At 43.0% G+C, this 120,055-nt stretch overlaps 13 protein-coding genes across 19 annotated transcripts; 7 read left to right on the top strand and 6 right to left on the bottom strand.

The window, feature by feature from the left end:
• The first annotated feature begins 2,746 nt into the window (after nucleotides 1–2,746).
• LOC127772266 (probable LRR receptor-like serine/threonine-protein kinase At1g56140) lies at nucleotides 2,747–10,688 on the top strand. The gene is made up of 24 exons (XM_052298284.1): nucleotides 2,747–2,969; nucleotides 3,589–3,784; nucleotides 3,913–3,984; nucleotides 4,407–4,478; nucleotides 4,563–4,634; nucleotides 5,009–5,080; nucleotides 5,191–5,262; nucleotides 5,348–5,416; nucleotides 5,982–6,053; nucleotides 6,143–6,217; nucleotides 6,334–6,408; nucleotides 6,524–6,595; nucleotides 6,687–6,752; nucleotides 6,845–6,910; nucleotides 7,297–7,341; nucleotides 7,443–7,507; nucleotides 7,622–8,001; nucleotides 8,086–8,287; nucleotides 8,405–8,569; nucleotides 8,654–8,772; nucleotides 9,012–9,222; nucleotides 9,313–9,544; nucleotides 9,625–9,775; nucleotides 10,025–10,688. The coding sequence occupies exons 1-24, from the start codon at nucleotides 2,861–2,863 to the stop codon at nucleotides 10,370–10,372; spliced, it is 3,078 nt and encodes a 1,025-aa protein (XP_052154244.1). The 5' UTR covers nucleotides 2,747–2,860; the 3' UTR covers nucleotides 10,373–10,688.
• A 41,918-nt stretch (nucleotides 10,689–52,606) lies between these two features.
• On the top strand, nucleotides 52,607–60,955 carry LOC127769840 (probable LRR receptor-like serine/threonine-protein kinase At1g56140). 2 transcript variants are annotated; one of them, XM_052295498.1, is made up of 24 exons: nucleotides 52,607–52,759; nucleotides 52,884–53,070; nucleotides 53,325–53,396; nucleotides 54,860–54,931; nucleotides 55,036–55,107; nucleotides 55,399–55,470; nucleotides 55,588–55,659; nucleotides 55,749–55,820; nucleotides 56,015–56,086; nucleotides 56,182–56,253; nucleotides 56,327–56,401; nucleotides 56,478–56,549; nucleotides 56,656–56,721; nucleotides 56,815–56,880; nucleotides 56,988–57,032; nucleotides 57,160–57,224; nucleotides 57,335–57,714; nucleotides 57,810–58,008; nucleotides 58,495–58,656; nucleotides 58,742–58,860; nucleotides 59,087–59,297; nucleotides 59,377–59,608; nucleotides 59,697–59,847; nucleotides 59,977–60,955. In XM_052295498.1, the coding sequence occupies exons 1-24, from the start codon at nucleotides 52,633–52,635 to the stop codon at nucleotides 60,367–60,369; spliced, it is 3,126 nt and encodes a 1,041-aa protein (XP_052151458.1). In that variant the 5' UTR covers nucleotides 52,607–52,632; the 3' UTR covers nucleotides 60,370–60,955. The 2 variants fall into 2 exon arrangements, with proteins under 2 accessions (XP_052151458.1, XP_052151459.1); XM_052295499.1 differs by having other exon boundaries at nucleotides 52,730–53,070.
• Nucleotides 60,956–61,532: 577 nt separating this feature from the next.
• On the top strand, nucleotides 61,533–65,297 carry LOC127769773 (uncharacterized). Its single transcript, XM_052295400.1, has 4 exons — nucleotides 61,533–61,834; nucleotides 62,708–62,896; nucleotides 63,163–63,840; nucleotides 63,925–65,297. Exons 1-3 carry the CDS (start codon nucleotides 61,664–61,666, stop codon nucleotides 63,616–63,618), a joined length of 816 nt encoding a protein of 271 aa, XP_052151360.1. The 5' UTR covers nucleotides 61,533–61,663; the 3' UTR covers nucleotides 63,619–63,840; nucleotides 63,925–65,297.
• An 808-nt stretch (nucleotides 65,298–66,105) lies between these two features.
• On the top strand, nucleotides 66,106–69,412 carry LOC127769758 (uncharacterized protein At4g15545-like). Its single transcript, XM_052295388.1, has 10 exons — nucleotides 66,106–66,538; nucleotides 66,633–66,701; nucleotides 67,491–67,544; nucleotides 67,649–67,724; nucleotides 67,828–67,896; nucleotides 67,989–68,180; nucleotides 68,268–68,310; nucleotides 68,389–68,467; nucleotides 68,569–68,707; nucleotides 68,800–69,412. Exons 1-9 carry the CDS (start codon nucleotides 66,275–66,277, stop codon nucleotides 68,659–68,661), a joined length of 939 nt encoding a protein of 312 aa, XP_052151348.1. The 5' UTR covers nucleotides 66,106–66,274; the 3' UTR covers nucleotides 68,662–68,707; nucleotides 68,800–69,412.
• Nucleotides 69,413–70,040: 628 nt separating this feature from the next.
• LOC127771161 (protein FAR1-RELATED SEQUENCE 5-like) lies at nucleotides 70,041–74,374 on the top strand. 2 transcript variants are annotated; one of them, XR_008017104.1, is made up of 7 exons: nucleotides 70,041–70,502; nucleotides 70,626–70,703; nucleotides 71,106–73,128; nucleotides 73,214–73,338; nucleotides 73,411–73,508; nucleotides 73,592–73,651; nucleotides 73,822–73,910. XR_008017104.1 is itself a non-coding variant. In XM_052296998.1 (7 exons), exons 1-7 carry the CDS (start codon nucleotides 70,092–70,094, stop codon nucleotides 73,930–73,932), a joined length of 2,886 nt encoding a protein of 961 aa, XP_052152958.1. In that variant the 5' UTR covers nucleotides 70,041–70,091; the 3' UTR covers nucleotides 73,933–74,374. The 2 variants fall into 2 exon arrangements, 1 of the variants encoding a protein (XP_052152958.1); XM_052296998.1 differs by having other exon boundaries at nucleotides 73,431–73,508; nucleotides 73,822–74,374.
• Nucleotides 74,375–74,447: 73 nt separating this feature from the next.
• On the bottom strand, nucleotides 74,448–79,776 carry LOC127771160 (protein argonaute 3). Its single transcript, XM_052296997.1, has 3 exons — nucleotides 79,141–79,776; nucleotides 76,748–77,963; nucleotides 74,448–76,267 (listed from the first exon to the last, which is right to left on the bottom strand). Exons 1-3 carry the CDS (start codon nucleotides 79,691–79,693, stop codon nucleotides 74,671–74,673), a joined length of 3,366 nt encoding a protein of 1,121 aa, XP_052152957.1. The 5' UTR covers nucleotides 79,694–79,776; the 3' UTR covers nucleotides 74,448–74,670.
• A 966-nt stretch (nucleotides 79,777–80,742) lies between these two features.
• LOC127771285 (protein argonaute 2) lies at nucleotides 80,743–85,159 on the bottom strand. The gene is made up of 3 exons (XM_052297163.1): nucleotides 84,594–85,159; nucleotides 82,892–84,041; nucleotides 80,743–82,441 (listed from the first exon to the last, which is right to left on the bottom strand). Exons 1-3 carry the CDS (start codon nucleotides 85,081–85,083, stop codon nucleotides 80,980–80,982), a joined length of 3,102 nt encoding a protein of 1,033 aa, XP_052153123.1. The 5' UTR covers nucleotides 85,084–85,159; the 3' UTR covers nucleotides 80,743–80,979.
• Nucleotides 85,160–92,119: 6,960 nt separating this feature from the next.
• LOC127771780 (uncharacterized) lies at nucleotides 92,120–93,524 on the bottom strand. Its single transcript, XM_052297712.1, has 3 exons — nucleotides 93,420–93,524; nucleotides 93,228–93,303; nucleotides 92,120–93,064 (listed from the first exon to the last, which is right to left on the bottom strand). Exons 1-3 carry the CDS (start codon nucleotides 93,441–93,443, stop codon nucleotides 92,403–92,405), a joined length of 762 nt encoding a protein of 253 aa, XP_052153672.1. The 5' UTR covers nucleotides 93,444–93,524; the 3' UTR covers nucleotides 92,120–92,402.
• Nucleotides 93,525–94,267: 743 nt separating this feature from the next.
• On the bottom strand, nucleotides 94,268–98,301 carry LOC127772148 (APO protein 1, chloroplastic). Of its 3 annotated transcripts, none has more exons than XM_052298135.1 (6): nucleotides 98,086–98,301; nucleotides 97,713–97,821; nucleotides 97,564–97,619; nucleotides 96,470–96,831; nucleotides 95,339–96,318; nucleotides 94,268–95,246 (listed from the first exon to the last, which is right to left on the bottom strand). In XM_052298135.1, exons 2-5 carry the CDS (start codon nucleotides 97,732–97,734, stop codon nucleotides 95,484–95,486), a joined length of 1,275 nt encoding a protein of 424 aa, XP_052154095.1. In that variant the 5' UTR covers nucleotides 97,735–97,821; nucleotides 98,086–98,301; the 3' UTR covers nucleotides 94,268–95,246; nucleotides 95,339–95,483. The 3 variants fall into 3 exon arrangements, with proteins under 3 accessions (XP_052154095.1, XP_052154096.1, XP_052154097.1); XM_052298136.1 differs by having other exon boundaries at nucleotides 98,143–98,301; XM_052298137.1 differs by having other exon boundaries at nucleotides 98,147–98,301.
• A 1,455-nt stretch (nucleotides 98,302–99,756) lies between these two features.
• LOC127771978 (abscisate beta-glucosyltransferase-like) lies at nucleotides 99,757–100,995 on the top strand. Its single transcript, XM_052297940.1, has 2 exons — nucleotides 99,757–100,164; nucleotides 100,287–100,995. Exon 2 carries the CDS (start codon nucleotides 100,316–100,318, stop codon nucleotides 100,856–100,858), a length of 543 nt encoding a protein of 180 aa, XP_052153900.1. The 5' UTR covers nucleotides 99,757–100,164; nucleotides 100,287–100,315; the 3' UTR covers nucleotides 100,859–100,995.
• Nucleotides 100,996–103,296: 2,301 nt separating this feature from the next.
• Nucleotides 103,297–104,330, top strand: LOC127771515 (cysteine-rich and transmembrane domain-containing protein WIH2-like). Its single transcript, XM_052297435.1, has 3 exons — nucleotides 103,297–103,480; nucleotides 103,724–103,871; nucleotides 103,999–104,330. Exons 1-3 carry the CDS (start codon nucleotides 103,447–103,449, stop codon nucleotides 104,042–104,044), a joined length of 228 nt encoding a protein of 75 aa, XP_052153395.1. The 5' UTR covers nucleotides 103,297–103,446; the 3' UTR covers nucleotides 104,045–104,330.
• Nucleotides 104,331–104,711: 381 nt separating this feature from the next.
• Nucleotides 104,712–109,063, bottom strand: LOC127771812 (lecithin-cholesterol acyltransferase-like 4). The gene is made up of 11 exons (XM_052297752.1): nucleotides 108,387–109,063; nucleotides 107,873–107,964; nucleotides 107,371–107,489; nucleotides 107,056–107,191; nucleotides 106,900–106,951; nucleotides 106,632–106,732; nucleotides 106,340–106,522; nucleotides 106,089–106,246; nucleotides 105,604–105,658; nucleotides 105,444–105,497; nucleotides 104,712–105,336 (listed from the first exon to the last, which is right to left on the bottom strand). Exons 1-11 carry the CDS (start codon nucleotides 108,619–108,621, stop codon nucleotides 104,920–104,922), a joined length of 1,602 nt encoding a protein of 533 aa, XP_052153712.1. The 5' UTR covers nucleotides 108,622–109,063; the 3' UTR covers nucleotides 104,712–104,919.
• Nucleotides 109,064–109,483: 420 nt separating this feature from the next.
• On the bottom strand, nucleotides 109,484–114,787 carry LOC127770504 (protein NARROW LEAF 1). 3 transcript variants are annotated; one of them, XM_052296242.1, is made up of 6 exons: nucleotides 114,278–114,787; nucleotides 112,434–112,955; nucleotides 112,197–112,340; nucleotides 111,234–111,474; nucleotides 110,396–110,896; nucleotides 109,484–110,240 (listed from the first exon to the last, which is right to left on the bottom strand). In XM_052296242.1, the coding sequence occupies exons 2-6, from the start codon at nucleotides 112,899–112,901 to the stop codon at nucleotides 109,846–109,848; spliced, it is 1,749 nt and encodes a 582-aa protein (XP_052152202.1). In that variant the 5' UTR covers nucleotides 112,902–112,955; nucleotides 114,278–114,787; the 3' UTR covers nucleotides 109,484–109,845. The 3 variants fall into 3 exon arrangements, with proteins under 3 accessions (XP_052152202.1, XP_052152201.1, XP_052152203.1); XM_052296241.1 differs by having other exon boundaries at nucleotides 112,434–112,922; XM_052296243.1 differs by having other exon boundaries at nucleotides 112,434–112,922; nucleotides 114,334–114,787.
• Nucleotides 114,788–120,055: the final 5,268 nt, after the last annotated feature.

The raw sequence follows: 120,055 nt of genomic DNA, 5'->3' as shown, positions 1-120,055 counted from the left end.
GAAAATGGGGGAAAAGATGTAGTTCAAGAAGGCAATTCAAACTCAAGTTCAACATGAGGGACCTAAACTGAACTTATTCCTTCCGACGTCTTCATCATCCCAAAAATCTAGGCCTAATAATGACTAGGCTTCACTTAGCTAGAATTTATGGAAAAGGTTCATTTTTTCCTCCCTCGGCTAAAGCCCTAGCGTGAATTACATCCATTAATCGCAAAATAGATGGTGTAAATGGTAGCTTTGGGCGTTTCCTTTTTACTAAGGGCCTGTTCATTTTGTTGCCAAAAAAAACCTTACTAAATTTTAGCATAGTTATCAAAATTTTGGCAACTTGCCAAAATTTTGACAAGATTTCTTATATAGTTATCAAAATTTGGTAGCAAACTAAATGTAGCCACTTTTTAGCAATATTACTAAAATTTGGTAAGGTTAAAAATAGCATCAAAGTAAACAGACTCTAAGTTTCACTTTGAACTACTCCTAACTCAAAGTTTTCACATAAAACTAGGTATGTTTACCTCTTTTGTACTTTGTACCACCCTCTCTATCTCTTTCTTTTCCACCTCCGGCTCCCGCCGCCGCCACCCCCATTTTTACCACTACCTGAAGCTTGATCGATAAGGCACCGCTGAGTTCCTTTTCTCCCACACTGGTGAGCTTCTCCCAGTCCGGTTTCTCTCTCGTGTCCACGTGCCTTAGCCACATATGCCGCTGGACCAGAATGAAGCAGGGGCAACAAGGCAGCGAACAATTTCACCATCGGGTCAGAATTTAATGAAGCAGGGGCACTCCAGCGATTCTGATGACAACTGAAGGTGGAGATGGTGGTGGGAGCTAGAGATGGATAAGACAAAGATACTCCCTTCGTACTCTAATATAATAGATTTTGATTAAATATATCTTAGTACAATTACTCTTTTTAACAGAACCGCTATAGGATACGGGGTTAAATAAAAATGACCATATACGGTCTTTGATATGCACATGCTCTACCCTTAGAGAGCCAAAACTCCCTAAGCATATTAGCATCCTGACCTTTAGTTCTTATTGAGCTGTAGAAAATTATTTTGAGGTGTAGATGTCACATATGAGAGTGACACGTACTATATAGCCGTACCAAAATAATCATCTGATACCGCGGAATTTAACAGCACCTTATCCCTAACGAGTTATGCTGTAAGCCTGTAATCAACGGAGTTATCAAAATCAATATTCTTTCGTCCTAAAATATACTCCCTCCATCTACTTTTGATAGTTATATTTCATCTTAGCACACACACCAAGGATAACTAATTCTACTTATCATCCATTTAAACAAGTGATTCATTACTCCCTCCATTCCAAATTGATCTACATATTTCATAGGTACACCAAGACCAAGAAAAGCTAATAACTCTCTCATACTATATTTACTCTAGCAACAAACTCGATGCATGCACCATCCCCAACATTTCCTAGCCAATAGCAAATCAAGGTATTACATATGTGCTATAAATACTTGTGTGCATGGATACATACATCAATGTCCATTTACTCCAATGCACAAATAACGAATAGACTTAATAAATAAACACAAATATGTAGATCATTTAGGAATAACCCCAGAAAAACTATATGTAGATCAATTTGGAATGGAGGGAGTACTATTTATATTTCTTGATGCTCATGGAGCCAATCTTGTGTGAAAGAATGAAGAGTCACGCATTAAATTCGATAAAATCATTAAGATGATATGTTGTTGGATTGAAATATGCCTATCAAAGATAGATTTTTCAGATTTGGAAATACGACTATCAAAAATAGATGAAGAGAGTAAGATCTATTCCATCATAGGGGAGTAAATTTCGAGATTAATTCATAATACTTCCTCCATTTCATATTATAAGACTAGACATAGATCCATTAACATCTATATAAATATTGACAATGCTAAAATATGAAAGTAGGATTTTTCTCTCTGCAGAACCTGTCCACCACAACTCCACAAGTTACAAGCTACTACACAAGACCATTTCCCATTCAGCAATCAAGTGTCAAAAGCTACTTACCCCCATCCATGACCATGAACACGCATGCGCCCGCGCACGAGCTTATCTTTTGCCAACGCTTGACTCTTTCCCCAGTTTCCCCTCCTCTTCAACAGCCGCAACCCGCATCCTCATGTGGACAGAGAGACCCCTGACCCATCATCCCCGTTCCAAACAAAACCCAAAATACGGATTAATCATTAGTTTAATACTGCAACAACCGCGCACATGTTTAGTTTAGCCACTTCTCGTTGGCCGTGCGTTGCATCTGGGACAAGTTGGGGCTTCTTGCTTCTTGCTCGCTCGCTGCTGTTTCTTACCCCCTCCCTCTCAAAATAAAAATAAGTATAGTTTTACACTATTTACGTTCAACATTTGATCGTTTATTTTATTTAAAATTTTTTTATGATTAGTATTTTTATTGCTATTAGATGATAAAATATGAATAGTACTTAATGTTTGACTAAATATTTTTAATTTTTTTACAAATTTTTTAAATAAGACGGATGGTCAAACGTTAGACACGGATATCCACGGCTGCACTTAATTTGAGAGGGAGGGAGGCAGTAGAATCTCTCTTTTTTTTATACAGTTGACAGCAGCGTCGCCGTTTGATGAGCAGTACAACAATTTTGGTCAATTCAGAATAGCTGACTGTGTATTGTGTGCTGCGTGCGTATATATTGTCTCCAGTATTCGTCGCAGCGCGCGTCCCTTTCTACGCCCGACGATATCATCCATCTCACCCGTCGTCACCGCCTCGGCTCACAGCTTCTCTTCTCCCAGAAACGGAGAAGAGGGGGAGGAGGCGAGCAGAAGGCTCAAGGAGGGAGACGATGAGGGTGATGAGCCATCTCCTCCTCCATGGCGGTGTGCTCCTGCTGCTTCTTGCAGCGGCGGCTGTTCAGGCTCAGCGGGTAGCAACCAAGACTGATCCGACTGAAGGTGAGCACGCGTGCCCGCCTGCTTCGATTCTGATTTCTGAATGAAACGAGAGTTCTTTTTTTTGGGTTTGTTTGAGAAGCGGTTCGTCCTGATGGAGCTAGTTATGAGAATCTGTGACTGTAAGGATTCCGCCTTCAAATTCGACTGGAAAAATCCGCCTTTTCGGGAGTTCTTGCCTTGAGATTCTTGTTTTTTTTTGGGATAATCACTTGATGATAATCCATCTCTGCTTTGCTACGTTTTGGCTTGTGCTGAAGATTTTCCGTTGTTGAGCTTGGATTGAAGCTTGCCATGAGAACACCTGCATCCTAATTTTGAAGCCTGCAACTCTGCAAGCATGATGATCCTGTTCTTGAGTTGTCCTTCCAAAAAATTTCAGTTCACGACGCCGTCGTCACTCGTCACCCACCGATCGACATGAACTTTTTTTAATTATTGGCCGTTGACCTTCGTTTTTTAAGTCTGAAACCATGGCATGTTTGTTCAAGCTCGAGCCATTTCGGCGTCTTGACCGATTCCTGGCCGTCCGATCGTCGCGACCCAGGCCATCGGACGGTGGAGAAGTTCCAAGGATATGCTCATAGTTATAGCGTGGTTGGTTGGTGTTTTGCATTTGCAGCGGCGGCGCTGAACGCGGTGTTCGCGAAGCTCGGGCAGCAGGCGTCGTTGTCGACGGCGACATGGAACATCAGCGGCGACCCCTGCACCGGCGCCGCCACGGACGGCACCCCCATCGACGACAACCCCAACTTCAACCCGGCCATCAAGTGCGACTGCACCTTCCAGAACAACACCGTCTGCCGGATCACCAAGCTGTAGGTGTCGCCGTCCCTCTCTTGGCGCGCGCGCGCCAGGTGTTCGACGAATTGCCTGCCTGAGCTCCGAGGCGCCCGATGCGCTAAATGGGATTTTTTTTTTTTTTTTTTTTTTTGCTGTGATGCAGGAAAATATATGCCTTAGATGTGCCTGGCACGATACCACAAGAGCTGCGGAACCTCACGCGCTTGACCCATCTGTACGAATGAACTCTCTCTCTCAACTTCCTTATGTCGGATTGTCTATGGTCCAGAAACTATTGCATTTGAAGCACACCATACGGCTGATTGATAGATGCAATGGCAAAGTTTTCCATTTGCCGTCCCGCAATGCCATCCACCTTCCAGTATTTCTGTTGTCATCACAGTACCTCTTTTGCATTCCTATAGAATTTGGTCGGTCACTTATCATTATCTAACATAGTGGCTACTATTTCTTATAAGCTGCATTGTAGTAGTAAGTTAAAACTTAAAAGGGTACTTCTATTATTTACTTTTCTGAAAGAAAAAAAGGCTACCTTCTCTTATTTCAGCTATGAAATGATGAATATAACTGGAAATAAATCTATTTTAGTATTTCACAATATTAATGTTGCTGATATCTGGTGTGGTCTTATTTCAGGAATTTAGGGCAAAATACATTAACAGGGCCTTTGCCATCATTCATTGGGGAGTTGACTAATATGCAGAACATGTGAGATTTAGAACTCACAAACATCATTTTAGTAAATGTTTTGCTTTGCATTGAATCTCACCTTTTCTCTCTTGAACACACAAGGACATTTCGCATCAATTCATTATCTGGACCTATTCCAAAGGAGCTCGGTAACCTTACGAATCTTGTATCACTGTAAGAACTATATTCCATGATTTCGTGACCCTTATTCTTCATACAACTCTACCATACTTATGACCGTGAGAAATAATAGATATATTTATGCTTTGAACTCGCACCTTGAATTGATCATCTGCATAAAAATCATGAGATGAAGCACACTTTAAATTGAGAACATATGGCAACATCCTCAGAATTGCACTATTCAATGATGAAGGACTCCAAATTGTGATGAATGCACAAATAGCATCTTCATTTGTTGTGGTATTCTTGTGTACTACTAAGACTTGGATTTAAACTCAATTGAAGGCAAACTTTTCCGTTGATAGTGTTCGTTGCAATTGACAATTTTTATGTGACTAAAATCATCTTTTGGGTTGAATTTTCAGGGGTTTAGGCTCAAACAGGTTTAATGGCTCCCTTCCTTCAGAACTGGGGAACCTGGACAAGCTTCAGGAATTGTACGTTTCTAGTTGGGACTTCGTTTTTCTTTTTTTTGGTCTACCTAACCATTCTGATTCTTGGACTACTCAGCTCAATGTTTGCTGCTACTCTTATCTCTCAATTGCAGGTACATTGACAGTGCTGGCTTAAGTGGTCCACTACCATCATCATTTTCCAAGCTTACAAGAATGCAAACATTGTAGGATTACAAAAGGATGTGTTTCTTGTTGACATTAATTCTTCCGTGCCATTAAACATTGTTTCTTATCCTCCTATTTCTTCAGGTGGGCATCAGATAATGATTTTACTGGACAAATACCAGATTATATCGGGAACTGGAATTTGACAGACCTGTAAGAATCCTATATCCTCCGTTCATTAAGCCATAATAATTTTTGTAACAGATAATTATTTAGACAATAGGAATGTTGTGTTTTCATATTGTTTTAAATAATATGGTCATATGGGTACAATTTTCAATAACTTTATTCAAGTCAGGCTTTAAATCGAGGAAAATTGTAGGTGTGAACATGAGATGCATTCTAAAGCTACTTGGCTCATGTGATTTGTGAAAGATAGTTTGTTTTTCTCGTTTCTAGAGTATCTTTTTACTTGACTGTGCTGAATCACCCTATAGGGGTCTCTTTATTTAAGTTTGGATGATTGTTGAGCGTTGGTAAATGATGCATCTTTCTTCTGTCACTATTCATGATGAGATGGCTTCCAATCTTGAAAAGCATTATTCAGCTTTGAATATATTTTACAATATTTATGTATTCACCGTGAAAGAATCTGTACTTTAGCTTCATTAGTTTAGTTTCCTTTTTTTAATCAAAGAGTTCTTCCTGCTATCATTTCTAGTTTGATGTTTCAGTAAAAAAGATGATTTGAATGACTAGTTACAGCTATGATCTGTAGGCGGTTTCAAGGCAATTCTTTTCAAGGTCCAATTCCTTCTGCTCTTTCTAATCTTGTCCAACTATCAAGCTTGTAAGTGCCTAACACTACCAATAAATATGGTATTCTTAATATAAAGAATGTAGAAGGGAAAAGTCGAATAATTGTTTTATATGGTGCAGACGAATCGGTGATATTGAAAACGGAAGCTCTTCTTCGCTGGCATTCATCGGTAACATGACATCGTTGAGCATCCTGTATGCATAACTTTTAATCCACTTAATTACTCATACGGCCGTACTACTGCTCAGAATATTAATGCAATTCAAACCAAGTTGATTGATCTTATAATGCATAACATATTTCTTTGCAGGATTTTGAGGAACTGTAAGATATCTGATAATCTTGCATCAATAGACTTTTCGAAGTTTGCAAGTTTAAACTTACTGTAAGGATTTTATTTCTACAATAAATTGTAATCAGGCGCCTTTTGTGAAATATATTTCTATGAACCGTACAATGTCTGATGACCTCTTTTCCACCCTTTTTTTTTACTTTTACAGGGATTTGAGTTTTAACAATATCACTGGTCAAGTACCAACAGCCCTGTTGGGTCTGAATTTGCTGAACTCCTTGTATGGATTATCTTGACTTCAAAAGCCTATTTCTTGGAGCCAAAGACCCATTTATGTGTCTTACTAATGTTTGCAAGTTTTGCCTGACCAGATTTCTTGGGAATAATAGTCTTTCAGGAAGCCTTCCAAGCTCAAAAGGACCTTCACTTTCAACTTTGTATGTTCATATGATCCAAGTTTGTTTGAATAACATGATGAATATTTGTTTAATTTATTTCTAACAATGATCTGGCATCTCCCTGATCTCAGAGATTTTTCTTACAACCAGCTCTCAGGAAATTTTCCTCCATGGGCTGGTGGGAAAAATTTACAATTGTAAGTACCAACTTCTGAAATATCTATCCATTAGCTCCAATGAAAGGGCACGTTTCATTCCCTGAAATATAAGGGCATGTCTGACCTATGTTAGGCCAGCATTTATGCGTGTAGCATACACATGTGACGAGCTAGCACATTTGGTAAATATGAAAGCTGTATTTGATGCATCTAGTTTATATGTCTTAACAAATTTTTGGATCTATCATCTATAGGGCACTTATAATTAAGATTTTTTGTGGAAATGAGACTTACCTTACAACTTAGCTCAAAATTGAATATTTTTATAGCTTTTTTTTCAAGCTAGACCAAACAAGCTCTAAATATGCTATGGAAATATGAAGTGTGGAAAGCCTTTTAATTTTAGTTCTGCTAATTCTACTTAGGAATTTGGTGGCAAACAATTTCGTGATTGATAGCTCCAATAACAGGTGCGTCCACATTTGTAATTTCTCATCAAGTACTCAAGCATAATTTTTAGGTTCTCCAAGCTTCTAATTGGATGCAAAATGTTGGTGTTTTGCATCTGCAGTATCTTACCTTCAGGGCTTGCATGCCTTCAAAGAAATACGCCATGTTTTCTTGGTTCTCCACAGTGTGAGTCTTTCACCCTTTGCAATACCATGAATGTGCTTAGTTGATAAACACCAAATCTGCAACCGCAGATTTACTTAGTCAATACTAATACTAATTGATCTAATTTGTTTGCAGCTTCCTCCTTTGCTGTGGACTGTGGTAGCAATAGACTCATATCAGCCTCAGATAATTTGAGGTATCAAACTGATGATGCCAGCCTTGGACCTGCATCATATTCTGTCACAGGAGCACTAACCTGGGGTGTTAGCAACGTTGGAAAGTTCGTGGGTGCACCAAATGGAAGTTACATAATCTACAGCTCGCGCCAGTTTCAGAACACCCTAGATTCAGAACTGTTCCAGACTTCAAGGATGTCACCATCATCTTTAAGATACTATGGTATTGGACTTGAGAATGGAAACTATACAGTCACTCTTCAATTTGCTGAGTTTGGGATCGAAGACACGCAGACTTGGAAGAGCCTAGGGAGAAGGGTTTTTGATATATATCTCCAGGTTGGTTCTTGTCTAGCTTATAAACTTTTTTTTTTGTTTAGCTTACAATCAATTCAAGATTTTCTTGTCATGTTTTTTCTGCAGGGTGAACGTCAGGAGAAGAACTTTGACATCAGGAAGGCAGCAGGCGATAAATCTTACACTGTTGTTAAGAAGTCATATAAAGTTCCTGTGACCAAAAACTTCCTTGAGATTCATCTCTTCTGGGCTGGCAAGGGCACTTGCTGCATTCCTGGTCAAGGCTACTATGGGCCCACTATCTCGGCTTTGAGTGTAACCCCTGCAGGTACTCACCTTAACTATAGATAATGGTTCCAATATGAAAATGATGTATTTTCTAGGGTCAGTTGTACCATTCTGCCGTAAGATCACATTTTTTTCTAACAAGTGAACTTCTTGTCAGATTTCACCCCCACGGTGGGTATCGTGGCAGAACAAAACAAGAGTACTAGTAAAACAGGTGTTATTGTTGGCGTTGTGGTTGGTGTGGCAGTTTTAGGTTTGGTAGCACTTGTTGGAATTTTTATGTGGAGACAGAAAAGGAGAAAACTGACACTGGAGCAACAAGGTACATGGCACACTATGCTCACATTGTATCCTTGACCAGGCAAACAAGAAGTTAATAAATTGATGTTCCTTTTTATGTTCGCAGAGCTATACAGTATTGTTGGAAGACCTAATGTATTCAGTTATAGTGAACTAAGGTCTGCAACTGAAAATTTTAGTTCCAGCAACCGTCTTGGTGAAGGAGGATATGGGGCAGTTTATAAGGTTAGTCATCTGTAACCTTTTCCTGTGAATTAACTTGTTAAAATCTAGATAAGTAGTGATTATATAATTTGTTGTTCGTTATGGATAATTAATTGGCTACACTCTTTGTGCTTTCTAGCTTTTGTACAAATGATGCATATGAATAAACCAGAAAAAAATATATGCCAATGTATCCATTACAGAAGATGTCCGGCATTGCAATACTTGAATCTTGCATTTTGGTGAATTCCACTTTGCAGGGTAAGTTAAATGATGGAAGGGTAGTGGCAGTGAAGCAGCTATCTCAAACATCTCATCAAGGAAAAAAGCAATTTGCAACGGAAATAGAAACTATATCCCGAGTGCAACACCGTAATCTTGTGAAGTTATATGGTTGCTGCCTTGAAGGCAATAATCCACTGCTGGTTTATGAGTACATGGAAAATGGAAGCCTTGATAAAGCACTCTTTGGTACAAGCTATTTCAGTTTGATGCAATTGGGATTTTATAATTTAGGTTTATCATAGTCTGTAACCTAAAATCTAAACCCTCCATTTGCAGGAATTGAGAAATTGAACATAGATTGGCCAGCACGTTTTGACATATGCTTAGGCATTGCAAGAGGTCTGGCTTATCTTCATGAAGAGTCCAGCATCCGTGTCGTGCACAGGGACATCAAGGCCAGCAATGTCTTACTTGACGCCAATCTCAATCCTAAGATCTCAGATTTTGGGCTAGCCAAACTTTATGATGACAAGAAGACGCATGTCAGCACGAAAGTTGCTGGTACATTGTAAGTACATTCCATCTGTTCCACCTTTATGTTTACAATCATATTTATGTTAATGGTATTTTTGGGTATCCTTTGTCCAGCGGTTATCTTGCACCTGAGTACGCCATGAGAGGTCATATGACTGAGAAAGTTGATGTCTTTGCATTTGGCGTGGTCTTATTGGAGACTTTAGCTGGACGGCCGAACTACGATGATACACTTGAAGAAGATAAGATTTACATTTTCGAATGGGTAAGCTCAGTAGCTCAGTGATGAACTCTTAACCCAAGGAAATTCAAATTATAATTTAGTCGTGTTATTGGCAGAATATACCCGAAAGTTCTACTTTAACATTGATAACATTAACACACATGCCATCATATGATTTACAGTTAGACCCTCTAATTTACCCCTTTTAAATCAAAATCAAAACAAGCATAATTTATCTGATTTTGCCCCTATGGTCTGAATGCTTCCATATCAAATTCTCAATACCTTCAGGCCTGGGAGCTGTACGAGAACAACAACCCTCTGGGCATTGTAGACCCAAATCTCAGAGAATTCAACAGGGCGGAGGTGCTCCGGGCCATCCACGTCGCCCTCCTCTGCACCCAGGGCTCACCTCACCAGCGGCCGCCCATGTCGAGGGTCGTGTCAATGCTCACCGGCGACACCGAGGTCACCGATGTGTTGATGAAGCCGAGCTACATCACCGAGTGGCAGATCAAGGGCGGCAACACCAGCTTCGCCAACAGCGCCGTCCGCGGGCAGTCGAGCTCGGCACCAGGATCGACGTCGCAGAAAGCCTCGTCGGTGTTCTTGAACTCCATCATCCAGGAAGGCCGGTGATTTTCACGCCGGTGCTTGATCGGATCAACTTTTCCTCAAGTGGCAGATGATAATCTCGTCTTGTGGAGCTGTGATTGTGAATACACGTTGCGAAGGGCAAATGGTGTCAAGACTGTCAGTTTTGCAGTGCAGGTCGTCGTCTCGTTTTTCTTTTTTTTTTTCTTTACAGTTTGCCGGTTGCGTTTTTAAAAATTATGTTCAGTTTGTTTCATACCTGTACAGTGTAAGTTTGAGTATATATATTTTTGATCGAATAGCTTATGTGCTTTGCCCTATTTGAATGTGAATAAGATTTTGGGCCTTTTACTGTGGTTCATTTAGTTTGGTCCTGAAATCATGCCGAAAGAGTCCGTCCTCTCGCATCCCTCCAATTCATTTTTTAAATTTTGAAATCATTCACACTAAATTTATATGAAGGATGCTTCCAAAGGTATATACAGTGGATAGATATGAAATCATCCCTCCAATTCCTGGATGCTGTTTTATACCTACCTACCTTAAGCCCCTCGACTTTGTGCACGGTTCGTGAGTCAAAACGCATGTGGTTCAGACGTGTTGCTCAATTGACTCTTAACTCATTGGTCAGAGCTAAATCTCAACACGTAAGCACAGTGATTCAAAGCTGCTGACGTCTGTCATTGAAATTATTCCTCTGTTCCCCCCCCTCTTCCATATATACAAGTCGTCCATGGAAAAAAAATATTACTGCTCCTAAAGAAAAGGATATTTCACCATAGAGTCATGACTAAATCTTGGAAAGATTTGATCAAGACATTGATATACATTGTGAAGTACTTAGGAGGAGGCTGTTTAGATTGTAGCCAAAATAAGCCTTACCAAATGTTGACAATGCCAAAATTTTGATAAGTTGGTAATATTATCAAGTTTTGTAGGATTCCTTATATATTTATCAAAGTTTGGTTAAAAAAAAACTAAATGTATGCACATTTTTAGCAAATTTACCAAAAAAATGACTGGTTTGAAACATCAATCTAAACAACCCCTTAATTATTCTATCCATCCCTAAGGAATGTCTTATTAGCTTCAAGATTTATCATATAAAAACGATTTTTTAGAGTGGAGTCCATTAAATCTGTTAATACTAATTTATCATTTTCTTCAATTTTAAAATAGTACCCCTCCTTATTTACTCTCTACATTAATGAAGGACATATTAGTCTTTTAATCTTTTACTTAATTTGTCTTTGACTAGGCAGAACAATTGCTTTTTAAGGAACAGAGGAAGTAGCTAGTAATTCATTTTCTGTTTTATGTATAGTTCAATTCTCGCAAAAAAAAAACACGATAAGCAAACCACTTTCACAACTTTGGCTGCACATTCTGAAGAAAAAAAAAGTCTGAGGCTGTTAGTTATGTGTAGTGACGTTTAATTATTTTTTTAGGCTACACGACCTTATACTTGAACAAGCATCTTGGCATATGTGAAATGTGCTGAAAATGCAACTGCCAGGGACGATTTTTCATTTCGTTCATGGCATTTGGGCAAGATGTTGGGACAGATGTCTGCATCGGCTTAATAAAACTAACTTTGTTTATTTTCTTTTCCAACTCCCACTAATGCGTGGAGAATTAGTTATTCCCTTGTCCTAATTAATAATTGGACAAGTTGAGGGCAGCGCCAGCATCTACCTGTGCTAGCTATTTTGCAGCTAGGATATCTTTTTTGAATAAAAAATAATATCAAAAACAAAGTGTAATACTATGCATATAATCTCATTGACGTGTCAAGATTTTAACTTTGATATTTATGTGGCTAATGACGTTTGCTTTCTCTATCTCTGTCTTGATTCTTGGAGGTAAATGTCCGTCGCAAAAACAAATTAAACAAACAAAACAACCATATGACGACGTTGAAGTCCTAGTTGGCACACTCCAACAGTACAACCAAGAGGGGACAACGTCATCAAACCATACATCATGTAGTACTATCAGTTAAGAGACCTTAATAAATATCTAATCCAAGACACTACTAAGTACAAATTGTTGACGAAAAAATCGAACACACTGAGATCTGCTTAACTCTTGTGCAGGTCCAAAGATTGATGAGATGCGGGCATGCCAGTCAGTTTGATCCTACAACTGACAAGATATGCAAATAGCAGATCAAAACAGCCGATCGGCTGACAAGCCGATGGAGTAGTTCCAGCTGATAGCCGATAATAGCCGATGCCTATACCAGTCGATAGCGATAGGGTTTAAGCAATCGGCTATACGTCCAATGTAGATTCTAACACTTTAGTAAATAATGATATGTAGTCAATCGGCTACTGATAATAAAATATAACAATAATATAGTCCAGTATAAACCAATCGGCTAGCATTGATATGATAGAATAAGCACTGATCTGAAGGTTAGAGCATACATCGGCTAGAGGTCCGATGTCATGAAATCCACAAGATTAGATTAAACAGTGAAGCCTTTGTTGTCATCGGCTAAATCCAACTTATATGTATATGCAATCCTTACGAGCCGATGCAACGTCCAGATAACTCACCGGCTGAAACCCCGACGAAACCCTTATTGGCAATCAAGAAGCAGGCTAGAGATTATGGTTCTAAGCACGACTTAATAGATCAAACTTAACTGATGCAGCACTAAGTATGAAAAGAAACATAATATTTAGACAATCAAGCCGTTGACTGAGTTTTCAGGGTGGTAGATGTCTAAGCTAATATAATCTAGCAACATGATTTAGCCGATACCGGTAGAAACCCTAAAACGAGAAGCAGCCGATAGAGCTAAATTGATATGCTAAGACTAGATTAACAGAGATATATAATAAATAGGTAGGCAAATATATCATCCAAACCAGAGTAATCCAAGAGGTCGAATGTACTGATGCAGCCTTGAACGACGCCGACGTAGACGATACAATTGCCTGGGCCGGCGGAACATTGGACTTACCCCTTAGCCGGAGATCGAACACTGATGCAGCCCCGCGTCAGGTGCCAAGTCCCGCCGAACGATAAAATAAAGTAGAAAAGGTAAAAGGTGGCGATGCGCCGAATTGTATTGATCGTGAGGATAGATTACATAGACCATGGGTGTACATATTTATACCCATAGGTTGATACAAGTCCTTGTCGGACAAGAAAGAAACTAACCTAAAGATAAAAGGAAAACATAAAGTCCTTATCGGACACTAAACACACTTTCCTAAAGATAAAAGGAAACTAACAAACTATTCCTAATTAATAGATAAACTGCCATGCCGCATCCTCTTTAAACTCGGTCACTTAGGGATAAGCTTCCTTTAGTAGATTGATTTCCTTAACCGAATATAGCAGGAATTCGACTACTAGCGACTTGATAACTCCCATCAGCTGATTCCGAGATGCTGCAGCCGATAATGATTCTAAGCCAATGACGTCTTTGCCGATTACCAAATTTCACTATTAACACATGAAAGCTTGTTGACAGAAAACACGTGGCCTGGGAGATCTGCTTAACTCCAGTGCAGGTCCAAGGCTCGCCTTCAGATGTATTAGCGTGCCAGTTGATTTGATCCTGTAATCAACAAGAAATAGAAGCAAAGAAACCGTAGTTAAATCTATAAATGATAGTCGATCGGCTAGATGCCGATGACATATCATTTATCTTTGGGCCAATGTCATCCGTGTATTGATCGGCGGTCATGAATAAGTAAAGAAGAACTAAATCTACTCGATCGACTGTAGATATTAACGATATATACTCCTTATATCGATATATACTTAAATCAAGTGATTGGGATAGATCGGCCATCATGCCGAGACAGTATAAATCACTTAGATCGAAATATATGTCAATAACAAGATTATATATGTTTATAGTGTAGCCGATCAAATAGATCTAGCGTGTATCGGCCAATACTCCGATACTACTTTGTATCAGGATATTAAAGCAGGTACAATTTATCAAACAAAAGCCTAACACATTTAGATACAGCAATATCTTGATATAAAGGGCAGATTTAGCATATCAATGAGACATATAGAATAAATATGGCTAAATCAGATACGATCGGCTGAAACTCCGATGCTATTCTAATCGGCAACTAGAAGGCAGGCTAGAGATCAATACTCTAAGCACGACTTAATAGATCAAACTCAACTGATGCAGCATTAAGTATGAAAAGAAGAATGATATCTAGACAATCAAGCCGCTAGAAGTTTCATAGAATGGTAAATATCTTATATAATCTATATCAATATCAAGATCTAACTTAATCGGCTGCCTTCTGCATACAGATATTGGCCGATAGTGGATTAGATGGCGATATTGCTAGAGATTATGTAAGATATATGATAACTCGACGAATTAAACAAACAAGATTAGAGTGTCATAAAGATGGAAGCACTAATCCTAAGAACGCAATCCGTCATGACGAATTTTACCTCTTGTTGAAGATCGAAATCGATGCAGCTCAACCCGAAAGCAAGAACTCGTCGAAACAAAACTAAAGAAAAAAGGGTGGCGATGTGTCACACCCTAAAAATCCTAAATATATAAATTGTTGTTTAATTGGAATTATTAGAAATGATTTTAAAAGCCTAGAAAAGAAGATCTAATTTTTAAATAATAAATTCCAATATAAAATGGGGCCAGATAAAATTTCATTAAATACTTTGCTTGATTCTATAATTCCTAGATTTTTCTGGGATTTATTTGAGCCAAGGAAGTATTTTTAATAAATGGAATTGCATTTCATGAATAATTTAAATGGAAAAAGGCTTTTAAAAAGTCTCTTTTGGCTTTGGGCCGAAAGTCGGCCCAAATCTCCCTCTCTCTCTCTCCCCGGCCCAGTCAGCCCGCAGCCGAGCCGCCGCTCGTGCGCGCGCTCTCGCTCGCTGACAGGTGGGGCCCACCTGTCGGATCCGTCGTCTTCGTCGTGCCGTCGCCCGGCCGAAACCCTAGCGCCGCGCCGCCGTCTCCTTCCAAATTCGCTCGCGCCTTTCCTTCTCCGGTGAAATCAATTGAGGGGAAAGGATCTTTGGGATCTCCTCTACCTTTTTCCTTTTGGAATCGATCGCCAATTCGGTTTGGAAATCCGTGGATTCGAGTTCGATTTGGATCGATCTCTCTCCTCCGAACCCTAAACCTTCCATCACATCGCTGGTTGCCGTGGGCCTTCGCCGCCGCCTCCTTGCCCCTTTAAAAGGACCCCGAGGTCCTCTGCTACTCGCCGCCACCCTCGCCTTCGTCTCTCGTCGCTGGTAGAGCCCTATCACCGCGTAGCCTCTCGCCGCCGTCGTCGCCGCCGCTCCAGCCGTGCGTCGCCGTCGCTCCAGTCGTCGTCGCTGCTCGGGGAGGTCACCGTCGTGGTCGCCGTCTCGTCGCCGTCCTCGTCCGCCCCTCCATCGTCGCCGAAGACCGTCGGAACACCGTCGCCGTCGTCAAGCTGAAGGTCGCCGCCGCTTCTTCCTCGTCGTCGACGTCGTCCGGTCATCGTCCGCCGTCGTTTTGGTCACCGGTGAGTTCGCCGCGATGCCCGCAACCCGTAGGTGCCATCCGTTTGCGCTGCCGCGCAGTCGTTCGCTGGCGAGCACGCGAGGCCGAGCCGCCGCCGGTGGTGACGTCACCGCTGACGTCATCGTCGTCGTTTCCCGTGAGCCGCGGTAGACCCGATCGATCTCGGCCGTTCGTTTTGGATGGATGGATCTCGGCCGCCCAATCTCGTGAACCGTCGCCGTGCGCCCGGTCCACCGCGAACCCTAGCCGCTGACGCAATAATTCCCTTTTCCTTTTCAAAAATAATTCATTATTGCGTCATAATTCAATTAAAATATAAATAAATGATTTAATCCGATTTAATCTTTGAAAATTCATAACTAATTCATCTTAGCTCGGATTTAGTTGGTTCAAGTCTCTAAATTTTTCTAAAATTGAGATCTACATGTTAAAAATATCCACATGTACTGTTCATGCTTGTTTATGTGCTGTTTTGGTGATTTTGTTCTTTTCTGTTTAGATTCCGACGTTTCCAGAGAGTTCGTTTTCGCAGGAGAAGAATTTGAAGAGTTCCAAGGCAAGCAAGGCAAGTCACACAGATCCCAAACAACCCTTTGAGCATGTTGATCCCGTCTAAAGCTATTATTTCTATTCAACTATTGCATTTATTTTTGAATGTCATTGGGTGGAATTAACCTATTGTTTGTTATAGCCCTTTTGTTCTTGATTACTTTATTCCTTGATACCTTGGGTTATTATAACCAGACTAGTTGGGCTTTATATATTGGTTCAGCTAGATATTAGACATGATTGCTTAGCCATGCTTAGAAACATTAGCACACTATTGGGATAACTTATGACTCACTATTATTTAATGATGGCTTAATGATAACTCATGATGGTTAATCATGATCGGTTAATTAATTAATTTGCCAACTAAAACCTGATAATGGTGGGTTGTGAGCACATGGTTTTGATGGTCGTGCTCATGACAATTAAGGACCGGTTCACGAGTTTCGGTTGTGATAAATGTCTTAACTCCCTCCTTTCACTTGTCTTTAGATGCCGCGCTACAAGCCTGAGTACTTGTTTGGTGTTGAGGGATTTGTCCAGGAGTTGTGTACGATGTCCTTTGCCATAGGATTTGGGACTGCCCCTTTGTATGCCCAGATTCCTCATGATCGTGATGAAGAGAAGTGCCGAGTCAAAGTCACCTTGAACAGTAATAGTGAAGATATCCCATCAGTGATGTTCGAAGCTGGAGGAGGAAACTACATTCATGCATGTCAGGAGGTGGCAAGGATCGCCATAGGAGAGCTCCGCGATCGCTACAGTGATCAGTTGGCCGACAATGAGTATCGCTACCATCCTCGACAACCACAGGGAAGTGACCGTGGCAGCTACCTTGAGACTGAGGGGATTGAGAATGATGCTACCACAAGGCATTTGGTTGAGATGCTGTGGGCTATGGATGAGACCCGCGCGGAGGTTGTGCTAGCAGCTCAAGATCGTGAAGACCGGAATCGTGGAAAGATTTGTAAGCTAGAAGACAAGGTGGATCGTTTGGAGAAGGAACTAGCCGCATTGAAGGGAGAAGCACCGCCGCAGAAGGCCAGGGTTCGTCTTACCGCAAGGAAGAGAGCTCTATTCGTCCCTCGCTACCAATTGGTGCTAAAGGTTCGTGTGGTGGAAAAAGAAGTTACCCCAGCCCTAGCGCATCCTCCGATCGTCAACGTAAGTGATGATGAAGGAGAAGAATCGAAGCGCACCCACTCAAAGGTCGAATGGGGAGCTACTCAAGATGATGGAGACGAGCCGAACGAGCCTTCAATCAACTCCGATGCCCGGAAGACCTAGAATGCCTTGTCAAGCCGTTGTCCTAGATTGTTGTGTTAGTTTGCTTGTTTTAAGCTTGGTTGTGTGTGGGTCTTGCATGTGGTTTACATCAGTGATGGGATGTAAGTGCATGCGTTTGTTTGCTTTCGAGTGTTAGGTAGTTGGTGAGTTTAGTGGGGTGAGAGTCTTCAGTTTTTTAATAATGAAACTCAGTTAAGATCAATAAAAGTTAAGTTAGTAGAAAAAAATTAATTCTCTGTCCTAAGTAGTTTTCCCCGGTTTCTCTTCTTGTGCTCTTGCCCATGCCAGATGGTGCTCACTCGCAGCAACAGGAATGGCCCCAACATCAACAACAACAACAATGGAGAGAATCCCACGCTTGCCTAAGTCTTGGCTCAATAGGCACAGCTTATGAACATGATGATGCAGCAACTCCAGAACCAGCAGAACCAGGGAAATAACCATGCACCTCCCCAGAACAAGTTAGCGGAATTTCTTCGTGTGAGGCCGCCCACTTTCTCTAGCACTACTAATCCTGTTGAAGCTGGTGATTGGCTGCACGCCATAGAGAAGAAGTTGGATTTGCTTCAGTGCACTGATCAGGAGAAGGTCTCATTTGCATCACACCAACTCCATGGCCCTGCCTCTGAGTGGTGGGATCACTTCCACCTTAACAGGACTACTGCTGAACCTATCACTTGGCTTGAATTCACCGCTGCTTTCCGGAAGACGCATATACCATCGGGAGTGGTGTCTCTCAAGAAGAAGGAATTCAGGTCGCTCACCTAGGGATCTCGCACGGTCACCGAGTATCTGCACGAGTTCAATCGTCTGGCTCGTTATGCTCCGGAAGATGTGCGCACTGATGAAGAGCGCCAGGAGAGGTTCTTGGAAGGACTTAATGATGAGCTTTCTTACCCACTCATGACTGGGGATTATCATGATTTCTAGAAGTTAGTGGATAAGGCTATTCGTCAGGAGGACAAGTATAACCGCATGGAGCAGAAGAAACGCCGGATTGCTCACTTCAAGGCACAACAGGGGAATAGTCAGAGGCCGCGTCTTACTTTAGGACCCCAGTCCATGCCACAGGGAGGTTCTTCGTCTGTTGTTCGTCCGCAGTGTCAGTTCTTCAACAACAATGCTGGCAACAACATCCGCAATCAGGCTCCATGCCCTGTTGCAGCTTCGACACAGCAACCGCCTGCCAAGAAGGAGCAAGGCAGCAAGCCCGGAGTATGCTTCAACTGTGGTGAACCAGGCCATTACTCTGACAAGTGTCCGAAGCCCCGACGCGTGAAGGTTGTCCCTGCCCAGAGCAACTCTACCGCACCAGCGCCAAAGGCTGGTGTCAATCATGTTGCTGCTGCAGAAGCTCAAGGTGCTCCATATGTGATTTTGGATACGTTCCTTGTTAACTCAATTCCTGCAACAGTGCTTTTCGATTCTGGCGCTACACATTCATTTTTATCTATGAGTTTTGCGGGAAATCATAGGATGGAAGTAGAAGATTTTAGACGTCCTTTGATGGTTAGTACCCCGAGTAATCAAGCACTCTCTTCGCAACGTAGCCCCTCTGTCAGAATAGAAATTCAAGAAGTACCATTTCTGGCCAATCTTATCCTGTTAGAATCCAAAGACCTTGATGTCATCCTAGGGATGGACTGGTTAGCCAGATATAAAGGTGTGATAGACTGTGCCAACAGAAAAGTAACTCTCACCAGCAATGATGGTCGAGTTGTAACTGTTCATGCATTGTCTTCTGAGTCTTTAAGGTCAAGTCTGAACCAAATGACTTTGGAAGAGATTCCCATAGTACAGGAATACCCCGATGTGTTCCCAGACGATTTACCTGGTATGCCGCCTAAGAGAGATATTGAATTCAGAATAGATCTGATACCCGGAACAACTCCGATCCATAAGAGACCCTATAGAATGGCAGCCAATGAATTAGCAGAAGTCAAGAGGCAAGTAGATGATTTGCTTCAAAAGGGATACATCAGACCGAGTTCATCTCCATGGGGAGCTCCAGTTATTTTTGTGGAAAAGAAAGACCATACCCAGAGGATGTGTGTGGACTATCGTGCACTAAATGATGTGACTATCAAGAATAAGTACCCGCTGCCCAGAATTGATGATTTGTTTGATCAGCTTAAAGGTGCCACCGTTTTCTCCAAGATAGATCTTCGATCAGGGTATCACCAGTTCAGGATTAAAGAAGAAGATATACCTAAGATGGCTTTTACCACTAGGTATGGATTGTTCGAATGTACTGTTATGTCTTTTGGACTAACCAATGCCCCCGCTTTCTTCATGAACTTAATGAATAAGGTGTTTATGGAGTACCTAGACAAGTTCGTGGTGGTCTTTATTGATGACATTCTCATATATTCCCGAACAAAAGAAGAGCATGAAGAACATCTTCGCCTTGCATTAGAGAAGCTACGAGAACATCAACTATATGCCAAGTTTAGCAAATGTGAATTTTGGTTGTCTGAAGTGAAGTTCCTTGGTCACGTCATCTCAGCTGGAGGAGTTGCCGTTGATCCTAGTAATGTGGAATCCGTAACCAACTGGAAACAACCGAAGACAGTTTCAGAGATTCGCAGTTTCCTAGGCCTCGCAGGATGTTATCGGAGGTTTATAGAGAATTTTTCCAAGATTGCTAAGCCCATGACACGACTGCTTCAAAAGGATGTAAAGTACAAGTGGTCAAAAGAATGTGAGCAGAGTTTTCAAGAGTTGAAGAATCGCTTAATATCAGCTCCTATTTTGATTTTACCTGATCCAAAGAAGGGTTTCCAAGTGTATTGCGATGCATCCAAACTTGGGTTAGGTTGTGTTCTGATGCAAGATGGGAAGGTGGTTGCCTATGCATCTCGTCAGTTACGCCCGCATGAGAAGAACTACCCTACTCATGATCTTGAGTTAGCTGCAGTGGTTCATGCGTTGAAAATTTGGCGCCATTATCTTTTCGGTACTCGTACAGAGGTGTACACCGATCACAAGAGTTTAAAGTATATCTTTACTCAGCCAGATCTGAACATGAGACAACAGAGATGGTTGGAATTAATTAAGGATTATGACATGGGAATTCATTATCACCCGGGAAAGGCTAATGTTGTAGCAGACGCTCTTAGCAGGAAAGGCTATTGCAATGCTACGGAAGGACGACAGTTGCCATTGGAGTTATGCAAGGAATTTGAAAGATTAAATTTGGGAATTGTCAGTAGAGGTTTCGTTGCAGCCTTAGAAGCAAAGCCCACGCTAATCGATCAGGTTAGAGAAGCCCAAATTAATGACCCTGATATCTAAGAAATCAAGAAGAATACGAGAAGAGGAAAAGCTATCGGTTTCTTGGAAGATGAGCAAGGAACTGTATGGTTGGGCGAGAGAATCTGTGTCCCCGACAACAAAGATTTAAAAGAAGCAATTCTGAAAGAAGCTCATGATACTTTATACTCCATTCACCCTGGTAGTACCAAGATGTACCAAGATCTCAAGGAAAGATTTTGGTGGGCAAGTATGAAGCGTGAGATAGCAGAATATGTAGCTGTGTGTGATGTTTGTCAGCGGGTCAAGGCAGAACATCAGAAACCCGCCGGTTTGTTGCAGCCTTTGAAGATACAGAATGGAAGTGGGAGGAAATCGGTATGGATTTCATCACTGGTCTACCCAGAACGTCATCAGGACACGACTCTATTTGGGTGATAGTCGACAGACTTACCAAAGTGGCTCATTTCATCCCAGTGAAGACAACATATTCCGGAAGTCGGTTGGCGGAATTGTATATGGCAAGGATTGTGTGTTTGCATGGCGTCCCTAAGAAAATAGTGTCTGATCGAGGTAGTCAGTTTACTTCACAGTTTTGGAAGAAGCTTCAAGAAGAGATGGGTTCTAAGCTGAACTTTAGTACTGCTTATCATCCGCAGACAGACGGACAAACCGAAAGGGTAAATCAGATTTTGGAAGACATGTTAAGAGCTTGTGCTTTAGACTTCGGTGGAAGTTGGGATAAGAATCTTACTTATGCGGAATTCTCGTACAGCAACAGTTATCAAGCTAGTCTCCAAATGGCTCCTTACGAAGCACTGTATGGTCGGAAGTGCCGCACTCCGCTTTTGTGGGATCAAACGGGAGAACGTCAGGTTTTTGGGACTGATATCCTGAGGGAAGCAGAAGAAAAGGTGAAAATCATTCCAGAAAGATTGCGTGTGGCCCAGTCTCGTCATAAGAGTTATGCCGACAATCGTCGTAGAGATCTAAGTTTTGACGAAGGAGATTATGTGTACCTTCGTGTCACGCCTCTTCGAGGGGTTCATCGCTTCCACACTAAAGGAAAATTGGCACCGCGTTTCGTGGGACCTTACAAAATTGTCAGTAGAAGAGGAGAGGTCGCTTATCAGTTGGAGTTACCTCAATCTTTAGCAAGAGTCCATAATGTGTTCCATGTGTTGCAATTGAAAAAGTGTTTAAGGGTACCTACCGAAGAAGCTAATCTTGAACAGATAGAAGTCCAAGAGGATCTGACCTATGTTGAGAAACCAATCCGTATCTTGGAAACAGATGAGAGGAGAACCAGAAATCGAGTTATCCATTTTTGTAAAGTTCAATGGAGTAATCACTCGGAAGAAGAATCAACTTGAGAACGAGAAGATGAATTGAAGTCAGCTCATCCACATCTGTTCACCAGTTCTTCCGAATCTCGAAGATGAGATTCTGTTTAAGGGGGGTAGGTTTGTCAAACCCTAAAAATCCTAAATATATAAATTGTTGTTTAATTGGAATTATTAGAAATGATTTTAAAAGCCTAGAAAAGAAGATCTAATTTTTAAATAATAAATTCCAATATAAAATGGGGCCAGATAAAATTTCATTAAATACTTTGCTTGATTCTATAATTCCTAGATTTTTCTGGGATTTATTTGAGCCAAGGAAGTATTTTTTAATAAATGGAATTGCATTTCTCGCGCGCTCTCGCTCGCTGGCAGGTAGGGCCCACCTGTCGGATCCGTCGTCTTCGTCGCGCCGTCGCCCGGCCGAAACCCTAGCGCCGCGCCGCCGTCTCCTTCCAAATTCGCTCGCGCCTTTCCTTCTTCGGTGAAATCAATTGAGGGGAAAGGATCTCCGGGATCTCCTCTACCTTTTTCCTTTTGGAATCGATCGCCAATTCGGTTTGGAAATCCGTGGATTCGAGTTCGATTCGGATCGATCTCTCTCCTCCGAACCCTAAACCTTCCATCACATCGCTGGTCGCCGTGGGCCTTCGCCACCGCCTCCTTGCCCCTTTAAAAGGATCCCCAGGTCCTCTGCTACCTGTCGCCACCCTCGCCTTCGTCTCTCGTCGCTGGAAGAGCCCTATCACCGTGTAGCCTCGCGCCGCCGTCGTCGCCGCCGCTCCAGCCGTGCGTCGCCCTCGCTCCAGTCGTCGTCGCTGCTCGGGGAGGTCACCGTCGTGGTTGCCGTCTCGTCGCCGTCCTCGTCCACCCCTCCGTCGTCGCCGAAGACCGTCGGAACAACGTCGCCGTCGTCAAGCCGAAGGTCGCCGCCGCTTCTTCCTCGTCGTCGACGTCGTCCGGTCATCGTCCGCCGTCGTTTTGGTCACCGGTGAGTTCGCCGCGATGCCCGCAACCCGTAGGTGCCATCCGTTTGCGCTGCCGCGCAGTCGTTCGCCGGCGAGCACGCGAGGCCGAGCCGCCGCCGGTGGTGACGTCACCGCTGACGTCATCGTCGTCGTTTCCCGTGAGCCGCGGTAGACCCGAATGATCTCGGCCGTTCGTTTTGGATGGATGGATCTCGGCCGCCCAATCTCGTGAACCGCCGCCGTGTGCCCGGTCCACCGCGAACCCTAGCCGCTGACGCAATAATTCCCTTTTTCTTTTCAAAAATAATTCATTATTGCGTCATAATTCAATTAAAATATAAATAAATGATTTAATCCGATTTAATCTTTGAAAATTCATAACTAATTCATCTTAGCTCGGATTTAGTTGGTTCAAGTCTCTAAATTTTTCTAAAATTGAGATCTACATGTTAAAAATATCCACATGTACTGTTCATGCTTGTTTATGTGCTGTTTTGGTGATTTTGTTCTTTTCTGTTTAGATTCCGACGTTTTCGGAGAGTTCGTTTTTGCAGGAGAAGAATTTGAAGAGTTCCAAGGCCAGCAAGGCAAGTCACACAGATCCCAAACAACCCTTTGAGCATGTTGATCCCGTTTAAAGCTATTATTTCTATTCAACTATTGCATTTATTTTCGAATGTCATTGGGTGAAATTAACCTATTGTTTGTTATAGCCCTTTTGTTCTTGATTACTTTATTCCTTGATACCTTGGGTTATTATAACCAGACTAGTTGGGCTTTATATATTGGTTCAGCTAGATATTAGACATGATTGCTTAGCCATGCTTAGAAACATTAGCACACTATTGGGATAACTTATGACTCACTATTATTTAATGATGGCTTAATGATAACTCATCATGGTTAATCATGATTGGTTAATTAATTAATTTGCCAACTAAAACCTGATAATGGTGGGTTGTGAGCACATGGTTTTGATGGTCGTGCTCATGACAATTAAGGACCGGTTCACGAGTTTCGGTTGTGAAACATTAATCGTGCCAACCACAAGCCAGCGTGGGCAACGGCTTTACCTTTTGTATAGCATGGTTCATTGCGGGGCACCAGACTGAGAAGTGGCGGAGATAAGCCCACGGGGGTCGCTGGGGTATCCATGCCTTGTTTATAAGGGGGTGATTATGATCCAGGAACGGTGCGCTGTGGTGGATTGTGTTGTGCGAGGGGTACTGTCACAGCTCCTTTCCGAGGTACCGTGGTGGTATCGAGGCGCATGGTGACATGTCGTGGGGCTGTGTCTTGTGGGTACAGTGGTACACCTCTGGCCAGAGTAAAACTATTCGAATAGCCGTGCCCGCAGTTATGGGCGGGTCTAACAATGTCTTTCGTGATTAGTCTCACACCTCTCATCATAATAAAAGATGCTATAACTGGTAATAATTTTGATTAGCTCCTGGTTTGGAATGGTATATTCCTGGTTTGGAGATAGAGCTGTGCAGCCGGGTTTGGTTGTTCAGAATGGTTGGGCCTATGCAACAGGGTATGTTTCATAGCGTTGGATTAATATTGTTTAATTATTACTTAACTGTTTTATTAAATTCTGAAATGTTTATTAAATGTTGTTTATGCAAATGAAACCCTACTATGCCATCCTTCGTTATCCTGTGCACTTGCATATTTGCTGCGTGGCTTGCTGAGTATGTCATATACTCACCTTGCAATCATTCATCAGAGGAGGAGTTCTACAGTGATGTTGATGGTGTGGAGGATTAGGTGTAGCCCTGGTCAAGCTGCTTGTGGAGTGGAGTCGTCTGCGCCGTTTATCTTATTTTTCGCTGCTTAGATCTTTATTGATTGAGAGGAACTATCTACCTCTGTAATGATATTTTATTCGCTTATTAATTAGAGTAATAATTGTACTCTATTATCAATTTGTTATTGTGTGCCTCGGCTGATTCCTGGACGAGGGTTCACACACATGTAAGCGTTTGGAATTTTGGATAGAAATTCCGGGCGTGACACGATGCGCCGAAATTGTATTGAATGTGTGTGTTACTTTTTTACATAGGGCTCGGGGTCTATTTATACCCGAGAATTACAAGATATGCCCATACCGGACATGACCATTATCTCTAACAAACTCTAAGATACTATAAGTCTTTGCGGCAGACTTTTGCCCACATTTATCTATAAGGAATTTACATAAAATATCCTAATTAATAGATACAATTGCCTCCCTAGGACTCTATCCATGCGTGGCAATCATCTTGAAGTACATTAACGTGAACCCGATGTCGCGTACAAGTCGTATTGTCGGAATCGGCTGTATCAGCTTATTTAGCTTGACTCAGATCCAGCCGATCCTAACCGTAGCCGATCTGAACTCCAGCTAATTCCTGCTCTGTTTCCGAACTCGATCTCCGCCTCCGACTCCGCTTCAATCAAATCCTCTTTCCTGACACAGATGCTACCAAATTTGGTTGTTAACACATGCCCCCCAAGTCCGGGATATTCGATAATGTTCCGGACTTGCCGTATGCCGACTCCGAGCGAGTCTCGCACTCCGCTGCTTTTGATCGTTATTCCAGCGCTTTAAATACTAACCATTACCCCCGAGAAATCTCACGCCGTGACTTTTGTTTTCACCGCTCAAGCGGAACCTTTTCTCTCTCTTCTCCGGCGATTTCTCCGGCGCAAAGGCGATTCCTAGGCGACTTCCTTCCCGATGAGATCTCCGCCCGCACCAATGTCATCTTCCGCCAGCCCACCTGGTGCACCATCGGCCGAATACGCTGAGGTAAGTTCTCATCGGCTAAATCCCTTTCTTTAGCAGCAAATCGATCTTCTCCAATCTGATATCACTCTCTCCCTCTGAATTGCTTTGGATTTATAGCACCTTTCCAACCTAGTTGCAATTCCCAGCCTGCCGCATGAAAATCACTACTTTCTCGGCCCAGTCGGCAATCCAGACCCCACCGAGTTCATTATTGGCGAAACCAATAGGGTCCCCTTCAGATTGACCAACCCAGATTTAGGTCACTGGAAGAATACCTTCAAATCCTGGCCATCTCTAGAGAAAGTTCCACCAGAAAAGAGCTAGACCACATGGTTCAAACGTGTATCAGCCAGCAAGAGGGTTCACTGGGATGAAATTGGAATCGGCCAAGCACTCGACCTTACTATAGCGAACTCAGCCAAGGATGAACCCCTAATGGCAGCTGCTTCTTACTTTTGGTCAAACACTACCAATGCATTTCTGTTCAATCAAGGGCCGATGACTCCAACCCTCATAGATATCAGTATGATCACAGGTCTGGATGTCACCTCATCGGCCAACCCTATGAGTTTGAACACAAAGAACGAATATGACTTCAAAACCAAAAGCATAGGGGGTTGGTCAGGCTATGTGGCAGCATACATGGGCCAGGGCTCGGTCACCCCTCGAGAACATGTGGCCTTTCTATTAATGTGGCTAGAAAAATTTCTTTTCTGTGGATCAAGTTGCGGTCCCACAACCAACTAGCAATTTCTGGCTGAAGCTCTAGAAACAAAGAGACAATTCCCCTTAGGCAAAATTCTCCTCGGCTATCTATACCAGATGTTGAGCAATGCATCGGCTAAGATAGCAGTCGGCTCAGTAGTTGGAGCAGGTGGACCATGGTGGCTGCTACAAACCTGGTTAAACCTGATAGTCATGAAGGTTGTCAATCGGCCATCCGTATCAGAAGTTGAGTTCCCAAGACTAGAGCTGATTGTAGATGATGATGGAGAAGAGCGTACTCATCGGAGATGCACATCATACGGAGAATACGCTTCTACACCAACTGATGCCAGAGAAAAACTATCGGCTGAACTGCTCAAGGATTGGTTTTGTAGCATCTATGAAGGCTTTCAAAAAGATGCTAGAATCTGGTTCCTTTATGAAGACTCTGCACAACTTGAGCACCCAGTGGACTTCAGATTCGAAGATATCAACCATGAAGTATACCAATCATCCAGGGAAATCTTCTCAGCTGCAATCAGCCCATGTATCCTTCCTGTTGGCATTCATCAAGGAAGAAACATCCAAGCTTCTTATGAATTCTATCATCCAATGAGCTCAGCTAGACAACTCGGAATGGGCCAACTCCCAATCGGCTTATTCTTTGCTGACAAGACCCAATGCCGAGGAGGGATTTCATCAACCCTGATGATGGATCGGCTGCTTAGCCTTCAAGGACCCCCTCTAGGCAGTATTGACAACATAAAGCTGGCAACATTCAGAAGCAAAAGCTTTGACAGGTGGTGGGGTGAATGGAAACTGCATTTATTCCACCAACCAGCTTCAATGTATATGACAGACCTCTTTCCAGATGTTGTTCCTCAAGTAAGTCTTCAACTTTGCTCAATTTTATTTAAATAACTGTTTGGCCGATTAATCCCAACCAATCGTCCTTTTGATTTGCAGACAACAGAATCTTCCCCTCCTCATCAAAGCAACAGTGGCAAAGACATCCAATATGCCCCAGGTTTAATTCCTAACGGAGGTGGGCTATCTCCTCCAGTTATAGGCTATGATGCCCCCAAGACCTCAGCTCTTCTTCAAGGGCTCGTCAGAGAACCAGCCAATGCCGGCAAAAAGAGGAAAACCAGATCGTCGGCTGTAAGCATCGTAGCCCCAATTAAGAAGAAGAAGACAAAGAAAACCAAGCCAACTAATGATCTGCCTACCCTAGATCCATCCATCGAGCAAGCTCTGGATGAAGAGGTAATTGAAGATGAGGTTGATCAGGCCGCAGCCGAGGTAAGTGATACTGAAAGAACACCATCGGCTTCACCTAAGCAAACTTTTCCAACTCCTTCTGCTCCGGTTCACTTCTCAAGGGTAAGTGTTTCTCATTAATCCCTTTCGTGATTATTTTGTCTTATAGCCGATCACTCCCAAGTATTATAATTGTAGAAAAAGAAGACTGCAGTGAAGAAGAAATCAGCTGCAACAATATCTAAACCAGCTCCACTAGTAAGATATTTTTATCTTTCCTTAGTTAGTCTTTTAGCCGATTCTATCTGACACTCGTTTTCTTTCATCCTTCACCTCCTCCTTCTCCTTCTGTTCAACAATCATCAAGTGATCAGACCCCTTCAGCTGCGGGAAGTCATCACGTCGAGGAAGAAGAATAACCAGCTGCTCTTGCTATCTCAGTAAGTTTCTTTTATCATAACAAGCATTCAAATCGGCTATAATCGTTTAACCTCTAATCTGCTTCTAAATTTTCACTGCAGGTATTAGCCGATCTTTTCTCTTTTGACATCAGAGACTACCTTGATGAAGGAGAAGAAGATACCACAAGCAAAGCCTTGGCTCCTTTATCTGATGATGTGAAGAAAACTCTAGGAAGCATTTTAGATCGGCTAGAGGTATCATCGCTAGACAGCTTGGTGGTTGACTATGGCTCAATCAGGGCTCGGCTACATGAGATTCAAACTTTAATCCCAGATGAGCTAGCCGATATCCTTACTCCAGCCGTTTACCTTGAGCAACACCAATTCAAACTGGAGAAAGCCAAGTTAAGACTAGCCGAACGGCGAGAACGTAAGGATATTGAGGCCACTATCCAAGCCAACCGACAACTTGTGCATGAAGAGAAATCCAAGCTTGATCAATTATCTGAAGGCCCAATCTAGTCTAACATTGATCGGCTTGAAGCTCGCAAGATTGACCTCTTAGCACAACTTGAAGAATGTAACGCTGAGCTGGATATGGAACACAAGAAACTAGCCGATCTCCCCAAGTCTATTGAAAAACAGAAAGCAAGACTCAAATCGGCTATTAAGCATGTTGCTGAACTGACCAAGTCCCTAAAAGTTATCCCTGGAACTGATGCTCAAGATGCCCAAGCTATAGAGGAAGTAGAACAGATTAGGCAGAAGGCTATATCAGCTATCCAGCGATACTTATCACAGTAATCTTTGTGTAATAGGGCTTAGAATATGACGTGCCGATCGCAATTTTAAACTGCATTTTGATATATATATATATATATATATATATATATATATATATATATATATATATATATATATATATATATATATATATATATATATATATATATATATATATATATATATATGCCCCCCTAGTTTTACAATGTTAAGAGCATTGATAAAATTATAAAACAACTAAGGGCGATATAACAATATCGGCCATCTCAAGGCGATGTAAACACATCAGCTGTCATGCATCGGCAATAGTAACCGATCATGCGTTAACCCACACACTTGGGTAATATTTCTTCAAGTACTTGCCATTGAGCGCTCGCCCATAAACTTCACCGTCAAGCCCTTGCAACATATATGCCCCCTTAGACACAACCTTATGAATTTGGAACGGTCCTTCCCAATTCGGCGACCACTTGCCGAATTTACTATCACGAGTACCAATCGGCAAAATCAGCTTCCATACAAGTTCTCCCTCCGAAAAATCTTTAGGTATAACTTTCTTATTATAATACCGAGCAACACGTTCCTTATCCTTAGTAACCTTTGCAAGAGCTCGCAATCGTGACTGAACCAAATCCTCCCTCTCATCAGCCATAAGATTGTAATACTCATCGGCTGTTAAATCGTTTTGCAGCTCCGTTCGTCAAGAGCCGATTCTAACCTCCCATGGCAAAACAGCCTCCATAAACAAGTTTGTAAGGGGGAACTTGAATCGATCCATGACAAGCCATCCTATAAGACCGTAATGCTTCGGCCAATCGAATATGCCATTGCCGAGGGTAATCAGAAATCTTCCGTTTGATCAACTTAATCAAACTCTTATTAGACGCCTCGGCTTGCCCATTAGCTTATGCATAATAAGGTGAAGAATTCAACAACTTGATACCCATGCTATCGGCAAACTGAACAAACTCATCGGACACGAAGATTGAACCTTGATCCGTAGTAATAGTTTGAGGGAGACCAAATCGGTAGATTATATGTTCCTGAACAAATTGAATAGCATCCCCAGAATCAACTTTCTTCAAAGGAATTGCCTCTACCCACTTGGTGAAATAATCAGTTGCCACCAATACAAATTTATGCCCTTTACTCGATGGTGGGTTTATTATACCAATCATATCAATCCCCCAACCTCTAAACGACCATGGTTTAATTATAGGATTCATAGCCGATGCCGGTGCTCGTTGAATTGCTCCAAACTTCTGACAATCCTGACACCCCTTATAATATCTGAAACAATCTTCCAGCATTGTCGGCCAAAAGTACCCTGCACGCCGAAGCAACCACTTCATCTTGTGAGCCGATTGATGAGTACCACAGATCCCTTCGTGAACTTCGCCGATTGCAACCTTAGCCTGATCAGCACTCAAGCACTTAAGTAATACCCCATCAATCGTCCGATAATAAAGCTTATCATCCAACAGTGTATACTTTAATGCCTTATATCTTAATTTCCTATAAGCCGATTGAGATGGATTACTCAAATACTGATGCACATCATACCTCCAATCATCGGCTGACATTGCTGCAATCTCAACTTTAACATCTTTGATCATCAGCTTATACACCGATGCCCCTTGGGCCAAATCATTAGCTTCAAGATTTTTTTCTCGAGATACATGCTTCAAAGTAACCAGCCGATAAATATAACCTAAACGGTATTCCCTTCTGTGGTGGAATCAAAACAGGAGGAGAGCTGAGATACTCCTTAATACTATCAAAAGCCTTTTGCTACTCCACCCCCCAAGTAAATTGCTGATCGGCTCTCAATCTCAATAAGGGTGTAAAAGGTTCTAACCTTCCACACAAATTCGAAACGAACCTTCTAACAAAATTTATCTTGCCAATCATCTCTTGTAGCTCCGTCTTATTTTCTGGGGGCTAAATTTTCTTGATTGCATTAACGCTCCTTTGGATCACCTCAATCCCCCTTTCATGAACAAGAAATCCCAAAAACTGGCCAGCTGACACACCAAAAGCACATTTTGTCGGATTCATCTTCAAGCCATATTTTCTAGTTCTCTCAAAAACTTTCCTTAAATTGGCTATGTGGTCCTCCACTTCTTTAGATTTAACAACCACGTCGTCAATATAGACTTCAACCAACCAACCGATTAAATCATGATATATATAATTCATGGCCCTTTGATATGTTGCTCCAGCACTCTTCAAGCCGAAAGTCATGACGACCCACTCAAATAAGCCGATTGTGCCAGGACATCTAAAAGCTGTCTTATGGATATCTTCTTTAGCCATAAAGATCTGATTATATCCTGCGTTCCCATCCATAAAACTCAAAATTTTGTTCCCTGACGCGACATCAACCAGCTGATCGGCTACTGGCATTGGATATTCGTCCTTTGGTGTAGCTTTATTCAGATCTCGAAAATCAATGCACACCCTGACCTTGCCATTCTTTTTAACAACTGGAACTATGCTAGAGACCCATTCAACATATCGGCAGGGACGAATGAAACCAGCATCGTACAATCGTTTGAACTCAGCTTTAACCGGCTCGAGCATATCGGCTTTACATCTCCTCGGAGGTTGCTGACGTGGTCTAACCCCTGGTTTGATAGGTAGCCGATGTTCAATGATCGATCGGCTTAGTCCGGGCATCTCAAAATACTCCCAAGCGAAGCAATCTCTAAACTCTTTTAAGAGCTCTATCAGCTTGGTTCTAAACTCTAGAGACAAATTCTTGCTAATAAATGTCGGCCTTGGCCGATCGCCTGGACCTATGTCTATTTCCTCCAACTCGTCGGCCGACATGAAACCTTGACCTTGCTTGTCATCGAGATCATCTACTGTATCCTTGGCGTAGACATTTGAACCCTCCACGACGCCCTCAAAGTAATAGCTTGGGTTCTCCATCTTCGATTGGCTGTATATCAGAATCGGACACTTTTAGAAAATCTCCATCCCAGACTTTTCTAGATAAACAATCAAGGCCATCCATCTCCCAAAGGGCTAAATCGGCACTGGCAACATTAACTGACATGTCGGCTGGCACGATCTCTATCTTGTCGCCTTGCCATTGAATCAAGCACTGATGCATAGTTGAAGGGATACAACAATTGGCGTGAATCCAATCCCTTCCAAGCAACAAGCTGTATGAACCCTTCCCATCGATGACAAAAAACGTGGTAGGAATAGTCTTGCTGCCGACTGTCAGCTCCACATTTAGAACACCCTTGGTCTCCGATGGATTACCACCAAAGTCTTTGAGCACCATATTTGTCTTGATGAGATCCTTGGCGTTCCTACCCAGCTTCCTGAACGTAGCATAAGGCATCAAATTCACCGCGGCCCCACCATCGACCATCATCTTAGACATCGGCTTCCCATTGACGTAACCGTTTATATACAATGGTTTAAGATGCCGATTCTCTGTCCCCTCGAGTTTCTCGAATACTGCCTGTTCTGGTGACAGGACCAACTTAGCCGATTCCTCTTCCACTTCATCGACATCGGCCTGATCGATCCCGAATTCAGCTGGCAATGTAAAGACCATGTTAATTGGTGCCGCTATACCACTCTTTCCTTTTGCCAACCTTTTCACCTCATCGGCTGCAGCATCATCGGCTACGGGAACCTGATTCTTGACACGCCACTCCTGTCTTGGTTTTGGTTTCCTCAGCCGATGGTTGATTTCCTCTTCAACCTCGTTAAAATGCTCCCTTGCCTATTGACAGAAAACACGAGGCCTGGGAGATCTACTTAACTCCAGTGCAGGTCCAAAACTCGCCTTCGGATGTATGAGCGTGCCAGTTGATTTGATCCTGCAATCAACAAGAAACAAAGACAAAGAAACCGTGATTAAATCCATAAATGATAGCCGATCGGCTAAATGCCGATGACATATCATTTATGTTTGAGCCGATGTCATATGTAAATCGATCGTAATTGTTAAGGAAACAAATCAGAACTAAATCTACTCGATCGGCTGTAGATATCAATGATATATAATCCTTATATCGATATATACTTGAATCAAGTGATTAGGATAGATCGGTCACTGCCGAGACAGTATAAATCACTTAGATCGAAATATATATTAATAATGAGATTATATACATATTCATAGCATAACCGATCAAATAGATTTAGCATGTATCGGCTAATACTCCGATACTACTATATATTAAGATATTAAAGCAAATAGAATATACTAAACGGAAATCTAATATACTTAAATGCAACAAGATCTTAACATGAAGGGCAGATCTAACATGTTAATTGAGCATGTAGAACAAAAGCAATTGGATCAGATAAGATCGGCTGAAACTTCGATACTACCCTAATCGGCAACCAGTAGGCAGGCTAGAGATTGAAATTCTAAGCACGACTTAATAGATCAAACTCAACTGACACAGCATTAAGTATGAAAAGAAGAACAATATCTAGACAATCAAGCTGCTGGATGTTTCATAGAGTGGTGGATATCTCATATAATCTAAGCCAACGTCGTTATTTAACCTAACCCGCTGCCTTCTGGTAGCAGATGTTAGCCTATTGTAGGTTAAATGACGATATTGTCAAGGATTATGCAAGATATATGATAACTTGACGGATTACATAAACAAGATTAGAGTATCATAAAGATGGAAGCATTAATCTCGAGAGCACAAGCCGTCACAACAAGTTTTACCTCTTGTTGAAGATCGAAACCGATGCAGCTCAACCCGAAAGCAATAACTCGTCGAAATAAAACGAAAGCAAAAAGGGTGGTGATGCGCCGAAACTGTGTTGAACGTGTGTGTGTTAATCATTGCATAGGGCTCGGGGTCTATTTATACCCGAGAAATACAAGATATGTCCATATTGGACACGACTCTTATCTCTAACAAACTCTAAGATACTATAAGTCTTTGCGGCAGACTTTTGCCCAAACATATCTCTAAGGAAATTACATAAAATATCCTAATTAATAGATACAATTGCCTTCTCAGGACTCTATCCATGCGTGGCAATCATCTTGAAGCACATCAACTTGAACCCAATGTCGCACACGGGTCGTATTGCTGGAATCGGCTGTATCACTTAACCAGTCCAACTCAGATTAGCCGATCCCAGCCATAGCCGATCCGGACTCCAGCCGATTCTTACTCTGTTTCCGGAAAAAACCCTTATCTTCGATTCCGCTTCGATTTCATCTTCATCTCTGATGCTGATATTACCAAATTTGGTCGTTAACACATGCCCCCCAAGTCCGGGATATTTGGTAATGTTCCGGATTTGCCGTGTATCGACTCCGAACAAGTTTCGCACTCTGCCGTTTTCCCGATTGTTACTCTAATGCTTCAAATACTAACCGTTATCCCCGAGATCTCACACCGTGACTTCCGTTTTCCCTGCTTAAGCAAAACTTTACCCTCTCTCGCTCCGGCGATTCCTCCGACGCGCAAGGCGATCCCCAGGCGACTTCATCTCCGGCCAGATCTCCGCCTACGACGATGTCGATCTCCGCCACTCCATCTGCCGCACCATCAGCCGAATACGCTGAGGTAAGTTACCATCGGCTAGATTCCCTTTTTCATCATTGGATTGGTTTTCTCTCGCCTCTTACTGCTTTCTTTTCTCGGTTACTTTGAACTTGTAGCATCTCTCCAATTTGGTCGCAATTCCCAGCTTGTCGCATGAAACAACTACTTTCTCGGCCCAGTCGGCAACCCCGACCCCACTGAGTTCATCATCGGTGAGACCAATAGGATTCCTTTCAGACTGTCCAATCCAGATCTAGGTCATTGGAAGAACACCTTTAAATCTTGGCCGTCTCTAGAAAAAACTTCACCCGAGAAAAGGTTGATTACATGGTTCAAACGCATGTCAGCTAGCAAAAGAGTTCACTGGGACGAAATCGGAATCGGCCAAGCACTTGACCTAACCATAGCAAACTCAGCCAAGGATGAACCTCTAATGGCAGCTGCCTCTTATTTCTGGTCCAACACCATCAACGCCTTCTTATTCAACCAAGGGCCGATGACCCCAACTCTCATAGACATCATTATGATCACGGGTCTGGATGTCACCTCAACGGCTAACCCCATGAATCTGAATATGAAGAACCAATACGACTTCAAAACCAAGAGCATAGGAGGTTGGTCAGGCTATGTAGCAGCATACATGGGCCAGGGTTCTGTCACCCCTCGAGAACATGTGGCCTTTTTGCTAATGTGGCTAGAAAAATTCCTCTTTTGTGGATCAAGCTGTGGCCCTACAACCAACTGGCAGTTCGTAGCCAAAGCCTTGAAAGCAAAGAAACAATTTCCTTTAGGCAAAATCCTCCTCGGCTACTTGTACCAAATGCTGAATAATGCTTCGGCTAAGTTAGCTGTCGGCTCAGTAGTCGGAGCAGGTGGACCAAGGTGGCTACTGCAGACTTGGTTGAATCTAATAGTCATGAAAGTCGTTAATCGGCCATTCGTCACAGAAGCTGAATTTCCAAGATTAGAGCCGATTATAGAAGATGACGAAGAACGCACTCATCGCCGATGTATGTTATATGGAGAATACGCATCCACACCAGCCGATGCTGGAGCAAAGTTATCAGCCGAACTGCTTAAAGATTGGTTTTGCAGTTTCTATGAAGGCTTTCAAAAAGATGCTCGAGTCTGGTTTCCCTATGAAGATTCAGCAGACCTCGAGCTCCCATCAGATTTCAGATTCGAAGACATTAATCATGAAAGATTCCAAACATCCAGAGAAGTCTTCACAGCTGCAATCAGTCCATGCATTCTTCCAGTCGGCGTCCATCAAGGAAGAAACATCCAAGCCTCTTACGAATTCTATCACCCAATGAGTTCAGCTAGGCAACTTGGAATGGGCCAACTCCCAACCGGCTTATTCTTTGCTGACAAGATCCAATGCCGAGGAGAAATTTCATCAACCTTGATGATGGATCGGCTGCTCAGCCTTCCAGGACCCCCTCTGGGCAGCATTGACAACATAGAGCTAGCAATGTTCAGGAGCAAAAACTTTGATAGATGGTGGGGTGAATGGAAGTTGCATCTATTCCACCAACCAGCTTCAATGTACATGACAGACCTCTTTCCAGATGTTGTCCCTCAAGTAAGTCTTTGACTTTACTTGATTTCATTTGAATAACTGCTTAGCCGATTTATCTTAACTAATCTTTTCTTTGATTTGTAGACAACATAATCCTCTCCTCCTCGTCAAAGCAACAGTGGCAGGGATATCACCTACGCCCTAGGCTTAATTCCTAATGGAGGTAGGCCATCTCCTCCTGTCATCGGCTATGATGCCCCCAAGACTTCAGCTCTTCAAGGGCTTATCAGAGAACCAGCCGATGCCGGTAAGAAAAGGAAGACTAGATCATCAGCTGTAGATACTTTAGCCCCGGCTCCAAAGAAGAAGATCAAAAAGAGAGCTAAACCAGCTGATGATCTGCCTGCCCTAGATCCATCCATTGAACAAGCTCTGGATGAAGAAGAAATCGGAGAAGATATTGATCAAGCCGCAGCCGAAGTAAGCAATACTGAAAGAACACCATCGGCTTCACCTAAGCAGACCCCTCCAACTCCTTCTGCTCCAACTCCTTTTACAAGAGTAAGCAATCTTCTCTAACCACTTTTGTAATCATCTCACATTAGGGCCGATTGCTCACATACTTGGTAATTGCAGAAAAGGAAGGCTGCTGTGAAGAAGAAATCGGCTCCAATGACATCTAAACCAGCCCCACCGGTACAATAATCTTACTTCTTTCATTAGTTAATCTCAGCCGATTTTACATAACACTTGTCTATTTTCTACCTCCTTCCCCTCCTATTCAACAAGCATCAAGCGATCGGACCCCATCAGCTGTAGGGAGTCACCACATAGAAGAAGAAGTTCAACCAACTGCTCCGGCTATCCCAGTAAATTTCTTATAACCAACATATTCAAATCGGCTATGCCTATTTGATCTCTAACTCTCTTTTAATCATTACTGCAGGTCTTAGCCGATCTTTTCTCTTTTGATATCAGAGATTATCTTGATGACGAGACAGAGGTTGACACTACTAGCAAGGCTCTAGCTCCTTTGTCTGATGATGTGAAGAAAACTCTTGAAGATATCTCTCATCGGCTAGAGACATAATCACTAGACAGCCTAGTAGTCGACTGTGGATCAATTAGGACTCGGCTTCATGAGGTCCAGGCTCAAATCCCCGATGAGTTAGCCGATATCCTTACTCCAGCTGTTTATCTTGAGCAACATCAATTTAAGCTGGAAAAGGCCAAGCTGAGATTAGTCGAATGTCAAGAGCGCAAAGACATCGAAGCAACAATCCAGGCCAATCGGCAACTTGTTCATGAAGAAAAAGCCAAGCTCGATCAACTATCTGAAGGCCCGATCAAATCCAATATTGACCGGCTTGAAGCTCGCAAGATCGAACTCCTAGCACAACTTCAAGAATGCAATGCTGAACTGGATCTAGAGAACAAGAGGTTAGCCGATCTCCCACGGTCTATCGAAGAACAAAAAGTAAGGTTAAAATCAGCTATCAACAATGTTGCTGATATGACCAAATCTTTGAAGGTCATTCCTGGAACCGACGCTCAAGATGCCCAAGCCATAGAGGAAGTAGAACAGATTAGGCAAAGAGCTATATCGGCTATCCAGCGATACTTATCTCAATAATCTTTGTGTAATATGACTTGGAACTTTGTAATCGGCTAAAACATTCCGATTAATATGACGTATAAGCTTTGCTCGAAAAAATTACTTGGAATTTTAATTTTTTTATAATTTTTTATTTATATAATTTATATATATATATATGCCCCCCTAGTTTTACAATGTCGAGAGCATTGATAAAAATATGAAACCACTAAGGGCGATATAACAATATCGGCCATTGTACATCGGCAAACTGCAACCAATTACATTAAAACAACTAAGGGCGATATTGCAATATCGGCCATTGTACATCGGCAAACTGCAGCCGATTACATTAAAACAACTAAGGGCGATATTGCAATATCGGCCATTGTACATCGGCAAATTGCAGCCGATTATATTAAAACAACTAACGGCGATATTGCAATATCGGCCATTGTACATCGGCAAACTGAAGCCGATTACATTAAAACAACTAAGGGTGATATATGCAATATCGGCCACCTCAAGGCGATGCAAATGCACCGGCTATCATGTATCAGCAACACTAGCCGATCATGCGTTAACCCAAACACTTGGGTAATATTTCTTCAAATACTTGCCATTAAGCGCTCGCCCAAAAACTTCTCCATCGAGTCCTTGCAACATGTATGCTCCTTTAGACACAACCTTGTGGACTTGAAACGGCCCTTCCCAATTTGGTGACCACTTGCCGAATTTGCTATCTCGGGTTCCAATCGGCAAAATCAATTTCCACACAAGCTCACCTTCCGAAAAAGTCTTAGGCACCACTTTTTTATTATAATGCCGAGCAACACGTTCCTTATCCCTAGTAACTTTTGCTAGTGCTCGTAATCGCGACTGAACCAAGTCCTCCCGTTCATCGGCCATAAGATTATAGTACTCTTCGGCCGTCAAATCATTTTGCAACTCTGTTCTTCTGGAGCTGATTCGAACTTCCCATGGTAAAACAGCTTCATGTCCATAAACAAGCTTATAAGGAGTAACTTGGATTGATCCATGACAAGCCATCCGATAAGACCACAACGCTTCGGCTAAACGAGTATGCCACTGCCGAGGATAATCAGAAATTTTCCTTTTAATCAACTTGATCAAACTTTTGTTAGATGCCTCGGCTTGCCCATTAGCTTGTGCATAATACGGTGAAGAATTCAACAACTTTATACCCATACTATCGGCAAACTGAACAAACTTATCAGACACAAAGATGGAGCCTTGATCAGTCGTAATAGTTTGAGGAATACCAAATCGGTAGATTATATGTTCTTGGACAAACTGTATTGCATCCCCGGAATCAGCCTTCTTCAAAGGGATCGCCTCTACCTATTTGGTGAAATAATCGGTTGCCACTAATATAAACTTATGTCCTTTACTCGATGGTGGATTAATCATACCGATCATATCAATTCCCCATCCTCTGAACAGCCATGGTTTAATGATAGGATTCATAGCCGACGCTGGCGCTCTCTGAATTGCACCAAATCTCTGACAATCTTGACAACCTTTATAATATCTGAAACAATCTTCTAACATCGTCGGCCAAAAATACCCCGCACGCCGAAGTAACCACTTCATCTTATGAGCCGATTGATGAGTACCACAAATTCCTTCATGAACTTCGCCGATTGCAACTTTAGCCTGATCAGCACTCAAACACTTAAGCAATACTCCATTAATCGTTCGATAATAAAGCTCATCATCCAATAAAGCATATTTCAACGCCTTATATCTTAACTTCCTAGAAGCCGATTGAGATGGATTTTGTAAATATTGATGCACATCATATCTCCAATCATCAACCGTCATGGCAGCAACTTCAATCTGAACATCCTTGATCATCGGCTTATATCCCAATGCCCCTTGAGCTAAATCATTGGCCTCAATATTTTGCTCTCGAGATACATGCTTCAAAGTCACTAGCCGAAACTTCTTCATCAGTTCTTGGCACTTCTCATTATAAACCATCAACGTATCATTCTTGCACTCATATTCTCCTGCCAACTGACTGATCACTAACAAAGAATCCCCCATGATTTCAATAGCATCGGCTTCAACCTCCTTGAGCAATTGCAACCCTTTAAGAACTGCCTCATACTCAGCTTGATTATTCGTCGCATAAGGTTTAATAGTATAAGCAAACTCAAAGCATGCCCCCCGAGGCGAAATTATAACCAAGCCGATACCACAACCATGAGTACAAACTGATCCATCAAAAAATAAAGTCCACGGCACAATCTCAACCGAGCCGATTGAATCATCACGATAATCAACTATGAAATCGGCTATAGCTTGCCCCTTGATTGCCTTCGGCGATTCATACCGAAGATCAAATTCAGTTAAGGAAAATATCCATTTTCCAACCCTTCCTTTCAAAATTGGAGCCGACAACATGTATTTAGCAACATCGGCCTTACATATGACAATGCATTCATTGGACAACAGATAATGCCTTAACCTTGTGCATGAAAAATATAGGCACAAACATAACTTTTCCACAGAAGAATATCTAGTCTCTGCATCCAAGAGCCTACGACTTAAATAAAACACAACTCTTTCTTTTCCTTCAAGCTCTTGAATCAAAACCGAGCCGATTGACTTTTCACCGGCCGATAAATATAACCGAAAAGGTACCCCTTTCTGTGGAGAAATTAAAACTGGAGGAGAACTCAAATATTCTTTAATATTATCCAAAGCTTTTTGCTGCTCTGCCCCCCAAGTAAACTGCTGATCGGACTTTAATCGCAATAATGGTGTAAAAGGCTCTAACCTTCCAGACAAATTAGAAATAAACCTTCTAACAAAATTAATCTTGCCGATCATCTCTTGCAATTCTGTTTTATTCCCTAGAGGCTTAATCTTCTTGATCGCACTGATACTTCTTTGGGTAATCTCAATCCCCCTCTCATGAACAAGAAATCCCAAGAACTGACCAGCCGACACATCAAAAAGCACATTTTGTCGGATTCATCTTCAAGCCATATTTCCTGGTTCTCTCAAAAACCTTCCTCAAATCGGCTATGTGGTCTTCTATCTCTTTAGACTTGACAACCACATCATCAATGTAGACTTCAACCAACCAGCCGATTAAATCATGGTATATATAATTCATAGCTCTTTGATACGTTGCCCCAGAACTTTTCAAGCCGAAAGTCATTACAACCCACTCAAACAATCCGATTGCACCGGGACACCTAAAAGCTGTCTTATGAACGTCTTCTTCAGCCATAAAAATTTGATTGTATCCAGCATTTTCATCCATAAAACTCAAAATCTTATGCCCTGACACAGCATCAACCAGTTGATCGGCCACTGGCATTGGATATTCGTCCTTTGGGGTAGTTTTATTCAAATCTCTAAAATCAATGCATACCCTAACCTTGCTGTTTTTCTTGATAACAGGAACTATACTAGAAATCCACTCAGCATATCGGCAAGGACGAATAAAACCAGCATCATATAAGCGTTGAATCTTAGCTTTAACAGGTTCAAGCATATCGGCTTTGCATCTTCTCGGCGGTTGCTGATGTGGTCTAACCCCGGGTTTGATAGGTAGCCGATGCTCAACAATCGATCGGCTGAGTCCTGGCATTTCATAATATTCCCAAGCAAAGCAATCTCTAAATTCTTTTAAGAGCTCTATCAACTTGGTTCTGAATTCTGCACATAAATTTTTACTAATAAATGTCGGTCTTGGCCGATCGCCTGGACCTACATCAATTTCCTCCAGATCATCGGCCGACATAAAACCTTGACCTTGTTTGTCATCGAGATCATCTACTGTATCCTTGGTGTAGACGTTTGAACCCTCCACGACGCCCTCAAAATAATAGCTTGGGTTCTCCATCTTCAACTGGCTGTATATCAGAATCGGATACTTTTAAAAAATCTCCATCCCAAACTTTTCCAGATAAACAATCAAGTCCATCCATCTCCCAAAGAGCTAAATCGGCACTAACAACATTGACTGACCTGTCGGCCGGCACGATCTCTACCTTGTCGCCTTGCCATTGAATCAAGCATTGGTGCATGGTTGAAGGAATACAACAATTAGCATGAATCCAATCCCTTCCAAGCAACAAGCTATAAGAACCCTTCCCATCGATGACAAAGAATGTTGTAGGGATTGTTTTACTGCCGACTGTTAGCTCCACGTTCAAAACCCCTTTGGTTTCTGATGGATTGCCTCCAAAGTCTTTAAGCACCATGTTCGTCTTGATGAGGTCTTCAGCGTTCCTACCCAATTTCCTGAATGTAGCATAAGGCATCAAGTTTACTGCAGCCCCACCATCGACCATCATCTTAGACATCAGCTTCCCATTGACATAACCGTTTATATACAATGGTTTAAGATGCCGATTCTCTGTCCTCTCAGGCTTCTCGAACATTGCTCGCTCCGGTGACAGAACCAAGTTAGCCGATTCCTCTGCTACCTCATCTACATCGGCTTGATCAATCCCGAATTCGGCTAGCAATGTAAAGACCATGTTAATTGGTGCTGTTACAACACTCTTCCCTTTTGCCAACCTTTTTGCCTCTTCGGCTGCAACATCATCGGCTACAAGAACCTGATTCTTAACACGCCATTTCTGTCTTGGCTTTGCTTTCTTTAGCCGATGATTAATTTCTTGTTCAACCTCTTGAAGGCACTCCCTGTTCCTCAATCTTTGAACCCTTCTCATTTGATTCTTTGTGAAAATACCAGAAGGACACCATTGATTTGTCCTGACTACGTTATCCTCCTGACCACGACCTTGATTCACTGGGCCCAATCTTTGATGAACAGACACTCTTTCCTACCTCAGCCGATTACTCCTATGATATGACTGGCTTGGGCTCTCAATGATATCACTGCACCCAGGGCAGTTTTCGATGGACGGTAACCTCATTCCTTCATTCCAGCAAAATCTAAAGAACTCACAACCCCAATGAGGATCAAAACCATCATCGTGTTCTTCATAATGCTTCTCCTGCTGCTTATCATACTTCCTTTGATACTTGTTGATTATCTTAGCCGAATTCATTTGAAAACCCTTTGTACGGACCCTATCAGCTGATTGGCCAGCTGTATGTACCATATTAACAGGAAAAGGATTACCATCGACCTTCATTGGTTTCTTCGAATCATCAAACTTGATTTTTCCTCCCTCAATAGCCGTTTGGATTTGCTGCCTGAAGACCTTGCAGTCATTAGTCGTATGAGACCCAGAATTATGCCACTTACAGTACCTCTTCTTACCCAACTCTTCAGCCGATGGAATTGTATGCCCGGCAGGGAGTTGAATCTGTTTTTCCCGAAGTAGCAAATCAAATATCTTATCTGCCTTGGTTATATCAAAGTCATATCTTTCCTCTTTTCCTGAGCTCTTCACCCATTGGCATGGTATAACCTTTTTGCTACTGACCCACTCGGCTGCAGTTATTTCGGAATCATCATCATCATCATCATCCGACCCATACATATAAGAATAGACATGATTAATCTTCCTAGAGTTCTTCTTAGCATCCGCGAACCTTTGTTCATGCAAAGCTACCTTCTGTGTAAGATGCGACAAGCTTTCGAAATCTTCAGATGAGAATTTTTCACTGATCGGAGCAATCATCCCTTGAAACGTCAAATCGGCTAGCTGGGCATCAGTCAAACTCAAGCTGTAACATTTATTCCTCATTTCCCTGAACCTTTGAATATACTCATGTACCGGCTCATCGTGCTTTTGCTTGATTGACGTGAGATCAGACAGCTTCATCTCGTGAACCCCACTATAGAAATAACTATGAAACTGCTTCTCTAAATTGGCCCAACTGTTAATCGACCCATGTGGCAGAGAAGAAAACCAAGTAAAAACCGACCCAGCTAATGACAACCGGAATACACCCTCAAAGCATCTACAGCCGATGCCTCACCACATTGAGCTAAAAATCGGCTAATGTGCTCATAAGTGGATGTAGTGTCTTGTCCTGAAAACTTTGAGAAATCTGGTACTTTGAACCGATTAGGTAAAGGAACTCTCTCAAACCATTCAGGATAAGGTTGTCGGTATAAATTTTCAGTCTCTTTTGGTTTAAGCCCAAATTGCTCCCTCGTTACATCAGCTATCACATCAGCCCATGGTCGCTGCTGAGGTGTTCCTTGAGGTTGTTGTGGTGTGGGCTCAAACTAGTTGTAAAACTGAGGTTGAACCGATCCTGCCTGTTGGTACTGAACTTGTGGTGATGGAAGCTGATATTGATAACTCAAATTGCCCCCCTGGTAATTGTGAAGGTTCGGCCGAATACCGCGCGCCAAATGCTCAGGAATAACTTGAGGCACCACCGAACCATCCGGTTGCACATGATGAACCAAGTGTTCCGGGACCACCTGATTTGCAGTATACTGCACAGGCTGACCACCAGGCATTGTAAACCCAGCCGATGCGTTCATTGAAGCTTGCTGCTAAATCGGCTGAACGACCTGCTGTCTCAACGGTGTCTGCTGAATCGGCTGTAAAGCCGGTTGCCTTGGTGGCGTCTGCTGAACTGGTTGCACGGCCTGCTGAATTGGGGATGCTTGTTGAATAGGCTGCACAACCTGTTGCCTGGACGGTGTTTGTTGAATCGGCTGCTGCTGAGCCGAATTAATAGCATTCTGAGGAGGTATAAACATAGATGCAACCTGGTCTTGTGTCAACTGAGTCACATTCGGTCCAGGATGTTGTGATTGCTCTCTTAGTAACAATTGAGGATTGATTAATTGACCCGAGGCCGACGACGGCGCTGCAGGTGCCGGAACCGATGCTGGTACCGTCGGCTGAGCTGATGATGCAACAGGAGGAGCTCCCTGAGTAAGTGGATGAACATCGGTAATCAGAGTCCGATAATTTGGAAAAGTACCCCCTTGCAGATATACTGGGCCTGCAGCCTGATGTTCAGCTATCGAACCATCGGCTACCGACTTCATCATATTTGACAAGGTATTGGTTAATACTCCAGATTGATTGATCGAAGCATTATACACGGCATAGTCAACCCGATTTTGAAAGTTATTGAAAAAATCTTGGAATACATTGTCATTCTGATTAAGATTTCCCCCTTGCGGTCCCTGAGTGCTGTCACCTTGAGCTCCGTGGACTCCGTCACCTTGCACTCCGTGGACCCCTTCAGGGTCGTCGCCTTGATTTCCTGGAGAGCCATCAGTAGCACCTTTGTTACTCGGCTGGGCTGATCTGTCTGGAACTTGTTTCTTTTCTCCCTCTTTAGAAGAACCGATCCCAAAATCCTCAGGAACCACCTTCACCTTGTACTTCTGAACAAATGTGCCCTTGCGAGTTTGCACGAATGAACTTAAAAATTGATCTCATGCTTGCTGCATCATTGCATTGAAGTCTTTCTTCTGTTCAGGAGTGAACTTCTCTGGATCGATGGGTACAACGTTTCCTTCATGGACGTCAGTCAGACCGAATTTCTGGGTCTTTTCCTTACCACTACCCGGGCTGGCCGACGACGGAGACAGTGGTGGTTTCTCAGCCATGAAGGAAGCTGCTCTTCTGACTTCTAACTAGTCCCACCAGGCGTGCCAAAAACGTGTTGACAGAAAACACGAGGCCTGGGAGATCTGCTTAACTCCAGTGCAGGTCCAAAACTCGCCTTCGGATGTATGAGCGTGCCAGTTGATTTGATCCTGCAATCAACAAGAAACAAAGACAAAGAAACCGTGATTAAATCCATAAATGATAGCCGATTGGCTAAATGCCGATGACATATCATTTATCTTTGAGCCGATGTCATATGTAAATCGATCGGTAATTGTTAAGGAAACAAATCAGAACTAAATCTACTCGATCGGCTGTAGATATCAATGATATATAATCCTTATATCGATATATACTTGAATCAAGTGATTAGGATAGATCGGTCACTGCCGAGACAGTATAAATCACTTAGATCGAAATATATATTAATAATGAGATTATATACATATTCATAGCATAACCGATCAAATAGATTTAGCATGTATCGGCTAATACTCCGATACTACTATATATTAAGATATTAAAGCAAATAGAATATACTAAACGGAAATCTAATATACTTAAATGCAACAAGATCTTAACATGAAGGGTAGATCTAACATGTTAATTGAGCATGTAGAACAAAAGCAATTGGATCAGATAAGATCGGCTGAAACTTCGATACTACCCTAATCGGCAACCAGTAGGCAGGCTAGAGATTGAAATTCTAAGCACGACTTAATAGATCAAACTCAACTGATACAGCATTAAGTATGAAAAGAAGAACAATATCTAGACAATCAAGCTGCTGGATGTTTCATAGAGTGGTGGATATCTCATATAATCTAAGCCAACGTCGTTATTTAACCTAACCCGCTGCCTTCTGGTAGCAGATGTTAGCCTATTGTAGGTTAAATGACGATATTGTCAAGGATTATGCAAGATATATGATAACTTGACGGATTACATAAACAAGATTAGAGTATCATAAAGATGGAAGCATTAATCTCAAGAGCACAAGCCGTCACAACAAGTTTTACCTCTTGTTGAAGATCGAAACCGATGCAGCTCAACCCGAAAGCAATAACTCGTCGAAATAAAACGAAAGCAAAAAGGGTGGTGATGCACCGAAACTGTGTTGAACGTGTGTGTGTTAATCATTGCATAGGGCTCGGGGTCTATTTATACCCGAGAAATACAAGATATGTCCATATTGGACACGACTCTTATCTCTAACAAACTCTAAGATACTATAAGTCTTTGCGGCAGACTTTTGCCCAAACATATCTCTAAGGAAATTACATAAAATATCCTAATTAATAGATACAATTGCCTTCTCAGGACTCTATCCATGCGTGGCAATCATCTTGAAGCACATCAACTCGAACCCAATGTCGCACATGGGTCGTATTGCTGGAATCGGCTGTATCACTTAACCAGTCCAACTCAGATTAGCCGATCCCAGTCATAGCCGATCCGGACTCCAGCCGATTCTTACTCTGTTTTCGGAAAAACCCTTATCTACGATTCCGCTTCGATTTCATCTTCATCTCCGATGCTGATATTATCAAATTTGGTCGTTAACAGCTCCTCAATCTTTGGACCCTCCTTTTCTGATTCTTCGTGAAAATACCAGAAGGACATCATTGATTCTTCCTGATCACCTCATCGTCTTGGCCACGATCTTGATTCATCAGACCCAATCTTTGATGAACAGGGAGTCTTGCCTGCCTTAGCCGATTATCCCTATTATGTGATCGGCTTGAGCTCTCGATGATATCACTGCATCCAAGGCAGTTTTCAATAGATGGAAACCTCATCCCTTCATTCCAGCAAAATCTGAAGAACTCGCAACCCCAATGAGGATCAAAACTACCGTCGTATTCTTCATAACGCCTCTCCTGCTACTTATCATACTTCCTTTGTTTGATACTTGTTGATAATCTTAGCCGAATTTACTTGAAAACCCTTCGCACGAGCCCTATCGGCTGCTTGACCAACCGTATGCACCATATTAACAGGAAAAGGATTCCCATCGACCTTCATCGGTTTCTTGGAATCATCAAACCTAATCTTTCCTCCTTCAATGGTAACCTGGATTTGCTGTCTAAAGACCTTACAATCATTAGTAGAATGAGACCCAGAATTATGCCATTTGCAATATCTCTTCTTGCCTAATTCCTCAGCTGATGGGATCGTATGACCAGCAGGAAGCTGAATCTGCTTTTCTCGGAGTAGCAAATCAAAAATCTTGTCAGCTTTGGTGATGTCAAAACCATATTTTTCCTCTTTTCCAGGACTTTTTACCCATTGGCATGGTATGACCTTTTTGCTCCTCACCCATTCGGCTGCAGCTATCTCAGAATCATCTTCTTCGTCATCCGACCCATACATATATGGACACACATGATTAACCTTCTTAGAGCTTTTCCTGACTTCCGCCGACCTATGCTCATGTAAGGTCACCTTCTGTATCAGATGCGATAAGCTATCGAAGTCTTCGGACGAGAATTTCTCCCTGATTGGAGGAATCATACCCTGGAAGGCCAAATCGGCTAACTGAGCATCGGTTAAACTCAAGCTAAAGCACTTGTTCCTCATCTCCCTGAACCTCTGAATATACTCATGCACGGGCCCATCATGCCGCTGCTTGATCGCTGTCAAGTCGGACAACTTCATCTCATGGACCCCACTGTAGAAATAGCTGTGAAATTGCTTCTCCAAATCGGCCCAACTATTGATCGACCCATATGGCAAAGAGGAAAACCAAGTAAAAGCCGATCCAGACAGAGATAACTGAAATAACCTGACTCTTAGAGCATCTACAGCCAATGCTTCACCACACTAAGCAAGGAATCGGCTGATGTGCTCATAAGTCGACACGCCCTCTTGTCCTGAAAACTTGGAGAAATCTGGAACTTTAAACCAATTGGGAAGAGGAACTCTTTCAAACCACTTGGGGTAAGGCTGCCGATACAAACTTCCAGTCTCTTTTAGTTTAAGTCCGAATTGTTCCCTCATCACATCGGCAATCACATCGGCCCATGGTCGTTGCTGAGCTGCTCCTTGCGGTTGTTGCTGCATGGGCTCGAATTGACCAAACTGAGGTGCGAACTGGGGCTGAGCCAATCCCCCTGGCTGATATCGGGCTTGCGGGGAAGGAGGCTGATATTGATAGCCCAAGTTACCCCCTTGGTAGTTATGAAGATTTGGCTGGATGTTGCGTACCAAGTGCTCAGGAACCATCTGAGGCACCACCGTGCTGTCCGGTTGTGCATGGTGAATCAAATGCTCTGGGACGACTTGGTTTACAAATTGCTGCGCAGGTTGCCCACCAGGTGCTGCGAACCTGGCCGATGCATTTGCCGACCTTGGGTGCTGAATCGGCTGAACGATCTGCTGTCCCATCGGAGTCTGTTGGATCGGCTGAAGCCGCTGCCTTGGTGGCGTTTGCTGAATCGGTTACAGAGGCTGCTGCCTTGGGGGTGTTGGGTGAGCTGGTTGTACAACCTGTTGTTGGATTGGCTGTACAACTGGCTGGATCGGTGGTGTCTGCTGAATCGGCTGCTGCTGCACTGGATCAACAATAGGTGGAGGTGGCAGAAACATGGCAGCAACTTGATCTTGGGTCGATTGATTCGTGATCTGTCCAGTAGGCTGTGGATGCTCCCTCATTAACAACCGAGGGTTCATCGGCTGGCCTGGCGCCATGGCTGATGTAGCGGGTAGGGGAGTTGATGTTGGCGCCGTCGGCTGAATTGTGGGTGCAACGGAGGGAACCGCTTGAACAGATGGCTGAACATCGGTGATCAAAGATCGATAATTCGGGAAGACACCTCCTTGCAAGTAAACTGGGCCTATAGCCTGATGCTCGGCTATCGAACCATCGGCTATTGTCTTCATCATGTTTGACAATGTATTGACTAAAACCCCGGACTGATTGATTAGAGCATGATGCACAGCGTAATCAACCCGATCTTGAAAGTTGTTGAAAAAATCTTGTGCTAGCTCATTATTCTAATTAATATTTCCTCCTTGCGGCCCTTGAGTACCATCACCTTGAGCTCCATGCACACCTTGTACTCCATGGACTCCTTGAGGGTTGTCGCCTTGATTTCCTAGAGAACCATCAGTAGCACCTTTGTTGCTCGGCTGAGCCGAACCTTCTGGAGCTTGTTTCACCTCTCCATCTTTAGAAGAACCGGTCCCAGGACTATCAGCAACCACTTTTATTTTATACTTCTAAACAAGTGTCCCCTTGCGAGTCTGTATGAATGAGTTCAGGAACTGGTCCCGTGCCTGCTGCAGCGTTGCTTCAAACTCCTGCTTCTGCTCAGGTGTGAATTTCTCTTGATCGATCGGCATGACGTTGTCATCAATGATGTCAGTCAATCCCGGCTTCGATGCCTTGCCTTTAATGGAACCTGGGCTTGATGGTGGTGGTGGTTGTTTCTCGGCCATGAGGAAGAACTGACGTCTGACTTCTAATCAGGTCCCACCAGGCGTGCCAAAAGCGTGTTGACAGAAAACACGTGGCCTGGAAGATCTGCTTAACTCCAGTGCAGGTCCAAGGCTCGCCTTCGGATGTATTAGCGTGCTAGTTGATTTGATCCTGTAATCCACAAGAAATAGAAGCAAAGAAACTGTAGTTAAATCTATAAATGATAGTCGATCGGCTAGATGCCGATGACATAAGATCGGCTAGATGCCGATGACATATCATTTATCTTTGGGCCGATGTCATCCGTGTATCGATCGGCGGTCATGAATAAGTAAAGAAGAACTAAATCTACTCGATCGGCTGTAGATATTAACGATATATACTCCTTATATCGATATATACTTAAATCAAATGATTAGGATAGATCGGCCATCATGCCGAGACAGTATAAATCACTTAGATCTAAATATATGTCAATAACAAGATTATATATGTTTATAGTGTAGCCGATCAAATAGATCTAGCGTGTATCGGCCAATACTCCGATACTACTTTGTATCAGGATATTAAAGGAGGTACAATTTATCAAACAAAAGCCTAACACATTTAGATACAGCAATATCTTGATATAAATGGCAGATTTAGCATATCAATGAGACATATAGAATAAATATGGCTAAATCAGATACGATCGACTGAAACTCCGATGCTATTCTAATCGGCAACTAGAAGGCAGGCTAGAGATCAATACTCTAAGCACAACTTAATAGATCAAACTCTGATGCAGCATTAAGTATGAAAAGAAGAATGATATCTAGACAATCAAGCCGCTAGAAGTTTCATAGAATGGTAGATATCTTATATAATCTATATCAATATCAAGATCTAACCTAATCGGCTGCCTTCTGCATACAGATATTGGCCGATAGTGGATTAGATGGCGATATTGCTAGAGATTATATAAGATATATGATAACTCAACGAATTACACAAACAAGATTAGAGTGTCATAAAGATGGAAGCACTAATCCTAAGAACGCAATCCGTCATGACGAATTTTACCTCTTGTTGAAGATCGAAATCAATGCAGCTCAACCCGAAAGCAAGAACTCGTCAAAACAAAACTAAAGCAAAAAGGGTGGCGATGCGCCGAAATTGTATTGAACGTGTGTGTTATTTTTTTACATAGGGCTCGGGGTCTATTTATACCCGAGAATTACAAGATATGCCCATACCAGACACGACCATTATCTCTAACAAACTCTAAGATACTATAAGTCTTTGCGGCAGACTTTTGCCCACATTTATCTATAAGGAATTTACATAAAATATCCTAATTAATAGATACAATTGCCTCCCCAGGACTCTATCCGTGCGTGGCAATCATCTTGAAGTACATTAACGTGAACCCGATGTCGCGTACAAGTCGTATTATCGGAATCGGCTGTATCAGCTTATTTAGCTCGACTCAGATCCAACCGATCCTAACCGTCGCCGATCTGGACTCCAGCCGATTCCTGCTCTGTTTCCGAACTCGATCTCCGCCTCCGACTCCGCTTCGATCAATTCCTCTTTCCTGACACAGATGCTACCAAATTTGGTTGTTAACACAAATGTACACCTCATGAAATGTATACTAGATCACATATGTAGAAATCTAGCACAACAATTTAGAAATTACTACAAGTTCAAAGAGAAATGTGAAAAAAGAAAAAAAAAAGAACAGTTTCATTAATCATTGGGTGTATTTAGATCCCAAAATTTTTTTGGCCAAAAATATCATATTAAATGTTTGGACACATGCATACAGCATTAAATGTGGACAAAAAAAACCAATTGCACAGTTTGCATGTAAATTGCGAGACGAATTTTTTGAGCCTAATTGCACCATGATTTGACAATGTAATGCTACAATAAACATTTGCTATTGACGGATTAATTAGGCTTAATAAATTCGTCTCGTAGTTTACAGGCGAAATCTGTAATTTGTTTTGTTATTAGTCCACGTTTAATACTACAAATGGTCTGTCCGTATACTTAAATAGAACTAAACACGGCCATTGATTAGAAAATCTCTTTCATCTAAACACTGGACGAAGAAAAGTCTACTGGCTTCATCAGAGCACAGTATAAAATGTCATTCCAAGCTAGCCATCTGCTGAATCATATGTACTATGTGATGGCAACAACACGACGCATGCATGTTTAGCTGCTTTAACACACACTCCATCGGCTACATTAGTTGGTCATCAGAACAGTTGTTGCTAGCAGCTTTGGGATGCCACTTTGGTATAGCATAAACAAAAACAGAAGTGGTACTACTAGTACGTGCTGCGATGCAGCATCACCATGCATGATTGCATCTTTGTTTCCATTTGCCTAACTAAGGCCCTGTTTGATTCAGCTTAATATTATTATAATTTAGATTATTAGTAGTAAGCTGAATCAAACAAGTAGATTATTATGCTAGATTATTATAATCTATAAGCCAGATTACTATAATCTAATAATCTCCTCTAGAGGAGCTTTTTCCATATTATTGAGTGGCTAAAGACCCACTACTCTTAGATGTCTCTAATAGTCTAGAGAAACAAACAACTCATAGCTTATTTTATGTCAGTTTATTATAATACAGCTTAGAGTAATCTGATTTAATAATCTAGATTACAATAATCTTAAACTGAAACAAACAGAACCTAATACTCTCATTACTCTCCCTCATCTGATTGCATCCTTGTTTGCATTTGCCTAGCTAATTAATGCTCCACATCATCTGTCAGCCACTCTGATCCATCATCTTCTTCAGCGCAAAATCCAAGAAGAAGGGGAGAGAGAGAGAGATGGATCCTAGGTTGAGCTACTGTTGCTACCTCCATGGCTGTCTCTGCGTGCTGCTGCTGCTGTGTTCTTGGAGAGCAGCAGATGCTCAGGCTCAGCAACCACCACCTCACACTGATCCAACCGAAGGTACACAACCACGCAATCTAATGGCGTTTGATTAGCGAGGAGATCGAGGTGAGGTGAGGCTGATCAGTCAGTTAGTTTAATTTCTTGTGTTGGTTTTGGGTGGCGGCGGCGTGCGTGAGTGCAGCGGCGGCGCTGAACGCGATGATGGCGAGGCTGGGGCTGAGCGCGCCGCCATCGTGGAACATCAGCGTCGACCCGTGCAGCGGCGCCGCGACGGACGACACGCCGCTGGACGACAACCCGGCCTTCAACCCGGCCATCAAGTGCGACTGCTCCGATCACAACAACACGCTCTGCCACATCACCAGACTGTATGTATGAAACTGATGAAATTTCTTCTTCTTGTTAGAAATTTCTTCTTCTTCCTTACTCCACCGTACTAAAAAAAACCTAATTTAAGTGGGATAGTTCACCATATAGAACACCAAATCTAGATGTACAGATTTCGTTGTTCTAAGTGGTGTCCCATTTCCATTTAGATTGGTTTTTCGTGGGACGGAGGGAGTATCTTAGGAATTTCCATATGTTCATCGTGTTCGTCTCGTTGATTTGTTCGATGGAGCAGGAAAATCAACACGCTGGATGTGGTCGGCCCGATCCCAGAAGAGCTCAGGAACCTCACTCACCTCATCAAGCTGTAAGCCGCCTGTAACTTAATTATTTCAGCTTGAGCAACAATTGCAATTATTTATTTTTTGTGCATTTTTTGTGGGCTCGGTTTGATCATTGTGCATAATGTGTTCTTGTGTTCATGCAACCCATTTTTCTTCCATTTCTTTTGTTCAAAATAAATTTATGATGTTCTTTTCAAGCTAAAACACATGTTAGGATTTTCTTTTTTTCGTAAATATCTCCTGGTGGGCCACGATGAGTCGGACCGGAAGTAGCTGGGCCTTTTTTCCGGCCCACATAAAAAAGCCCATTTGCATCTTGCAACCTATCCCATTCGGCCCAACCTACGCTCCGCTTCCACACGCCGCCTCACCGGAAATGCCGCCCCATCGCCGGAGATTTGGCCGGCCGGCAGCCATCGTCGCCGGGCGCGTGCCGGTGCTCGTGGATCTGGAGGAGACCGTTGCTGGCGTTGCGGAGTTCGAGCGCCATGGCGCCTCGGAGCCAGCGGTGCTCTGGGACGTGCGGCTGCGTCGAGATCGCGGAGGTGATGATGGTGTTCGGTCTTATTCCCAATCCAATCCGTTTCGGGATCGTATTAGGAGCAGATTAGGCAGTGTCCACCGTTGCGATTGTTGGCTTTGTTAGCCCAAACACTCACTTGCACACACACAGCTCTCTCTCTCTCTCTCTGTCTCGATGAAACACACACACAGGAGGCAATGACAAAGGAAGAAGATGAACAACACGCAATGAAACAAAGAGACGCAAGGAAATTTCTTGTCACTGCACACCAGTGAACCACCACACACTTCACTTTCTATTCTCCACACATTAATCACACACTGATTACATGCTTAAATAGAACACACGCGCAGCAGCACACTAGCCACGTTTTTGCCGCACTAACCGGCCACCACTCACATGACTTAGCCACTAATTAACCACTAATCACGTCTCTATGCATGCAGGCCATATCTCTTTGCATGCAAATGCACTAACACACATGCAACACAGCTAACTGATCCACAATCCATGCCACTACTCCAGCTACTTGACTCGGCCACTACTCCCAGCCGATATCCACATATAACTTCCTACATGCAAGCACTAACATGCAGATCATGGATTTTCTTGATCAAGCTAACTCATGCACGCACTAATCACAACTCACACAATAATCAACAAGATTAAGTCTAACAGGCTTGCTCCTGCGACCGCCACATTCTCGCATTCCCCAATTTTTTTTGTGTCCGATGTTTGGTTCGTCAGTTTTTTTTTCCTAATTTTGGTTATTGTTGTTAGTGGTGGTTTGGTTCGTCAGTTTATTAGGTCGGCATCGAGTTCTACTTGGGGATGAACACTGCATATCAGTAGCTACTAGCTAGCTGAGTTGGTGAACAGCTTGGGAAAACCAAAGCTTGTAGGATGTATAAGATGTGACTGGTGTGTAACTAACGTCGCTGGCATCTGGTATTGTGATTTCAGGGACTTCAGGAAGAATTATTTCACCGGGCCATTACCGGCGTTCATCGGAGAACTGACTGCTCTCAAGTACATGTAAGAGTTACAGCTCATAGTATAATTATTTGCTCTTTACATTTCAATTTTCTTGTCTTGCTTTCAACACCAATCCTACATTCTTTTTCCTTGAAAATCAACAGTACTGTGGGCATCAATGCGTTGTCTGGACCTATCCCCAAGGAGCTCGGCAATCTTACAAATCTTGTTTCGCTGTAAGCTTCAATCTTGCTGTTCTGAACTTCTGATAAGCAGTAAGCTTTTTTAATAGGGTAACACTCCAACATAGTTGGCGAATGTAGCAATGAATTTTATTTTTTGTTAATGTGTCTTTCCATTCGTGAAAAAAAATTGAAATCTATATCGTGGAAGAGGGAGCCTGACACAATAATATTCCTTTCTCATCATATATTAACCAACTTTTTGTTTTTTTTTGAAAAAAAAAATCAGCACTTCCTTGTGAATATTTTCCTGGAGCTAACCTATTTAAAATCTTATACTCTCAGGGCATTGGGCTCAAATAATTTTAATGGATCACTTCCCGATGAGCTGGGTAAATTGACAAAACTTCAACAACTGTAAGTTATCTGTTTGGTTTTGTTTTCATTTTATTTTATATGATCATCAGTTTTTGTTTGTTGTTTAGAGGTGATAATCATCTGCTTGAATGAAGAAGTTGTATGTCTGAATTGTAGGTACATTGATAGTAACGACTTCAGTGGTCCTCTACCAACGACTTTATCACAACTTACGAACCTGTCCACCTTGTAATTTCGCAAAGCAGTGTTTGGGATTTTATTGTTTCTCATGAAATTTCAACAAATAATTATGGACACCACTGTCATTGTGCATCCAGGTGGGCATCGGATAATAATTTCACTGGGCAAATACCTGATTATCTTGGGAGTTTGACCAACTTAACCCAACTGTAAGATCTATCTTTGGCCAATTACCGATATTTAACCCCTTTTTTTTCTAACTGTTCTCTTGGCAAAAATAGCAAGGAAATGCTGTGCATGTTTTGCTAGCATGAAATGTTTATGTGAAATGCATCTTGTTTCTCACGAAGAGCTAGAATAGTCCGCGTTACTTATTTATGACCAAACATATGTCTATTTTTAGGAGGCTCCAAGGGAACTCTTTTCAAGGTCCTATTCCTAGAAGCTTATATAATCTTGTCAAGTTGAGAAGCTTGTAAGTTCCTAGTGTTTCAGTGACAATGACTGTGTTTTTGTTGCAAACATAAGCTTATGGCAGTGATAGAAGCATTGATTGTCCCAATTTAACAGAAGAATAGGGGATATAGTAAATGGAAGCTCTTCACTGGCGTTCATTGGAAGCATGACATCTTTGGGTGATCTGTACGGCACTTTCACACCACTTTACTTCTCGTAACAGTTTAAGATCTTAAGTATTTAACTTTTTGTCTTGCAGTGTCTTGAGAAACAGCAGGATTTCTGATTCACTTTCATCAGTGGACTTCTCCAAGTTTGGAAGTTTAAATCTACTGTAAGAATTTTCACCTATCACAAAAATCTCCGACAAGTTTTCCATGCCGTTGTCTAACTCATTATTGTTGGTGCAGGGATTTGAGTTTTAACAATATCACAGGTCAAATTCCTCCATCTATCGTGAATCTTCCTTCTCTTACTTTTCTGTAAGTGTTGGTGCAGGGATTCTAACCTTGTTTTTGCAACAATGTTTTTCTTTTTGCTGTGTGCTGATGTTTGCAAATATCTTATTCCAAAACATGTTTGAGTCAGATTTCTCGGGAATAATAGCCTTTCAGGAAGTCTGCCAGCCATGAAAAGTCCTCTGCTTTCAAATTTGTATGTTCATATTTTCCTTGTATGTTCCCATTTTGTCTCAATGATCAAAATATGTATCGATCTAATTCTAAAATATCCCATGTTACTTTTCAGAGATTTTTCATACAACCACCTCTCAGGAAACTTTCCTTCTTGGACTGCCCAGAAAGATTTACAACTGTATGTTTCATGGCTTGAAACTTCTGTATATACCTCTTTACGATTGAATATACAAATTACAAAGACAGAAAAAATCTAAAAGTGATATCTGATGTGCATTTTCTAAGGAATTTGGTGGCAAATGACTTTGTGATTGATGGCACTGATATGAGGTACTTGCCAGTTGTTACATTTTTTTTTTCTTATTAAGACCATTAGCTCCTTTAGGTAAAACACTATATTCATTTCAGCTTGTAAGTTGTAAATAGAATTTAAAATAGTGATGTATTCTATCTGTAGTGGTCTGTCATGGGGATTGAATTGTCTTCAGCGGAATACCCCCTGTTTTCTCGGTTCTCCGAAGTGTAAGCCTTCATCTCTGTAACTTTGTGCATATGCCTACTTCAGAGAATTTAAAACTATAAAATTGTAGTTGCAGATTACTAAGACTTTTGATTTGATATTTTTCCTCCAGCTGCCTCCTTCGCGGTGGACTGTGGTGGTAGTAGAACCATATCAGGCTCAGATAATGCCATGTATCAGGCTGATAACGCCAATCTTGGTGCTGCATCATACTATGTGGCAGGCACACCTACGTGGGGTGTTAGCACCACTGGAAGATTCATGGATCCACCCAATGGAAGTTACATAATCTACAGTTCACGCCAGTTCGATAGTACACTAGATTCTGGACTGTTCCAAACAGCAAGGATGTCACCATCATCTTTGAGATACTATGGCATTGGACTCGAGAATGGGAACTACACTGTAACACTTCAATTTGCTGAGGTGGACTTCCCTGATGTGCAGTCTTGGAGGAGCAGAGGGAGGAGGATTTTTGACATCTACGTTCAGGTGGCCTGCAAACTTATAATCTCTCTGGTATTTGATGCTTTTAGCTCATTAGCTCTGATCAAAACTATTTTTCTTCATTTTTGTATCTTGTATAGGGGGAGCGTAAAGAGCAGAACTTTGACATAAGAAAGGCAGCAGGAGGGAAATCTTTCACTGTTGTTAAGAAGCAGTATGTTGTCCCTGTGACAAAAAATTTCCTTGAGATTCATCTCTTCTGGGCTGGCAAGGGTACTTGCTGCATTCCTCATCAAGGCTACTATGGGCCTGCAATATCAGCTTTGAGCGCTACTCCAAGTACTGATCTGAACTAGAATTTTTTTTCGTTCTATATTTCTGTTATACTAACTGTTCACAACGCCATTTGGGAGTCATCTAAGATATATCGGTATACCTCTTCTGGTTGAAAAAAAAAATCATCACTGTGACATGCTGATGCATGCTTTGATATTTTCTAAAAAAAACTTTGGGCAATGATCCACCATGTTTGGTGCTAGAGGTACTTCCATCATGTTTTAAAGATTTAACTGAATATGCAATTCTAAAGTGAATGATCAAAAGCCTCTGTAATGAAGTTAGCAGTCTGTGCCAGCAAAATATTTGGCTATAAGACCAATATATAAATATCCCTCTTAAATTTATGGATGAATTAAGTTGAATGAATATGTTTCAAACGCATATAAATATCAAAACACACATGATCAATGTTTTGTAGTTGTACATATTATTTTTTTAAGTTTTATTTGAACCTTTTCATGCTCTGACTTAGTTAGCTTTCTCCAGACTTCATCCCGACGGTCCGTAGCCCTGCAGACAACAAGAGCAGGAGCAAAATTGCTGTGATCATTGTAGTTGTGGTTGGTGTTGCAGTTTTTGCATTGGCTGCACTTGCTGGACACTTTATATGGAGACAGAAGAAGAGAAAGATATTATTGGAGCTAGAAGGTATTTCATATACCAGTGTCACGTTGTGTGCTTCAACTTGACGTGGAGGTTATGCTAACAAGTTTTGTTGTGATTTAATCTCCAGAGCTGTACAACATAGTTGGAAGACCAAATGTCTTCAGTTATAATGAGCTAAGGTCAGCTACGGAAAATTTTAGTTCTAGTAACCTACTTGGTGAAGGAGGATATGGATTGGTTCACAAGGTCTGTTTGTGTAGTAAATTTCTGGATTTGCATGCCATGTTTGAATTTGGTTGCCGAAAGCAAGTTCGTGGTAATTTAAATATTAGTACACAGGAAAGTCAAAACTCAAGAGATATGCCTTTTATTGTAAACTAGTGCCTTTTCAAGTGCATTCATCGGCATAACTTGTTTAACTCCCTGAATTATGAAATGCCCTGCATAGTTGACAAATGCAACTTTCTTGCAGGGTAGATTGAGTGATGGAAGGGCGGTGGCAGTGAAGCAGCTCTCTCAGTCATCTAATCAGGGAAAAAAACAATTTGCTACAGAAATCGAAACTATATCTCGAGTGCAACACCGTAACCTCGTGACATTGTATGGTTGCTGCCTTGAGAGCAATACGCCGCTGTTGGTTTATGAGTATCTGGAGAATGGAAGCCTTGACCAAGCACTGTTTGGTATAAGTTTATTTGGTTTTACATGACTTGGAATTTTACTTAAATGCCAAAATTTTATAACATCAAACTTTATCTTCAGGAAAGGGAAGCTTGAACCTGGATTGGCCAACAAGATTTGAGATATGCTTAGGCCTAGCAAGAGGTATAGCTTATCTTCACGAGGATTCTACCGTCCGCATCGTGCACAGGGACATAAAGGCCAGTAATGTCTTGCTAGATGCCGGTCTCAACCCTAAGATTTCAGATTTTGGGCTTGCCAAGCTCTATGATAACAAGAAAACTCACGTCAGCACAAAAGTTGCTGGCACATTGTAAGTGATCTATCACCTGACTGTTCTATGTTACTGTGCTATTGACGGATATGTTCTAACTGCCATTGGTCGACTTCACTTTGCCCAGTGGCTACCTTGCACCTGAGTATGCCATGAGAGGTCATATGACTGAGAAAGTTGATGTGTTTGCATTCGGCGTGGTCGCGTTGGAGACTGTTGCTGGTGAATCAAACTACCAGAATACACTTGAGGAAGACAGAACTTACATATTTGAAAGGGTAAGGCCAGAATTCATCATCCACAGAGCACCTTGAATTCATCTTTTTCCCCTTTACATTGCAAACCATACATGTCGATACACTGTAAGTCTGTAATGTATAATTTGCTAAAAATTCTCAATGTTTCAGGTCTGGGAGCTGTATGAAAACGGGCACCCGCTCGACTTCGTGGACCCAAAACTCTCGGAATTCAACAGCGAGGAGGTGATCAGAGTCATCCGCGTCGCCCTCCTCTGCACACAGGGCTCCCCTCACAAGCGGCCGCCAATGTCGAAGGTAGTCTCCATGCTCACCGGAGACGCCGACATAACCGAAGACGCCGCAAAGCCGAGCTACATCACGGAGTGGCAGATCAAGGTCGGGAGCTGCCACCACACGGGCAGCAGCCAGGTCGGCTCGGCGTCGACGCCGCCGTCCTCCGGTGATGGCGGCGCCGGCCAGGCGAGTAGCCAGGGCGCAGGGGAAGGCAGCCCGCTGACTCCCTCGCCATTGTTCACCTCCATCATCGACGAGGGCAGGTGAAGATAACCGAGAAGCAGGGCAAGGAAGGCTTGGAGCTAAATTCCCGGCTCATACAAAGGCGGTCTCATCACTTGCTGACTTGGGTAGGAGGAAGAGGGAGTAGGTGATTGAACGATCTAAGGCATCTACTGCCTCCAATCAGTTCTAAAATACTGTAATTTAGAATGTGATTGAACTCATCCTAAGACAACGAATCGAAATAGAGATTGTCTAGATTCGTTATCTTTAGAATCGGTCAAATCACATTCTAGGTACAACATTTTGGAACGAAGTAGTAGCAGTCTGGTATGCCCGTGCATCACGCACGGGATCACATGGTGTTACAGGTGTTTGGGCATCGCTTCCGCGCTGGAATTTGGTCGAGCCGTGTTGTTGGGTTGACCTAGGTGGTGTGAGTTCATGAGCGTGCCTCGTGCGCTTTGCTTGCTTAATTTCCTTCCCTTTGGCCTTGTTCTTTTGTTTCCCTTTTTATCCTCCAATGCGCAAGAGGGTGTGCCCTTTTCACAGTACACACCACGCAGATGAAGGGCTAACAAAGTAGCAATTGCTTTTGTGTAAATATTCTTTTGTTAATATCATCATTAGAAGCACGAGGACTGATGATACTGTTAGCTAAGCTGCTGGTTGCAATGTTTCTCCGGTACTATTTAGGTGTCGGTTTGGTGAGATAGTGACTTTTTTATGGCATTCTACACGTTCTAATTTCTAAGATAGCCGCGAAACAAATGTCCTCATCTTTTCGCTTATGATTATCAGAAAATTTAAATTTTTAATCTTAAATTTAGAGTTTATTTTTAAAATTTTTTTCATCGTAGTTTATTTTCAACCTTTACTTTTAATCATTAAAAACACGTTATAAAAGCTTTATTCATAAATTTATTTTTCATTTATTAATACAACTTTTCGTTTTTTTCCTCAAATCAGCCAAACGAGGTTGTCTTATTTTCCCACTGAAGTAATGCTTTATACACGATTACACGACACGTCATTCCTGCACGAAAGGAGGTTGGAACTTGGAAGTATCGAGGTTTAGAGCAGGGGCAAATCCGTCAATTCACAGGAGGGGAGTAACCCGCATCCGTCGCGGGCAGCAACCCGACAACCCGCACCGCTAAAGTATCCAATCCATCCGATCCGTCCGTCCACATTCAAATCTCCCCACCGCTCCTCATCCGAATTTCCACAATTAATTCCATTCCAATCCTCGTAATCTCCCCCAAATTCGCGATTCTCTCATCTAATCCTCCTCCTCCTCCCCCGAAATCAGCACACCGAGGCTTCCTCGCCGGCGGCGATGGCGGGGGCGGCGGTGGAGCAGGCGCACGAGCTCTACCGGGGAGGGCGACACCGGGACGCGCTCGAGCTGTACACGGCGGCGCTGGCGGCGGCGCGGGGACCCGCGCAGCGTATCGCGCTGCACAGCAACCGCGCCGCGTGCTACCTCAAGCTCCACGACTTCCACAAGGTCTCGCTTCTCGAGGGTTCTGTTTCTCTCTCTCTCTCTCTCTCCCTCTCTCTTCTTTGACTTGAGTAGATTTGAGCGCCCGTTGCCGCTTCCAAGTGTTGTTTAGAGTAATAAAGGCTTAATTTGTTAGTCATCGATGCCTAGTCGTGGTTTGTGATTCCAGTTCAACGGCGGGGTTTTTGAATTACCTGTGCAAACTCTGGTTTGGGGAGGTCGGGAGGAGAAGCAGATTCAGGAATCTGTTCGGTTGGATGAGAGATTCGATTATAGCCAACACGAACTCTCATCAATCGTGGCTTGTTTACTATATTGTGGTGGTCTGTAGATTGAGCTCAAATCCTGTTAAATTTCGTGCTGAGTGACACTTTGCAATCCATGTACTGGGCCTAATGCCTTGCTTCGTGAAAAACCTGTGTTTCCTTCCCAATAATAGTAGTTCAAATTGATCTGGCACAGATCGATTTCGATGTAGTGAACCACTTGGCGAATGATTAGGCTACTATTGAGTATTTGAATGAACTTTCTAATAATCCTGGTAGGTTTCAATAGTCTATAGAATGCATGATTTCTATGGAGAAAGTTTAATTGCGGCATCCAAATTTGTAGGATAATTAAACCTCTGTTTTGATGACCAACTATATACAGGGGCAAAATCATGCTCCCTTTAGAAACCAGCATTAGTTAATGAGACAAAATTACGGTTCATTTCATCTGTAATACTTGTGGGGTAGTTGATGCCTTGATGGTCTGATGAAAACTGCAGTAGGCTGTGTGTTTCTCCGGAATAAGTTGGCACCTGACATCATTTGTTTATTTTTCTATGTTATCATCACTTTTACCAGCGTGTTTTTTCTTCTTTTCGAAATGCTGTAGGCTGCAGAAGAGTGCACATCTGTCCTTGAGTTGGATAGGGAGCATGCTGGAGCTCTCATGTTACGTGCACAGACACTTGTCACTCTGAAGGATTACCAGTCAGCTCTATTTGATGTGAACAGGCTGATTGAGATAAATCCGTCATCTGAAGTATATCGGAACCTTCATGCACGACTGAAGACACAGCTTGTAAGTTTTTCATTCTCTTTGCTGTGCTAATTGATTCACTTTGCTTTAGCTTCTTGCATCGGCATTACTCTAGTTGCAATTTCATTCGATATAACTACAACAAATATCCTTACATAATTCAAATATGCTTTTTAGTTGCTACCAGCACATAACTTCTCCCCTTTATTTACAAATGTTTTCTGAATGAAAGAAACTATACCTTAGCTTGTTTACTTATTATCCTACTGCCTGTTAACCTGTTATCTGTGTTATTTTAACCTTTATAGGCACTAGCTCCCATTCCAGAATCTGAAGAGGAATCGTTATATCTTGAAGAAGATAAGCAAGAGTTGCCTCCAGAGAGAAATGTAAATATCGAGATTTGTATTACCAAGTCTGATAAACCTGCAACTGAAATGATTCTCAAAAAGAAACCTACAACAGAACCTATTGTCGAAAATAAACCTGCAACTGAACTGATTCTTGAAAAGAAACCTGCAACTGAACTTATTCTTGAAAAGAAACATGCAACTGAACCTCCAAAGGTTGAGGTGCCTCCCAGTCTGCCTCAAAAACCACAAGGTTGGGAGACCATCGCAAAACCAAAGGGACATTCAGGACTTGATTACTCAAAATGGGACAAAGTTGAAGATGACTCAAGTGAAGATGAGGATGAAGAGGAAGAAGAGCTTCCTCAGTATAAATTCAAAGTCAGAACTGTCGGTGTGCGGTCTGTGAAGTAAACAAGTTTACCAATAAAATTATGGTCTGTGGATAATGTTTTGACAGCATCAGTACTAACTGAGGTCTCACTTGCTCTATTGCTCATTCACATCCTGAATTATTGCGATGAACAAGTGCATACCAGTCGGTTCATGTTTAGCCGGGAGCCCGGAACTCAGAGGAGCATCACCGGTAACACAGATACACAATTCACTGGTCCCATCTTGTGAACAGAAGTTCAGGTAATTTTCACAAAATCAAACTAACACTAAAGTTTGCGTTGCAATTCACTCTTATTTATTCACGAATGTTTGATTGTCTTGCAGGTTTCAGGATTTGAAACCTGGCTGGCAAATCCCCAAGTCTGAGCTGAGCAGGTTGGAGGAAATGAGGGAAGGATTACAGTAGGGAACTGATGTACAGAAATCCTTGGAATTTAACTAACAGTGGTCCATCGTAGAATCAAAAGTGTTCTCTCTTGTCGCCTGTGCGCCTACCATGCACATTCTTGTTCCATATGTACTGTATAATAGAGTAAAGTCCATCACCGGTTCCTAAATTTGTACCGTTGTGTCATCCCGGTCCTTAAACTCGCAAATCGACCGTTCAAGTCCTCAAACTTGTTCGACTGTGTCATCCTGATCCCTGATCCCTAAACTCGCAGATCACTCGTTTAGGTCCTCTAACTTGTTCAGTTGTGTCACCCCGGTCCCTAAACAGGACGGTCTAAAAACTTTATATCAAAAAATAATTCATAACTTTTTTATGTGAACTCTAATAAAGACAAACTTTATATTAAAATTGTAGCCCTCGACGCGACCTACAACTTTGTAGTTAAAAAGTTTTTGAATTAAAACTGTTTAGAGTCCCAAAATATTGTTGCATGTTTATAGATTTTGAAATTTTAATTTTAAAATTACATTTTGGGACAAAAAATGACTTAAAATAAAAAAACAACTATAAAGTTGTAGATCGCATCGAGGGCTACAAGTTTGATATAATATTTGTCCTCATTAGAGTTCACATGAAAAAGTTATGAATTATTTTTAAATATAAAGTCTTTAGACCGTCCTATTTGACCCAGATGATATTCAAATTCAAGTTTGGATTTATGGAACGGGGTGACACAACTGAACAAGTTGGAGGACCTAAACGAGTGATCTGCAAGTTTAGGGACTAGGATGGCACAGTCGAACAAGTTTGAGGATCTGAACGGTCGATTTGCGAGTTTAGAGACCGGGATAACACAGCGGTATAAGTTTAGGACCGGTGATGAACTTTACTCTATATAATATTTCCTAGACATCTTTCATTTCAGTTAAATTGACAACATTGTGTTGTCATGGGACATCGTTTAATTACCTCATGTTATGAACCAGCCAGTTTGATATGCTCCAAAGGACCAGTTTAGTGAATCGTAAAGACATATAAGTAAATAATGGACTAAAAGGATAAGTTATGTAAATCGTAATCAAAAGTAAATAATGAAGCAGAATGCCCAGTCTCGTACCGGCCACAGCCACAAACGATTCTACGTCTCGAAAAACTTGCAAACCCCAAATTTAAATTTAAAACATTATGGGGCAACAGAATGAAGATTCATTTAAGCCTAAGGTTTTGAACATTCTAGATTGCTTTTTATTAAATAATCATTCGTAAAAACAAAAGGATAACTTTCAAATAATCATTCGTAAAAACGTAAAAGTTCGGATTGAGAATTGTAGAGGCCCTCCTAGGAGAATCCCCTCCAAAATTTGGCGTATGCTGCTATTTGCGGCGCGTACATCCCAACCCAAAAGATTTCCCCAACTAAACAAGGCCTAAGTAAAAGCGAAAAAATAGTTCGCTTTTATGCTCACCGCGCAGCTGCGTGCTGCCCCAAAGTCGCCCAGGCTCTCCTTTTATAGCCACCCGTCGACTCCAACTACTCTCAAACCAGCGAGGTGGTACTAATCGCTCCCAACACCTCGCGCATTCACTCTGACGCACCGGGCCGAATGTGTTAGGCCCACCAACCATACTGGGCCCTAGCCCAGAAATGTGGTTTGCAACGAGAAATGATGTAGCCCATTCTTCTCTCTTTCTTTCTATTTTTCTTTTCAGTCAGGTTAGTATGCCTGTATCTACCTCTCGCCAAAAAAAAAAAAAGGTATACTACCATATCATGTATGAAAAGACAAAATATTCTGGTATTCTCATGTGCATTTCATTTTTTAAAAAGATATAACTATTTTATAAGAGTATCTCTTACTAGTACACCTTTAATTTAACACAATTCCAGACAAGAACCATCAAAGCATATACTCTCTCTATATATTTTTTTTTATACAGGTCACTCCTACCAAGTACCAACCCTCAACTATCACATTGATGAACAAAAAAAAAATAAAATTAGAAAATGGAGAATTAATAAGAGGAAATGAAGAGCATATATGTGTGAGAAAATGACTTGGAAGTCCCAACTCAACGACCCCGCAGTATACAGGTATATACAGCCATCCTATCCCCATCAAATCCCCAAAAAGAATTAAAAATCAGAAGAAAAAAAAACACTTTAATTTCCAGTCTTGCTCTGCGCCGCCGCCGGCGACCACCGCAGCAACCTCCGCCGCCGCCGCCGCCGTCCAGGAACTGACCGGCCGAGCTGCTCCGTCTCGTGGGGCGCGCGTGGCGGCGATGGCGAGGCACGAGGCGGCGGCCGGGGTGGTGGACTTCCACCTGCCCGACGAGATCCTGGCCGTGATCCCCACCGACCCGTACGAGCAGCTGGACGTGGCGCGGAAGATCACCTCCATGGCCATCGCCTCCCGCGTCTCCCGCCTCGAGGCCGACGCGGCGCGCCTCCGCCGCGACCTCGCCGACCGGGACCGCGCCGAGGCCGACCTCCGCGCCCGCCTCGCGGACTCCGACGCCCGCCTCCTCGCCGCCCTCGACGAGAACGTGAGCCCCTGGGACCTCGCGTCGCTGGGATGCTTTCGGCAGCAGAATTGGGATGCGTACTCAGTTTGGTTTGTGTTCGATTCGTGGTGTGCAGGCGAAGCTGGCGAAGGAGAGGGACTCGCTCGCCTCCACGGCCAAGAAGATGGCGAGGAACTTGGCGAAGGTGACTCAATTATCCCAATTTTAGTGAGAATTCTGTGATTTCTCAACATGGTGTTCGGTTTCAAGTTTCAATTGCTGCTTATACTAGGGAGCTAGTGGGTTTTTATCCGTGCTCTGATTGATAGCTCGCCTGTTTATTTCGTGCAAAACTTGCTGGAATCATGTCTCAACCCATGTACTTTCAGTGTTAGTTTGCTAGCTTGCTAGATATGTGATTTTCTTGCAGGTGTTCCTAGAATCATAGTAGTAGGCAGTTTGCAAAGTCATTTTCTTGCAGGTGTTCCTAGAATCATAGTAGTAGGCAGTTTGCATAGGTTGGTCAACCGTGTACCGAAGTTTTATGGGATCAGATGGAATATCTTTTAATTGTTAGTTGTAGATTAATAGTGAGTCAGGAATTTTGTTCAAATGTATAATCTTTGGTGTGCATTACAATGGAATAGCAGAATGACTTGGTGTTAAAGAGTCCACAATTATGAAAAAAGAAGTTTCTAGAAGGTCACCCTTTTTTGCCAGATATTATACTTCAAAAGAAACAAGAACAGGATCAACAACTAACTAATGCTTTGTTGTCACTGACTCACTGTGGTGTGGAAGCTATAACTGCTAAGTTTACCCACCCTTTGTGGCTTTCAAATTATTCTCGAATTCTTGCCCTAAATGGTCATATTTGTTGGTATGATTTTGTCGGAATGCTAATCGACATGAAGTTTGTCAAGTTTTTTTTTATCAGCATTAAAAAATTTGTATGTTAGTTGGCTGCTTGTTGAAGATCACTCTTTCTATGCAGTTGGAAGCATTTAAGAAGCAGTTGATGAAGTCACTGAGTGAAGACAATTTATTAGTGAGTATTACTTATGAAAATGCTTCTATATGTTGAATATTTCATGCTGTGCTTTTCTGAAGTTGCTCATGTGCGTAAATAATTTTATTTGCATAATCTTGCAGCAATTGTCAGAAATAGGTGATGACCGTGATTTTGATGCAAACAACAATTTGACTACTCGAGTTCCCTCTTGGAAAGGTATTGTTCAACCTCATCGGAAATCCTATAATATTGTCTTTTCTTCAAGTAATAGCCAGAATTGCATGCATCTTCCTTGGTTTCACTATTTTTTACTTGGCAGATGAAGTTTCAAGTAGTCGCACTTCTGCAGATAGTTCCAGCAGATCCACAATGACTGAATCTGCCCAAGGTGGTTATAATAACTTACTCTTGTCGAACACCTGAATATTACCAACTTATCACATCTTATATCAGCATATACTTGCTATGAAACATTTACAGAACATCAGTTCTCAGTCACACCATACACAGCTCCTAAATTAACTCCTGGTTCAACACCTAAGTTCTTATCTGGTCCAACATCACCTACAAAATCTCTGTCAGAAGTCCACTCAACATTTTCATCATGGCATGGATCGTCAAGCCATCAGTATTCAGCACCCACCTCCCCTCCTCAGCATCGTTCGTTCGCAGGTTTGGGAGTTGTTGAATCTTATTTTCATTTGGGGAGATTTGTTGAACATGCATATGCTGATAATACAAAGTCTTTTATGTTTCCAGGGCGGCCCCGTATAGACGGAAAGGAATTTTTCCGGCAAGCACGGTTGGTTATTATGCTGTTCACCTTATGTGAAAATTAATATTTCGATTCCATCCTAACACTTCTGGACACAAATCCCAGGACACGACTTTCGTATGAGCAATTTGGGGCATTTTTAGCTAACATCAAGGAGTTCAATGCTCAGAAACAATCACGAGAGGTAGCATATTGCCTGTTTATAATTGTTGACTTTTCAGTTGGTTATTTTCTGCGAAAATATGTAAACATGATTTTCTTGTTGTACTTAATGAATTTGCGCAGGACACTCTCTCAAAGGCAGAAGAGATTTTTGGAACAGAACATAAAGATTTGTACATTTCTTTCCAGAATATGCTTAACCGCAACCATTCTTGAATGCTTGTCACAGGCTTCAGTCTATTTTTGTCTCTTAAACAAGCAGGTTGTTTTACTCCCGAATTCTGATTTCTCTGTTAAGCGGGATTTCATGTTCTGATGGACTAACAATGTCTATTTCACGCCACTTATTTTCAGGAAGTATGTAACTGTTGGAAGATAATCGTTGTTCTTTCATAGACGTAAACAACAAATTGCCAGAGATTTGTAAATAGATCATTATAATTTAAGCTGGCCATCCTCAATATCACTATGTAAATGGACCCAGTCATGCATCCCAAAACAGGGATCTGGGAACTGAAATATCACACCTATGGCAAATTTTGGTCTGTGTAATTAAGCATACATGCACATTCCATTGTAGCACTTCCTGTGTTCCTGCGGATTTCTTGAGGTGTCCTCCATGCAGAAAGTTGTATAATACTCAAAAACTGCTCTTTTGTATCTGTGTTAACAAGTACTAAACTGCTCTTTTTTGACACGGTGTATTGCCTTAATCCGTGTAAAAAAAAACATGTATTGCCTTAAAAGAGTTCAGGCAATGATAGTATGTATTGCTTGTTCTCCTTGTCTGATGAACAAAGTAATTGCTAGAATTGCACTGATTGCAGTTGTGATTTTTGTTTTGTGAAGAATGGTCATATTGAAATAGATTATTGACATGGATTTTCAACTTTATTATATGAATAAATTAAATATTTTTTTAAAAAAATAAACTTAACGGATAGCTTAGAACAAAGTCGTACAAGAGGCTGACATGAAGTTTGTTTAGTGTGTGTGAACCAAGACAAATCTTGCTATACTTTACATAAACTATAACATTACATAGGCATACTCCTATATATGACGAACTACAAAGTGATGTCAACTGAGAGAACGTAATGTTGTTCAAGTATTTTGCAAGTCCTAAATCCCCAATACGAAGTATGAAGTAATTATCAACAAATAAAATCTACAACAGACAAGCATAAACACGATCTTAAACATTTGATCTTGATACTCACCAATGCGTGTCTGCTTGGCTTCGTAATGTAAGTTTCAATTTGATCTTGATGCAATTTACTCCCTCCACCTCAAAATAAATCATTTTTCTATTCAACTCAAAGTTTTGGCAACTTCCTTTGTTTTGCAAAAACTTTTTATATATAAGTTTTTTAAAAGAAATAGTAAATTTAATTTTTAAGCTTGTAGCAATAATAGTTAATACTCACTTAATCCTGCTAGAATGACTCCTCTCGTATGATGTATACCTAGCTGAAAAGCTCCAAACAAAGTCTAAATAATAAGAGGCTGACATGTCGGTCCCACGTGATTCGCCGTAGGCGCACTGAAGTCGAGGCCCCACATGTCATACACCTGAGAGATGAGTGCCTCACGGCCCCAGCTCCATTCCCCCCCTTCCGCCGGCCGATCCCACCACCACCACCACCATGGCCACCGCCTCCACCTCCGGCGACCCCACCGCCGCCGCCGGCGAGCCCACGCCGTCGTCCTCAGCATCCGCGCAGCCACGGCAGCCGGCGTCCCGCATATCCCACATCGTGCGCACCTACCTCGACCTCTCCTCCAACCCCAAGAAGCGCCGCGCCGCTCCCAAGAGCCACCCCAAGCCCGCCGCCGCCGCCGCCGGCCAAGGCGCCCCCGATGCCGGAGACGGGAAGGACGGCGGCGGGAAGGCGGCGGCGACCCCATCGTCGGCGGCGCAGCCCACGACCACGCGGCTCCTCCGCGAGCTCGGCGTCCGGGTCTCCCGCTACACGCACGAGGAGCGCCGCGACATCGTCCTCCGCTACATGCAGAAGCGGAGCGGCCGCCAGGGCGTCAAGCGCGCCACCGCCAAGGTGAGCTCCTCGATCCATATCATCGCCAAGAAGGAAGAATTCGCGTTTGAGTTTAGGTTAAAGATGGATAGAAATTTGATCATTATTAGTATTATTTTTTGATGGCGCCATTGTTGGCTGCAGGCCCCATCGAGGCAGGCTCTCGCGGAGCGGCGGCGGCGGGGTGCGAGAGGGCAGTTCCTCGGCAAGGAGGGCGCCAAGGTATATAGACCGGGGATCCATGGTTTCTGATTGATTTCTCAGAGAATTGTTTGAGAGATTTCGTGTGTTCCATGTGGCGCATTTCATGGTTGTTTTTTAGATAATGGGAATTTATATAACCCGGCTTCTACACCAACACCAACGGCTTCTGAAAACCCGGCTTTCATGGTTGGATATTGCAAGTGTCAAGTAGGCTAATGTAGATGCGCATTGAGTTCAGCATGTCTTGGAGTTAGTAGCATTGGTGCACAATCATGTCAAATGGAGTCTGATTTTAGGATTTTTACAGAATACCGGTAGGGAAAAACATTCTTGGTACAAATGACCAAGAAGCACTTTGATGCTGTGGTAGATGTATGACATTGTGTATTTGTCTGCACTTACGTTATCGTTTCCTCCCAGACTGTAGATAAACCAGAAGAAGATCCAGAGGTGCCGCCAGAAGTTATTGCTAATGCTGGAGGAGTGCCCATAGTTGGAATGGTTTTCGAGAATGAAGAGAAAGCATATGAGTATTATGCTAGTTATGCTGGAAATGTAGGATTCAGTGTTCGAAAAGGATTGTGGGATAAAACGGTGAAAAATGTTGCTAGGTCAAGGGTCTTTGTATGCTCTAGGGAGGGATTTCGCTCAAAGAATGAGGCCAAAAGACCTCGCCCAGAGACTAGGACAGGTTGTCCTGCACGAATAGCTATAAAATTGGTATCCAATGGCAAGTACCGGGTAGCAGAATTTGTGGAAGATCACAATCACCAGCTTGCTGCACCATTTGATATAGATATGCTGAAGTCAGAGAGAGTGTTGACCAAGGTTCAACCAGGAAACCGAAATGCTAGTAACATTCCTCCAGGATGCAAGAATTACATTCGGGCCAAGTCTTCAACACACATGAATTCAGAGGACCTTGGAGCTCTAATGGATTATTTTCGAAGAATGAAGAGTGATAATCCCTCTTTTTACTATGCCATTCAGGTGGATGAAAATGATAAAGCAACAAATGTCTTCTGGGCTGATGCAAGATCAATAGTAGACTATCATTATTTCTGTGATGTGATCTGCTTTGACACAACATACAGATCAAATGACTGCAGAAAACCCTTAGCTTTGTTTTTGGGTATGAACCATCATAGGCAAACAATCATATTTGGCTCTGCTTTTCTGTATGATGAAACTGTTGAATCTTTCAAGTGGCTTCTCGAGACCTTTAAGAGTGCCATGTGTGGGAAACAGCCAAAGACGGTATTGACAGATCGATCTGCTGCTTTGAAGGAAGCCCTGAGTCTCACCTGGCCTGGTACAATTCACCGTTCTTGTGTGTGGCAAATATACCAGAATGCTTTTAAGTCCTTAGAACATGTTTTTAATACTCTTGAGGAATTCACACATGATTTTCACCACTGCATGTTTGATATCGAGGATGACCAGGAGTTTGATGAGATATGGAATGTGATAATCAAGAAGTACAGCCTCAAAGGAGAGGAATGGTTAACTAAGTTGTATGAAGATCGGGAAAATTGGGCCTTGCCATATAACCGGCAAATATTCTTTGGGGACATTAAAGGGATGTTACAAGTAGAAACTTCTTGCGTTGGGCTGAGAGAGTTCTTGGATTGTGAGAAAGATCTCTCTAAATTTTTTATGTTCCTTGAAAGCTCAATGGAGAAGAGGAGGCAAGAAGAGATACAAGCTGATTACCAAGCCAGCGAAGGGGCACCAAGAATATCTCTGCCACTGCTATGGCAAGCTGCAAAAGTGTATACACCAATCATCTTTGAGTTATTTAGAAAGGAATATGAACTGTGTATGGACTGTATGGCTTATAGTTGTGGGGAGTTTGGCTCTCTTTCTGAGTACATGATCACTGTTAAGAATAAAACTAAAGACCAGCTTGTACGGTTTGACTCATCAGATGGCACAGTTGCATGTACTTGTAAAAAATTTGAAAATGCTGGAATATTATGTTGCCATATATTAAAGGTATATGAGCTGAGGAATGTTAAAGAGATCAGGCCGCAGTATTTTCTTAAGAGATGGAGAAAAGATGCAAAGGTGGGGTCCACCGATGAAACTAATAGATTTAATTTTGATAGTGGCACAAAATCTTCTGTTCCAGAACGCTATGCAGCTCTGTGCCGCTCGTTCTACAAGATAGCTGCTAAGGCTGCAGAGAATGCAGAGACATTTGCACTGATGGCAAGCCAATCAGATCGACTTGTTGAAGAAGTAGAACGGATTTTGCAATCTACACTGGCGAATAAGTCATCCGTAGGCCCTTCCATTAAGAACCAGTTAACTAGTATGGTTCAGAATGAATATCTCCTTAATAGTAGCAATGAAGTTGAGAAATCTACTGGAAAGAAGAAGACTGAAGTTTATCGCCATAAAAGTGCTGTGGTAACTAATAAAATGCAGAAAACAAGAAAAGGTGGGACTCCAATTTTTTTGTGGATTTCAAGTTCTAACTGTTTATAATTGCACAATTAAATTTGTAAATTTTCTTTTGTTGCTAGACACAAGGCACCCTGATGAAGCAGCCACTGGAACAAGAGATGGAGAACTGAATATGACACCAGACAACAGGCAGTCAGAAGCAAGGAATTCTCCAAATCAGTTCCTCCCAGATCAATTAATGCAGGTTGATTTTTCTTCAAGACAGTATTTTTTTTCGATGTTCCTTTCATCACTGTGGAACAGTTATTTATTACAGGTGTTGATTTCCTTGTTCAGGGGCATTATATACTTGGTCAGAGCTATGGGCTTGGTACCTCAGAGAATCTTCATAACAATTTGAATCAGTTTGGTCAGGTATGTGATCATCTATTACTTTAAAAAATATATCTCATTCTATTGAAGTATCGTATTCATCAGCTTCTTGTGGCTTACTGTAGGCTTCCTCACTTCCAACCATGCAACAGCAGGCATTTCCCGGAAACAATCAATTAAGCCAAGTGAGTTATATACTATCGACGTTGTCGAGAAGTTTTATGCCTTTTTTTTCAGTATTTGACATTCTTGTCCACTAATGAAGTAATAGCCTAAGGTCAAAGCTAAGAGTGCAACCATGCTGCAGATTCTATGTAGCCATGTTTGATGAACTGCTATCTACACACTCTTGCAGGGCTATCCTAGTGATATGCATGCACTACAGTTTGTAGGGGCAAATCCCCAGATGGAGCATCAGAATGGTGATCAGGGGCAGTCATCAATACCAGTGTGGGATTTTCTCTGATGCACTACTATCACAAGCATGCAGCAGCACAGATATGATAATCAGTGATGGCTTCCTGCTTACCAGTTACCAGTGTTTCATTTGTCATGGAAGTGGCAGCTAGAACACAGGACTGCTAGAATCCCTAACTAATAATTGGGACTTTAGGAGTCTCTGCCATCCATTCTGACAACTACGAGCTCGTTTTGTATAGAGAAAATGTCATAGTGAAATTCAGTGTACAAATTATCAGTTGCTCGTTCCAAAGGGAGCTTTTGTATATACTAGTTGGCTAAATTGTAGATCAGGTTTGCTCCCAGGAACGCACAACACATTGTGACAGAACTTGTTACTTGTCCTACATTTCGACGCCCTTAGCGCTGGCGGCATGAAGTGATCACAGGTGAAGTGTAACAACCAAAAGATTCAGTGAAAAATTGGTGTACTGGACTGAGCTGAGCAACTTTGGCAATGGACCATACATTTTACTGTTCGCACATCAAAATAATGAAGATTGCAAAAGAAGAAACTTTTATTGTGCAACCATGCAGCCCGACAGCATGTATAGGACTGCAAAAGATATGACACGGACAAAAATTTACTATGGATAAACCACCCAAAGACATGAGAGACTCCAGGCAGTTAAAGAACAGACACCGGGACACGGACAGGTATCACAACCAGAAAATCAAACGCAAGTTCCAGGACCATACGAGGAGTACCTGGCAACGAGAGACCATATGCGGCGAAAAGCTGTCGTCAGAGGAAGAACATGTTGTTCAACAGATCCCCGTGCATCGGAGGCAACTCCCTGAAGTCGGCAGCTCCCGCGGAGGAGGATGCCGCCTCCGCCGCCGGCGCCTGGGGCTGGGACGCCGTCATGCCCTCAGATGAGGATGCCGCTGACGACGACGGCGACGCTGCCGCAGCCGCAGCCGCAGCCGCCTGGGGCTGTGCCGCCGGCATCATGGCCTCGGAGGCAGATGCCGCTGACGCCGCCGGCTGCAACATCATCATGCCCTCGTAGTAGAGCCTGCCGCGGTAGGCGGCGAGGTCGGCGTAGTAGACGGGAGTGGCCAGCGACACCGGCTTGGTGCAGCGGGCGAAGACGAAGCAGAGGTTGTACACCAGCTTCTGCAGGTCGTCGGAGGCGAAGCCGTGCTCGTCCAGAAGGCTGTAGTAGTGCGTCGGCCGGCTCGTCCCGACCTCCCCCTTGTGGCTGCACAGGTAGAAGTCGTACGCCGTCGGGTCGACCACGTCGGTGTCCACCACCGTGCCGGGGAGCACGTCGCCGTTCTTGGTCTGCCGCTGGTTCCTGTCCTTGGGGAACAGCCGCGTGTGGTGCCTCTTCTTGGCAACGATCACGGTGATCTTCGGGTAGTCACCCACCATGATCTTATTCTCCATGTCCGCCAGCTCCTCGTTCAGCACCATGTCGAACTGACCGTCACTGACGCCGTCGCGGAAGTAGATGATGCTATCAGGCTTCTTCCTGTTTACCTTCTCATACGCGCCGATGAGCTCCTTGCAGATATCACCGAGGTTCTGGATCATCTCGCACCGGTGATACTGGGCGCGGATCCTTGTCACGTACTTGCTGGCGCCTTTATCAACGGAGGCCACCACGGCTGCTATGGACGGGATGTCCTTACTGACATTCCCAGGCGGAGGGTGGTTCACGTCCGCACCGATGAACATGAAATCCTTGGCGGACACCACTGGGATCGAGTCCGGGTCGAGCTGCATGTTGCTACCCCCGATCTTGCCGTTGATCTTCAGAGCAAGGTTGGTAATGTACTGGTCCTGTCGTTTTTCGTCGAGTTTTGCGGCGGTGCTCAAGAAGCACTGGGTCTGGATCCCCAGCTCCGTCTCGCACATCAACTTCAGGGTCTTGTACCCATGGCACCGGTTGAGCATCGGGCAGAAGAGGAGCTGCAGCTTCTTGTCTTCCTCCTCCGCGGCACGCTTCGCTTCGATAAGCGCATCTCTGAGGCTCTTTGGATCGGATAGCACTTCCATATTTGACACATGCTCATAGCATGGTTTACGGGTCATGACCATGCCAAGGGCGGAGCACTTCCTGACAACCTTGTCAATAAACTTGCTCTCTAGGTCGCCTTCACTGAAATCGACGACGCCCCAGCAGTTAAGAGTCCCGCCATGTGCTACTACTCGTTTATCGTATTTTTTAAGCTTCCAGTTCCACTGGCAGTCATCCTGATGAATAGTGAATTTGAAGGTCTGGCCTCTGGAGGTGCCAGTGCCAAGTTCTAGGGTGGGGGGAGCAAGAATCCTACCAGTGACTTCCATCATTGCTGCATCTAAAGAAATCCTGAATCGCTGAGCTATTTTTCCCCTGGAATTAAAACAGTAAGTTAGCGCCTGACAAGATACATTAGCTCTCTCTATAGTTCTATAGTTGAAATTAAACAGATCAAGATCAGCTCATTTTCTCCAAAATAAAATGATAAAGATCAAAATTAAGCTAATTATCAGTTGAACAGTTGAATATCATGAAGATAAAGGTAAGCAGAGCAACGAGTTGACCCCAACACAGTAAGCAGTTGAAGTCTCTTGTTTCTTTTACCGATATATAGCATCAGGACGAGTTTACGGGAATAAGCAAATGCATATCTTTGTTCGAAGATCAGGTTTCACACAATTACAGCATCAGCAGTTCAGCACAAGTTTTGTGGTAGCAGGTTGTTTATGCAGAGAAGTTCTCATTGAGTATATGACCCTACTACTCATTAATCGTAGCAACATGTTAATATTAGGGATGACGATAGTTAGACGTTTGCAAAAAGTGGAAAGGGGTCGAAACTCAAACAGATACCTGCAAGGCCCATCTTGAGCATTCCCCACCAAGTCCAGAATCTCCTCCTTCCGACTAGAGGCAACCTTTATAGAAATTTTTCTCAGTGTCGTCTTTGTAGATGGCTTCTCTTGTACGCCCTTATTATCAGACTTCTTGTCATCTAACCTCGCCACTGGATACCTCTCCCCTTCAGGAATATTACAAAATTCAATCGGCACATAGTTTTGTTTGCACTTGCTCTTGCTCAAATCCAAGCATGGAAGCATCGGATGCTCAATCTCTTTCTTATACGTCTCCTTATAGTACTCGATAAGCTTCGTCGTCTGTCCTGATTTAGAGTCTTTAAAAGTTATCTGGTCGGCAGGTTTATCTGTCAAGCCTTTAACAGTGTACTTCTCCTCAGTCTTCCTGTGACTTACAGTAACACACAGGCCTTTGAGCGCATTGTTCAATTTTTTCAATTGGTCTTCCAAGAGCGGGTATTCCATGAACTTCATAGTCTTAACAAGGTCCAACACAGATCCAGCTTTCCAACATGGCAAAACCGAATAGTCCACACACAGGATCAGCCCTTTCTGAGTGCATTTAAGGCTCTGCTGGGTTCCTTTGAGAGCTACAATATTGCTATCACTGATGGCCTCACTGCCGCTCTGCGGGTAAAATCTCTGACCAAGGACAATCTTGCCGAAGCTAGATGCCTCACGCACAATGACATCAAGGCCCTGCATGACATCTCTAGGCCCAGGCCGCTGCTCCAAGAGTTCGCTTAAAGGCAGCGGCTTCTTCAACTTCACTGATACAATGTAGGTCCGTGAACTGTCCTTCACACGGAATTTGCTCACAGGGACTATGCAGTCTTCTGGTAGTTCAGCACAAGTGTATAAATTTCTCTCTCCATCATAAGCAACAGCTGACGAAAGCTCCTGAAGGCTCTCGTGCTCGAAGAGCTCATTCTTGACTGTAAGAAGCTCTGCCTTTGAGAGCTTTCTGTTGGGACCGTCACCAAGCTTGATTCGTATTTCATAGTGAAAAAAGGTTGATTCCTTTGGGTAGTCGACTGAAAAATGGTTCACCAACAATTTGACCTCGCCTTTAGATAATGGACCTCCACCACCAGGTGGTCTTGCCATTGGCCTATGTTTGGTAGGTGGTTCTTCTCTTTTATTCTTGTTACTGGAAGCAATTGGGGTTGCCGGTGGTTCTTCTTTTTCATCCTCACCGTAGGGAATGCGCTCTAAAGGAAACGGAAGAGTGGTTAGAAACAGAGAATGTCAAGTTTACACAAGCAAACCCACCAACTCAACGTGTAGTTAAACTTAAAACTAGAACAGAAGGGATCACCAAACTGTAGATCGATATTCCCCCTAAAGTAATATGATTCACATTCAAGCAAGGAATTACTCTTCCTATGAATTTTCTGAAATCTAAATGCAACCCTGCCTTTAGAAAAAAAAATGTTGATGGTACGTGACGTCAACAAAAAAAAAATGATCGTATATTCAGATTCACATCATACTAGTGCAAAATCAACATATCTCGATCTGCTTCTACTCTATCATCGACACATCATCAACAAAAGAAAAATTGATCGTACATTCAGATTCACATCATACTAGTGCAAAATCAACATATCTCGATCTGCTTCTACTCTATCATCGTCTCATCGACACACCACGGGAAACAGAGCTCAGATCACTCGCATGAAAGCGAAATCAAACTATGTGCAGATTAATATGCAATGTCGGAAGTACTAAACCCTCTCGAAAGAACTAAACCCCAGATCAACCACTTGATCAATCAGTTTCGAACATTCATAATGCTAGTAAGGAGAAGAGTAAACATTGCAAACCGCACAAAGGACCGATTGAATCAGGAGAGGCACTTCACGTGCAGTAATGCAGTTAGAACTTCGAAAAAAAATGGATCACCAAGCTGTGAAAAACCCCTAGAAATTCTGCATTTGCACAACGTTTTCCCAAAGTAAAATGACAGTAAATGTTGCATCCGATTCACATTCAAGGAAGAATAACACCCGTCTTATGTAATTTCTGAAATCCAAATGCTCCCCTGCGGTGTTTCGTGACATCAGCAATAAAATCGTGATCAAATGCATTCAGAAGCACAAGGACCGTTCTAGTGCAAAATCGGCATCCCTCTGCTTCTACTCTTATCATCGAAACAGCATCTTGTTCGAAAAAAAATCATCGAAACAGCAGAAAACACAACCCAGATCACTCGCATGAATAGGCGAAATCAAACTCTGCGTAGATTAATATACTATCTCGAAAGTGCAAAACCCCAGATCGACCACTTGATCGATCAGTTTCCAACATTCCTAATGCCAAGGAACAGAGCAAACATGCCAAACCGCACAAAATTAAAGCACCGATTGAATCAGGAGAGGAAATTACCAACGGACCACGACGAACTCGAGGATCCCTCGTCCTGGATCCCCTTCGCTGCTGGCGCTGGTGGTGGTGGTGGTGGTGACGCTGGCGTTGGTGGTGGTGGTGGTGGTGGTGACGCTGGCGCTGGTGGTGGTGGTGGCGGTGGTGGTGACGCTGGCGCTGGTGGTCGTGCTGGTCTCGGTGGTCGCGCGGGCGCCATCGCCGACCGCGCACGGGCGTTCCCCCCACTCCCCAACTCCGGGAAGTCGTTCACGTCAAGCACCCACGCGCCGCCAGTTCCGCTCCCACTGCCGAGCTCGGACCCTCCTCGACCAAGACCACCACCACCACCAGCAGTCCCCCGCCCACCGCCTTGGCCTCCTCCCAGAATATCGCCGCCTCTGCGAGGCTCGACTCCTCTTCCACCGGGAAAGCGTCCTCCGCGAGGCCCGTTTCTTCCTCCACCGCGCTGCCCGTCTCTTCCCCGGTTAGTACCCCCTTGCCCTCCTCCGCCTCTCGGGTACCCGTAGCCGCCGTCGTAACCTCTCCGGGGGTCGCGGCCACCGCGACCGGCCATCTCCGCCGTGAACTCGAACCCACAGATCAGAACTCAGAAGCGTGTGGATTTCGTGACGGATTTTTTTCTCTCTCTCTCTCGGCTTTCGCTAGAGCAGAGGAGGAGGAGGAGGGGATCGAAGATGGCAGCGAGGGGTAGTTATAGGAGGAGGGCGCGCAGGTGAATTTTGCTTGGGCACGAGAATTATGTGCGAAAATACGATTTTGCCCCTGACGGATGGCAAGTTTCTGTGTGCTCCGGCAGCAATTTTGTTGCGCTAAGAGGGACAAAGTGGGACATGAGGAGTTTACACGAGTCAAGTGGACGTTGGCAACCTGCCGCGTGGAGTCATCTTGGGTAGGAATAATTGGGAAGTCCAGAATTTGGGATGTGGCCTTTTTTCTGTTAGATCCCCGTGTTATGTCCAAATTGGAAAATAAGACGTGTAACACAAGCAAAGTACTAATGAGCTACTGTATTCGATTTCGAGCAGGTAGCAATAAGCAATCTAGCCTATCTAGGTAGTAATTTGAACCATTTCTTCTTACAGGCCTGGATTGCAGCCTTGCAGGAGACTCTCATCAGTTGTCTAAAAGTTAATTACAAATCATAAGAGCTTATTAATGTCCAAAAAATAATGTACGTATACAATTTTAATATATGTTTCTAATAACTTAAAAGTCTATAAAAAATAAACTACATCAAAAATATCTTAAAAATCAACTCCAAAATTATTTCTGCTTTGACTTATTTTTTAAAAAACGATAAAGCTCCTAATATGTACTACTCACTCTATCGCATAATGAACAAAACTAGTATAGAAGGTGACATGTTTTAGTACTACGAATTTAAACCATATATTTATATTTGCTTTGAAACAAAGAAAGTACTCAAGTAATCAGAGGGGCAGAATGGAAAAGGACTACAGTAGGAAGGAGCAAAACGAGAATTTTCTTTTCCCGCTTTCGGCTTTCCTAGACGTGGCGACTCCGTTCTGGGCCCCGTCTCGAAGTCAGTAGCGGAACAGCCGTGTTCTAGAAACATCCTACTCCATAGCATCCGCACGAGAATTGCAAAATACAGAGTACCAGTATAGTACTCTTAAACTTTCTTGTGCAACCATAATGCAGCCTCAACAGTATGTATAAGACTACCAACTACCAAGACCGACGACACGGTCAACAAAAGTCAAAAGATAGACAACCTGTGAGTCTGTGACTAATGAGTCTATGACCTGAGACTCCACGCAGTAAGAGGTAAACTAAGAACAGAGAGAGACCACCGGACCATGCGACGAAAGGCTGTCGTCAGATGAAGAACATGTTGTCCACCAGATCCTCGTGCAGCGCCGGGAAGCTCCTGAAGTCGGAAGCGCCGGCGCCGGAGGAGGATGCCGACGACGACGACGCCGCGGAAGACGGTGGCGGCTGCGACATCATCATGCCCTCGTAGTAGAGCCTGCCGCGGTAGGCGGCGAGGTCGGCGTAGTAGACGGGCGTGGCCAGCGACACCGGCTTGGTGCAGCGGGCGAAGACGAAGCAGAGGTTGTACACCAGCTTCTGCAGGTCGTCGGAGGCGAAGCCGTGCTCGTCCAGAAGGCTGTAGTAGTGCGTCGGCCGGCTCGTCCCGATCAGCCCGTTGTGGCTGCACAGGTAGAAGTCGTACGCCGCCGGGTCGACCACGCCGGTGTCCACCACCGTGCCGGGGAGCACGTTGCCGTTCTTGGTCTGCTGCTGGTTCAGGTCCTTGGGGAACAGCCTGGTGTGGTGCCGCTTCTTGGCCACGATCACGGTGATCGTCGGGGAGTAGTCCTTGGTCTTGATCGCCTTCTCCATGTCCGCCAGCTCCTCGTTCAGCACCATGTCGAACTGCCCGTCGCTGACGCCGTCGCGGAAGTAGATGATCCTCTGGGGCTTCACGCGGTTCTGCTTCTGGAACACGCCGATGAGCTCCTTGCACATGTCGCCGAGGTGCTGGATCACCTCGCAGCGGTGAGGCTGAGCGCGGATTCTTGGCACGTACTTGCTGGCGCCTTGATCCACCGAGGCCACCACTGCTGCAATCGACGGGCTCTCGACGTTCCCCGGCGATGGGTGATTCACGTCGGCGCCGATGAACATGTATGGCGCGCCGGAGATCCGCGGGAGCGATTCACCAAACAGTTGGATGTTGCTTCCTCCAATCTTGCCGTTGATCTTCAGAGCAAGGTTGGACATGTACTGGTCCTGTCCCTGTTGCTTGTTCGCGAGGAAGCTCAAGAAGCACTGGGTCTGGATCCCCAGCTGCGTCTCGCAGATAAGCTTCAGCGTCTTGTACCCAGGATGCTGATCAGACATTGGGCAGAAGAGGAGCTGCAGCTTCTGTTTCTTACTGGCTGCCGCCTGCTTAGCTTTGTTAAGCTCCTCGAAGAGCTGATGTGGATCGGATAGCACCTCCATATCTAACAGTTGCACATAGCATGGGTTACGGTTCATCTGTACGCCAAGGTCGCAGCACTTCCTGACAACCTTGTCAATAAACATGTTCCCATTCAGGGCATGCTGCCCAGAATTTGCACTGAAGTCCACGACGCCCCAGCACTGAAGCACCCGGCCCTCTGCTAGTCTTTTCGCCATAAGGTTCCACTGGCAGTTAGGCTGATCAATATTGAATTTGCAGGGTTGGCCACTGGAGGTGCCAAGTTTTAGGCTGGGAGGAGGAAGGGTCCTACCAGTGACTTCCATCATTTGTACATCCAAAGAAATCCCAAACTGCTGAGCAATTTCACCCCTGGAATAAAAATAGTAATTAGTACATGATAAGATACATCAGTTATCTCTAGTTCTGAAGTTAAAATGATCGAGAGTAGTTCATTAATTTTCTCCAAAATGGAATGACAAAGATCAGTTAAGTTCATGTTCTCCCTTAGCCAAGGAAAAAAATGAGTAATAACAGTAAAATATCAGTAAGACAAATGTGACAAGGAGAACAATAAGTCGACCGTTTGACCCATACAATATTTGAGGTAGTTAAGTCTGTTGTTGTTTCGCACACATATATTAACCCAAGTTTTGTAGTACTAGGTCGTTACGCAGAGAAGTATTTCCATTGAATCCACGAATCTATAGTTGTACTACCACCACTACTACTAATTAATCATAGCAACATGTTAAGTTTCAAGATCAATTAGGCGTTTGCAAACAGTGGAAAGAGTTGGAACTCGAAAGTTGAAACAGTTACCTGCAAGGCCCATCGTCAGCATTCACCAACTCCAGAATCTCCTCCTTCCTCCTTGAGGCAGGGATCAAAGCCATTTCTTTCAGTGTTTTATCAGAATTCCTATTTAAGCTTGCTTTTGGGTATCTCTGCCCTTCAAGAAGATCACACAATTCAATCGGCACATAGTTTTGCTTGTCCTTGCTCTTGCTCAAATCCAAGCATGGAAGCATTTGATACTCAATAACCTTGCCATACTGCTGCGAATAGTAATCAAGAAGCTTCTTGGTCTGTCCTGATTCAGAATCTACAAAAGTTATCTGACTTGCAGGTTTATCAGTCAAACCTTTAACAATGTACTTCTGCTTTGTCCTCCTATGATTTACAGTGACACGCTGGCCTTTGAGTTCATTCTTCAAAGTGTCCAATTGGTGTTTGTTTAGTGTTGTCCTGTAGTCAAGGTATCTCACAGACTTCTGAACAAGATCCAACACAGGTCCAGCTTTGCGAAACGGCATAACCGAATAGTCCACACAAAGGATCAGTCCTTTCTGAGTGCATTTCAGGGTCTGCTGGGTTCCTTTGAGAGCTACAACATCCGGCCCAATGGGCACACTGCGGCCCTGCGAGTAAAATCCCTGACCAATGATAATCTTGCGCCAGCTAGAGGCCTCACGCACAATGACATCAAGCCCCTGCAAGACCTCTCTGGGCACAGGCAGTTCCGAGAGTTGGCTCAAAGGAAGCTTCTTCTTGAACTCCACAGATACAATGTAAGTCCGTGAACGGACTTTGACACGAAACAAACCATCTGGTAGCTCAGCACAAGTAAATAAATTTCTTTTTCCATCATAAGCAACAGCTGATGAAAGCCGCCGAAAGCTCTCATCCTTGAAGAGCTCGTCCTTGACAGTAAGAAAATCTCCCTTGGAGAGCTCCTTGTCTGAAGCCTTGGGGGAACTTATATCAAGCTTGATGTCTATGTCATAGTGAAAAACAGTTGATGCCTGTCGGTACTTAACTATAAAATGGTTCACCAACAATTTGACCTTGGCTTTCGATACTGAGCCTCCACCATCAGGTCTTCGCATTGGCACACGCGTGCCACTACGAGACACAGCAACTGGGGGTGCAGGTGGTTGTACTCTTACAACCTCAGTAGAAGCAATGCGCTCTGAAGGAAAATGAAGAACCGTTAGAAACAAAAACAGGTCAAGTTCACATAGGAGTAAGCAAAATCAGCAACTTAACGAGCAGTTAGAACAAAATGGATCAACAAGTTGTAGTCCCCCCCTAGAAATTTTGCTTTTCCAAAACGACTTCCCAGATGGAAATGACAGAGCAAATGTTGCTCATGATGCACTTTCAAGTAAGAAACTGAACGTCCTAGGGACTTTCTAAATCCTAGATGCTTCCCTGCAGTGTTTCGTGACATAACAAAAAAAAATGTGATGGTACATTCAGAAGCACACCACTCTAGAGCAAAAATCAGCAGCATCTCCTCTGCTTCTACTCTATCATCGGCACATATAGCGGAAAACAGAGACCAGATCGCTACCACAATTAGGCGTAATCAAAGTGCGTGTACAACTAATAGTATACTGGAGTAACATGAAACCCCAGACCGCTTGATCGAACTAACTGTTTCGAACATTATTACTGCAAAGGAACAAGGTGAAAATGACAAACCGTACAAAGCACCAATTATACTTGGTGAGACGCTTACCAACGGTACCCGACGACCTCGCGGCCCCCTCGTCCTGGATCCTCCTCGCTGCTGGTGCTGGCGCCGGCGCCGGGGCGGGGGCTCCTCCGCGCCCTCTCCCCGGCTGCGCCCACACGTTCCCGCCGCGGCCACCGCCACCGCCGGACTCGTGCCCACGGCCGCCGCCGCCAGGTCCACGCCCACCGCCGGATTCATACCCACGTCCACCGCCGCCATACCCACGCCCACCGCCGGACTCGTACCCACCACCGCCGCCTCCGCCGCCATACCCACGTCCACCACCGCCGCCGCCGCCACCGTACCCACGCCCGCCGCCGGGCTCGTACCCGCGTCCACCACCACCACCAGCAGGCCCACGCCCACCGCGCCCGCCGACACCACCACCACCGCCACCATAACCGGCTCCGCGACCATCGCCGCCACCGCCGCCACGCCCGCCACCGCGACCCCTCCCGCGGCCGCGGCCACCGCCACCGTGCTCGTGCTCCATCTCCGCCGTGAACTCGAACGGCCGATCGATCAGAACGACGTTTGGATTTTTTTTGCAGGCAATTTTTTCTCTCGGATTTCGCTAAAAAGCAGAAGAGGAGGGGATCGAAGAGAGCAGTGGGGAGTAGTTATACGAGAAGCGCGCAGGGGGATTAGTGGGATTAGTGGCAAAATACGATCTTGCCCCTGATAGATTAGTGAGTGGTGAGCGGTTTAGTGGCAATTTGGTTGAGCAGGGAGGGGCAAAATGGGAAATTGGAGTCCACGCAAGTCAAGTGCGACGTGTGTACGGAGGTTGCTGCGTGAGCGCGTGGGTCTCGGTCGTGCCCGTTCTGTCGCGGGGGGACTTGGCCTTTTTGCTGTTAGGTCCCTGTCTTAATTGGAAATTAGGAATGTGAGACGAATAAATGAAGAAACTGACTATTGTACATTTAGAAAAAAGTAGCCCATAAATATCTTGTGAATTCTGAAACGTCGTATCGCTTTGGGATTCGTGCAAACACCTAAACCCTAATCTCCTACTCCTCCTCTTCTTCCCTCCTCCGCCGCCACAGCTCCCAACATCTTAAACTTGACCCCACCTCCTCCGCCGTCACTCCCTAGCGCTACTCTACATTTGAAAAAAAAACCAGAATATCTTGTGAACTTTCGTTTCAAACACTTTAAGATTCATGCAAACACACAAACCCTAATCGTCGCCTCCTCTTCTTCTCCCCGCCGTTGGCCTAACACCTAACTTTTTGAGCTTGGCCCCGCCGCCACCTCTCCAGCACACACCACTTGGCCTTGTCGGTGTGGGAGTGCGCCAACGGCACCAGCAAGGCCCATAGAAACTCCCTTCCCCTTCTTGCCTTTGCCTTTCACGTCGCCAAGCTCCATAGATGATAAAAAAAATTCCAACAAATGAATGTTAATAAGGCAATAAAAATGTTTGAGCAGGTAATAAGCAATATGAAGATGCGGCACTATTTTAATCCATTGTTCTGCATTTCTCTTGTTGGTAGATAAAATCAAGCTGGAGAGACGCACATTTAACTATGCTGCATTTCCAAATGAAGATTTCTTAATTCTGTTTTACCACGAAAGGCCAGGGATTTTTTTTTTTTGAATGACTAGTTCCTCTTTAATCAAAATCTCGACTGTTTATCGAGTCCAACTACGAAGTGATGTAATATTAGTAGCAGGTACAATAACAAACTATAAAACAGCTATAAACATATTTTAAAGAGATAAAGGAAGAGAGATAAGAGCAGCGGGCTGCAGATATGTAGCCAGCTGCAGCACGGACTCCAAGATATAATATGTGTATGATAAGTGGGACCAGTTATTAATAGTATAGTAAGCAACTATTATATAAATTGACTATTATAATGTCTAAATAATTTAGAGCTAATAGTTGGCTATACCTAACGAGAGCTAACGAGAGGAGTATACCACTGTCCGTTGATCGACACATGGCTTTCCTTTATCAGCTTTCACCACAAATCTGATCCAGCGGCGATGTCAAGTCAGCGAAAATCCTTCGAAATCTCCGTCAAATCGGTAGAGGACATTACTACAGCTCGATGCTTGGTCGATCGCTGATCGCAGGTGCAGGGCCAGATTCAAAAGGACAGGAAAGAATAACTTGGCAATTAGGCAATGTCCTCGCAATTTACTTCAATATATGCACTATCTATATTTTCCCATAAAGCAAATCTCACACACGGTTTTATCAGCGCATGATTAACTAAGTATTCTTCAAAAAGAATCAATATAATTTTTAAAACAATTTTTATATATTTTTTTAAAATAAATATGATGTTTAGCCATTTAGAAAACGTGCACACAAAATACGAGAAAAGTGAGTTGGGATAGTGACAACGGGTGTGTTCGGACACCCCTTTCCCTAACCCCTCTCTCTCTTTTTCGCGCGCACGTTTTTCAAACTGCTAAACGGTGTGTTTTTACAAATGTTTCTATACGAAAATTGCTTAAAAAATCAAATTAATCTATTTTTTTTAAAAAAATAGCTAATACTTAATTAAACACGTGCTAATAGACCGTTCAGTTTCCCGTGCGGAGAGTTCTGGAACCAGTAATAGCGAACACACCTAAACAACTAAATCTAAATCCAAAGTTTAACGTACAAACATGTCAACTCATCATCCACTAACAATAATTACGTATCAAAGCTCACGCAAGCTATACAACATAATCTATAATTTATTAAAATGTACAAATCAACATGCAAGCATATCCAATCATCACCTCTCGTATTATTTTCACAACATTTCAAACATATCTAATCTATCATTTTTATAATACTCGTTCTTTTTTGTAATTAGTACTAATAAATATTGATTTTTCAGCAAAATTTTCTTACAAAGTTGCGATGCAAAATTTAGCCGACAAAAACCTAATATTTTTCATCTACAATCTCCTACAAAGTCTACTAATTAACTTCTCCAAACCTGGTTTGGTAATCCAGTTTATTTGTGGTTAATAACTAATATATTTTTACTCCTAAGCTCAATTATTATCAACAAGAACACTAAATACTTAGTAATTGCCGTAGTAAAGCAGGGAGAAAGACCTAGTAACTTATATTAAAGATGAATGTTAAAATTTAGATTTAAAACTATATTTTTAAGATTAATTTTAATCTTTTTAACGTAGTTTTTTTCAGCACTAATATTTAAGTCGCTAAACACCCGTATACAAAATTTTACTCACAGATTATTTATCGTTAATAAGCTGGCTTATAATCAGCCGTAAGTAACTGATGGGGACCTTCTGGTACCTGATTTGACCTTGGTCCTTCGCAGCGAAGGCAAAAGAAAGCCACCAAACTCTCCAAGTGACTCGAGGGGCAGAATGGGAAACTAAAGAGCCAAAAGAGCAGACTGACGATTTTTTTTTGTGGGGTTTCATAAAAGATTTTTTTTGTTTCCTCTTCCGGCTTTCCTGGCCATGGCGACCCTACCTATGGTGGGGCCCAACTTGGAGTACACTAGTCTCGTGTAACTGCCGTGTTCCAGAAAGTTCTTTCCTTCCATGGGAAGCTAGCAAACCTTTTGGATAAGCTTGCGCGGTACACTACTTGTACTGTGCTACGAGCGATGCTATCCACCGGCATTCCAGCCGTCGGTTTTGTGGCGTGCTAGGTTGGGCTACAGCTGGGCCTTTATCAGGCTTTCAAGCTGACAGGGGTTGTGCCGCTGGGCCCATGTACACGCTGTGCAGCGGTGCAGTCCCTGGATGGGAGAGCGCCAGAGCGGTATTAAATCAGGGCTGTTTTTAGTTCACGTTAAATTAGAAGTTTGGTTGAAATTAAAATAATTTGACGAAAAAGTTATAAGTTTATATGTGTAGGAAAGTTTTAATGTAATAGAAAAGTTAAAGTTTGAAGAAAAAATTTAGAACTAAACAAGGCCCAGATAAACAAAAGGGCTGATCGGAACCGCTGGCTGCTGTACCCGCTATGGTTGCCACGGCTGTTTCAGCTGCTGCCGCTGCAATCGTTTTTAGCTCTTGCAGCAGCAGCAGCAGCGAGCACCGCCGATCACACCCAAAGCTATCTATTGCTATCTACTCCATTGCTCCGTCCCAAAATATAAATATTTTTAGCATAATGACAAGTCAAATATTTTTTACTTTAACCATTAATAGCAAAAAAATAAAAAAAATCAAATATATAAAATTGATGTTACTGGATTTATCTTAAATAAACTATTATAATATACAACTCTTTTTATTTAATATATTGTTGATCAAAGTAGCATCTCGGAGACCGTGTCAGGGTCTAAAAATGTATACTAGTTACTACCACTATCTCACAATATTGTTAATTCTAGCACAATGTCTTCTCTTAAAATTAAACTATTTCTTAAACTATCTCATCGTCTCAACCGATCACACACTTTTTCCAATCATTCTTATTTATTTGTTTAATACTCGTGCTAACCTAAAAAATATTAGTACATTTTTGGGACATAACTACTTTGTCTTCTCAATCAATCACACACTTTCTTCAATCATTCTCACTTATATTTTGGGACACAACTATTCTCCTTCACATACTCTTCTCAACCAATCACACAATTCCTCTCTGATCATTATCACATAGTACTTTTTTAATACTCATGCCATACATTTTGTAAAAAAAATCCATATCGGAATACAATTTAGAAATAACTAAAATTTAAAATTAAAAATAATTAATAACTCTCACATATATACAATTACACATTGGTCAGTTTGATCAAGATAGTACAAAATTTAGAATTATGTTGTCGTTTTAACATAATTTTATAATAAAATGTAAATACATATGTGCTATTATGTGATAAAAAATATAACGATGTTAGCTGTGCAATATACGCGGGTCACCATGCAATTTTTCTTAAAAGACATAATTACATAAACCGTCACTCTTATTTTGTTGCAAAACTCTACCCACCAGTAGTTGATTCGGCTCATTTCTTTCGACGTGGATATGTCACAGGCCATTATCAGCTAAGTCAAGCTTGTTATTATCTAAAGAACTAGATGATACACCGCGTTTTGTTGCAGGATATATGTTAGATATTGGAGAAATAATAAAATAATTTGGATTAAAATATTGTGAAAATAACTTGAGAATGAAGATTTATCATGTGTATGTTAGTTCTAGAATGAAATAAATTATAGACATAATTACTATATGCTTGCATGTTGAACTTTATGTGTTTAATGGATTGATGTGACATATTTGTATATAGATTTTAGGAGTGATAATAAATATAATGCTTGCATTTGAGCTTTAGATATCCAGTGGACATTAGCTATCTAAAGAATGATGTTGCTATGCTAGATGAGCCCGACCTCATAGATATGGCCTGTCACGGATCCAAGCTAGAAAAAATAGGCTAAAACAGCTACACATGTGCAGGGGTAGCTGGGGGTGGAGAGCAATTTCAGCTTCGCAATGTGGAGGGTGTTTTCTTAAAAAAAAAATGGATTATGAGGTGAAATTTCAAAATAAGGATGACAATTGAGATGGTTTACGTAATTTCTGTCTTTTAAAACAAACATTACTGTATGTCAAACAAGGGATCTTTAAGAACACAAAAATTTCAAAAACATTTATAAGAATCTGTCCCATTACAGCGAAAATTTCTGTTAAAAATTTCCTCCATTCGGAAGGAGTACCAAACCTGGAAAAGAAAAACTTTAGACTGTTTTTTTAAATTATAAAACGCGTAGACTTAACTTAAGCGTTTATTTTGTTCACCTACACAGTCGCACTACAGAAATTCCTGGAACACCATGCAATTTCTTATGCGAAAATTCCATGCTCTGATTTGAATCTCTTTTTTTTTTCACTAACAAGTCCCCAGCTTTTGGATCGAATTCGATGCGATCACGCCTTGACTCCCTGCAAATCTGCTAGTATCCCGATTAAATTTTACCTAAACCTATCATCATCATTCCCTCGACAGAGCACCACCATCATTGTAAATTCAGAAAACCGCGCACTTAGCTTAGAGCAAGTTTAATAGTATAGCCCACTACTAACTCCAAATTATCTATAGCCAATGTAACAGCTAATTTATATAATAGTTGCTTACTATACTATTAATATCTGGTCTCACCTGTCATACACGCATTACGTCTTGGAGTCTGTGCTGCAGCTGGCTACAGATCTGTAGCCCGCTGCTTTTCTCTATCTTTCTTTATTTTTCTAAAATATATTTATAGCTGGTTTATAGCCTTGCTCCTGTACCTGCTCTTAAGCTTAGCTATAGGTGTTGTGTACCAACGTACGTGCGGTCCCGGTTTTTGCCGCCGCCCCCCACACGCTTTATTCCGGTCGTTGCAACAGCAAAATCGACGGGTCAATTCAATCATTCGTGCGAGCGAAAGGTTGATCATCGAATTTGGAGTGCAGAGATCGTCGAATTTTGCAGCTAAGCTCATGGCCAGTTTCAGTGGAGGAATCCCGAGCTAGTGCAAGCGTAGAGTGAGCCAACAGAGAGAATTCGGCAAAAAGCAGAGCGGCAGCAGCAGCGGGCTACCTACCCCTGATCCCCCCCTCGCCTCGCCCAACTTTATCGCTCGTCTCGCCTATAATTTCACTCATAAGCCGTAACGCTTATTAACAATTAAAATTAATTTATAGATAAAATATACTCCACATACGAGTTTTTAGCGTCTTAAAAGCTAAAAAAAATCACAAAATCATATCAATTATAAAATTAGGTTTTTAAACGAGTAAATTTCAGAAACCTGTATAAGACTATCAGTTTGCTGCAGCATTAATAACATATTTCAGTTTACTGTAACGATAAGCAAAATTGTAGCTTTTATGTGGTGTGCCAGTGCTACTACAAGACATGTATATGTCAACATTAAGTTTGGGTCACATAAAAGTTACAGTTTTGTGATATTTTTTCGCGCTATCGTTGCAGTAAATTGAAATAGGTCGCAAGTTTTATCACTATAGTTACAGTTTTATGAAATTTACTGTTTTTAAGTTGAAATTTTGGTTGTCGCTATTGATAATCTGAGGTGCGAAATTTGGCTCGTATCAACTCTCCAGTCTCATCCGCGCGCAAGCAAGCGCAAAGCCGGTGGCGATGCCGTCCACCGAATAAACAAAAGGCTCGGCGCGTGCGTGCGGGCGGGCGAGCGCGGCATCATATATTCGGCGATCTTTTTCATATACCATATGGCGTTCGCTCGTCGCCGGCCGTTCGTCCTTTGCTGTCCTGGATCGCATGCACGAATCCGGGTACAGAGAAGGCCAGGACGCCAGCAGCAGTGACGGAATCGTGCAACAGCCGGCTTTCTGGCTTGTTCTTTCGTCGGTCGGTTGCCGGTTGGTTGATTGATTCGGGTGTGTTCGGACTGAAGGTGCACGGTTTTTAAATTGCTAAATGGTGCGTTTTTTTAAAAAAAAAAGTACGAAATTTGATTAAAAAATCATATTGATTTTTTTTTAAAAATAGCTAATACTTAATTAATCACACGCTAATGGACTGCTCTGTTTTTCGTGCTTAGACGATATATTTCCATCCATCGGCAGCGAACACACCCGAGACGCCCTCCTCTCTTTCTTCTTCTTTCTTTTTTTTAAGGAGTAGAAAGAGAGGGAGGAAGAAGATGACGGATGATCGAATTCGAGTTAATTGCTGTTTTGTTTGATTGGTTGATTTGATTAAACGGCAAATGCATTCTGAAGAGTGTGTGTGTGTGTGTGTGTTGAGATTGAAGAAACGAATGGTGGTCGCTGATTTCTTGGTGATCGATCGGTTGTACATGGCGGGAGCCAGGAGGAGCTTGGCGTGTTTTGCGGTTTCACATGACGTGGCAGCCGACGGTGTTGTCCTCGTTGAAGTAGTCCTCGTCGAAGCGTGACGGCTGCGGCCGGAGCTGAGGAGGGTGACGGAGCATCGCCGGCATCGGCGGCGGGATCGGGTAGTATCCTCCGGCATAGTACGGCGTCGCGTTCGCGGCGTAGTACGGGAGGTGAACCGGCACCACCATGGCCGGCTCCGGCCGGCTGTAGTGGTGGTGGTACTGGTACTCCACCGCCACCGCCGCCGGTTCGGATTTGTCGCCGTCGACGTCGTCGCAGTTCTTGGCGGTGACCGTGTCCTTGGACGACGCAGTCTTCCCACCGGCGCGGCCAGCCTCGTCGGCGGCTTCCTTCCCGGCCGTGCACTTGCTGCATTCCTGCTTGCACGCCTTCGCCGCCGACGACTTGTCGCCTTTGCCGTCCTTGCCTTCGTCCTTGCGTGCGGCGCTCTTCTCGTCCGCCGGCGAGGTCGGCTTCTCGCCGCCATTGCCGTCGCTCTTCTTGCCTTCTTCCGAAGGCGCCGCCGTTGACGACGGCGGCGGCGCCATCACCTCGGCGATCTTGCCGACCTTGGAGAGCTTCTTGACGAGCACCCTGCTGTCCACGTCGCCGACGACGGTCACCTTGTCGAGCGACGGGTTGATCTCTGTCCTCAGCACGCCTGCAACATCCCATGCACACAAACACAAAATTCAGCATCTCTGACGAAACACAAAATCCATGCACACGAACACAAAATTAAGCATCTCTGACGAAACACAAATTCGATCAGCGTCTCTGACGAACAACAACAAGAACACAGGAGAAGTGAACGAACTCGATACCTTTCAGGCTTATGGCTTTCATCACCTTCCTCCTGCATCCCTCGCAGCAGCTCACGTTCACCTTCAGATCAACTCTCTGTTGCACATGGACAAAAAATGCAACGCAATTTATCTCAGTTAGCAACATGGATCAATGGATCACTGAAAGAAAAAGAATTAAATTCAGCAAGATTGGATTGGTGTTGTTATTACCTTGAGCTCTTCTTCCCTAGCCATGGTGATGATGACTACGGTGCAGGAGCTCCGGAGAGAGTGATTTCAATTTTCGATTTTGAGCTGAATGCTGAGGCAGCTCGGCTGTTGCTGTCTTGTATTTATACACGGCCTGGCTACAGGCTACCTCTGAAGCTTTTCTGCAACTGGGGAGAAAAAAATCAGATACCAAGGCCATGCGCCCAGCGTCCATTGATCTGATTCCTAGCTGTATTTACTTGTGTTATTTTAATCACCCTAGCTCATGGGAGGAGGAGGTATATACCGCGACAACTCAATCATGTGTACTTGCATTGCATTGCATCACAGCCGCTCTTCTCCTTTTCTTCTCCTCTCATTTCTGTGTGCTTGCGCCAGCATCAGAGATTACCATGTCCTGATGACATCTTGTGCCAGCATCAAGGGGTTTGCAACAGAAGGTTGTTCTTTCATCACAATGCCTATTTGCTCCTCTAGTTTTAAGTTGGAAGCAGACCTAGTTGGGCAGTTGGCAAACTGGTTTGCAGAAGCTGTAATTGCAAATGGTTTTAGGGCTCATGCAATTTACTTCTAGGAAGAACATGGAAGCAGTACTTAAATTATTTAGAGAAAAAAAAGGTGTTATTCAGGGATACCATCGATCTTTTGCATCGCTTCTTCACCATCCAATTGATACATGTAGCTCAACATAGCATGAACATGAGCTTATTCACCGGATTATTACCACGGATTGTTTTGTTCTAAGTTATTTCTCAAAATATTTAAGTAATCCTTATAATCAAGTAGATAATCAACGACAATAATCTGGTAAAGAGTAAAATTCACTTTGGTCAACCTTTATTTACCAAATTTTCACATTGGACTAGAGTTAGACTTATATTTTCACTTAACACCATATATAGTTACCATCATTTGCACTTTGGACCGGGTTTCACAAATTACACACAGTATACTAACACTACAGTTGGGTATTGTAAAACATGTAATATCTTTTCTAGAAAAATAGTTCTTAAACTCAATATTTCTCCAATTTTGTCTCTAGTATAAGGGTTGTGAATGTTCATATGTAGTAGTAATGAAGTCCCATTAATCTGATAGCATATCCTTTAACATGTTATAATCATTGTTCTTGCGCTAAGCATATTTGTATGGCAAAAATTTCCATATCATTGTTTCTTGTAAAATGCTAAGCACCTAGACAACAACTCGTGTAATGGTAACTATAAAACCAAGTCCAAAGTGCAAACAATGGTAATTGTACATGGTGTTAAGTAAAAACATGAACCTAGCCCTAGCCCAATGTGAAATTTTGGTCAATAAAGATGGTCCAAAGTGAAATTTACTCTCTGGTAAATGATCTGTTTCAAACTGAGTAGCAACAGTACAACAGTACAAGTAGCTCCTGACTTGTTTTTATACATAGTAGTACACATAGCAAGTAGCAGCACACTAAACGGATAACCTGATGTACTCCTACATGCAGGCTGTAGCCATACTCCGGATTGATCTGGGGACGGGCACAAGTGCATTGCTTTTTTCAGTCCATGATTAATTACAGCCAAGCGCACAAATACCCGAACAAATCGCCGTGATTAGTTTAATCCAAGGAATCAGCTGACAATTAAGCATAGTACCAGCAGACAAAGGGGAGGCCATCTGTATGGCCAAGTATGGAGCCATCGGAAGTGCCTCACAGTCTAGCATAGGCAAAGAATAAAGCAGCTTCAACCATTAAACAAAATGGGTATGTACATCATACATGTTCCATTGGCCATCCTTTCTCACTTTCAGCATTGTCGCCGCGCATCCTCGGTTCATGCGTTTAACCTGCAAAGTGACGAACCAATGGCTCATAAGAAATATATGATTGAACAGTATCGCTGAAAAGGCGGACAAAAGACAGGATATTCGAGGATCACCTTTTGGTGTGATTATTTTACCACATATATGGATCTATTGCAACTCTGATTGATAATGGTTCAGTCATACCATTATATTATACAGCCCTTTGGTTCTATGTGGACTCTGGACAGCTGAAGAGGTGCAGAGGGTAGAATAATGTAGTCATGCAGCCAACCTAGCTTCTTCTGAGTCTGGGATGACGACATCAGCTCTCATCATCGGCCGGTACTCTTCAGGTATTTCAGCTCCTGCCTGCACGCACAACTCAACCACGGCTGGAGCTTTGCCGTAGAAACTCCTTAGAGAGGATCTGAGAGGAGGGCCAGTGGGGTCACGGACATGCCACACATAATTTGGCGGGATGACATCGTCCACCACTGCATCCTGCCATCCATGCTTGCCGTCCCTCCATTGGTGCTTGAAAGCCCCACAGAGCTTCACATTGTGGCCCCATGGACCAACGTGAACCTCAGAGCAATACCCGCATGTTTTTACTGTGTATTTCCTCATCAACCGTGCAACACCTCGCTGGACATTTAAGTATGCTTTCAGTGTTTTCTCCGCGAGCTCTTCCACATTTGATGGCGTCGATGACTGGCCTTGCTGGTTGCTGAATGTGTCAAGTTCAGCAAGCAGAGATATGCAGTCTTCTGAACGGTGTGGCTTAGGCCCGTCAACAAACCCACCACGGTCGATCACTTTCTTGCCTATCATCCGGACAGGAGCAGTTCGTCGCCTTGAGGGGTATTGTGGCAACTCAACACCAGCTTGAATGCATAGCTCAACAATGGCTGGAATCCTGTCATAGTCAAACCTGGTTTCATGCTTGACTCTCCACCCAAATGGGTCAAATTGATGATAAGATTCAATCGGGATGAGAACATCGTTGACGGATCCTCTGACCCAAGAGTGATGGCTATTCCGACGTTGGCTTCCTGTTCCATAGCAATCTTGGATCTGGTGGCCAACTGGACCAACATGGACTTGGGGGCATTTTCTACAAACCACCAGCCAGATGACATAAGTTCAGGATGCTTGGCAAAATATACCATCATACAGGGATATTAAAGCATGCCTATGTACAAGAAAATACAAATATCATTGCACATGTAAACAACTGATGGAACAGGCTAGCATTCCTTAGTTACCTGCAACCATAAACTGTACCAACATTCAACAGTTGAGAGAGACCTCTGATGAGCACCTTCCAGTTATCAAGGACCTCATAAGCTACAGGAATAAGCTCTGGAACAAGCAAACCATTCTTTGGGGGCTCAAGAGGCTTCTCTATTCGCATTCGCGCAAGCCTTTTATCTTGTCGAGAAGCTCGCAACATCTTCTTAATTGGAACAGGAAATGGCTTCTTTTTCTTCTTTGGGAGCAATTCTGGGAGATCAACATTCTGTGGTTGTCTTTGATACCTCTCATATCTCTTGCTGGAAGTACCAGGAGACTGCTCACAGCATATTCTTGACATTCCCCAAGCAATTTGACGAGGACGGGATCCTACCTGAGACAAGAAAATAAAGGATGAATTTATAACTGATCACAGCATTTGAACAAAGAGAATACGCTTAAACATTTTCCATTGCAACAGTGATTTACTGCAAACAAGAAAGAATAATGAACAACTGCTAGGAATTTCTCCATTATGTGATATTCAGTATTGAGTGCCACCATAGTAATAGGATTGTTTATGAGAATACTAGCTTCTTGTGAACATAGTTTCAATTAGTTCTGTGAGATTATCTGCTAATAAAACAGTTAACAATAATGTGCAGGCTGAAGGGGAACAATAATAACAGGCCCAACTGCCTGAGACATCAGCAATGGAAAATGACAAGGATGCATCATTTATCTTCATATTTGGGTGGATGCAGGACAAAGAGCTTTCAAGTTAAAATAAAGCATGTGTTAACTGATGCTACCATTTCATTAGGTCAATCAAGATCCTTGATTCTTCAGCAGACATATCAATAATGAGATATCTAACATTTTCATGATTTTTAAGAATATGCCATTTTTTGGAAATTACACAATCCTACATGTTATGCTACAGGTTATAACTGCACTTCTGATGGTTACCAATTAGTAGGATCAGTAACTTCCTTTACAAAGTGGAGGATACTCAAGAACTTAATATGGCTAACCTACACATGATTTCATAATTGTTTTCAAGCCAAAGTACCACCCTGTTGTAACTGAAAGAAAATTAACTTTAAATATAGAATAGAATCAGTACCTTCACTAACTTGTTCATTCTGGTTCTGTTGATGTCTATCAAGCTAACGCAAAAACCTGAATTAAGGATCCAAAGTTGAATATAAGAAACCAGCTATACAAATGAAACTACAAAGAAAGCAAGGCTATTTGAAACAATAATGAACATACCGTTATTGTGAAGTATCTCCATGAAAAAAATCACTGCAAATTCCTGTTCACCAAACTAGCAAATCATCTATTACCCTCACGGACAATGCGTACGGACAGTTTTAGCTATCTGTTTTCAGAAGAAATAAAGGTCACATATCCATTTCAGAGATTGAAAACTGGTAAAAACGCCGCACATGCATGCATACACGCCAAAACAAGAACATAATCTGCTCAGTTGAACCCCCAAACCTTTTTGGGAGCCATCAAACTGTTATTAGTATTAAGGTTAAGGCAAATTTCTAGAACAGAAGCTAGGGTTAACGCAAATTCGAGAAGAAAAATGCGTGGGTAAAGAGAGAGAGAGAGAGATGGGAAAGAGGATGTGCGTAACGGATGCGGCGGAAGCAGCAGGATGAGCGGCGGCGGAGGAGGTGGGGGATCTCCTCACCCACCCAGGAAGGTCCGGAAGCCACCGGCGGCGACGACGAGAGCGCGGCGGCGCGGCGAGGAGAGAGACGGCGCGCTCGGCTGGAGAAGGGGATAAGCGGTGGCCGGCTGGCGGCGTGAGCGCGTGGTTGGAGAAGAGGACGACGAGAAGAGATTTTTTTTTTTTTGGGGGATAAGTCCATTTTACACCCTCGAACTCTTATGCTTGTCCAAATACACCCCCGAACTACAAAACCGAGTATAATACACCCTCAAACTTTCAGTACCATTCACTTTACACCCTCGAATGGTTTTTCAGCTGGTTTTTCGCCTACGTGGCATTGATGTGGAAGGCTAGTCAGCAAATAAAAATAAAAATGAAGACCACCTCTTCTTCTTCCCTCATCTCCTCTCCACTTTCTCTCTCTATCCTTCTTCCTCCCCGAGCAGTAGAGAAGCAACAATGGCATTCTTGAGCTCGTGGAGCAGGGGACTCATTGCGGTGACGAAGCTCAAGCACATCTCTAGTCTTCCCTTCCGCGCGGACCGTCGGCGAGCCTGAGCTCAAGGTCCGCCTCTCCTGCTGCCTCCAGGAGCTCTATCTTCTCCATGAAATCGAGCTCGTCGGTGGAGCTAGAGTTGCTTGGGGACGTAGAGTTCGGCGGAGGCAACGAGGCTTGGGGACACGTGTGGCTCCGGCGAGGTCCGCCCTTCCGCGCGGGGCAGCAAGCTCCACCGCCGTTGCTGCTCTCCTTGCCGGTGACTATGTGCAAAGGCTTCCGCTGGTGACTGCCTCCGCAACCTTGGTAGCGCTGCCGCCCTCGCAACAGCTCCACATCGCCGCCGCCACCGCCCTCGTAGCCGCTCCACGCTGCTGCTGCAGCCGCCGCCCTCACAGCTCCACACCACCACCGCCGCCGACAGTTAGGAGGGAGAGAAGCACAATAGAGCAAGGAGAGAGAGAGAGAATATGGGCTTGGCCCATATTATTTTGTGGGCTGACGTGACGAGGGTTGACGTGGATCCGACGTGTCAAAAACCACGGTAAAAATATCCCGTGGGGGTTAAGTGCCCAGTATTGAAAGTTCGATGGTGCATTATACCCGGTTTTGTAGTTCGGGGGTGTATTTTGGACAAGCATAAGAGTTCGAGGGTGTAAAATAGACTTCTCCCTTTTTTTTCCTTCCACGGCCAAAATAGGCCTCGTTTTACGGGTCCAAAATCCAGCCCATGTATATCTCTTTTTTTAAGGAATAAGTTCATCTGTGGTCCCTTAACTTGTCGATGAATCCGATTTTCATCCTTCAACCGCAAAACCAGATATAGTGGGTCCCTCAACTGTCAAAACCAGTGCAGAAGAGGTCCCTTAGCGGTTTGGACAGCGGTTTTGTCTGACGTGGCACCTGCATGGCTAATTTGACTTGGTTTTCAGCTCACGTGGCAATGACGTTTCGCTTATGAGGCAATTTGTTCTAGAAAAATAATAAACCTCATGGGACCCACAAGCCAGTGCCACACACAAATTAATAAAAAAATTGGTGGGGCCCACGTGGGCCCCACAAGTCATTTTCCCTCTCTTCAATTCTCTCTCCCCTCTCATCTATTGCGACGGTGGCACGGGTGAGGAGGGGCGGTGGCGGGGTGGAGCAGAGGGGCGCCGGGCGGAGCCCTCACGACAGCCACGCCCTCTCCGGCGGGGCGTCGGCGGTGGCGGCCTCCTCCGGCGAGGGTAAATTCCCGGCTCCGACGTCTGACCCCGCATCCGCCGATCAGCGCACCACCAAGCTCTCCTCCCCCTTCGCCGAAAGCCACGGCCACCGCAGGCCCACCCCTCCCTCCTCCCCGCCGCGTCGCATCCCCGCCTCACCGCCACTCGACGATGTTCGCCGCAGCCTCTACCTCTTCCGCAACCCCCAGCCCTCATCCGGCGCGACCTCCGCCACCGCCTCCTCGAACCCCAGCCCCTCCTTCGTCGACATCTTCCACGCCAGGCCGGCCCCTCCGACCGGCCGCGCTGCGACCAAAGATCTGAAGACGAACAACTGTAATGATACATCTGATTTTGCTGTTCTTGTTTCTTGTTTAGTCGACATTGGTGAATGCCTGATGAAACTAATGGATAACCTTTGGTTACTGATGATGCCGTGGTTGCATTTGGTTTGCTAGTGGCTGCAGCACAGAGTGTGTCGGTTTTGATGGCCTTTGGCTCTCAGGCCATAACGACGTACTTGCTGGGAAAACCGCAACAGCAGTTGGTGGAGAGGGTGAGCTGGGAGTGTTGTACATTTGATGCATTTTGTTGTTTAGATGAAATCGCAGTCAACAGCAGATTGGTTGGCTCGCGGGGCCCTTCGCCGTCGCCGTCGACCTCCTCGCGCCGCTCTTCACCGCTGCGGCATAGACCTGCCAACGCCGTGGTGTTCGACGGCGTCCTCCCGTGGGCTGCCACCGCGGCGGCTGGGCTCCGCATCCCGCGGTACGCGTTCACGGGGATGGGGTGCTTCGCGCTCTCGGTGCAGCGAGCACTGCTGCTCCACGCCCCACAGGACGGCGTCGCGTCGGACGACGAGCCGTTCCTCGTGCCTGGACTCCCCGACGTGGTGCGGCTCTTCCGCCCACAGCCGCCAGAGCCTTGCCTCCGCCGCCGCGAGCCGCTGTCTCTCCGTCGGGAGAGAGGAGACAGGGAGAGAGAGTTGAAAGTGAGGGAGATGGGGAGAGAGGAGGAAGAAGGGGGCTGAGAATAACATGTGGGCCCCACTAAATTTTTTATTAATTTGTATGTGGCACTGACATGTGGGTCCCACGAGGTTTATTATTTTTCTGGATCAAATTGCCACGTAAGCGAGACGTCATTGTCACGTTAGATGAAAACCAAGTCAAATTAGCCACGTAGGCGCCACGTCAGCCAAAACCACTGTCCAAACCGCTAAGGGATCTCTACTGCACTGGTTTTGACAGTTGATGGACCCGCTGTATCTGGTTTTGCAGTTGAAGGACGAAAATCAGATTCGTCGACAAGTTAAGGGACCTTAGATGAACTTATTCCTTTTTTTAAAGTAAATTCTGGCCCATTTAGCTTGATGGTATGACATTCATCCTCAAACTTTTGGGCTCACCCATTAAAAACGATTTGGGCCCATCTAGACTTATATTAATAGATGACGCTGTTGACTTGCACGGCGTTTGATCGTTTGTCATAAATGTCGTTTATTTTATTATTGAAGAAACTTGAAATATGACTTATATTTTAGTATATTTATATTATTTTTTAATGAGATAAATGATCTAACGTTTTCTTAAAAGATCACTAGATCATCTATTAAAAAACATACGTAGTACACCGCCACTACTACACACCCATGTATATTGTGCATTAGCAGTCAGGAATTCAAGATCAAAGAAGGGCGATCTTCTTCTCAAAAAGGATTTTATATAAAAACGAAAAGAAAAGAAAGATGAGACAATCTGGATCGATAGCTGGATGCCTGCAAACTGAAGCCACGAGTGTTTTTTTTTTTCAGGTAAAATTTCTTCTCCCTTTTAGGGCCCCTTTGAATCGTAGGAATGAAAAAACAGATGAATAGGAAAAACACAGGATTCTGACAGGAATACAATTGTAAAACAGATGATTGCAAAACACAGGAAAAACACAGGAATAACCGTTTGATTGGACCACAGGAAAAAACGCAGGAATCAGATGAGAGAGACTCAGAGGAAATGTTCCAAGAGGTTAGACCTCTTGCTAACTTTCCTCCAAAATGTACATAGGATTACCTATTCCATAGGAATTTTAAAGGATTGGATAGGATTCAATCCTTTGTTTCAAAGGCCTTCATAGGATTTTTTTTCATAGAATCGAAATCCTCCAAAATTCCTATATTTTTCCTACAAATCAAAGCGCCTTTATTTTCTCTAGCTACGCACCAAAATTATCTTTCAAGCTCAACTAAAAGGTGTACTATATGTCTTTTAATCTGATATCAGCTGGCCTAGGGTTATTTGTTGGTGAAGTAGCACTAAAGCTTACGAATACCAAAACGATATTGACATGCACAGGCTATCAACTTTGACCAGGAAAGAAGAGGGACCCCGGACACACTGAAGGAAACCAGCCAGAATTATTGGCTAATGGCCACATGCCAAAATGATTTTTCACTGTCCAGATTCGTAGTAATAGATGAATTTTATCTGGCTCTAGGTTACTATATTTTGAAATAAATATAGTAGTTGCACAAATATATCAACCAGTTTGAACAAAAAAAAAATCCTTTTGTTTTCTCAATGCGCCCAAAATCGTTCTAGCTCAATTTAAAATATCTTTCAGCTTACCAAAATATCGCCCAAAATTGCCTATTGGACTATGGTTGGTGAAGCACTACTGAAGATTATGAACACCAACGACACGGTTCACAGGCAATCAACTTTGACCAGGAAAGAAAAAGGACAAAGCTGAAGGAAACCTGCAGCAAGAATTTATTGGTGCTATAGCTGCATGCCAAAAGGATTTTCTATGCAAAAATAGCACATAAAAGACAATATTTCGATCAAAATCTTCACCTAACCGATAGAACACGATTCGTTTGGACGTTCGCTCAACTGTGGAATTAACCTGATCGTAGTGGAGCAGTTCGAAATGGTGATGAACTCGAAGCAGACTCTTTCTCAACCATAATCATCCAAATGCAAGCTGACGAACCTGCTATTCCCAGGCCCTAAACCAGATAGAGCAGTGGGAATCGAACGAACTACTCCTCATTGCATGACTATTTTGGAATAATGGAAAGCTTAGAGGTTAAGTTAGCTAGCTTATCCCTGCATTGCTTAGAAGAAGATTCTGTCAAATTGACAAACGAGCCTTCTTCAGTTCCCCGCCATCTCTGATCAACATTTGAAAACTGAAAAGGCAGTACATATAGACACATAGTGCATGTTCAAACAATCTAAAAACAACGCCTTTTCAATATTTTTCAATTTGAAAAATGAAAAAGGCATGTAGAAGAGATGGAGAACCCGATGCCGTACGTCTAAATAAATGTAGCGTAAACGACGTAAAACAACGCGTTTTTCAGAAGAGTGGGATAAGCAGCAGCCATTCGGCGTTCTTTTTCTTCTTGTCATTAATTAATTATTAACGCGGCTAAGGAAATAAATAAAGTTTAGTAGCACTATATATGTAGGAGTATATATAGCTAGGAGATAGAGAGTCCAGCGTTAAATAAACTGAGGAGAGCTTGGATTTCTCATCTCCATTATCTTGCATTCTTGTTCTTGGTTTGCATCTCTTCTTGCTCTTTGGAGGATTTACTACTATTGAGTAGTAGTGATCATGAGCTACCAAGGTCCTCCTCCGGGCACTGCAGGTATTGAAATCTCTTGGTTTCTTGATCTGATTGGAGAACTCCCTGGTTTGTGATTTAGCACAGAAAATAATTGTGAGAGTTGTGTGTCAGGTCTCCTTTTTTTTTCTTTTTTTCTTTTTTTTTTGCCTGGTCGGGAAGAAACGCCGACCAAATTTCATTAAGATTAGGAGAAAATACATGCATCCCGACATTTTTTATTTTTTTTTCTGAGTTCGTTTTGATGGACAAATTCTACTGTTGCAGCGTACCCGCCACCGGGGACGGGGTACCCACCGCCGGCGTACGGCGCGCCGCCGCCAGTCGCCGCCGACTACGGCGGGTATCAGCAGCAGCCGCCGCCGCCGCCGCCGCAGGACTCGCAGAGCCGCGGCGACGGCTTCTTGAAAGGATGGTAATTAAGAAAGAAACCACACACACCAAAAGAGAAGATCAAAACATCGATCCATTTTTTATCAGGATAATTGTGAGTGTTCTTGCCTCTAAAGCTTCTGTCTCTGTCGATGTGATTTTTTTTGCAGTTGTGCTGCTCTCTGCTGCTGCTGCCTGCTCGACATGTGCTTCTGATGAGAAGATGGCATCAAGGATGATGTGATACTCTACTTATAGAGCAGCTTGTGATCGTCTTTTCACATCATTTGTGCTGTGTCATGATCGAGATTTTTTAAGTATGTGGTGAGATGTGTGCATCTAGTATTATGTAGTTACTGTTCTTGGATCATTTGGATTTCATGTGTTGTCAAATTCAAAAGTGGATCCATTTTGTATCATTCATCGTAATCTGGGACACTTCTGTTTATCAATGATTTCGATTTTAGTACTATACGAATCACCCTAAATTTTATTGATCGGATTAATGATTATGAATCACACTAATTTTTATTGATTGGATTAATTCTACTGTATGTTTGTCAATGAAAATTGCAACATCAAAAATCAATGCACGGCACGGACAAGGATGCCAAATATCAGGACACATTCCTGTCCATTGGAAAAAACGGCGAAGTACTGCAGACTATTTGCAACAAATTTGACCTTTTTGCTTAAGAGATGACGAGCGCAGCAAGAAACTGCAATGCCCAAACAAAGATTTGACATAGCCAACAAGCTTAAGATGAATTAAACAAGGACTAGAAAGATGCATAAGACAATGATAACTCGGAGGTCTCATCGCTTGATCAACCGAGTCAGGATGATCAGTTTCCAGTAACAACATTTCAAGCACCTGATACAATTTTAACATATCAAGTTCATCCTTTTCTTTCTCCTTTCTATTCGTATCATCATCCAGTGGCAGTATATTTTCAGTTCTGGTATTTACAAGGCAGCAAAATTACACGTAGTTCATAGCTAGGGACGTCTTATATTTACATTGTCCACTTTGCTTTGGAGTGTGCAGACTAGCTAGTTGACAACCGTGTGTTTTCGTATGACTGGCTTGACTAGCCGTCATGGGTGACTCCAACTGCCCTAACTTCCACATGCTGCCTCCCTTTGCTCTCTGGATGAACAAAGATCGTCGCCTGCGCCTCTTCCAGCGAGCCGTCTTCACCCTCGCGGGACGCCGATAGCGTGTTGAACATAGGAGGAAGCTCGGCTGGCCTCTTGCTTTCGTCATCGCGATGGGAGATGATCTCCCAGTCCTCTCTAACCGATGTGATATCCCCGTGTTTCTCGTGGTACTTCTCGATCTCGAAGGCTGTTGGGAGTATGACGTAGTCGTTGAGGGGATCATAGAATGGGTCAGGCTCACCGGCATGGAGCCAGTGCTGAATTATCCGGAACACGTGACGATCACAGACGATTCCTCGGTGGTCTGCAGCAACCCCAACTCTTGCCACTGCATCGAGGCCATCTGCCTGCAAAGTCGTTGATGGTTCTCAATTTTCTCAATGTAAACTTTTCTCCTGATTCATTTTTTTCTTTTTGAAAGAAATTTTCAACCAAAACACTAATAATATCATACCTTTGCTGATTCTACAGGGACAGATCCATCACCATCAACACAGATGTAGTTGCCCTGAATGAAGTGAAACATAGTTAACGCACAAAACCAGTGGGATTATTTTGTACTCCACAGAGCCACAAAATTGGTATTCATAGTAGCATTTACCAATTGAACTAACCTGAGTATACAAGAGGTCACTGAGATTTGAAATTGGATGGTGTTCACTCCCGTAGCTGTGAAAGATGTGGGTATTAGTAACTTGACACATACAGTACTAAACTTTTAGTTATGTAGTAAACACCATGCAGAGATGGTGTTATCATGCCTTTGGGGGATATTTCTATCAACATAAAAATCTTTAGTTTAACTTGACTGCATAGTTCCTTGCTGCATTTAAATGGAAACACATCTTTACAACCATATCCTACTTTGCACAATGGATAGAGAGAGGCACTCAATTGCATTGCAACAAGCAATTTTGAACTTGAGTTAAGCACTACTAACATGATGTAAGCATGAAGTTCTCATTTGTTCCTATCTATTGAGCCATTTATGTACATAAATTCATGAGCCCATCTAATTAAGTTGAACCAATGCCAGATTCTGATTGGTCTGGAAGCAAAAGATAAACTAAAATTACAGGTGTCAAGATAGGAAAATTACCGAACGGTATGGGCAGTGTCATAATCAGTTCCGTAAATATTGTAGAACTTCACTGATTTTGGAAGCTTTGCATTGCACAAAACATCCTGTGTCTCTTTTGCCCATCTCAATATATCCATATCAAGGGGCAATGGAATGTGCATACCATCAGAAATGATCTGCAATATACCAACATCATTTTTTTTTTCGAAAACAGCTTATTATATTGGTAAATTATATTGCAATGTAAATGTATAAATAAAATGACTTGCCTCATGCTTGGAAAGAGCTTCTCTAATCATTTTTATTGCTTCATCTGGCTCATATGACTCTAACATGGCACTTTTCTTGCCATTAGTATCCAATTTCTGTCTCCAGATCTGCAGATATGGAGTATCTTCCCATTGGAAGGTCGAGTTAGCCAACAATTCGTAAATTGATGGGCATTCGAGCAACTGAAGCAAAAAAAAGAAACAGTTTCAGTCTTTGTTTATAAGACAAAAGTAATGTCATCTGCATGAACATATTTGAGGACAGGATCAATGTATGGCTACCAAAACATACCAATTGCTGCATACTCCACTTGGAAATAAAGAATCTTGACTCCCATCCTTCGACAAAAGACATACCATTCAGCAGACTAGTAGTTATGTACCCAGGTGCACCTGTCATAGAGTAGCAAGTTGTTTGCCATGTAAAGTTGCTCCCATACATTGAAGGTAATAGATTATCATGTACAGAATATAATCATCATGTAATACTAAAACACACAAATATGTGATAATCTCCCTATTTCTTTCTTTAAAAATTAAGGGGCCCCAAAAGGCAGTACCTTGAAATGGTGCAGCAATTGCAATCCAACTCTTTATGTATTTCTCAAAGACCTATAGAAAGGGAGCAACATTATAGCCTTGCAGTTTCAGGTAGCGAAGATGCTGAGCATGACAAATCTCAGGTAAAGATCCAAAATATACAGAGAAATACCCACATCACTATGGAGGGACATGAAGCATTTGACAAGCAATCCTCCCATTGAATGAGTAATGAGATTGATCTTTTTTTCTCCGGAAGCTATGTAAACTGACTCCAACTTTCTGGAAAATCTATCAAGTGTTTCTGAAAGCCTGAGCCAAAGGAGAATAAAAAAGAGAACTGTTAACTCACTTCTACCAACAGAAAGAATGATCAACTTCACAAGTGTGTTCATAAATAATTATAATAGCACAGTTGAGCAAACACTAAAGAATTGTAAAGTATAAACAGAACTGTATGTGCAAAACAGGAATAGAAGTGCACAATTCACCTGTTACTCTGGCGGAAATCATAACCAAATCCAAATAATGTTTTCCCCTCTTGGTATCCCCATTTGATCATTTGCACTATCATGTCGTGATAGTAGCAAACACTATCATCGCCAATGATCTGCTAATTCAAATTGTAATATAAGTGGTGCAGATCAGGTATGCAACTGCAGTATATGAATTTGCGTTTGTTGAGCTGTGAAGGTACAGGTTCACAATAAATTGGCTTTAAAGAGTGTAAGCACTTGCAAGTTATTGTTCAGCCATCAGAAGACAATACACAAAATCATCACTAGTGGCTATTTTAACAAGAATAGGATGGTCTGTGAATGTTTCCGGCAAGGAATCACTAAATAGAAACAATACTGATATGGCAGTCGTGGAGTGGAAGGTAATAGACAGAAGTTAAACAGCATTGCATATAATCGATGGTTAAAGGAACCTTTGGAAATTAATAACAGTAAAAGGTAGAGCTTTAACCAAATATATGAAATAATGTTTTACCATGTCGGGGTCCAGAGTGTCAATAGCGTATAGTCCATATCTATCCTCAGGGACAACAATATTTGTTTTCTCATCGACAGAGACAGTTTTCCCTGCTCCATGAGAATAATTTGGAATCAAATGACACAGAAAGAGAATACTATACTGAATCAGTACAAAGGAATGAAGGTGGAAAATCAGCAGGCCATCCGTGAAGACCATCTAGCAGTTGTTTAAGAACTAAATTAAAGGCAACAAAACCATATGGAGTTCCCTAATTGTCTACGCAAACAAGATATAAATCTCTAGATGTTTGTCCTCTAATTATCATATATTTTCAGCTTCTGCGTCTTACTGAAAGACCCTGCAATTTATCAAAGTATACCACCCATTCTAATATATGAAGCATTACAATTTCCATTCTCTACTCTACTTGATATTTCTAACAAATAAATGTAAAACAGCTAAGTGTACACTATTCATAAGTCAGAACAGGCATCGCATTTATCAGTTCTTTTTCTCCTTTTTTTCATACCAGTGGAAGCATCAAACTTGGACCAGAGATGTGCTCGAAACTCATGATCCGCAGCGAGGATGCGCACCCACACCCTCTCCTTCTTCCCGGCCTCATCAACGGCTTCAAGAATCGAGCCGCCTATGCCGGGGACAAGCAGAACCGGGTCAAGGGTTGGATCCACCAAGGGTACCTGCTCCTTAGCAATCCGCAGCCAGAGCTCAATCGCCCTGATCAAATCCTCCAGCACAGCCATGGGCACCGTAAAGAGCGCCCTTTCCTCAGATTCCTATACAAATCTATGGACTAGCTCCTCCAATCCAACCGGTGAAAGGATAGCTCTCGAATGAGCAGCAATGGCTCGAAAGAATTGAGAGCCCCCTTAACCCAACAAATCAAAGAAGCTAAAGATGATGCTTTTCATCCAAAGCTTGCTTCTAAATCTCAAACGGGAAGAATGGGCACTAGGTAAGTCACGAAACTGGACCAGTCAAGATTCGGCTGCAAAGCAAGAAACCTTCCCCCCCGCTCCCAATCCCTCCGATTCAAGAACCGATGGCGCGAGCGAGAGCGCGAGCAATTTCCCGCCAAATCGAATCGCAGGAGCCGCAAGGGCTGGGAAGCAAATCGGGAGTGGCGGCTAGGGCTTGCCTTGCTTCTTCGGTCGCGTGGACGACAGGGCAGCCATGGACGAATCTTCCCGAACCGGGGTGGTTTTATCCTTTTCCCGAACCGGGTGGGATTCCGATTTCCGGATGCGTGGGGGATTCGCAATCCCGTATCCGTACGCCAAACCGGATGAAGCGAGCGACGGCTACGCGGCTCCATACTTACGCCTCTTCCTCTGTGTCACTGACAGGAGTGGCCCACACTTTCCGGTCCCACCTAGTCATTGACTGAGGGCAGCTGGTCCTTTTGTAACAAAAGACTCGGAGGTGATCTAGTTTAATACGGTTAGGTATGTCGCGACGCGGCGCGGGGTAGGGGCCCCACATGTCAGTGACGGTGCAACAGATCATCCCGAGTTAATAAGACAAAGACTGGTTGACAAAATGCAAATGCAAATGCAAGATTTCAGACTGATTGATAATTGAAATCTGATAATTGGTAAATAATAATAGGGGGAAATAGATCAAAGATCATCATTATCATAATTCCCTGCACATTGTTCTTCTTCTTCTACAAAGAGGAAGGGATCCGGCAATGGTGTATATCAGGTCTCACGATCATGAGCACAGCAAAACTGCAGGACTAGCACCTAACATCCTACAAGGGGCTGAATCAATTGTAGTAATAATAATACATCATGTTACATGATATGCTTGCCAAAGCCATTCAAGCTCACTGAAGCTTACTGCAGGTTCAATTTTTCTGAACTGCATATGAGGTCTTTTGATCTACTACTACTTTTGGCTGTCCACAATGACAATAAACTCTGAAGAACCAGAATCAGAAATTCAGAACCAGCACTTTTTGCACTTCATTTCTCCAGGTCAAGGCTTGATCCGGAGTCCGAACGGAGCCGCTTGGGCTCTCGGTCACCCAGATGGAGCGACATGGCGAGTTCTTCCTCGGAGGGGTTGTTCAGGTTGGTGATGCTCCTCGGAGCGTCTTGGTCGTCGCGCACGGGCGACATACCGACGAAGTTTGAGATGAACTGGTGCTCTTCCACATTGACCACCGTGTTGGATGCCTCCTCCCCTTCAGTTCCAGAGGCCGCCACGTCATGGCGAGGCAGTTGCTGGATTTGGATCCCCAATGGCTCGAAGATCTCTTCGACCTTCTCTTCCGGGATGGCGACAGGCGCCCCGGAAGACTCCCCAACAGCTGAGGTAACGGCGGCCACCAAAGCAAATCTTTGCTGCTGCACGGCATCTTTATAGTAGGCAAATTCTGTCAGCTTTGTAATGGAGCAAAAGTGTAGAGATTCAATACAAAGTAGTATGAAAACATCAAGTAAATTGGATAGTCCAACGTATTTCTGGAATATCTGAAGATGAATGCAAATGAATAGAGGGAAAAGAATCAACCTTGGAGTGATTCATTGGTAATGATAATATCAAGTTCCAGACGGTCGAGTAGACGGCCAAGATCAACCCCACTAGTCCAGTTTTCAGGGCCATGATCACTTGTAAGCTTCAACCTCCCACGATTTGCTGTGCCACCCCATATAATTCCAATTGGACGCGGCTTCTCACCATCTTGGCTAGTCAGGATAATAAGGCTTCCGCTATCACCTTCCAAATCAAATGTTTGGCGGTTCTCACCAACAACAAGGATGTCTGTGAAGAAGCATATTCCTTTCTCGTCATTGTACTCAAGGGCATAGGCCATCACAGTCCCAGTTGTGTGACCAGAGCTTCTGCCAACTTTGCATACTTGCCTCCCTATGAGGCTATTGAGCGGACACTGCAGATCTATAACCTTGACATCCCCAATGTCACCGACTCCCCTAACTACAGTCGTGACGGTGGAAATGTCAAAGTCATCAGCAAATGGGATAAATGCACCGTCAGCTCGTACAAATGTCTCTGCAAATCCATAATGGGGCGGCATATATGTATGGGAATTAGACTGGTATATACATCATTTGGAATAATCAATAAAATGGTAAATGTGTTAAATGACCAGAAAAGCACAAACATAGTATGTTTTTTTTACAATCAAAACTAAATGTTGATTTGTTTCTAACTAGTAAAAAATGCAATCCGGCATTAATATGAATGATGGGAACTAGGAAGCAGGAAACTTATTTTTTATATTTATACAGTGAGTTGAAGTGTCTTTTAATGTTACTTAAGACATTGTTTTTAAATAGACAAACAATTGTAGATAAAGCCCTGACCAGCTAATTTGTAACTGCTCTACCTGGGTTTGTTCCAGCATAGATTCCATACCAAACGTCATCTGTGATGAAAGAAGTTGCTCTTTCAACAGCTCCAAGATAAACGCCAGGCCCAAGATTGGGTGGTAATGGATGAAACATCTTCTGATTAGGGTAGTCCAAGTCAACCGCGACATGACGGTTAGTGAGGAAACCAACCTGCTTGTTGCCAGTGCGCCGTTTCACAATTGCACCCAAAGTACCAAAAGTTTCATGGCTTGCAACCTGAAACAATGAAACAGAACTATAAGGACGAACGCTTCAGAAGTACTCCATCCGTCCCAAAAAAGAACAACCTAGGATAGGTCACAGCGAATCTGGACAAAGTGTTTGTCCAGATTTGTTGTCCTATCCTAGGTTGGATTTTTTTGGGACGGAGGGAGTATGTAGTTTGAGTGCATGTCACAAAATATTATTACTAAGTTGAAATTTCACAAAAAGAGCACAGCAACATGTTAAAGGTTTGACTGGTAAACGGTAGGAGGATTGTGTAAAATCCAGAAGCTTTAATCTGCACAAGAACCAACATATAGTATGCAGTATCTCAAATGATATGATATGATTTAGAAGGAGAAACTCCTTCCAATCTCCGATCAGATCATCTGCTTTGATGTAATGAACATTGGTAGCATTCAAACTAGCTGTGGCCACCGCTCAACTGGTCAAACTTAGATGTTAGGACTAACCAACAAACCAACTGTCAGTTTTTGGCATAATCTTCAGAGTGCCATGAAAATTTATCCACTTTGTACTAGCAAATCTTGCGATGAATCTTGACAAATTTGAACGGTCCCCTTACAACATGAAGGGTACAATTGCTAGTACATGGTATTGTCCTGTACAATTATTGTGCAGATGATGGCATGCTGTGCTTAATGCACATGGTATTTTTGCAAACACACACACATACACACACACACACACACAGAGGGAAAGAACACGAGTACCTGAGAGCCTGAACCAATACATTCGTCACTGCCACATAACTTATCAACAAGCTCACTGAACATTTGCTCTTTAGGTGTTTGAGCCGGTGCACCGTAGTACGAAAACTCAACAACATCAACATCACACCAAACACCTCCTGGACCCTGTTAATGATCCAACTAAGTGAAAGATTTAGCAGAAAAACTTAGACCGTCCCAAACCAAATTCAAACAACAATGGAGATTAAGTTTCCGCACCTCAAGAATAGCAGGAAGACATTGTGCTGGATTAAGCCACTTCTTATGAACCTTGCGAGCAACAAAGACAAGGATTGCAGGGATATCTGTTAGATCCCCTTTCCTGATGCGGAATCCCACTGCTGTCCCGAGGCTAAAACGCCGCAATATCTTGCTATGGAAAGCTCTTATAGTCATCAAGTCAAGCAAGCTATTTGCTTGCTGACCTTTGGGCAACCGACCAGGGTGCCTTGGCAACAATCCTTTCTGAAGGTTTCCAAAGTAGTTTGCACGTCCCTCGGCTGCACAATGCTGTAGGTTGGATGTCGGCCATAAGAAGTATGCTGCGCTGTTCTCTGTGTGTGTGCACCCAGAAGCAACCGGTTGGATTGATGGAGAACAAGGAAATGACTGGTGATCCACATCAAGTGACGATTCTTCTGATTGCGCCAAACCTGAGAGCTGCGCCTTATCGTCCGAAGGCTTCATTGTGCTGAACAGTTTGCGAACCTATTATAGATGGGAGAAGCTGAAGTTATGGCCCTAAGAATGAGAACAAGCAAGTCAGAAAGCATGATCCTGAAGGCTAATGGACAGGTAGATAACGAATGCCGAAAGCGACGGGAAAACCATCAATCATGCAAATGTGCTTCCAATCTTTTAGAGTTATTGTGGAAGGAGGAATCAATGATCAAGACAGTCAGCGCTTGCGGCTAGCTAGCTGGCCTGGCCCGAACGAAAAGATGGAATCAGTAGAATAAACAACAAGATGTGGAGTAGCATGATATTCTTGGGGGAATAGGTTCCCGCAAGAACTGCAAAGGAGAGCCACGCAAAACAAAAGCAATCTGAATTTCGGGTTCTCCACGGATGACAGATCGAGCATACTCCAATCCGGTTGTACGAAGAATATGATCCATCTGTATCAATGTATGGCACAACTGCCATGCAAGGAAAACAGATAAGAGGAATCTACAAAACCCACGGTTAGTGTCTCCACACACTCACACCCTCTTCCTCTTGTTCTCCAAAGGCAACAGTTACAGCGACCTCAAGAAATCAGGTCCATGAACGTTAAGGCGTAGCACATATTCTCTCTTTAATCGCAGCAAATGGGCATAAATCCCCATGACAACTACTCCCAATGATAGTCCAACACCACGGCGAGAGAGTAGGACCTACTGCAAATTTAGTAATCGGCACTGAAAATGAAGGTGGGCAAAGGAATCGTGTACTTTCTCAAAAGAGGAAAAAGAAAGCAGATACAAAAGGCAAAAATCACAAGCCGGGAAGAAATTGGTGGCTGAAACAGCAAGCACATCGTTGTTTCTCTCTAGCCAAGAAACCAGTGTGCCAGCGTCGAATCCACGGATGAGCAATGCTAACTTCCGCGGCATTCGGGTTTTTTTACTGAATCGATGGAGCCAATTCCTTTTTCTTTCTTTTTTTTTTTTGCGGGGAGATGGAGCCAATTCTTGAATGCTGCGATCAAAAGCTTGGTTAAACAAGGGCAAAGAGCTCGCTTTCCATGACATTTGGCACCTAAAAGGGGATTGATTAACTACATCCACCAACACGCTAACCAATGCTACGATCGAAATCTCAAAAGGGGAAGAAGAAAAAAAAAAGGAAAGCGAAGATAAACGCAAAAAAAAAAGAACACGAACCCTACCCACACATCAGTACCACCACTAAGCAAACATCAAGAACAGACTAAACAAACAACTCAGCCGCCATCACAACAACAAAAAAACCTGCAAATGCAATCACGAACCAACCCAAAAAAAAAAGAAGAAAAGAAACCAACAAACTTCAAAAAAAGAAAACCACCGCAAGAACTCAAGAAAGACGGCACAAGATCCCACCTGTCCTCCACCCCCAGGCCAAGGAGCTGATCTTGGCAGGATCTCGAGCCGCTCACCTCACCTCACCCGGAGCACTCCAATGGCGAGAGAAGCAGAATGGCCTGCCACCTCTGAAGAAATGAAGAGCCGCCTCACCCTATCCTCCTCCTAGCCTCCTCGCCCCGCCCCATAATTGGGAAATGGATACGGGAATCTCCACTGTTTGGGGCGAGGCAGGGCGCAGGCGCAGCAGCAGCAGGCGCCAGCTTTGCAGGCCTCCTCTCCTCCTCTCCTCTTCCCCCCCGCGCGTGTGTACGCGTGCGCACGCCGACAACCCCCTAGAGGCCTAGAGAGAGAGAGAGAGAGAGAGAGGGGTCTAGAGAGGGAGAGAGTGCTGGGAATCTGGAGGGGAGAGGAGGAGCTAGGTGGTGGTGGTGGCGATCATGCTGCTGCTGCAGCTGCGGCTGCCATGGGCGCAGATGCGAGGAACACCAACTACACTGTTGAGCCCGTGTGATGTGTCGCTGCGCTTGCGGGTGTGTGCGTGTGTTGGTGTTTGGTTCGGAGCTGTGGCTGCATAGCCGTCCATGTCTCTCCCCCACGACAAAACGGACGGCCCGGATCGCGCCTACCCGGGTGGGGGGGGGGGGGGGGGCGACGTGACGTGGCGCTGCGTTAGCCCCTTGATCCCTTCTGGGATAGTTAGGGTTCGAGAGTCTCGTCTTTTCGCTTATGCTTATACTTATCAGTCAAAATTTGAATTTTTAACCTTCAATTTAGAGCTAATTTTAAGGTTTTTTTCATCGAAGTTTATTTTTCAGCCTTTGTTTTTAGATTGCTAAGAACACGTATATAAAAGTTTTATTCACAAATTACTTTTCTTTTACAAATATAACGTTTCGCTTATTCCGCGAATAAGCGAAACGATGGCTCCGTGAGTTCCTCCTCCTCCGGTCCTCCTTAACCTAGGGCCTGTTTGGGGAGCTTAAAATTCTGAGAAATAGCTGGTTGGTAGTCAGTTTCTGAGAATCTAAAAAAGCTAGGTTTCCCGACTTCTGGTTCATTTTCTAGATTCTACAACTACAGCTTCTTAGAATCTGGACAAAAAACTGAACTATTTAGGGAGCTTCTGATTCTAGGAGAAGCTGCGGTAGCTAGAAACACCCTAAATAAGCCCCTGTACTTCCTCAGTCCTTAAAAAAATTAACTTAGGAGAGCTAGTGTAATGAATCTGAATAAAGGGTTGATCAGATTTTGTTGAGTTTTTTTAGAGAGAGAAAGTACAGTGAAAATTTATTGGTACTTTTTTTTGCATAAGTTTTGTTAGTACAAAACAAATTCTGCAAACATCACGCGATTCCCAAGAACAGTTCTGACTAGCTAGTCGAGTATTATGCCTCCTATAGCAGAAAAGAAACGAAGAAAATAATCAGGAGCAAATGAAATGGACAGCAAGCTGTAAGTTTTCATTTCTATGCTGGATAAAGCTCCAAAATGGTTAAAACAAAGTAAATTCTTTGGTTCCAATCGTGCCTCTAGATTTCATTTTGTAAGTCATGCTCATGCAAAATGTTGGATACAATCCGCACCTACTTCTTTCGAAAAAAAAAATGTAAGGTCTTCCATCATTCTATTAGATCTAGGCTAGAGAGCAGTTCACACTTTCTTAGATTTTTCGCAAAAAAAAAAGATTGGACCCGGTTAAAAATATATATAGATAGAGAAAAGTTCAAATCTGAATGAGTCTAAGTTTTTTGTTGCATGGTTCTAGAACTTTCCTATGTCTACACATGTAAAACGTGCTATCCTTATTTAAAGGTGTTGTTTTCATCTTCAGAAATGGGATTGCAATCGGTGTCAATGAGATGTCGACGGCAATTTAAGAGGTTGCTTTGGATAAGTTGCTTATTTTGCGATTTATGAGCACCGCGAGTCATATAATAAGTTATACTTCGATTGGGATGGAAAGTAATGTGGAACATGTATTAAGTTTTCCATTGTTTCCTCCTAATTTGTTTACGTATTATACAAAAGGTGCGCACGCAAACCACACGCAAGTGTGACACATTTTTAACATAAGCTCAAGCCAACGGTCACGAACAAGCCTTGCTAAATTCATACGAAAATACACCCGTACGTGTTTGGGTAATTTTGTGTGACAGGATTTAACTTTTTTTTTTTAGTCGTGCAGCCCTGAACTACACCATATATACCAAAGGTATTATTTATTTTATTGTTAAAATCACCCTTACCAACATTTGGCAATTCAATTTGTTGGCACGCTTTAGTGTTATCAAATTTTGGTTGCGTTAGACATGCATAGTTTAGAACCTTTTTAAAATTAAAAATTGTTAGTGTTTTCTGGATAGAAAATTTCTGTAACTTTCAAACTTTGGTAAGGTGGAGATAGCAAGTGCATGCATGTTTAGTTTGTTACCTTAGACCTTGTTTAGCTCCCATGCAAAAACTTTTCACCCTGTTATATAGAATGTTTGGACATATGCATGGAGTATTAAATATAGAAAAAAAATTAATTACACATATTGCGTGTAAATTGCGAGACCGAATCTTTTAAACCTAATTGCGCCATGTCCTGACAATGTGGTGCTACCGCAAACATTTACTAATGATGGATTAATTAGGCTTAATAAATTTGTCTCGCAGTTTACAGGCGAAATCTGTAATTTGTTTTTGTTAATAGACTATGTTTAATAATTTAAATGTGTATCCGTATATCCGATGTGACAACTAAACCTAAAATTTTTCTCCAACTAAACAAGGCCTAACAATATGAAATAGGTCAACCTTTAGTAGCTACTCCAAGGTGTAACAATACAGGGCAAGAAAGTTGGTATAGTTGCGATTCATTATTGGTGCCGCAGCACTGATATCTCCCCTGTCCCTCTGATCTGATTCACCCTAAAATGGTCCTAACCCACCGTACTACCCGTCTACCCCATCGCTTGGCCAAAGAACGACACAGATCAACTGCCAAATTTAACCACGCCCAACAAACACTGAATTAATCAGGCCAAACACGCAGGGTACACAAATTGCAGGGTCTCAGCCTTTTTTTTCCTCTGAATTTCCTGATGATCTCTAGGACCATCTGGTGTAAGTTCAGTAGCAAATTCATGCGGCTGTCCCCTAATAGTAATATTGTTACTAATTTGGAGATCGTGGTCTTCGGGTTGGTTTGATTTGAGGTCTAAAATTCGGTTTACTAATATTTGGTAATTTTAAAATTCTGACATGCATAAAAAAATATGCTATTTCAGTAGTTAACTTAGGCTATTTTAGCTTCAATCCAAACACAACTTTACCTTGCTAAAAATAGTCATGCTAAAACTTACTAAAATTTAGTATTGCCAAAAATAATAAGACAATTTAGATCACAAATCAAATCAGCCCTTCGTCTTCTTCTTTTTCTTAGGCTGCGTTAGGTTCCATCGAAACCAAGCTCCAAAGGCCATGGCTTCCCGGTAGACAACGATGGCCGGGGTTATTGTCGCCGGCGTGGCTGGCCGCTGGCCCCAGTGGTCTTGCGGCCACTATCAGGCCACGCGACCTCCTTTAGCATCAAGAATCGTTACGAACAGTTACTGACAAGCGGTGTGTTGTACTCTCTCAGGCCACAAATAAATGTACTCCCTCCCTACCATTCTGAATGCAACCACGAAAACAGTTTTCGTACTCAATTTTAATCGTTCGTTTTATTTTAAATTTTTAATATAATTAATATTTTTGTTGTTATGAGATGATAAAACATAAATACTTCGAAAAATTTATGAGTGATTTATGTTTTTAATTTTTTTTCAAAAAAATTTTAAATAAGAAGGACGATCAAAATTGAGCACGAAAAATTATGGCTGTACTCAAAATACGACGGAGAGAGTAGTACTTTGGACAGCGGTAGTCACCAATATACTTGTTTTGTTACTAGTACTAATTACTACTAGTAGCATAAAACATAGAAAAAAATATATAGCAAAAGTAATAAGAGAATGACCTTCAAAAATCAAATTGAAACATTTAAAGATTTATTTATGACAAAAATTTAAATAAGTACTCGCATGTATAAACAAACCGAGGAAGCATTTCACAATTTAAATAAGACTTCAAGATGCATGTGTGTATGACATGTGGGACCAAATACTAATTATATAGTATATGTGTATAGATAACTATTGTATGAATTAGCTATAAAATTAACTATAGATGATTTGAAGCCGGTAGTTGACTATGCTATTAAACTTGCTCTAACTGATAAGCTCTATCTAGTTGAGCAACAACTGATAAACTGTAACAATATGTACAAACCCATTAAAAGCAATCTATGGGTAAAACAACTAATTATGTGTCCAGATTCGTTGGTAGGATTGATTTTTTTTTAAAGACAAAAGGGGTAGAGATGGAGGGAGTAGCATCTTGCTGGCTCCTCCTCCTCCAGTCCTCCTCACATGGAGCAATGAAGCCATGGAAGGGGAGGGATCAGTGTATGACGAAGAAAACATTCAGAGATGCGTTCATCGGTGGTCGTCGTAGGAGCAGCACAGTACAGTAGAGAGAGTACAGTGGAGGGAGCAATACCGCAGCCCTCTCTGCGTTGGCGTTGGCCCTCTCTGCTTCGTAGTAGTACAGTACTCTACTACTCCCACAAACCCTGATTTCCGTGCCTATCGTTTGAACTCCGTCTTATTTAAAAAATTATGAAAAAAATTAAAAAGACAAGTCACGCATAAAATATTAATTATGTATTATCATCTAACAACAATAAAAATATGAATTATAAAAATTTTGTATATAAGACGGACAGTCAAATTTAGACACGAAAATTAAGGGTTTGTCTTTTTTTTTTTTTTACGGATGGAGTATACTGAAGGGGACAGGGGTTGCAACTTGCAGCAGCAGCAGCAGGCAAGCAGGTATAGGACGGTACGGATACTACGGTGCAGTGCAGGGGCAGGCGGTAGTATGGGTGTACTATGGTGTACAGTATCATCTCCTCCTCTCCTTCACTTGGTTTGACCTTATTGTCTATTAAATCCCTCCAGAATCTTATTATTTAGGAGTATTAAACTTAGATTACCGATAAAACCGATTCCATAACTCCTAGGTTATTTTGCGAGACAAATCTAATGTATATTAATCCACGATTTGCTACAGTAATGCTACAGTAATTAGCCGCTAATTATGTATTAATATATATCATTAGATTCGTCTCGCAAAATAGCCTAGAGGTTATGAAATCGGTTTTATCGGTAATCTAAGTTTAATACTCCTAAATAGTAAGATTTCGGAGTGCTATTTATGTCACGGCATGCATGCATGATGCATTGGCAGCCAGCCACTCAGCAGCCAGCGTGCTCAGGCCACCGGTTGGCGCCATGCGAGCAGGAGAGCATCATCTACAGTGCACGTGTGTCCCTCTCGCAGCTAGTACAACCTCGGCCAAAAAAGAAAAAAAACATAGACCGTGTTTAGGGGGTGTTTGGGAAGGAGAAATAAACTTATCCCTTTCATAAAAGCATAAGTCCCTTTTATAGAGACTAAAATTTTTGTGAGAGGGACCTTCCCAAACACCACCTTAGATGGTGCGCCATTTTAAGTATACGAACACACATTTAAAGTATTAAACGTAGACTAATAATAAAACAAATTACAGATTCTGCCTGTAAACTGTGAGAAGAATTTATTAAGCCTAATTAATCCGTCATTAGCAAATGTTTAATGTAGCATCACATTATCAAATCATGACGTAATTAAGCTTAAAAGATTCGTCTCGCAATTTATGCAGAC

Source organism: Oryza glaberrima, chromosome 4, assembly GCF_000147395.1.
Source record: "Oryza glaberrima chromosome 4, OglaRS2, whole genome shotgun sequence".
In the NCBI taxonomy this organism is placed as follows: Eukaryota; Viridiplantae; Streptophyta; class Magnoliopsida; order Poales; family Poaceae; genus Oryza; species Oryza glaberrima.
This window is presented reverse-complemented; position numbering and strand designations above follow the sequence as displayed.

Excerpts from the sequence above, each read along its gene's own strand:
- LOC127771161 (XM_052296998.1), top strand. The coding sequence starts at position 70,092 with ATGGCCACCGCCTCCACCTCCGGCGACCCCACCGCCGCCGCCGGCGAG. Across the intron at positions 73,339-73,430 it reads TCCCAGATCAATTAATGCAG|GGGCATTATATACTTGGTCA; the intron begins GTTGATTTTTCT and ends TTCCTTGTTCAG. Across the intron at positions 73,652-73,821 it reads GAAACAATCAATTAAGCCAA|GGCTATCCTAGTGATATGCA; the intron begins GTGAGTTATATA and ends ACACTCTTGCAG.
- LOC127771160 (XM_052296997.1), bottom strand. The coding sequence starts at position 79,693 with ATGGCCGGTCGCGGTGGCCGCGACCCCCGGAGAGGTTACGACGGCGGC. Across the intron at positions 77,964-79,140 it reads GAGTTCGTCGTGGTCCGTTG|AGCGCATTCCCTACGGTGAG; the intron begins GTAATTTCCTCT and ends CGTTTCCTTTAG. Across the intron at positions 76,268-76,747 it reads GCTCAAGATGGGCCTTGCAG|GGGAAAAATAGCTCAGCGAT; the intron begins GTATCTGTTTGA and ends TTTTAATTCCAG.
- LOC127771780 (XM_052297712.1), bottom strand. The coding sequence starts at position 93,443 with ATGGCTAGGGAAGAAGAGCTCAAG. Across the intron at positions 93,304-93,419 it reads CTAGGGAAGAAGAGCTCAAG|AGAGTTGATCTGAAGGTGAA; the intron begins GTAATAACAACA and ends CATGTGCAACAG. Across the intron at positions 93,065-93,227 it reads GAAAGCCATAAGCCTGAAAG|GCGTGCTGAGGACAGAGATC; the intron begins GTATCGAGTTCG and ends GGGATGTTGCAG.
- LOC127769840 (XM_052295498.1), top strand. The coding sequence starts at position 52,633 with ATGGATCCTAGGTTGAGCTACTGTTGCTACCTCCATGGCTGTCTCTGC. Across the intron at positions 55,660-55,748 it reads CTTACGAACCTGTCCACCTT|GTGGGCATCGGATAATAATT; the intron begins GTAATTTCGCAA and ends TTGTGCATCCAG. Across the intron at positions 58,009-58,494 it reads AGCTTTGAGCGCTACTCCAA|ACTTCATCCCGACGGTCCGT; the intron begins GTACTGATCTGA and ends AGCTTTCTCCAG.
- LOC127770504 (XM_052296242.1), bottom strand. The coding sequence starts at position 112,901 with ATGAAGCCTTCGGACGATAAGGCGCAGCTCTCAGGTTTGGCGCAATCA. Across the intron at positions 111,475-112,196 it reads GTATTGGTTCAGGCTCTCAG|GTTGCAAGCCATGAAACTTT; the intron begins GTACTCGTGTTC and ends TCATTGTTTCAG. Across the intron at positions 110,897-111,233 it reads CTATGCTGGAACAAACCCAG|AGACATTTGTACGAGCTGAC; the intron begins GTAGAGCAGTTA and ends ATGGATTTGCAG.
- LOC127772148 (XM_052298135.1), bottom strand. The coding sequence starts at position 97,734 with ATGGAGATACTTCACAATAACG. Across the intron at positions 96,832-97,563 it reads GAATGAACAAGTTAGTGAAG|GTAGGATCCCGTCCTCGTCA; the intron begins GTACTGATTCTA and ends TTCTTGTCTCAG. Across the intron at positions 96,319-96,469 it reads GGTACAGTTTATGGTTGCAG|AAAATGCCCCCAAGTCCATG; the intron begins GTAACTAAGGAA and ends GGTGGTTTGTAG.
- LOC127771978 (XM_052297940.1), top strand. The coding sequence starts at position 100,316 with ATGGCCTTTGGCTCTCAGGCCATAACGACGTACTTGCTGGGAAAACCG.
- LOC127772266 (XM_052298284.1), top strand. The coding sequence starts at position 2,861 with ATGAGGGTGATGAGCCATCTCCTCCTCCATGGCGGTGTGCTCCTGCTG. Across the intron at positions 4,635-5,008 it reads CTTACGAATCTTGTATCACT|GGGTTTAGGCTCAAACAGGT; the intron begins GTAAGAACTATA and ends TTGAATTTTCAG. Across the intron at positions 6,218-6,333 it reads ATGACATCGTTGAGCATCCT|GATTTTGAGGAACTGTAAGA; the intron begins GTATGCATAACT and ends ATTTCTTTGCAG.
- LOC127769758 (XM_052295388.1), top strand. The coding sequence starts at position 66,275 with ATGGCGAGGCACGAGGCGGCGGCCGGGGTGGTGGACTTCCACCTGCCC. Across the intron at positions 67,897-67,988 it reads AATGACTGAATCTGCCCAAG|AACATCAGTTCTCAGTCACA; the intron begins GTGGTTATAATA and ends AAACATTTACAG. Across the intron at positions 68,311-68,388 it reads GAATTTTTCCGGCAAGCACG|GACACGACTTTCGTATGAGC; the intron begins GTTGGTTATTAT and ends CACAAATCCCAG.
- LOC127769773 (XM_052295400.1), top strand. The coding sequence starts at position 61,664 with ATGGCGGGGGCGGCGGTGGAGCAGGCGCACGAGCTCTACCGGGGAGGG. Across the intron at positions 61,835-62,707 it reads AGCTCCACGACTTCCACAAG|GCTGCAGAAGAGTGCACATC; the intron begins GTCTCGCTTCTC and ends GAAATGCTGTAG. Across the intron at positions 62,897-63,162 it reads CACGACTGAAGACACAGCTT|GCACTAGCTCCCATTCCAGA; the intron begins GTAAGTTTTTCA and ends TAACCTTTATAG.
- LOC127771812 (XM_052297752.1), bottom strand. The coding sequence starts at position 108,621 with ATGGCTGTGCTGGAGGATTTGATCAGGGCGATTGAGCTCTGGCTGCGG. Across the intron at positions 106,733-106,899 it reads AATTGCTGCACCATTTCAAG|GTGCACCTGGGTACATAACT; the intron begins GTACTGCCTTTT and ends ACTCTATGACAG. Across the intron at positions 105,659-106,088 it reads GACACTGCCCATACCGTTCG|CTACGGGAGTGAACACCATC; the intron begins GTAATTTTCCTA and ends CATCTTTCACAG.
- LOC127771515 (XM_052297435.1), top strand. The coding sequence starts at position 103,447 with ATGAGCTACCAAGGTCCTCCTCCGGGCACTGCAG. Across the intron at positions 103,481-103,723 it reads TCCTCCTCCGGGCACTGCAG|CGTACCCGCCACCGGGGACG; the intron begins GTATTGAAATCT and ends CTACTGTTGCAG. Across the intron at positions 103,872-103,998 it reads GACGGCTTCTTGAAAGGATG|TTGTGCTGCTCTCTGCTGCT; the intron begins GTAATTAAGAAA and ends TTTTTTTTGCAG.
- LOC127771285 (XM_052297163.1), bottom strand. The coding sequence starts at position 85,083 with ATGGAGCACGAGCACGGTGGCGGTGGCCGCGGCCGCGGGAGGGGTCGC. Across the intron at positions 84,042-84,593 it reads GAGGTCGTCGGGTACCGTTG|AGCGCATTGCTTCTACTGAG; the intron begins GTAAGCGTCTCA and ends ATTTTCCTTCAG. Across the intron at positions 82,442-82,891 it reads GCTGACGATGGGCCTTGCAG|GGGTGAAATTGCTCAGCAGT; the intron begins GTAACTGTTTCA and ends TTTTTATTCCAG.